The sequence below is a fragment of the Perognathus longimembris genome, chromosome 6 (assembly GCF_023159225.1).
Source record: "Perognathus longimembris pacificus isolate PPM17 chromosome 6, ASM2315922v1, whole genome shotgun sequence".
Lineage (NCBI taxonomy): Eukaryota > Metazoa > Chordata > Mammalia > Rodentia > Heteromyidae > Perognathus > Perognathus longimembris.
This window is the reverse complement of record NC_063166.1, coordinates 77207314-77328516: the sequence shown is the minus strand read 5'-3', so window position 1 is coordinate 77328516 and position 121203 is coordinate 77207314. Positions and strand designations below refer to the sequence as shown.

The following is a 121203-nucleotide window of genomic DNA, read 5'->3' as shown; positions in this document are numbered from 1 at the left end:
TTGGACTCAGGGCCTAAGCACTGTCCCTGGCTTCTTCCCGCTCAAGGCTAGCACTCCGCCACTTGAGCCACAGCGCCGCTTCTGGCCGTTTTCTGTATATGTGGTGCTGGGGAATCGAACCCAGGGCCTCATGTATCCGAGGCAGGCACTCTTGCCACTAGGCCATATCCCCAGCCCAGAGTTTCTTTCTTGAAGCAGGAGAAATCTCTTCTTACTGGATGGAGGCTAGGTGGTCTACATTGAGGGCCATGCTTTCTCTGGAGGTTCTAGAAAAAGGTCTGGCCCTGTCCTTCCCTAATGTCTGATGGTTGCTGGCCTTGGTTGGTGTTTCCTGGCCTTTAACAGATCCCTCCAGTTTGGCCTTCTTCCCTGTGAATGTTTCTTCTGTCTCTGTATTGGAATCTCTCCGTCTCCAAAAGACACAGCTCATTGGCTTTAGAACCACTCTGATCTGATACTACCTCATCCAGCCATGAACTATTAGCTGGTGACCTTGTTGGCACAGACCTGCTAGTACACCCTGTGTGCCCATTGGTGGGGGTAGCATATGCTGGAGTGTAAACTACCTGCAGTAACTGGATATCAATGCCTCCACCAGCTCAGAAAGGCCAGGCTTCCTCTGGAGGCTCTAGAGTGTTTTCTTGATTTCTGGGGGAAAGTGGTGTTGCTAATCAGGATGGACTAGGTGCATTAACAAATGACCCCCAACATTTCCTGAGTTAGCACATGAATTTAAATTGCTTGTCTGCCCAATGCCATCTTTCCAGTGCACTGTATTCCCTTTGTGACTGACTCCAAGATCCAGTTCACTTCAGCCTCATGGAACCAATTTTTCAATATGAATTTCCAAGATGTTGGAAGTATAGAAAAGAAGTCTGAACAGGTCTCCAGTGGTGGATTGAATGCTTTAGCCAGTGAGTGACACCTGTTGCTTCGGCCAGCACCCTGCAACATGGCTGACTTAAGCACTAATGCTCTCTGCCTCTTGGAGTGAATGAGACCAGAGAACAAGGGAGACAAATGGTACCTCTTCCATCTGCCCACCCTATCCAGCCGGGGGACAATAGTCCTGCCTCCCAAAATCACCTTCCCAAGTTCTGACTGAATTTGTAGCTCAACAACCCAAATGGGGAATCTATGCCTTTTCTGAAGTTGTTTGCCAGCTCAGAATCCCCAAGGTGGGAGCTGTCCAGCTGTGTGGAGTGCTGAATCACCACCCAGGTATGAGATGGAGGTGATGGACGAGGTAAAGATGAAGGCCGTTAAAGTGTGACTGCATTTGCTTGTGTTACTATGTCAGCTCCCACCTCACCTCAATTCCCGTGGGTCCCCAGCAGCTTCAGGAGCAGACTTGATGCCTATAGACAGATCAAGCTCAAGACAGACAGGCAGAAACAGCTGGTAGCATGGGCAGCACAGGGTCACAACACAATAAGTAGACAGCGAGGGAGTCTGAAGACACCGCACTGCCATTATCCCATGTGTGATCCGGGATGTGCCTGTTGTGTTCTCACAGCCTCAGTTTTCTCACATGGAGACATAGAGGCAGTAGATGTTTCCCTAGCCTTACTGTGCTCTTGGCCAGACAACCACCCCTTGCCAATCACAAAGACCCAGGTGCTTACCCCTGTAATTAATCCCACATGGGCCTACCATATGGGGATACTCCCAGACAAGAGTTCCTGGAATATCTCTGAACCTTCATCTCTGCCTACTGCCAGCCCCATAGAATGTGACTCCATTATGTTGACATGGTGATGCCAGGAACCACTGGCATTCACCAGGTCCTTTTCTGAGCCTTAAGAGGAAGGATGCACCCAGAAGTCATGCCCTTAGCCTCCCTGGTATAGATTCCTTCTCCCCACACTCCCTCCCCAGCATCCATAATTCCCTCTCCAAAATCCTTCCTTGTCTCTCCAGCACCCATTCTTCCCTGCTGGCATATCACAGCAAGAGGAGCTGATAAGGGAGAACTGAACCACGACCTCCAAGGACAGTCTTAGCCAGCCTGGGTGATCAGCTACATAATCCGGGCTCCTTCAATACCACATTCTGTCAGTCACGTGCTGGGCTGTTAACACTTGCTCCCCAAGGAGCATTACAACACAGGACTCACGATCCTTCCATCCAGTGGCCACTATGGAAACAGCAGGATCCAGCGTTTGCTTGCCTGTCTGCCTTATTATTTTCTTTCTCCTTCCCCCACCATATCTGGTCTTCTCTTCTTCCCTCCCCTTCGCTCTCCTATTTCTGTTTATTTTCTTCTCCACTCATACAGCCTGTGCACATCATTATTCTCGTCTAATATCAAACACCACCTCTGCTCTCTGTTAGACAGTGATGAACCACCCCAACTTTAGCAGCATTTATGGCTACACTTTCTTGTGACTTTGGAGGCTGGCTGATAAATGATCTCTAACTGGGGTCTGTGTGCAAGTTCAGGCTGGTAGTGGCTGTGGATGGAGTCACCCCCAAATCCTTCATACTCGTTTTCCCAGATGCTATATATGAATATGCATTATTCATTTGTATAAGATGGCTGGGATTGTGAAACAGTATTCACGTGTTGTTTATGCTGAAACTATAAAATCACGTCGACTGATATTTCTGCACAACTGTCAGAAAGTTAAGCACCTCACGCTAAACTCAGTTAACAGGTCCTGCGCCCCCACCACAGGCCTCAAACTTGCAGTCCTCCAGCCTCAGTGCTACAGGCCTGCATCACCACACGCTCATCAAGTTGTTTTTTAAAGGTCTTTAGAGATGCTCTGACTGCTCTTGTTTTTACACACATCTTGTGTCATTTGGGGGAAGCCAGCTTTCATTTCTCAACTTACTGTGGGGGAAATCCTGCAGGGCATACTTGTTTTCTTAATACTGCTGCAGTTGAAGTGATTTTTCCCTTCCCACCCGCCGCGTAGGTGACGTTACGTGTCACGTGTCTTTTCTGTCAATGGACTGAAGGGAGGGGGTGGGAAACGGTAAACTCGGCTCAAGGCGGTGGCCGCGGCGCCCTCTGGGTAGTGTGGTTCTGGAAACGTGGCCAGTGCTCTGCAGAGCGCCTAGGGGGAGAGCTACGTCACTTCCGGGCACCTGCCCAGACGCGCTTCCGGCACTCCGCTGGGCTCTCCCGGGGCCGGGTGCCGCAGCCTCGGCCTTCTCCGGTCGCGAGGCCTGGTGCTGACTGGAAGCCAAGTTGGTTTCCCCCGAAGTTAGAGGAGGGCAGGCGGCGAGCTCTGGGTCCTCGGGGGTCGGCGGGGCCGGTGGGCTGGGCGAGGCCGGTCTCGGGGCCGCGAAGGGCGGCCGGGCAGCGCTGGGCTCCGGGCCTGCAGGCCTCGCGAGCGGCCGGCGGCGGCCCCCGCCGAGGGGCTGGGGAGCGGGCGGAGCGGGCGGTGCGGGCGGTGCGGGCCGCGCGTGAAGCCCCGGTGCCGGGATTTGATGCCGGGAGCCGCGCGGGAAGCCCCGGTGCTGGGATTTGATGCCGGGAGCCGCGCAGGGCCTGGGGACCCGCGGCCGCTGATGACCGCGGAGGCAGAGTCTGCGGCGGGAGCGGCCGCTGCGGGGACCGGCGGGGCGCGGGTTTGACCCGGCGCCGCTTCCCCGGAGGGAAGGGGTGCTGAGCCTAGCGCGTGCTTTCCTCGTCACCTCGCAAATACATGCCACCGCCCCAGTCTCCACTCTGCTCATTCTGAGCTGCTAGGACCACGCCCTCCTCCATCACCCCTGGGTTTTGTTTTCTTTCCCAGCATAGAATCGCACAGTGTAGGTAAAAGAGCTTAAAGCGATTTGGATTTACATTATTTTAAACCTAGCACTGAGAAGGGCACGACGTCCTCTCCTTGGCAGTTTGTTAGTGGCAGAGTCGAGAATTGAACTCCGCTCTCCTAATTCCATCATTAGGGCTCTGTCCAGCACCACATTTAAGCCTAGGCCCTCTTGTGAGACTAAGTTCAGGGAGACCCACCAGTGAAAACAGATAAACATCTTAAGCCACTTGCATCCTTTCTTTCTGGAACCTCTTCATCTCATTGACAAAACATATTAGCAGGAAAATTGGTAAGTGACATAATAGCAACATTTTCCTGTGTCAATAAATATGTTTATCCTAACTTCAACTTTAATGCTGCACTACTGTTCCTAACTTTGTGAATATTTTTATTGGACCAGTGTTCTGTTATCGGACTCAGGTTATTTTTTATTTTTCCAAAGGAGATATAAATTGACAGTTGTTCAGTAGAAAACTTGTTTACACTCAAGTTAGAAAAACTGTGATCATTTCACAACTTTAGACGTTTCCTCCACCTGTGGGTTCCTAGACTGTGCTAGTCTTGGGGCCATTTCTGCACATGGGTGTGTGTCTGTCTTGCTAGGTACTTGTAAGAGCTGCTGCACTAGCCAGACCTCTCACGACTCCATTCCCCATTCTTCCTCATTCAGCTCTGCTTTCACCTCTCTTGGCCCTTTCTCGAGAGCACCTGAAAATGAACAAATTCCAGGTAAGTTGTTTACTTCCCACATTTTTCAGTGGATTTTAAGAGATTTATAGTTTGTACATTCAGATGAAATAGAAGAGGGAGATAAAATTCAGTGTCAGACAAAAATAGGGGTATCAGATCAGTACTGGAAAAGTTAACCTAAGCATATCAAATCATACATTAGACTTATCCAAGTCGTTCCAGAAAGATCTAGACAAAGTAGACCTTTACATTGATTGGTAATGGAATACGATTTTTTTCTATCATTTATATACAAACATTTTCTTTGATAGCCTTTGAATAAAAGCTGCAAAGGCTTTTACCAGAACCCCTCTGAAAGGAGCACAGTGGATCCACTGTGAGAGCAGTTACAGGGGACTAGCCCATTATCATACGTGTGGCTAGCACTCTGTCTATAGTCTCGTGGTAAAACTGAGAGTAAATGGATTGCATGCTTTTCAGATAATGCCCCCAGTTGTATTTTTAAACATACTGTGTAAAACCTTTTCACTTGATTATCTCGTTTCATCTCATTTCATTCAATCTATGAACGGCCTCCCATGCCTCCATGGAGCCATTCTGATAAAAGCCATGACCTACATATTTTCAAACCCAATGGCTATTTTCTAGTGCGTGCTTTGTTGTGTTTGATAATATGATCACACACACCCTCAAAGTTCACCTTCAGTAATTACTGTAATATTCACATGAATCATTTCCACTGCTATATGGGCTTCATTTTGTACCATAAGCATTGCTATTCCACAGTCAGCCCACTATTCTTTTATACCATTGTGGTTTGATTTTTTTTCATAACATTTGTGTTTTTAACTTGCAGTATTTTGTGCTCTACAATCTTGTACTACTTCTAAGTACTAACTTCAACTTGGGATTTTTGCTTAACACTGCTATAAAAATGTTCCATAAGCTCTGGAGTCCCTCAGGTCCAAAATAGAAATAAGATTTATAATATGTTTAACTTGTTTCCTCTTTAATTCCCTACCAGTGCCACTACCATCTTACCAGTATGCAAGGTAGAAAGAGAGAGTCCTTAATTTTCACCCTTCCTACTTCCCTGCCTTAATATTTTTCCTAGATTGTTATAACAGATTTCTCAGTTGTCTCCCTCCTTCCACCTCAAGACTGTTGCTTACACTGGACAGACTTCTAAAATGCCAGGCCTCCTTTAGATGACTTAGAAAGCTATTTATGTTGAGCTGGCAATGTGGCATAGTGGTAGAGTGCTGGCCTAACATGCATGAAGCCTTGGGTTTAATTCCTCAGTACCACATAAACAGAAAAAAACAGAAGTGGCACTGTGTGGCTCAAGTGGTAGAGTTCTAGCCTTGAGCAAAAAAAGCTCAGGGACAGTGCCCAGGCCCCGAGTTCAAGCCCCAGGACTGGCCAAAAAAAAAAGCTATTCATGTCATAGCCACTTCCTACTTCTTTTTAATTCATGCCACTCTAGACCTTTCCTTATATATTGATCAAACTGTTTTGTGCCAAATAGTGTGCTAGATAGACATGTAGCTCAGACAAGAGAGACTTTATCTCTGTCTCCATGGAGGTCACAGACTAGCGAAAGAGAAGACATTATCCAAATGTAATCTATGGTGAGCTGATTCTCAACTTCATCAGACCCAGCAGTCCATACAAGTAACACTTTTCATACAAAGACAGAAGCTGTTGATATTCACCATCTCTTTCTTCGCTTTGAGTCAGTGCCACCCACATACGGCTGCTTGCTTGGGTAGAACATGAGGTGTGGTTTCTGGCTTCCTGAGAGACCAGATAATGGACCCGAATGTTGTAGCCTGGAAGTGCATGCAAGTCAACTCACCTGAGGGGGTGCACTGTGAATTTAGGGAAATGGGAACTGAGGAGGTGGGCAGAAAATTTGTCCCTCTTTGCTTTCTTCCATGTACCACCATAGGCTTTCAGCATGCTGATGTGCTGATGGCAGCCCATACTGAGGCTCCTGCTGCCTTTGTGGGCCTGCACTAGTCTTAGTGGTGTGGTAGTAGGCCTTGTGATGACAATGCCTCAGTCTGCATAGCAGACCTTAGCACCAACCAAAGAACCTTAGTGTTTGCTTTCATTGGGCTCTGTTCAAGTAATCTTCTAAAACTCAGTTCTCTGTCTTGTTTTGTTAATCACAAATAATCTACTTGTGTATGTATGTTTCCTGTTTTTTTTGTTTTTTGTTTTGTTTTGTTTTGCCTGTCCTGGGGCTTAAACTTGGGGCCTGAGCACTGTCCCTGGCTTCTTTTTGCTCAAGGCTAGCACTCTGCCAACTTGAGCCACAGCACCACTTCTGGCCTTTTCTATATATGTGGTGCTGAGGAATCGAACCTAGGGTTTCATGTGTACGAGGCAAGCACTCTTACCACTAGGCCATATTCCCAGCCCTCTTTTCCCTTTATTATGAGCATAGCTTAGTTTCAGAGAAAGTGAATACAGCCACTGGGCCTGCTGCAAAGGGCGCTGGTGTGTCTGTGAGCAGAGGACTGATGGGTGAAATCTCACGGCTTCTCCAAGTCATCGGCCTTTGGCTTCTAGTAACTTTTGTGATAGTCTGATAGTCAAGACCTAACATGTGCACTGTGTTCCTGTAACTACAAGATAATGTTTCTTGTTAGGAAGCTTGTCGCGGTCTGGGAATATGGCCTAGTGGCAAGAGAGCTTGCCTCATATACATGAAGCCCTGGGTTCAATTCCCCAGCACCACATATATAGAAAATGGTCAGAAGTGGCGCTGTGGCTCAAGTGGCAGAGTGCTAGCCTTGAGCAAAAGGAAGCCAGGGACAGTGCTCAGGCCCTGAGTCCAAGGCCCAGGACTGGCAAAAAAAGAAAAGAAAAGGAAGCTTGTCGCTTTTTGGAGGGAGAAACCAATAGAGGACATAACTGGATAGTGCGACCACTTCTGATCTATGTGTGGAGGACGCTTGCCTGATGACAGGATGTTACTGAGTCACTGCTGAAGTGTGCTGCAGTGAGGAGGTGGAGGCGAGGCAGGCCGGCTGCGGTAACCTGGAGGCTGTGTGGTGTGTGCGGTGCCCCGGAGCACAGGGAGTGCACAGGCGCTGACAGAGTAGAAAGGCTGCTCCATTTTTTTCTTTTACTGTTTTATTTTTAAATAAATTTGGACTTTGAAAAAAATCATACAGGAAAAACTTAGAGTCCTTTGTCTCTCAAGACTTCACTGGCCAGTTACCCTATACAGTTCATTCCAGCCCTATTACAATTCCTTTGTCTCAGATGGAGAAAGCTGACTCTCATAATCTACATTCAAGTTACCTGTTTTCTCAGCTATGTCTACACATGTGAAAAACAATTTTCCTAAGGAGAGGGGCTGAGGACATGGATTAAGTGGTTAGAGTGTCTGTCTAGCAAGCCTATGACTCTTTAGTTCAAACCCCAGTACCACCACCATCCCCAAAGAAAACCAACAAAACCTTTTAAAGTAGATACTTGTATATACAGTTCTTTTTTACCTATAGCCATCATAGTTAAGAGCCAAAATGCTCTTCTCCATGGTTATGTTGGGTAGTTCTTTTCTTCTTTATCTCATTCACTATGCCCGTTACTTCTTTCTTTATTTTATTGTTTACCTGTATGGTCCTGGGGCTTGAACTTGGCCTCGTGCTGTTCCTGAGGTTTTGTGTTCAAGGCTAGTGCTCTACCATGTTGAACCACAGTGCCATTTACTGCGTTTTGGTAGTTAAATGGGGATAAAAGTTCCACAGAGTTTCCTGCTCAAGCTGGCTTTGAACCACAATCCTCAGATCTCTAGTGTCTAAAGTACCTAGGATTACAAATATAGGCCACCGACACCTGGCTGCTACTTGTTTTTAATAAGGCTGATTTATAAGGCACTATTTGTATTTTTGCAATTCCCTTTCCATACCATGTTTAATTTTAGTTATTTGTTTTGGGGGTAGGTGACATTGCTATCATTCTATGAGTCACAACAGTATAGAAAGACATATTTAGAGAAGGGCCACTTGTTCCTCATCTCTTCTTCCCTTTTCCTATTCCCATTTCTATCTCCCCACCCTCCCCAAGAAGTGGCTAAGTTCATTCATTTCTGGCTTACCTCCTCTGAATAGAAATTCACACAGAGTTCGCATGTGTACTTCCTTATAGCTCTTCCTTTTATACATAAAAGGTAGCACTGTAGCTATTCTTCACTTCACTTAACAATATGCCCTGGAAATCATTGCATGTCAGTTCATAGACTTGTGTCATTCTCCCAGCCACCTCATTGCACCTTCTGACCACCATTCTCTGTCTCCTCTGTCTTCTAAGACCAAATTTCTACCTGTCAGATGGGTATTTGTAGCTAAAACACTTCAAGCATTTCAAACATAGCATCTAAAATGTTCCACCCATTAGCTTCCTCTCCTCAGTTCTGTTGTTCTTCCAACCTCAGCATACAGTATTCCTGTCTACTGAACTGATGATGGTAAATAATCTACACAGAACATCTGCAGCCCAGCCAGCCAGAGGCCAGTGCATCCCGTTCCTTACCCTTGCGGGATCTGTTCCCTTCTTCCCACTCCCATTGGAACTGCCCGAGTCCTGTCTCACAGGATGTCTTCATTCGACTTTTAGTCTGTTCTCCATTTTTCATAGTAGGAGACAGAAACATTTTCTTTAGAGGACCAGATGACAAATATTCTCAGCTTCCCTAGCCACATGGTGTCTGTCAGATCCCTTCATCATAAGGTTATAGCAAACAATCACCAGCAATATGTGAACTAATGATATGGCCAGATCTGGATGTCAGCAGATGGCTTCCATCCACAGGCTGTTGTTTGCCAACCCTATATTCTGGAGCATTTCTTCTAAAATACACGTTTGGTCACAGTACTCCAGTATGTCATATATACATATATATTATCATATATATAGTCATATACATCTATACATACATACACACAGACACACAGATTTCCATTACTCATAACAATGATCTCCAGAGTTGAGAACAAGAAATACTCTAGGGAGCCCCACGACTTCTATTTATGTTAATATCTTGGCCAAAAGGAATGAGAATAATTATACTTCATTGGTATTAAAACATAGCTTAAAGCAACTATAATTACATTATGATTTCTAGGTAAATGTATGCATTAATGGCATTGCAAGAATGTTTTACTGGTATATTGCACTGAGTAAAAGGACTCATGATTGAATTCTAGGAATAAAAAAAACTACCTCTCTTCTCTGTCTTCTGTCCAGGCCGCATGTTCTTTTATACAGAAATAGCTGTGGGTTTTAAACTTTGGTACCTGTGTTGCCTGTTTGTATTTTTTGTTGATCACATTCTGACAAAGCACACTGTATTTCATGTCAAAAAGTACCCCTTCCAAAGAAGTCTAACAGCCACATGGAAAAACTACTTTTCTCCTTTTGTGGTCACTTGTTTCTGAGTGTCTGACCATCCTTGTTCTTTTCTGAAGGTGAGTGTTTCTGTATCTGTCACTCCATCGATGTGGATACCCCACAAGAGCAGGACCAGTGTTTTAAGAGAGTCAGTATTTAGTACATAGTGTAAACGCAGTACATTTTAAAAATTCTTCTTAAAAAATATGAAGAGGTTGGGCTGGGACACAGCGCAAGTGGTAGATCACCTGCCTACCTGCCTGGCAGGCATGAGGCTCTGAATTCAAACCCCAGCCCTGCTGAAACTAAAAGTGACAGTATAGTTCTAATTTTCTAGCTTCCACAGATGATACCTCTTTAGAGCGCACCATTAACTGTGGCAGTGGTCTTACATTTGATGTTCCCACAGATTTGACGTCACTCAGCTCTAATCCACTTATGTGTGCTCTTTCAGAAATCGGTTTCCTTCAGGGACCTGACTGTGAACTTCACCCATGAGGAGTGGCTGCAGCTGGGCCCTGCGCAGCGGCTCCTCTACCGGGAAGTGATGCTGGAGAACTACAGCAACCTCATTGCAGTGGGTGAGTGCGCTGTCCCGCGCAGCTCCCCAGAACACGCTGACTGCTGTGTCAGGGCTTGAGAGTTGAATAACCTGGCCTTGAGCATCAGGGGAGAAGGAGGATTCAGAAACGTGGGTGTGCACATGCGGGAGCGCGTGCACTCTGCCCTTCTCCCACCCTTCACCACCTGTTCTGGCTTTACCCTTCAGGGTCCCTGAAAGCCAAAGAGCTTGTTCCAGTTCTGTGTCTTTTGTCTTTTCTCATTTACAGGGATACATATTAGCAAGCCAGATGTGATCTTCAAGTTGGAGCAAGGGGAAGAACCATGGATAAGGGACGAATTCACAGGTAGGAACCACACAGGTACGTAAGTGGTAACTGAGCTGGCAGAAACCAAGCAAGTGATATCCTGTGTGGCCCTGTGATGACGGAGCTCTGGAAGTGATGTGAGGTTATTGAGTTGTCATGCCACCGACTCCTAAACACTCCTCAAATGAACATCTTCAACTAAAGCTTACAAAGATTCTTGCCACTAAGCGACCTGTCCCCAGAATTCAAGGTCCTCTTCTTTTGCCACACAATTTTTTTTGACATGCTACAAAAATAGGTCTTTATTCTTATAAAAATATAGTCAGAGCTAGCTTCCTATGCTATACATAAAACCTTAACATCAGAGGCAGTACAGATAGCACAGAGTTTTTAAACTGATCTCCAAACAAGCACAGACTCAATACTTTGAAGAAGAAAAAAATAAAACACAAGTAATTTGGGGTTTTTGGCAAACGACAGTACTTCACACATCTAATCCAAATTAAAAGGCTTGCAGACACTTTTTTCAGTGAGATGAAAGGACTGAAATAAATATAAATCCTATGGATAAATAAAGGTAAAAGAATGTAAATAAACACAACTATTTTTTTTAATGAAAATACTAGTCAGGTACAAGCTTTTGTTTCTCAATGCCAGACTTTTAAATGTTTTATCAGACTGCTGTTAATATTAAAAACCTATCTTTGACCCAGAGTGTTAGTAATACTGACTTATATTTGCAAAAAAAAAGTTGTTTTTCCAACTGGATGCTTCTGGTCCAGAAAAGTATTTTAGGTCTTATTACCGAAGGCAGACTGTGGTGTTAATGTAATCAATGTCTTAAGAACTTTAAAAAAGTGACAGACCTCAAAAGTCCATCTAATCATTTGCCCAGTTAAAAATTTTGAGCAATAGGGGCTGGGGATATGGCCTAGTGGCAAGAGTGCTTGCCCTCGTATACATGAGGCCCTAGGTTCGATTCCCCAGCACCACATATACAGAAAATGGCCAGAAGTGGTGCTGTGGCTCAAGTGGAAGAGTGCTAGCCTTGAGCAAGAAGAAGCCAGGGACAGTGCTCAGGCCCTGAGTCCAAGGCCCAGGACTGGCCAAAAAAAAAAATTTTTTTTTTGAGCAATAGTTTATAATTAGCATCTTAAAAGTAGTTTGCCACACAATTTTTATGGCATTCTCTCCTTGCCTTCCTTGCCCCACTACAGTTGTCATAGATCTGGGGCTTCTTCTTTTTTTTTTTTTTTTTTTTTTTTTTTTTTTGGCCAGTCCTGGGCCTTGGACTCAGGGCCTGAGCACTGTCCCTGGCTTTTTCCCGCTCAAGGCTAGCACTCTGCCACTTGAGCCACAGCGCCACTTCTGGCCATTTTCTGTATATGTGGTGCTGGGGAATCGAACCTAGGGCCTCGTGTACCCGAGGCAGGCACTCTTGCCGCTAGGCTATATCCCCAGCCCTCTTCTTTTTTTTTAATCGTGCCAGTACTGGGACTTGAACTCTGGAACTTGTGCTGTCGCTCAGGTTTTTCTCTCCTGGCTGTTACACTGGTTAATTGGAGAGAAGAGTTTAACAGACTTTCTGCTGGCTTCAAACTGAGATTCTCAGATCTCAGCCTCCAGTGCCTAGGATTCTAGGTGTGAGCCACTGATTCTCAGCTATGCATGCTTTATAGTCAAACTAATGTGTGGAAATAAAAACACATATGTGTAAATATATAGGTGGGTGTGTATGTATATACACACACATACACACAATATACACCCATATTTGTGTTTAGAATGTAAGCTTTTTATTTTTATTTTTGGTTGGTTGTGGGGCTTGAACGGGAGGCCTAGGCACTATCCCTGAGCTTATTTGCTCAAGGCTAGCACTCTGCTACTTTCAGCCACAGTGCCACATCTTTTTCTGGTTGTGAGTTGGAACTAAAACTCAAACAAACTTTCCTGCCCAAGCTGGCTTTAAGCCGCAATCCTCAGATCTCAGCTCCTGAGTAGCTAGGATTACAGGCATGAGCTACCAGCACCTGGCAGGGGCTTATACCTATATCTGTAGCTACTATGGAGGCTGAGATCTGGAGAATTGAAGTCTGAAGCCCAATTGGGACAAAAAAAGTCCATGAGACTTTGTCTCCAAAATAACCAGCAAAAAGTAGGGATGGAATAGTGACTCAGGTGGCTGAGTGCCAGGTAAGCAAGCACAAGGCTGCCAAGTTCAAGCTCTTGTACCACCAAAAATAATAGTAAAATAAATGTTAATTTTAAAATTTATTGATTATTGGAGATTGAGTCCCGAGCCTCATGCTAGATGAATGTCCTCCCACTTGGGCCTTGCCCAGGCTTTCTTTTTGTTTTTATTTTGTTTTTGTGATAGTTTTTGCCCAGGCTACCCTCAAACTTTAGATCTTCTTGTCTTCATTGTCAGAGTAACAGGAATAATGAGGGGTTGTTTGCTTGTTTGTTTTGTTTTTCCTCCCCATGCTTTAAGACATAGAAATACTTTCTATTCCTAGCCCCATAAGGGCTGGGCCTAGGATGGAGCAAACAAGTCTCCTAGCACAGCACTTAAGAAGAGCCCCCCATCATTTTAGGGGTGTGTCTGTCTTCCTTTCTCCACTCGTAGCTGTGCTTGGTCAGATGTCAGCGTTGCCTCTTCATTGCAGAATTTCTTAACCCTTCCTTGTGTTTTGTGTTAACACTGACCTTCCTTCCTGAGGTTTGTTTTGCTTCACCTTACTTACTGCATTTTATTTTTCTCTTCAGCTCATACTTTTTCTATTGTAGTAAGTGCTGCGATTGGTCACACTTGCGGTATATGCTGAATACTGTTCCCTGTGGCTCTTTGAGTTTTTCCAGCCTATGCTTTGTCAAGTGTCAAGGGCTCTTGCTTGTTTCTTTAATCCTGGGAGGCTGGGCCTGAAGTGTACACACTGGGGCATTGATAACGAACTCTCATTTCATAATCTGTGTATAAAGCCTCACAAATTATTGTCCATTGTGCTTCTTTCTAGAAAATGAAGGTGCCTTAGAGAAGGACACAGAAATCCAAGACAAACATTTGAAGCAAATTGTATTCAACAATGAAACAATGATTACAGGAAAAAATAATGTATTTGGGAACACATTTACTCTGGGCATGAATATTGTTCCCTCAAGAGAAGTACTTTATAAATGTGATTCAGGTGGAAACTGCTTGGAAACAAATTCAGAAGTAATTGTAAAAGAAAGCAAAGAAAATGCAGAGGTTCCCGATGGGCACAGTGGGCGTGAGAAGCCGCTACTCCATGCTAATCATGAGAAAAGTCATTCAGGAAAGAAAAAGCCCAAAAGTAACCAGAGGAGGGGGGTCGGAAGTCAAGATGGAGCTGTTCTGCTGCACCCGAACAGTGAGGCTTTGAAACAGCCTCTCACCCATGAGAAACCCGGGGAGTCCTTGCAGCAGCCAGCTGGCTCTGCACAGACGGAGAGACCTGCTGAACGGAAGTCAAACGAGTGTGAGGACTGTGGGAGAAGATTCTCTAAGAGGTCCACCCTGGTTGCCCATCAGAGGATCCACACGGGGGAGAAGCCATATGCTTGCAGTGATTGTAGGAAAACGTTCCGTGTAAAGACAAGCCTCACGCGGCACCAGAGAATTCACACTGGAGAGAGACCCTACGAATGCAGCGAGTGTGCGAAAACCTTCATCGACAAGTCTGCCCTCCTCGTGCATCAGAAAATTCACGGAGGGGAGAAATCCTATGAGTGCGAAGAGTGCGGCAAGACTTTCTTCCGGAAGTCAGCCCTTGCGGAGCATTTTAGGTCTCACACGGGGGAGAAGCCTTACGAATGTGAGGAGTGTGGGGACGCCTTCAGCAAGAAATCTTACCTCATCGTACATCAGAGAACTCACAGGGGAGAGAAGCCAAATGAGTGTAAAGAATGCGGGAGAACTTTCTTCTGCCAGTCGGCTCTGACGGCACACCAGAGAATCCACACCGGGGAGAAACCCTACGAGTGCAGCGAGTGTGAGAAAACCTTCTTTTGCCAGTCAGCCCTCAATGTGCATCAGAGGAGCCACACGGGGGAGAAGCCCTACGAGTGCAGTCAGTGTGGCAAGTTCTTGTGTACCAAGTCGGCCCTCACCGCACACCAGGCCATTCACAGAGGAAAGAAGTCCTACGAATGCAGTGAGTGTGGGAAGCTCTTCTACCACAAGTCCACACTGGCCATCCATCAGAGCACTCACACAGGAGAGAAGCAGGAGGCGCTCAGCCAGTGTGACGGCACGTCCTCCGTGCAGTCCGACTGCAGTGAACGCGAGAGTGTGAGCACAGAGGAGAACGCGGAGTGTCCCGAGCCGGAGCATGAAGTCAGCAAAAGCCCGCCCCTCTTACTAGGTCGGAGGACTATCTGGGACAAGCCCTACGAATGCAGTGACTGTGGGAGGGCCTACTGCAGGAAGTCAGCTCTCACACACCATCAGAGGACACACTCGGGTGAGAGGCCCTACGAGTGTAACGAGTGTGGGAAAACCTTCTCCCAGAAGTTTTCCTTTAGCGAACATCAGCGGACTCACACCGGGGAGAAGCCGTATGATTGTAAGGAGTGCGGGAAAACCTTCTGCCACAAGTCAGCCTTCAGAGTACACCAGAGGATTCACACAGGAGAAAAACCCTATGAATGTAATGAATGTGGGAAAACCTACCGCCGGCTGTGGACACTCAATGAACACCAGAAAATACACACGGGGGAGAAACCGTATGAATGTGACATATGTGAGAAGACATTCCGCCACAAATCAAACTTCCTTTTACATCAGAAAACCCACAAGGAGTAGGCTCCAAGAAAGCCACAAGCAATTCACCCAGCGCTAAACCAGTGTGTAGAAGATTGTAGTGGTATCAGCTGAAGGAATTGGGAATTTTTCCTGTCAAGTCAGAGAGCTCACAAAAGATGAGAAATACAGTCTGTTTAGTAAATGTGGTGGAACATTCGGTGTAAACCATGAAAATGCTCAACACCATTTCAAACACATTGCCAAGTGTGCCTCCCCTTCAAATATGAAGCATGTTATTTAGTTTTAATTGTTGATTGTTATCCATTCTTGGTAGTGTATGTTATTTAGTTTTAATTGTTGTTATCCATTCTTGGTAGTGGATGCTGGTTCCCAAATGTGAGGACCTAATCTTACTTCATTCCAAACCAGTATCACTTATTCCTCTGGAGACTGAATAATTTGCAACTTACGAATTTACAGTGTATTGAAATCTCAGCTTGGTTTTTGCTTTCTATCTGTCTCCATTGTCTAATGACAGTCCCCCGTCCCTGTGTCTGCAAAGGTGACCAGAGGGCTGGCCATGGCCACCCAGTCCTGCCTGTGATCAGTGTAACGCTGGAGCCTTTGATGCAGCTGAGCAAATGGAAACCCTTCCTAGGACGCTTCTAATGAAAGAGGGCTCAGGATAGCTGGGGTGTGAGCCCCACACTTCCAGCAAGTCAAGAAAACAGTTGGCAGTAGGGAAGAAACAGAGTTGAACAGCAAAAAGTTAGAATCCAAGAGTGTTTCATGTCTGATCTTAGTATCCCATAATATCTACACATCCCTGTTGTGTCTGTGGTTTGAGTATATCAGTATGTTTTCAAAGGCCTCTTGGATTATCTAATAAGCATGTTTGTAGAGGTATCCTTTGAAATTCCTCTGAGAAACACAGGAAGGGCCTCTGTAATGCTAATTAGAAATGGTGCCTCACACCTCTAATCCTAGCTACTCAGGAGGTGAGATCTGAGGATTGAGGTTTAAATCCAGCCTAGGCAAAAAAAGGTCTGTGAGATTCTTACCTCCAATTAACCACCAGAAAGCCAGAAATGGCACTGGGGCTCAATGCGGTAGAACGCCAGCCTTGTGCAGAAAGGGTTCAGGAACAGCGCCCAGGCTTCAAGTTCAAGCCTGACTAAAACAAATTTTTTAAGAAAGTATTATATGAATATAGGCAATTAGAACTGGATGCCATATTGTGGACTTAATATTAAGTCCTGACTTGTGTGAATGGGAAACAATAACCTCTGCCACATATGGAATGGCAGAGGTATGATGCACTAAGCTCAGCTTATTGGAAAGCTCAGGCAAGAATAATGGTTTTCTCAGCCCAAGTCTTTTTCTCTTTGTGGTGAGCTTTCCTTGCATTGCTTGTGGCTATGCTGGTAGACCGGCCTCCTCTTCTTCAGCTAACTGGCCTGCTTGGTGGCCACTTTAAACACCTGGCAGCCCATTCTTGATCAGAGCAGAGTTCTGTTCACTGTATTTGAGCCTGAGCCTGTCTGCTATATTTGGATTGTTCAGGGTGGAAAAAGGTGCCTCTCCGAGAAACTACCTGAAGCCCAATTTATCTGCCCATTGATTCAGTCCTAACTTGAATCCTTCAGTGGGATTGGTGTGCATAATATGTGTGCACATGTATGTGTGTTAAATATATATAACATATACTCAGATGTGAATATGTCTTGCATATATGCGTATACCATTCTTATGAAACTTAGTCACTTCAAAGACTTAGTGGAATTTTATTATCTTTTGCTTTAAAATTGTCAAATGATAGAGTTTTAAAGACTTAATTGTTTGACCCAACTTTGGCCATATTTTTCACTGAGATTTAAATATTTTACTTGGTCTTACAAAACTTACTGTCTATTATAAATGAAGCTGGTGGCCTGCATTGTAGCTTCATAAGCTTGGGTTTACTGAGATCTGTATACTTGCTGTCTGTAGCTGTACTGTCTGCTTGTTCACTTGCCTTGAATTCGGTGGTAAACCACAGTCCTACCTATTGCTGTATTTTCTTTCCTGTTGGTTTGACTGATATTATATAGATGGAAAAGCTATATGGTAAGACATTTTTAAAATCTGATGAAAAATATGAAGGCACAGATCCAAAAAGTTCAGTAAAATCCAGACAAGATTAAAAAAAGAAGAAGAAAACAAGCCACCAGACCCAGTAGAATAAAACTTTAAGGCACATAGAAATCAAAACCAATTTAAGAGAAAAATCTTTAAAATAGCCAAAAGAAGGGCATGACATATAGGAAGTATTAGTCTCCGAAGGCTGACTTAACAAATGAACCCAAGCCATGTGATCTACAACCACAGAAATGTGCTGTTTCACGGATTTGAAGGCTGGAAGTCTGAGGTCAAGGCTGTGTTCTTTTTAATTTTTTTTTTTTTTTTTTTGCCAGTCCTGGGCCTTGGACTCAGGGCCTGAGCACTGTCCCTGGCTTCTTCCCGCTCAAGGCTAGCACTCTGCCACTTGAGCCACAGCGCCGCTTCTGGCCGTTTTCTGTATATGTGGTGCTGGGGAATCGAACCTAGGGCCTCATGTATCCGAGGCAGGCACTCTTGCCACTAGGCTATATCCCCAGCCCAAGGCTGTGTTCTTTCTGAAGGTATTAGAGGATGGTCCACCCAGGCCTCTTCTAAGCTGCATCGGGCAGTGCTGTGGTTTGTGGCAGCTTAACTTTTTTTTTCTTGGTGGCCCTAGGATTTGAAATCGGTGCCTTGCCTTTGCTCGAAGGCTCTCTATGGTGCAGTCATACTTCCAGTCCTTTTTGCCCTATTTGTTTATAGCTGGGGCCCACCCTTGCCTAGGCCAGCTCAGACCTCAGCTCCATGGTAGTTGGAATTTCTGGTGTGACCCACCAGACTAGCTTGTTTGTTGAGATTATACCTGGGTTCAAACCATGACCTTGCTGTCTGTACTACCTGAGAAGCTGGGATTACAGGAGATGTGCTATCCACCCAGCCTCTAATATTTACATTATGTTTTGGTTATACATGTGTTTTTTTTCTTTTCCCCATTTTGTAAGGAATTACTGGATTAGGGAACCACTCTACCCAAGGATGGCCTCGTCTTAACTGATTATCTCTGTGACAACCTTATCTCCAAACAACAAAGCATTCTGACATACCAGTGGCTGCTTAGGAGCTCAGTAATTCAACCTGTAACACAAGGAGATGTATTCATTGTCTCTTGCTAGACTGAAAGTTACCCCAAAAAGTTAGCTTAAAACAGTAACAGTGGCTGGGGATATGACCTAGTGGCAAGAGAGCTTGCCTTGTATACATGAGGCCCTGGGTTCGATTCCCCAGCACCACATATACAGAAAACGGCCAGAAGTGGCGCTGTGGCTCAAGTGGCAGAGTGCTAGCCTTGAGCAAAAGGAAGCCAGGGACAGTGCTCAGGCCCTGAGTCCAAGGCCCAGGACTGGCCAAAAAAAAAAAAAAAAAAAACAGTAACAGTTACTACTTCACTGTAAATATTTAAAACTCAGGAGAATTTAGTGAGGCTGAAGGATCCACTTCCACAATGACACCTCACATGGCTGATAGCAGGAAGCTTCAGTTCCTCATCACGTGACCCCTCCATCGTTTCCTGGGAGCCCTCATGTGAATGACTCCCCTGGTGAGTGACTCTCGAGAACAAGGCAGATGACACATCTCCTTTGTAGCCTGGCTTGGAAGTCCTAACTCACTATACTGACTTGGTCTTGCAGGTGAACCTTGAGATGCAGTAGAAGATCACACCTTGTGCTGCTTCTAGATTATCTGTCTCTGTCCCTCCAGAACCATGTTCCATCCCCTCCACACACAGCGTAGGCTGGGAGCTGCATCTGCTGGGATTTGTGACCCTCAGGGTGGGGGTCCTAGCCAGTGGTCCTCACTATAGCTAGGGCTTTCCTGGGCCCCAAGTCATTTCTCTGTCAGATCAATCAAGTAGAGCAGCATATGTGATCTCTAGATGATGGATGGATGGATGGATGGACGGTTGGGCTTGTTACAGAGATAGGATCTTATGCAATGGTGGGGAATTGGTTCCATGATTGACTCCATGTTTGATGATGGAGCTTGGAATCCACAGGCCAGGCAGAAGAGAAGCGCATCCAGCGGGGGGAAAACAAGCTGAAGCCACAAAAGCAGGTAGGCCTGTGTCACTCCAGTGTTGTCAACTCAGGCAGTGTGGGTAGCCTAAACCACACCTATGCCAGGAGCAGGAGGAGCTACAGGACTTGCCTTTGAACAGAGAACCACCGAAGGCATGTCTTCTGGGCCATACTGACAGGAAAGGCTGCAGGTAAGAACAAATGTAGCTGCTACAGACACCTGAGCAAAAAGACACAAAATGACTGCTTCTCTCCCTCACTTTCCACAGTCCACACAGAAATGTTCTTTGTGGCCCGTTGTCACTGAAACACATCTAGGAATGCATACAGAACCAATGGAGGGTGTCACCGTACAGAATAGAGATGGGAGACTACCCTTTTTTAGTTGCCCATGCTACTATATAGTCTTTTCATTCCATTTTCCTTTATTCCTTTTCAATGTACTGTTTCTTCATGGACCAGATATTCTAATGGGTGTTCTCATGAGCAAGAGATGTCAGAAACAGATGAGCATGTGTGTCCCTGGAGATAGTCAAGGGTCTGTAGCTTTGGCATTTTCCTGGATGAACTAGTGAGTTATCTGGTGACAGGTCAGTGTACCTTCCACACTTCAGTTTTAGGGTGTTCCTTCCTTTTATGGCCCAAGTGAGGGAGTTTCCTATGGGATTGATAAGTTCATATGTCTAGTGCTTCTGCCAGATTTGCTGTATTTATGGATATGATTGCTAATTGGCATATTTCTCAAATGTTTGATGTGCTGGCAGATGGCGGTTGTTTATGTGCATAGACAAGATGTGGAGTCGTTTTGTGCTGATACTTCTCAAAATGGAGTAGTCAGGTTAAAATTGCTTTATAAAATGGAGTCGTGAAGGTTAGGCACGGCCTTATTCTGCTGTTCTATGCAACTTAGACTATCACAGAACAGGCCCTGCCTGTCCTCAGCTTCTTGAAATATGCTTGGAAATAGACCCTGAGAATAGAAACAATAGGATCCTGGAGTTCGTGGAATCACTCAGGTACCGCCTTTCCCCTTTGGAGACCAGGTGAATAGGCATAGCGTGCCAGAGGGCAGGTTTGGCCTGCCAGGGATGACTAGTTCATCAGGAAAGCCTGGAATAAAATTAGACAGACAGCTTTCTGAGTTGCAGCCTTATGAACGAAACATTTCAGAGTCACTTGCACAGAAACGCGGCTGAAGGGAATACAGTGGGAATTCACAGAGCCTTACTCAGATCCCACGTACGGTTTCCTGAACCCAGAGTGGAATCGGGAGGCCCTCTTGAGGAGAGGCTTTATCACAGCGGCTCAGCACCACTGTCTGCCCAAGCCCTCTCAGGACTACCTGTGACCGTTTGCCAGCATGACTGCTCTGGAGGAAGGGAAATGCTGCGACCCGTGTGGATAATTCAGCATCGACTCAGAGAAGGCTCATGCTGGCGGTGCACACATACCACCACGGGCCCCCTGGGTGTGGCAAGAAAGCTAGGAGACAGAGCTTGGCTTGAACTCCCCACGGTGGGTAAGCTTTGCCTATGGACCCCAGGCCCTTTTTGTGGAGATTTCCTCACCCCCAGGGTACATAGAGATAAGTTTCCCACCGAGAAGAACCCCCATTATGGGCTTCCTGAGGGATATTACCATCGTAGGACATGCAGATACAAACCTAGTGGGTGTGGTACAACATGCTGCCCACCTAGGCTGTCACCGAGGGCACATGCCTGAACAACAGTGTACGGCACTGAGGACAGGAGGCAGCTGTTATGTAGTGGCACGTGTGTGTGTGTGTGTGTGTGTGTGTGTGTGTGTGTCTAAACATGGGAAAGGCACACTAGAAATACTTGGAAATAGGATGTGTCAGCTCCATTCAGATCTGTAGAGCCACTGACCACAGGGTGTGGTGCCCTTTGTTTACCAGAACATTATGATATGGCACATAAGATTACACATCAAATAAGTGAATTCATTTTTGTCAATAAAACAGTAAGTCGTGGTATTAGTCCTTCCTCACTGCACCTCAGTCTTCTGAAGGGGAATGAATATTGCCATCAGGCCAGCATGCATTCTTCTGCCTTTCTAGCTTTCTACCCGCACATAGGAAACGGGACACACTGGGTGGAGGAAGTAGCTAGTGAAGTACCATCTGCATGACAAGAATCCCAACTCTATGAATTGGAAATGACACCACAGAATGACAATGTTACTAACAACATCATGTGTCAGGTACAGATTTCAGTACAGTCCCAGCCTTGAGACGCTTCCACGTAACTTACACCTAGCCAAGAGCATTAATTGTGGCCTCTGTTTTTATTCTTGGCATTTGTCTGTGTCACTTTAGCATCTACCCCAGGAGATACCTACTCAACAGTCAAGGCTTTGTGAAGGAATACATAGTTACTGATGCTTGAGAATGTTCTGAGTGATTTGTAACTTGTTTTAATTGTTCACTTCTCCAAAAATCTTAGCTCATTTAATTACCGCACCAGTCTCATCCAAATAGTCTATATGATGGTGCTTTTAGGAGACTAAAAAATCATGAAGACCAATTACTTTGAAGTGGAAATTAGATGCTGTAATATATAACAAAGACACTTAAGCAAACACCAGAATGCACTTCTCAGTTAATTTAGTGACATTCAATACAACATCAGAGCCAGCGCTGAGAAAATTAAGGAGATCAGCATAGATGTTCTCCGCGTCTACGTAAATGTATGCTTCTTGACATGCACCCTTCCGCTTGGGTCTCGTTTCCCCAGCAGATTAGTACTGAATAATGCAGCTTTTGAATTTTTCAAGGCCCACCCTTAGGATAAGCAGAATCCGTGAATAACTTGCTCTGCTACTACATATGAAAGTGAAATGAGTTTCCATATTTTTTTTTTAATTTGATTTTGTTCCTGCATTTGGTATTTATATTTGTTTTTAAACTCTTGGGAGATGTGTATGATTCTTATAAAATATAAACCAATGTTTATATTCTTGTACAAAGTATATTTTATTTTAAAACACACTGTAAATTCCACCTATGTCAACATATTATAATTCTATGTAATTTACATTATAATTTTAGTGGCTACCCAGGATCCCACTTTGTGGATTCCTATAGTTGATTGTAATTTTTCTTACATTTAGATGTTTTACTGTGCGTCCATGTTAACACAAACTGTGACTGTACCTTTACATGTATCTTTGGACAGTTATCTCTTTAGGTCATATTCCTGGAATTGGAGTTGCTACAGTAAATAAAGTACACGCTCCATTAAATCTTGGGACAGAATGGCCTTGAGATTGTTTTACAAATTATATTCTAAAAAGAAATTTATGAGGATGAACATTTCTCCAGACCTTAGCCTACATGATGTCAACTTTCTTTATAATCTTTGACTGCAGTAAAAGCCAAAAAATGTATTTAAGAACCCACATTTTTTCTTTGTAGTTTATGGGCTACATACATTTATTCCTCATTTGCATTTTCCCTCTTATTACTTGCCCTTTACATCTATAGATCATTTTTATGGTAGTGTGATCTTCTTATAAATGTGTATGAGATAATTAAATGAAGTCAGTAAAACATTTCTTTCATGTACTTAGCAAATCTATTTTCCAAATGTGTTTTACTTGATTTTTTTTCTCTGAAAACAAAGTTTAAAATTTTTCTAACTACAAGTCACAAGACATTTCTTCAGTCAAGGAGATTCTCTGATCCTTTCTCTAGATACTTACTGGTTTGTTATGAAAATAAGTCTCTAAGATTTGGTGAAATGTTTGTTACAGCATGTACAATCACATTCCTCTTCTAGTTATTTTGTTGTTGTTGGTTTGGGGGCTTGAACTTGGCACTGTACGTGATCTTTTGTGCTCAAGACTAAGCACTCTACCACTTTGAGTCACAGCTCCACTTCCAGTTTTCAGGTGGTTAATTGGAGATAAGAGTCTCACTGACTTTCCTGTCTGTGCTGACTTTGAACCATGAACCTCATATCTCAGCCTGCTAAGCAGCTAGTTTTTTAAATATGATATGTGAGGACTTAAATATGATATGTGAGCCCCCTGGTTGGGCTTTGTCATACTCTGCAGTTCCTGTTTCTCTTGTGGGGCCTGTGCCATTTCAGCTCTTGCTGACTTAGTCCTAGATATTCAATACACCTTGAATAGAACTTAGTCTACTACATTACTGTCTTAACTATCATTGGCAGAATAGAAGCAATTGAGATAAAAGAATATTGAAGCGAGGTACCAGTGGCTCAGGCCGATAATCCTAGCTACTCAGGAGTCTGAGATCTGAGGACTGTGGTTTGAAGCCAGTCCAGGTAGGAAAGTCCAGGAGACTCTTACCTCCAATTAACTACCAAGAGGCCAGAAGTGGAGCTGTGATGCAAGTGGAAGCACACCAGCATTGAGCTAAGGGACAGTGCCCTGACCAAGCTTAAGCCCCAGTACCAACAGACACACAAGTATATTGACCTGCTTATCATCAAAGTTAGTATTACCAAAGGTGAGATGAACTGACACCATGTGTGTGTGGCCTGGTGGGGTTTACTGAGGTGTTTAATCCACGGGAGTCCTTTCATGAATGTAAAACTTAACATTTTAAGAATGAAAAAGCAAAAAAAAATCTTGTAACAAGAGTGCATTTTGTCATCATGACAACACAAATATAAGATATATCACTGCATTGCTTCCATAGAGTTGTAACATAATCCTTAATGGTAGAATATTTTATGTCACTTAGCAAAGGTGGTTCAATTAGATGCAACATCCATTATTGTCCTGCCTTATTTGATCCACTCTTCCACTCCTACCAACCCCTTCCTTCTTTGGTTCAAGGAAGAACATGCAAAAGGCTCTGAAGATGGAACTACTGTTGGCCTGCTAATCAGGTTTTGAAAAATTCACTACACGTGAAGAAAGGAAAAGTTTTGTTGAGAAGGAAAGTAGTTAACGTATATACATACCACCTAATGTTTAAATTCGGACATGGTGTGTACAACTTCATCAACATTCCGACCCCATTTTTATATTCCGTGCCAAGAAAACTGTTGGCTCAGTGTTTGCAGATCTCAAAAAGGAGAGAGGTCTCAAAAGTAGCACCTTACTAACCGTGTAGAATCTGCATACAATGTCTGTATTAGACGGCATCTGTGAACTAACAGAGCACCAGCACCACGACTGTCTGACATAAACAAGTGCTATTTTCTGCTATATTTTTTTTGGCGGGGGGGTGAGGGGGAGGAGTGGTTTTGTTTTTTGCTTTACTTTTTTTTTTTTTTTTGCTAGTCCTGGGTTTGGACTCAGGGCCTGAGCACTGTTCCTGCCTTCTCTTTGTTCAAGGCTAGCACTCTACCACTTGAGCCACAGCGCCACTTCTGGCCATTTTCTATATATGTGGTGCTGGGGAATCGAACCCAGGGCTTCATTTATACGAGGCGAGCACTCTTGCCACTAGGCCATATTCCCAGCTTGCTTTACATTTTTAAATGTCTGGTGAGCAGTAACTTTTTCTCTAGCCTATTTCATTAATAACAGCAAAATTGAAAATATAAGTGATAGGAGAATGTGAGAATAACATTGGCTGTATCTATATTCAGTTTATATGATAGTGCCCAACTTATTCTTGTAGAGTAGGTTTGGTCAGATAGCAATAACTAAATGACTCACCAATGTAACTGATACAACTGCTCTTGTACAGATACATAAGGGACACCAGGACAACATCCTTTGGGGATCAGATGATGCTTTGCCATAGGCTTTGGCAGTGGGTATGACTTCCAACAGTAAATGCTTAGCACTGAGAGGGATGTCTGCATACCTATCTGACTGTTTGCACAACTCCTTTATAAAATCATGTTATCCTTCTGTGCTTCAGAGCTCATCTTCCATTTCCAATTCAAACAAATTGGTAATTCCTTTGAAATAAATAAATATATAAATGGGGAAAAAAAAGAATGAAAAAGCAAAGGGAAGGGGTGACATTGTCCCAAAAGAAATGTACTCATTACCTGACTTATGTAACTGTAACCCCTCTGTATATCAATAACATTCTTTTTTAAAGAATGAAGAAGCAAGACAAAGTCTTCTTCAAAATCACTAATATCACCAAATACAGGGAAAGACTTAAGAAATTAGATTAGAGGAATTTAAACATGAGGATTGGATATCACAAATGATTGTGAATTGGATCCTGGACCAGTAAACATCTGATAAAGAATATTCTTGAGGCAAGATGAAATTTGAACATAGTCCAGGTATTACAGAGTATCATATCCTGATTCAATTTTTTAGATTTGGCCGTTGTGGGGTGTGTGTGTGTGTGTGTGTGTGTGTGTGTGTGTGTGTGTGTGTGTGTATGTGTGTGTATGTGTGTATGTGTATGTGTATGTATGTGTGTATGTGTGTATGTGAATGTGTATGTATGTGTGTGTTTGTGTGTGTATGTGTGTGTATGTGTATGTATGTGTGTTTGTGTGTGTATGTGTGTATGTGTATGTATGTGTGTGTTTGTGTGTATGTGTGTATGTGTGTGTGTGTGTGTGTGTGTGTGCGCGCGGCTGGGGAGCATAAATCACCTCAGTCTCCAGATCAAGCAGGAAGTCTTAGGGAGGGTGGGGGAGCAAGGACAGAAGTCCTGATTTTGATGGATGGCCCCAGGAAGGCCGGGAGCTGTCCTCGCATAGCTCCTACTGCGCATGTGCAGGTCTTCCTCATTGTTCCTCGCTCCCCTTGTCTCCCGCTTCGCCTCACAGCAGATAATCCTGGAGCTTGGAGGTGGACAAGTCGTTGCTCAGTGACAGGGCCCCGCAGCGGGTGTGCACTGCAGGAGAGAACTAGTTCAGAGGGTTGCTTTGCCAGACTTGGGGTAAGTTTGGTCTACAGTAACAACACTGAAATCCTGTAACACTTGATCTGGAGTGGACTCTGGGGGGGAGGGGGGGCGTGTCCAGTGAGTGAGGAGGTTCTGGGGTCTGTGGGTTTGGAGGGTGGGGGATGAGGGATCCAGGCAGGCCTTCTGGCTGGAAGGGGTTTGGGGGGAGACATTGAGATGTTAATGAGGTGTTTGCTGAAGTCCTGGGATTTGCCCTGCCCCAGCCCAAGTTCCCACTAAGTCAACCCCATTACCAGCTAGGTGAGAATGGATTCCTAGACCGGCATTGCCTGCCTGAAGGCCAGACCCAGACTCCGTGCGCATAAGCAGCTGATTTCCCATCTTGAGTTCAGTGTCAAGCTCTGCCCACAGAGCGCCATTGGCAAAAAAGGAGATGAGCCTCTAAGACTCAGTTTCCCTACCTGTGTCCAGATTATTCCTGAAAGCTGCCTCAGGGTCGTTGTGAGAGGGCACCTGCAGAGCCCTCGGTTGGGGGGGGGGGTATGCTGGCTTTTTCCTGGGCACAGGACAGGTTCCCTGATTTCTGTCTTCATTAAGTACTCGCACCATCCGACTCTCAAAGAGCCCTCCAAGCTGTTGTCACCAACCCCATTTTAACAGAGAGAACACCAAGAGTGCAGGTGTGTGGCACACGGAGGAGTTGGGAGGCAAACCCCAAACCATTTTATAGCCACACCTCAGGCTGTTTTATCCAGTCCCTTCTCCTCCACACGCAGCGCTCAGCACTCCTAAGGGCACCGGGCAGTGTCTGGAGCTGGTGAGGACCAGGCCTTCCCTGCAGGGTCTTGAACATCTCCACTCTGCCCTGACTTTGTAACAGGAGCCTCTGGCCCCCTCCACCCGGGACTATGTGTCATCAGCGGGCTAGACTCCCAGGCTCGAGTTCTGACAGCTCTCAAAGTAGCCTGCATCCGAACCCACCCTCGGCTTGTTCAACCCAGCAGATGATGGGGCCCAACTGGCATTCCTGATTCAGTAAAAGCAGGGGAGGCAACATTTCCCTTTCCCTCTGGTCCCCTCCGGTGCTGGTGGGAGGCCTGCCCACCACAGGAAGCACTGTCGTAGGGCTGGTGAATTCCAGGACAGTTGGACCCAGGCGAGGATTCCAGATTTGAATCCTGAATTCAGACTTAATGTTGAACGTGTTCCCTGCAGTCAGGTTCAGATGCCCCCAGATCATATGGTTCTTGTGAGAAAAGCAGAAGAGGAAGACAGAAACTGGAGTTGCGGCTAGGCTAAACCGATCCTCTGGGGAACTGGACAGGACTCCTGCAGGACGGGGCCTCTGGATCCTTCCACCTGAGTCATGTTCCATTCCCGAGGCCCTCAGGCACCGCCGGTCAGGTGTGGGCCAGCTTCCCAAGCAAGGAGGTGAGCTGGGTCCAGGGGGGTGGTCCCGAGGCAGGCTGTAACCCCACAGAAGGAGAGGAGAGCATGGTCAGGACAAAGGCCTCGGAGATACTGCCTCCATTCCTCCCCCAAACGCCACACCCTGAATTTCCCAGTCCCTCTTCTCAGATTTGCTGAGATTACAGAACCCTCAAACCATACCTGTACCCATGGCAGAACTTTAGCTGTCTGCCGACTTCTGTTTTCAGGGGTTATATCAATCTGCCTCATTGGGAGAGTGATTAACACAATGCTTAAAAACATGGTTTCTGAGCTGGAAGAGAACAAGGGAAGGGATGAAGTTATCCACAAAGAAATGTACTCATTATAAGACTTATGTGCTGGGAGTATGGCCTAGTGGCAAGAGTGCTTGCCTCATATACATGAAGCCTCAGGTTCAATTCCCCAGCACCACGTATATAGAAAATGGCCAGAAGTGGTGCTGTGGCTCCAGTGGCAGAGTGCTAGCCTTGATCAAAGAGAAGCCAGGGACAGTGCTCAGGCCTTGAGTCCAAGCCCAAGGACTGGCAAAATAATAATAATAATAATAAGACTTATGTAACTGTAACCCCTGTATACATCACCTTTATAATAACAATAAATAATTTATTTTTCTAAAGCATCATCTCTGAAGCCAGACTTCTAGGTTCAAAGCCGGGCCCACCATTCTGCCCCTCGGTCCCCACCTAAGTAATGGAGATAGCCAGGGTGCATGCTTCATGCGTGATTTTAGAGGAAAGTAGCTAGACCTGTGACTGTTACACATAGCCCTGTTACATACAGCCCTGTTGGCTCTAATCCTGATAGAACGAGGGGCTACCAGTCCATAACGAGCACCAAGGCCCCAGACTACAAGGCCATTGCCCATCATGTCTCAATGGAGTCAGTCTTTTAATAAAAATCCCTTGTGGGTGGGCGCTGGGAATATGGCCTAGTTGGTAGAGTGCTTGCCTAACATGCATGAAGCCCTGGATTCGATTCCTCAGCACCACATATATAGAAAAAGCCAGAAGTGGCGCTGTGGCTCAAGTGGTAGAGGGCTAGCCTTGAGCAAAAAGAAGCCAGGGACAAAAAAAAAAAAGGCCAGGGACAGTGCTTACACCCTGAGTTCAAGCCCCAGGACTGGCAAGGAAAAAAAAATCCCTTGGGGGACACGGAAACTAAACCAAGAGAGTGATGACAGTGGTGAGATCAATCAAGAGACACTATACTTACAAACTGATTTATTGAATGGTAACCCCTTTGTATAGCTATTTATAGATAGTAAAAACATTTAAAAATCCAAAGGAGGGCGAACTTAAAATAATAGACTCCTTTAAAGTGTCTCTGTCTCTGCTGTCAGTAGTTCCTTTCATTTTTTTTTTAACCTCCAAGCATTAAAAATATCTGTAGAGAAGTAAAGGAGCAGATCTTTGTAAGGTCTTTGTTACCTCACTTCTATGTCTTTTATTATGGGAATAGTCAAAACATACAAAAGTAAGGAAAATACTAAAGTAACTCCAAAGCACTTATGACAGCTTCAACAATTATATTCAGCAATTATATTGTCTGCGTGACAATTATGTTGTCACACATGCACGTGAGCACGCACACATGCACGTCTGTATACTTTCTCCCTTGTACTTGTCTTCCTATGATAAGTTTTAAAGTGAATAGCAGTATGTAACATGTTTAAGGCTGGACTAAAGTCCTGGCATCTCACCCTTCAGATCTTGGTTGGACTCCATGTGTGCGTGTGTGCATGTGTGTGTGTGCGTGTGTGTGTGTGTGTGTGTGTGTGTGTGTGTGTGTGCTAGACCAGAAGAGGGCATGGAAATTGTAAGGGACCATTGTTTATCCTCTGCCATGGGAAGCCTGTTCTCCGAACTCCACGCAATGACACCAAGGTTGCCATAGCTTCGCAGCACGGGTCTGCCTGCCCCTTCTGCGGTCTGTAAGTGACACCAAGCAGCGTCTCCCAGTCTCCCACCAGACGGCCATTTGTCAGCGGGATGTGTGGATTTCCAAGAGGCACAAGGTGACCTTGAAGGCTGACCACTGACCGTGTCACTCCTGACCTCGGCGCCCCTTCCCTGTGGCCCTGCCTGCCTTCGCCGTCCTAAACTTCCAGGAGCTGAGGAGAATGGACGCGTCTCAGGTGAATGGTTCACTTCTCTGTTTTCCTTTTTTGTTCGCATGTATTCACTACCCAAGAGGGGGCTTTCCCTGTGACATGGCCCCACACACATACACGGCTTTCCAGCAGATCTTCCCCACTCGCTTTTACCCCTTTATTCTCTGCTTCCGAGTACAATTTCAAAAGATTTCCCTGTTCTGTTTCCACCACACTCTTCCTCTGTCACCCCGCTGTTTCTTGTCCCTCCATGTTTTCTGGGACAGGTACGCGTTTGGATTTGGGTAGCCATGCTTGCTTGTTGATTGTTTTTCTTCATTTGCTCATTCTTTCCCCTACATGATTATTTTTGTTTTTTGTTTTTTTTCCTCTTCCAGTAGCTTTGAAGGTCTACATTTTATTTTTGCTCCACTATTGGCCACCTATGCTGTGTAGCTTGCGCCTCTCTTACCACCTAAGCAGGCCCGGCTGTCCACGCCTTGGGTTTTCTGCAAATCATCTAGCTGCTGTTCTTCTCTCGCTTTCTTTTTTTCGTTTATGCAATCAATATTATTCTGGAAGCCTTTACAAGCAATTGCATCACTCTAGCTACTTGAACAATAATCATCTCAATTTGAGTAGTATTTTATGACTGTTTATTCCACCCCGAAGTTGGAGATAGAGCAACAAAATTGTAATCGTTGATCTGCCATAATAGTCTCCACAATTCAGGGCTTGCCACTGTTAAACCACCTACCTAGATTTTCTTCTTTTTTTTTTAAATTTTACTTTATTTATTTTTTTTTCCAAGTCCTGGGGCCTGGACTCAGGGCCTGAGCACTGTCCCTGGCTTCTTTTTGCTCAAGGCTAGCACTCTGCCACTTGAGCCACAGCACCATTCCTGTATATGTTTTCTGTATATGTGGTGCTGGGGAATTGAACCCAGGGCTTCATGTATATGAGGCAAGCACTCTTTGCCACTAGGCCATAGCCCCAGCCCCTACCTGGATTTTCTCACATGATTCCAGCAGGGTAGAGTTGGGTAGACACTTTAATTACACCCTTTTTACTGGCAGCTACAAGGATTTCCCAAAGCTCCTGGCTGAAAAAGTTCAAAGGGTACACCCTGGAATTGGATCAGATTGGGGACTTTCCAAGTACACTCTAAGTTTTCCGCCCATTTTTGAGAGCCCATGGTTATCTTTGTATGTTCCAGCCTGCACATGAACTTGGAACGGAGATCTCTTAGCAATGGTTGCCAAATAAGACACCTCAATCACGGCACTTCCCACACTCGGAAGGGATTTGTCTTTCATCAGAAGTTCAAATGCAACTGCACTCTCTCTTCATTTGTTTTCATTTTCTTTTTTTTGTGTTTTTTTTTTTTTTTTTTTTTTTTTGGACCAGTCCTGGGGCTTGGACTCAGGGCCTGAGCACTGTCCCTGGCTTCTTTTTGCTCAAGGCTAGCACTCTGCCACTTGAGCCACAGCGCCACTTCTGGCCATTTTCTATATATGTGGTGCTGGGGAATTGAACCCAGGGCCTCATGTATACGGGGCAAGTACTCTTGCCACTAGGCCATATCCCCAGCCCTTGTTTTCATTTTCTAAACTTCCAAAGGTTTTACAAGGGAGTTACATTTTATCATGTCCATCTAAGTGGTCAGTGCTGCTTGATCATCTCTTCCCCTGCATCCTCACCCCCCCCCCATCCCATCTGTTCCGTCCCCCAGACTCACGTCAGTTCCCACCTCCTTGTAACGCGTATGCACATGGCGTATTCTTGCGGAGTCTGCCCCCTGTTCCCGTTTCCATTCATCCTCCCCTGCCCCTCCTCCACTTACAATCTCTTTCCAGGTTCCTTGTTCCCTATTTTCATGACTAACTCTGACCACCCTTCTTAGCTAGAACGAAGGCAGGTTGTGCCCTCTGCTGCCCCCTAGTGCCACTCCCGGCTCTCCCAGAGCGGCAGGTGTCCCCTGGGTTCAAAGGCTGACTTTAGGACCTCATTTCAAATGAGCGAGGTGACACCCCTGCCCAACTCTGCCCTCCGTGGTAGGGGCTCTCCAGGAGGCACCCACCCTGTGTGGCTCCGTATGAAACTATAATCAATATATATATATATATATATGTATATATATATTTCTTTACTATGCAGCATCTGTTTATTTGTTCCTTTTTCAGTCTGCTTAGTAAATCCACTGTGCTAACAACATGAAGACTCACATGCCCGGAGGTGTTTTGATCTCTCCCTTCCTTCTGCCTTTCTCTTTGTCCTCTATACTGACAGTCTCCTTGGAGTCTCTCCTCAATCTACTCTCTGTGCTCCTTGGCTTTACCTCATTATTTCCATTTTTCTGAGTCCCTGGTCTATACTCGGAGAGATTCATTCATGCAGACCCAAAGCCTTCTCAGCAGAGTTCTGGTTTGGTTCTTTCCCTGATCATCAACAAAATATTTAATATCTGTGATCCTTTTCTTTTCTTATAGTAAACTTTTCTCATTTCATGGAAGAAAGACTCTCCGTACATCAACTTGGGATTATGAATTTGAGTGTTTAAATGTTGTTCTCTTCAATATCTTATCTAAATTTGTTTTCACCATTACTAATCTGTTCGTTTCTGTGCTTATCTCTTAGGCCATTCATTTTCTTTACATTAAATTTGTTCAGCAGTCTCCAAGCCTCTTCCCTTTTTCAGTACATTTTGATGGGTTTGATTATGACATTTTCATAAATGTATATAATGTACTGATCTGAGAATCAGGGTTCAAAGCCAGCGCAGCAGGAAAGTCCATGAGACTCTTATCTCCAAATAACCGCCCCAAAACAGGAAGTTAAGGTGATAGAGTACTAGCCTTGGTTGAAAAAAGCTCAGAGACAACACCCAGGCCCTGAGTTCAAGCCCCAAGACTAACAAAATAAAAACAAAAACCCCCAAAGGGTCTCATGATTAGCTGCCTCAGTTGTCTTTGAAGTGCAGTCCTCAGATCTCAGCCTCTTGAGTAGCTAGGATTACAGGAGTGAGCTACCAGTGCCCGGCTACAGTCTCTTCCTGATGTGTTCTTTAGGGGGCTGGTGTCCCCTCCAGTGTTTTCCAGGAGAATCTGGAAGCAGAGAGCTCACTGGATTGGTCTAGAAACTGGTGCGAGCTCACCGGATTCATCTAGATTGCTGGTGCGAGCTCTCTCAGCACGGTGCTCTGTTTCCATGGCACTTTCCCTATGAATTGTGGGAACTATTCATCTTCAGACATTCATTGCTCTTAGAGGTACGGATAGGGACAGGGAGGCGGGGAGCAGTTCTTTATCCACGCCGTGGGCATGGGGCGCAAGGCTCAGCTTCTCTCTTGGGTTGCAAGTTCTCACAGACTCTTGGGGCACATCAACCATCCAGGGTCAGGTTCCGCCAAGAATTCCCAGCAGCCTTCTGCTAACCATGTGCCTTCTTCAGCTCCAGCCTCCGCCCCCCCGCCCCCCCCACCCCTGCTGGGCTCTGCAAGAGGCGGGCGCCTCCCCCTGTGTGTCTCCCACAGACTGACTAATGTTGCTCCCATTCTGACCCTTGGCCCTGCATGCCTCTCTGGCGGACGCAGTGTGTTTATGGCGGACGCAGTGTGTTTGCTTCTCTCTGCTGCTGTTTTGGAGGCAGAGGGCTCAACCCCCCGGAGGTCACTTGCTCTTGAACTTGTGTCTTCCAAGGCGGCCCTCCTGTTGCACAGCTGCGTAGGGCTCCACTGCAGGCCTCGGCTGGGCTCGAAGCTGCCCCGGAGGCCGCTGGTTCTGTTTTCCTTGCGGGTGCCAGGCCTGCCCCTCCCCGTGGGCCCCTCTAGGGATGGCTTGGGCTCCCACAGAGATGCACTGGTGTCCAGATCCAAGATCTCTCCCCTGAGTGCCAGGGCTCCGTGCCACCTGCCACCAGAGCCCCCCTGTGAATTCCACCGACCCCCTCAGAATCCTCCGTGCTAGCGTGTGCAAGCTCCGCCTCTCTCCGCTCACTGAGTTCTCCTCAGACACAGGCGTCCAGGCCTGCAGGGGGAATCTCAAATGCCTCTGCGGTTTACTCCGCGAATTTATGAATACACAGAGAGGCCTAGGGGTTGGGTGATGACTCTGCCCCTCCTGCAAAGTGTCACGGGAGGAAGGTGGTGCTGTCAGCCGCGCTGTGGCCTCTGGTGAGCACCAACGGAGTGGGGAGTCCGGGCCCGGCCAGTTCCTCGCGGCATCTTGTCTGGAGCACTTCAGACTGAGCACGCCCCATGGTTACAGGGGCCAGTGCTGTTCGGAGACGTGCGTGTGGACTTCACCCGGAGGGAATGGCAGCTGCTGGACGCCGCCCAGAGGCTTCTGTACAGGGACGTGATGCTGGACAACTACCGGCACCTGCACGCACTGGGTGAGCCCAGCCCCGTCCCCCGACATCCAGCACCCACACGCACTGGGCGAGGCCAGCCCCCCGATGCCCAGCACCCACACGCACTGGGCGAGGCCAGCCCCCCAATGCCCAGCACCCACACGCACTGAGTGAGCCCAGCCCTGCCCCCGACATCCAGCACCCACACGCACTGGGTGAGGCCAGCCCCCCAATGCCCAGCACCCACACACACTGGGCGAGGCCAGCCCCCCAATGCCCAGCACCCACACACACTGGGTAAGCCCAGCCCTGCCCCCGAAATCCAGCACCCACACACTGAGAGAAGCCAGCCCCCCCGCCCCAATTCAGCACCCACACATACTAGCCTGGCCCTGAACCCAATGTCTAGCACCCACACACACTAGGCAAGCCCAGCTCTGCAACCCCCCCATACCCAGCACCCATACACACTGGGTGAGCCCAGACCCACACTCCCCGACACCAGCACCCACACACACAGGGGAAGCCTCCTGTGACTCCCAGGAGCCCACATTTCCTGTCTTTGGGGCCCACATCCTTACCGAGTGATGCGTTTTGGGATATGGGGGTCCTAAGATACTTTCAGGGCACTGCAGAGAACATTACATCCTCACTTCTCTGGTGGCTGGGCCTTCCAGCTGCCCGCCTCCCCAGCAAGATAGCTAGCACACACACACACACACACACACACACACACACACACACACACGCACCCCGCCACGGGACACCGGGCTGCCGGCTCCGGCTCCGATGAAACCCAGAAAGCCTCTGTCATCAGGTGCTTAGTCTGCCTGTACTTCTGAGGGCCCAAACCCTAAGCCATTCTGCAAGTCCCCTGTTGCTCCTCCTCCCAGGGCTCTGCATTACCAAACCTCAGCTGATACGCAAGCTGGAACGAGAGGAGGAGCCGTGGCTAATGGAGAGGGAACCCCCGAGTCACGGTCACCCAGGTGAGTTGCGGTCAAGCAGGAAGAGCAGGGAGACGCGCTCTCCTGGCCGTCCAGGTGTGGGCTCTGTGGTGCGGTTAGAATCTCCCTGAGAGGCTCTGCGCTTTGAGAAGGGAGTGGATAAAGGTGATGGCACTCCTCAGATCTCAGACCTCGAAATGTCATTCTTTGTCGTGTGTGTGTGTGTGTGTGTGTGTGTGTGTGTGCCAGTCTTGTTGCTTGAACTCAGGGCACAGGCTTTTTTACTCAAGGCTACCACTTAAACCACAGTTCTACTTCTGGCTTTTTGGTTATTAATTGAAGATAGAGTCTCACGGACTTTTCTGCTAGGAATGGCTTTGAACCTTGAGCCTCAAATCTCAGCCACCTGAGGTATCTAGGGTTGCAGGTGTGAGCCACTGGTGCCCAGTCTCGACTTGACTTTTTGGGAGAGGTTTGCTTGGTTTCTACACAACCTACATGCTGCTTTCTTCATTCCAGACACCTGTTTCTATCTTCACTCTGTGCAGCCATTATTCATCTTTCTCTCCAGGGTCAAGCACTCATTTGTTCACACATTCCTTTATGCAACAAATGCGCATGTAGCATCTGTTCTACACCAGTTTCTTTCCAGGTGTGGGTGGTGCAGAAGCAGCACCCCATTCTTCTCAACAGGCAGTGGTCAGTCAGTACAGACAGGGCAGCTACGAGTCAGCACCATGAAGAAGGAAAGGTGGGTGATAACCACAGGGCAAATGTGTGTTTGAGAAGGGAGATCAGATCTTTTAGGCAGTCAGCCTTTGAACAGGAACAGTGGGTAGAAGGGTGTGTGTGTGTGTGTGTGTGTGTGTGTGTGTGTGTGTGTGTGTGTACAGGGACTTGAATTCAGGGTTTGATCACTGTCTGTTAACTTTTTCACTCAAGGTTGATGTGCTACCACTTGAGCCACAGTTCCATTTCAGGCTCTTTGGTTGCTAATGATAAGAATCTCCTGGACTTTCTCGCATGGGTTCTGTTTGAGCCACAGTCCTGAGATCTCAGCCTTCTGAGTAGCTAGGATTACAGGTGTGAGCTGCTGGCACCCAGCTTGAATGGGATTTTGAAGGGACGGAGAGAGCTATGGGTTGTCTGAGCGATTTCCAGACTAGGAGAAGAGCGGATGCCAAGCCTCTGAGACAAGACTGTGTTTGGTGTGATGGGAGAAAATTCAGGGCGGTGGGGATGGCTTACAGACCCGAAGAGGAACTTAGAAAATGAGTAGGTACGATAACAGGTCAAAGAGAACACCTTTAAGTGTTGTAGGTGAAGGTCAGACATGCAGAGCACAGCAAGAAAGTGGAGCACCACCCATCCAGGGTGCTGGGGGTTGGGGGAGGGGAGGGGAGGGAGGCAGAGAGGCCGTCCCCGAGCCCCCGGATCGAGGAGGTAAGGAAGAAGGCGTAGATTACAATATGGAGATGCATATAGGGCCAGCACGGCCCCTTCTTTCCTGAAGATTACCCCAAAGAAAATGAAAACAACTCCATTTTCACCAAAGGAGGAAGGCAGCTGAAATCTCGATGTGAAAAAATAATAAAATTTCAAGCTAGAAAACCTGCCCAAAGCAGTGAAAATCAGGCTTTCTCATGGAGCTAGAGAAATAAACCGTGTAGGATAGTGCTCTGGAAAACACATTCGAATTTATTGTATAGACCGTACTTATGGGACTCACAGGTTTCACTTTAAGAAGGGCTAGGGGGGCTGGGGATATAGCCTAGTGGCAAGAGTGCCTGCCTCAGATACACGAGGCCCTAGGTTCGATTCCCCAGCACCACATATACAGAAAACGGCCAGAAGCGGCGCTGTGGCTCAAGTGGCAGAGTGCTAGCCTTGAGCGGGAAGAAGCCAGGGACAGTGCTCAGGCTCTGAGTCCAAGGCCCAGGACTGGCCAAAAAAAAAAAAGAAGGGCTAGGGACCATGGCTCAAGAGGGCGAGAGCTTGCCTCCCGTGCAGCAGTGCCTGGGTTTAATCCCCAATGCCGCAACCATTTAAAAACCAGGACCAGAACAAGTAAACTTCACTGCACTAGAACGGAGAGTGGCCAGGACAGGCTGCATGGTGCTGAGTGGAGCTCAGAACAAAACAAGGGAGAAATCCAGTGAACTCTCTGTCTGTAATTAAATAGCCCTTCTTCTAGGAGCAGACAGACTTGTAGACTTGTGGATGATCTCTTGAACTTGGACAGTGAATGTTTGTGCAAGAACCCAGTATGAAACTCAAGCATATTTTCTTTGTGAGCTATTGGCTTCTATTTTATCTACTGCACGGAAGTCATCTTTGTAGAGGAGGCCAGTACGAGGACTTGAACCCAGGACCTCCTGCTTGCTAGGCAGACACTCTATCACTTCAGCCACTCTGCCGGCCCTTTTTGCATCAATTATTTCTCAGATAGGATCTCATGCTTTTTGCTTAGAGCTGCCCTCAGATTGTGATCCTACTGCCTGTGCCTCCCAGTAGCTGGGACCTCAGGTGTGTATCATTATGCCCAGCTTATTGGTTGAGATGAGCTCTTGCTACCTTTTATGCCCAGGCTAGCCCCGTGAATATCTAGAATCGCAGGTATATTCAGGCCCGAGGAAAGTGATGCATATTCTTTTAAATGCACAGTTGATGTTGCTACATAAAAGGCGAATAAAGAACATAACAATAATCACCCATAGCCAAAATTATAGTTCAGCCACACTCAAAAGCAAGACACCATCACAGACACGACCACTTCCAAAAGGGAAGACAGGCTCAAGGGGTAGGGCACCTGCTTAGTAAGTGTGAGGTCCTGAATTCCAACCCCAGTGTGACACCCCCCCACCAAAGAAAAACCCCAAGGTTAACAAAAGCCCTTGGAGCCCATTGAGTAGCCAAGTGCTTGAGTTATTACAGGAAAGAGAAGAAGAAAACATGGCATAAAACCAGCAGTAAAAGCTAAGCCATAAAGAGTTGCATTCATCTAAAACCTTCACGGAGGCACAGAGTGGCTTGATTCATCATTTCCAAAATGGCAGCTCGGTGAAGGTGCCCTTGGGGAGGTGGACGGATAAGCGGACGTGGCACATCCGGCCACAGAGAAGTACGCTGTCGAGCCCCAGGAGACACAAAAGGAGAGTGAAAGCAACCAGTTTTAAAATGCTCCGTATTCTCCCAACCTCGTGGAAAGCCAAACCTGGAGGAGGTCAGAAGGATGGGTGGTGACCAGGCCTGGGTGGAGGATGGGAGACTCTCACAGACTCTCAGGACCCGAAGCTGCCGGGTGTGATCTGCTTGATGGACACCTGTCACTACACATCTGTCCTGACCACAGAGCGTGCGGGGGCTTGGGGTGGGCCCCAGGGGAAGAAGCTAGGGCTCTGGGTGGCAACCGTGTGCCCTGTCATGGCTAGCGGAGGCACACAGGACTTCTCTGGCCTTCCACTCCATTTTACCATAACCCTAAATCTGCTCTTAAATATCATCTAGTTGTTTGTTTGTTTTTTAAATCAGTTTTGCGGCAGAGCGTAAGCAGCGGGTCACGCAAACCAGCAGTTAAAAGACGGAACGAGATGGTCCTCAGGAGAGATTCGTGTGGAGTAGCTGATGGAATCGGTTGTGGCACCACCATGAGTGTGGAGGTGAACCGCGTGCCTTGCACACTCCTCTGACGTGGTTTCCCAGTCACATGGAGAGATGGGACTGGTCTTTAGGCCTGAGGAAAGGAGGGCTTTCCTAGCTTTGGTTTGGGGATTGGAGTACAGAACGGAAGAAAGGAGACTGGTCGGAATCGAATAGACGGAATAAGGATGCTGCTGTCATTTGTTGTGGAGAGAGGAGTGAGGATCTTGTCCCTGAGGTTCTGACCCACACAAAACCTTCGTCCTCTTTGTCTTGCTGCTCAATGCTGCCTGTCTTTCCCCATTTTAAGTATCTATCTTCCATTCTCTGTTCCTAGTTCACCATTCCTTGTGTGTGTTTTTTTCTTAAAATGTATTGTTGTTATAAAGGTGATGTGCAGAGGGGTTACAGTTACATAAGTCAAGTGACGAGTATATTTCTTTTTAAGACAATGTCACCCCTTCCCTCGCTTCTTTGTGTTTTATTTCAAGTTCTTTGCCCATTTTGAGGCCATGTTTGTAACAAGCCAAAACTACTACCACTTATGTTCAGGTCTTTCCCTTTTTCTATTGCAGTGTGTGTCTTTGTATTCCTGTTACCCGACCAAAAGCCTTGAAGAAAGGTTTGCTTAGGACTGCACTCTTCCCAAGAGAGTGTTCCTAAAACTCCAGAATCAACTCAGCATAGGGGAAAAGAAAAACCTATCCTTAAGAACTATGCTAATTGGGTACTGGTGGCTCACACCTGTAATCCTAGCTACTCAGGAGGCTGAGATCTGAGGATCACGATTCTAAAGCCAGCCTAGGCAGGAAAATCTGTAAGAGTCTTACCTCCAATTAAACACAGAGCTTGTGGCTCAAGTGGTAGAACACTAGCCTTGAGCAAACAAAAGCTCAAGGACAATGCCAAGGCCCTGAGCTCAAGCCCCAGGACTAGCGCGCGCGCGCACACACACACACACACATACACACACACCCTCTGTAAAGATTTATAACACACACACACCCTCTGTAAAAATTTATAACATAAAGTTTATTTTTCATATTTCTAGAATCCCAGAGTTCCAATAACGTGAAAGTAGAAATCCAAGAAAGTGAAGAGAAATATTTGAGACCAGTTTTATTCATCCGCAACGAAACACTGACAAAAGAAAGAAATAAGACCTTAAGAGAGATAGTTAATATAACCACAAATCCAGTATCCTCAAGAAAAATAGCCCATAAGTGTGACTCATTTGGAACAAGCTTGAAAAGCAGTTCAGAATTAATCATTCGTCATGGAAACCATGTAAGGAAAAAGCCCCTGGATGTTAAAGGAGGTGGGTCCCCTGATACCAAGCTGGAGGAAACACTCACAGGAAGGCAGCCCTGTAAAATGCATCGAACCCCGAAATCTCACAGTTGTGATGAGGACCTTATTCATCATGAGAAAAATATGTCTCGGGAGCAACTCCTTGATGGTACAAATTGTGGGAAGGCCTTGCACAGAAAGCCAGCCTCTGTTGCATGGGAAAGAGCTGGCACAGGAGAGAAACCATCCGCAGGTAACCACCGCAGACGAGCCCCCAGGAAACCGTTAGAGCTCAATTCTGGCCCAAAAACCTTTAGGAAAAGGAACCCAGGTGAGTCGGGCCGGAGTGTGAAGTCCCCATGCAGCAAGCCCAGACATCTCACAACTCACTGTGAATGCACCAAGTGTGTGGAGGGCATTGCAAGGAAGCCACGCCCTCCCCGATGTAAAAGGACGGGCACGGGCGGCGGGGATGGCCCTGAACCAGCCTCTGACCACTGGAGAGGTGCGGAGTCCCTGCGTGAAAACGCACGTGCACACGGGGACACTCCTACGGCACGAGCACCCCGCTCCGGCTCCAGCAAGGCCGGCGCCTCGCAGGGACCACACCCAACTCCCAGCAAGAGGAAGAGCACAAGACAGAAAATCCCTCCCGGCCGTCAAGACGAGAAAACCTTCCTTGCGGAGCCTGAGCGCGCTCCGCAGGGACGAACACGCGTGGAGAAAGCCCCTGAGGAGCGGGAAGGGAGCGGGAATGCACGCGGGGCCGGACAGCGGAAGCCCCACCCCTGTGATCAGTGTGGGGAAAGCTTCGGAAACAAAGCGGGCCTTACCCAACACCAGAGCGCGCACACGGGGAAGAAAGCCTTCGAGTGCAGCCAGTGTGAGAAATCCTTCTCGGTGAGGTCCAACCTGAGGGAGCACCAGAGGACGCACACGGGAGAGAAGCCGCACGCCTGCCCGCACTGCGGGAAGTCCTTCTGCCAGAAGTCGGCGCTCACGGTGCATCAGAGAACTCACACGGGCGAGAAGCCGTACAGGTGCAGCGAGTGCGGGAAGGGCTTCTGTGTGAAATCCAACCTCACCCAGCATCGGCGGACCCACACGGGAGAGAAACCTTATGCCTGTGGCGAATGCTCCAGGTCCTTCGGTGTGAAATGCAACCTCATTGTGCATCAGAGAACTCACACAGGAGAAAACCCGTACAAATGCCCCACGTGTGGGAAAACGTTCCACGAAAAGTCAGCCCTCACCAAGCACCAGCGAATCCATACTGGGGAGAAGCCCTATGAATGTGATGAATGCAGGAAGAACTTCAGCCAGAGGTCAGCTCTCACCAAACACCAGAGAAAGACACACAAGAAGAAAACGTCCACTGGTACCTTCCCCGCGCAGAAAGAATCCTGCAGCCAGCCAAACGCACCGACCGCCAGCAAAACCAGAGTGCAGAAACCTTAACGCGCCAGCACGGGCCGCAAAGGCTTCCTAAATAGGCGTCACGCATAGGAGCTGGGATATGAAGCCAGATGTGCAGTCACGTGAGGGGCTTGATCATGTGACTACTCTCAACCAGTACTGAGGAACGCGGCTGGAAATGACCTGTGGAAATACTGCTCAGAGGTTAGATTTCCTGCAAGAAGGGAAAAGGTGAATCACTAACACAGAACCAGTGCGAGCAGTAGGAAATGTGGCTTGGTGACCCTGTTTAAAATGTGTAAGAACTAAGCTGGGTGCCAGGGGCTCCCGCCTGTCATCCTAGCTCCTCAGGAGGCTGAGATCTGAGGATGGCGGTTTGAAGCCAGTTTGAGCAGGAAAGTCTACGAGACTCTTATCGCCAATGAACTACCAAGAAGAAGTGGGGTTATGGCTCAAGTGGTAGAGTGCCAGCCTTGAATGAAAAAGCGAAGGGACAGTGCCCAGGCCCTGAATTCAAGGCCTAGTATGGGCAGAAATCCCCTTCCCCCCGCAAACTGTCATAGGCTCCCTCCCTGGAGGACTGAGCTCCGCCCTCTTCTTGCGGAAGAAATGACTCTCTCAGTGCCCCCAGTAGGGGACATGAGGCAGACGTGGGTCTTGGTGCAGGGGCTGAGTACCACACCGCAATGCTGGTGGGGACAGCAAGCTCACCCCTGGCAGGAGCCAGGGCACCGAGCACGCTGCAGGCTGGAGGGTCCCTCCCATGCCACTGCCGCGCGTGCAGGGCCGTGCAGAGGCTCGGAGCCACCCTCTGGGGTCTGAAGAGGCCCGCTGGTGCAGGCTGGCCACACCAAAGGCCGACTTGGAACCAGAGGAGATGAGGTAGGGGCCGGGGAGGGGCAGTGACAAATTCTCCCCCACGCCCCTGTCCTCAAGATGCTCCAAGACAGTGACTCACACCAGCACTCTGAAGGTGCAGTGGGGCAGAGCGACCGGCGGCACCTCGCCGCCTCCCTGCTCTCTTCCCTGCTCTCTCTCTGGGGCTGCACCCCTCCACAAGGGGTTAGTATTGAAGTTCTTACCCCAGGCTCTGGTTTCAAACTCCCAGGCTAAGACTAGACTCTCCTGGAGAAATAGGAAAAGAACAAGAAAATAAGTTGAAAAATGTAGGGAAAGAAAACTCATGAAAATAGAAGATAGGTTTTTTTTAGTTTTTTTTTTTTTTTTTAGAAATAGGTGGGATAGGGGCTGGGGATATAGCCTAGTGGCAAGAGTGCCTGCCTCGGATACACGAGGCCCTAGGTTCGATTCCCCAGCACCACATATACAGAAAACGGCCAGAAGCGGCGCTGTGGCTCAAGTGGCAGAGTGCTAGCCTTGAGCGGGAAGAAGCCAGGGACAGTGCTCAGGCCCTGAGTCCAAGGCCCAGGACTGGCAAAAAAAAAAAAAAAAAAGAAATAGGTGGGATAACAGATAAGAAATCTAAAACACACTTCTTTGAGTTAACCAATATATCATGGTTCCATAGGCAGGTGATAGAAGCTGGGTTGGATGGTAAAGAAAAGAGTACATTTATTATTCTAATATATACACACACACACATATACATATACATATGGTGTTGTTAAATATGGTGGCTCATGGCTGTCACCTTACCACTTGGGGAAACTGAAGGAGGAGGATGAGGAGTTCTAGACCAGCCCAGGCTTACATAGCTAAATTGTCTAACAAACAAAATAAATTTTGAAGAAGATAGTATTTGACAGTATTGTTGGAAAGGCTAATTAAGCCAGACTCAAGGTAAGTTGTGCCCCAAGTAGTACCCAGGGCTGAAGAACCTGCCCTGCTATTGCCGCCTTCTAGTGGCCAGAACTTGGCATAGCATCCTCTTCTGGGTTGCAGCCATCAGAGACGATTGCCCCTGCCACCCAGGGGTGATGGAAATGGAATCTTCAAGCAGAACTCGATTTAGCTTGTGGCTCACATCCAATCCATTCCACAAAGGTCACATCTGCACATCTGAACCAGGAGGGGAGATGGCAATTCCGGTCCAGCTCCCACCCTGGAGAGGCGGGGCTTGTCCCTGTGAACTACCCGGTGACCCAACTCTGGAAAAGGGCCATTGCAGAATGCATGGAAGTGAACAAGACAGGGGTCTCCCGTAAGACAAAGCAGGTCAGCCCGCACGGGGAGTACCGGCCCAGTAGCCTCCTCTGTCATGGCTTAGCATGCTCCTTTCCTGGGCAACACTAGGTTCATTTAGTAAAGACACTGAATAATCAGCCTCCCCCCCGCCCTTTGCCTTGAGACGGCACTCCTTTGGGGCAGCTACAACCATATAAGGCAACAAGATCCACTTAGAATGACCTTCAGGCCTGGACAGCTGCAAGACCCCTTATCTACTCCTTGGGCAGCAGCCATAAATCCTAGCCCACCATGAAGCCCCTGGTCCACACGTCCACACCAGGGTCTCTGCCTCCAAGACCTCGTAAGTTACATAGGTCACCTCAGACAATAGCTGACACTTCTTCTCTTGTGAGAAGGGATCTTGCCGCTCCCTTTGCAGGCAATAAACCTTTTCTTTGTTCTTTGTACCTGGATATCTGCGTGGTTTTCTGACAAAGTCTAATTTGCTCCGTAGGGAGGATTAAAGATAGTGGAAAAGAATAAAGAAAGGTTCGTCAGTAACTCTGTCACAGCTGACTTTGGGAAATAGAATGTAAGCTGTCCGGAGGAAATACAATGTCAGCTACACACATAATTAATTTTTTTCTAGTGGCTACATTCAAAGCAGTACAATAAAATATCTGAAATTCATTTTAATGATATTTGTTTTCATCCAGCACATCCAAAAGCCTTCAGCATATAACCAATATGGTAGTTATAAGTGTGGTCTACTAAATCTTGGAAATTCAGTGTGTGTTTTAGACTTCAGTCCATTTCAACTCAGAGCAGGGCAATGTCAAGTGTTCAGTAGCTTGTGGCGGGTGTATGGCACATTGCTAAGATAGAGCAAATGAAATCAAGACTCTGTCTTATACTATTAGAAAAATGAATTCCAGGCTTGACTTCCAGTTAAAAACTTAAAGGCCAGGCATTCATGATTCATGCCTGCAATCCTAGCTACTCAGAAGGCTGAGATCTGAGAATTGAAGTTTGAAATCAACCAAGGCAGGAAAGTCAGGGAGACTTTTATCCCCATTTAACTACCAAAAAGCTGGAAGTGGAGCTGTGGCTCAAGTGGTAGAGCCTTGAGTGAAAAAGCTCAGGCCATGAGTTCAAGCCCCAGTACCAATACCAAAAACAACAACAAAAAAAACCCAAAAAACAGACCTAGATATCTAAATAGACCCATGATAATTTAGAACCCTGCATCTCAAGAGAGCTTTCTCTCCACGTGCAGACCAAGAATCAGATAAAGATTTGATATCTTCTTAAGCACAGAGCTGCTGCAGAATCAGTATCTGAATAAAAAATGATCCAATGCTATCATTAGACGATTCATAGAAGAACAAATCCAAGTGGTGACTAAGTGTACAGAGTTGCAGAGTCGCCGCGGGAGGGAAATGCAAATCCAAACCCTCGTAGCACCTCACAGAACCAGTGAGCTCACACCGGCTCTGACTGGGAAGGGACGTGCTTCGCCCCAGCCCCGGCACCTTGTTGCAAAGCCATCTGGGAATGTCTGTCAGAATCACAGCTCGGTGCCTGCGCGATCTCTCACCCAGCAGACCCACGCGCGGGAATCGTCCCATGGAGATGAAGGAGCAGAATGGAGGTGGATGTTCACACCTATCATGCTCGTGATCGCAATGGGAGAAAATCCTAAAGTAAGGTGGATGGGATGCTGAGAGACAATTGCCCTCGGGACTCTGCCTGTTTTTAGTCTCTCCTCCCATGAGTCTCATTAATCAGACAGGGGAACTTAGCATCTATCCTCTGTGGCTCCCAACACTGATGATTTCACTTCTTCCATTACTCCCCCCCCCCCCCCCCGCCGCCGCATTGTGGGAGAATTCTGCTTCTCTACTGCTATGACAACATTACCCACAGGCTGGATAGTTTATGAAGAATCTTAGCCAGGCCCTGGTGGCTTACTTCTGTAATCCTAGCTACTCAAGGGGCAAAGGTCTGAGGATGGAAGTTGGATGTCATCCTGGGCAGGAAAGTCAAGGCGACTCTTATCTCCAAGTAGACACACACACACACACACACACACACACACACACGCATGCACACACGCGCGCACACAGAAGTGAAGCTATGGCTCAGGTGGTAGAGAACAAAAGCTAAGGAAGAGTGTCCAGGCCCTGAGTTCGAGCTCCAGTACACTTCCATCTCAGGTAGCTGAGTCCGTGTCCCGAGTGGCGTCCTCACTTCCTGGCAGCCCTGTTGTCTTCTTCACCTCCCCCCCATGTTGGGAAGGAAGGAGCAAGACCGTGGTCACATCAGGAGGGGCGGTGGGGCTGTATTGGAGGGCCTTCTCCAGGAGCTGCTGTTCTGCACTGCTGGGACTTGTTCCTCACCGATTGCTAATGTTGTACATTACTAATTAAGATTGCTTGCTCCTGTTGTCACTGAGTTCTTACTGCTGGAGAAGCAGCTCCCTGGGGCGAAGCCAGCTCTGCCTGGCAACGTCTGTTCAGACACACGCAGCCTCCCTGCGGTGAGCTGGAGAAGCCACCCGCTCACCAAGTCCCAGCACCAGTGTTCTTTCCAGCATCACTGAGCTAGGGTATAGTAGTGTATGCCTATAATCTCAGCCACTCAAGAAGTAGAGTCAAGCTTTGGGCCAACTCAGGCAAAACCACAAGACTCTTTCTAAAAATAAACGAAAGCAAAAAGCGTTGGGGGCATGGCTCAAGTGGTAGAGTACTTCGCTAGCAATCAGGAGTCTCTGAGTTCAGTCCCTAATACCACCAAAAGAAGAAGAAGAAGACATTCCTGAATCCTTCTTTGTGTGCCGTCTTGCAGTGAATCTCATCATTAGGGCGGGGGGCACTCTAGACCGAAAGAAAAGCCCTGTAGTGGCTTCCAGAATGCTGGCCCCAAGGTCAGAGGTCACTTGTTTCAGCTACTTAATAGCTGCATGGCAAATGACTTCATCTCTCTGTGCTCCACTTCCCCTTGTGAGAAATGGAGGTAATAATAATAATTCCTAACTCAGAGGGTTGGGGTGAGAGTTCAATTAGATGTGGTGTGTAAAGTCCCCAGGAGTAAGTAAATTAATGGAAAACCCTTCAAACAGTGCCTGCCCTCCACCCCAGTGTTAACATTGGTAAGTGGTAGCTATTATTTTTATTTACTCTGTGAGCTAGAAAATCTTTTTAAAAGTCTTGATGAGTAAGCTCCAATATCCTTCTGCCCTGTTACACACACACACACACACACACACACACACACACACACACACACACACGGGGAAGGTGGTGTCTTGTGCCAGCAGGGGGCGCTAGTTTCTCACAGGCGGCCCTGCCCGGAGCCCCTGGGACTTCTGAGTTTCCACCCTCACCCAAACAACACAACCCCTCATTCCTGGAAGAACCATCTTCGCCAATTAAGTTATTGTGAGATATGGGAGCCCCCGTCTGCAGGAGCCGAGACTAGACTGGCTGTCTGCCTTCTGCCCTTTGCTTCCCGCTTAGAGAACCAAGTCACCATGAATTTTCTTAATGATGCTTTATTCGCCTGCTCCAGCCATTTTTCTTCCCTTCCTTTCTGAGGCAGAGACAAGGAAGCGTGGCAGAGAAGACACGGGCCTTGAGGTTAGACAGAAGTGGCTCTGCATCCCGGTTCCACTTGTCTAGTGAATAACCGAAGCAAATGTCACACCAGTGGGTGCCTCAGTGTCCCCACTTGTCAAAGAAGAGTGTGAACAGGACTCAGAGGGATGGGAGGTCGAGTAAGCTGAGTGGGTAGGGTCAGATTGTCCCTAGTGGGAAGGCAAGGTGCGGGTCTGGAAGTCACGCTGGCTTGGGGGTCAGCCGGATGGTGTGACCTGAGCACCGTCAAACCTCAGTCTTCCTCATGTGTGAAATGGGCACGCTGGTATCCACAGAAAGCTGACTGCTTTAAGAATGAGAATGGGTGTGACCACCCAGAGGAGTGTTGGCTCACGGTAGACCCTGATGCATGCCAGTCCTGGTGGTGTTAGCAGGTGTATGTAGATTGTGCCATCTGTCTAGTATGGTGGCGGGGACTGTCTGTCCACAATCACCGCATGTGAGGAGAGAGACCTTCCATTTACCCATGGTCTATTTTATTTAATTTCATTTTTAAAATGCAATGAGGCTAGGTGCCAATGGCTTATGTTGTAATCCTAGTTACTCAGGAGGCTGAGATCCCAGGATGGTGGTTCAAAGCCAGGCTGGGCAAGAAAGTCTATGAGACTCTTATCTCCAATTACCCACCCAAAAAACCAGAAGTGGAGCTGTGGCTTACGTGGTAGAGCACTCAGGGACAGCACTTAGGTTCTGAGTTCAAGTCTCAGGACCGGCTCCAAAAAGAAAGAAAAAGAAAAGGCAATGAGTAAGAATGCACAAGTGTGGCATCCTAGCCACTCTCTAGACTCTCAGGGTCCAGCTGTGAACTAGACAGCCGACAGACAACTCTGTTGTCATGACGTCAGCGCCAGAAACTAGACAAGCCGTCGGACCCTGAGAGCTGGGGAGGGAGGCGGGTGGGCCAAGGGGAAGGGGAGGGGCGGTGGGGCTGGATGCATGGTCCCCGTGGCCAGGGAAGCCTGGAGCATGCCGGGAATGGAGTGAGGAAGGTCACAGGGGATGACTGGCGTGGTGGGCCTCCTTGGGGTAGGAGCATCCAGGGCCTGGAGCAGAGGCGGGCAGAAGCTGGGGTCAAGAGAGGCACGCAGAGTGGGGGCAGGGAGAGGAAATGGATGAAGTCACCACAATCATCTAGTGCTAGGTCCCCCGGGGCATTGCTGGCTGGCCTTGGTAAAGGTGCTGTCTTCCTTGGTCCCCACCTCTCTAAGGCTGGCCTGCCTTCCAGTGTCCGTGTGCACTGAGGGGCTGGGGGGAGCCAGGAAAGGGCAGTGCACGGGTGTCAGTCACAGCTGCACGGGTAACCAGCACTGAGCCCAAAGGCTTAGCTTGTCTCACATGTTAGAGGTGTCAGGTCATTATAGTGGGTCCCACAGTTTGAGGCCTGAGCTGGAACATCCGAGAGGACCTGTAAGCGAAGGGCCTATCCACCTTATGGAAGAGAGTGAAAGAGATTGGCATCCCACAATCCCCTTTGATGGTGCACCCCCAAGGACCTAAATACCTCCCGCTAGGCCCCACCTCCCAACGGCACCACGCTGAGACCACGCCTCCCACACACACACCCCCACAGCCTCTGGGGGATGGTCACAATCCAAATAACAGCTCTGGGGAGGGGAGAGGAGACACAGGGGTGCGCTGCAGGTCCCCTAGCTGAGGAGCAGAGGAGCTGGGGCATCCATCCAGAAGGGACAGGAGCCAGAGCACAGAGGTGCTGCACTGATGGAGCAGGTGCAGTCATTCTTGCTTCTCCCCTCCTTGCACACCACGGAAATGAGGTCATCCATCTGAGTTGAGGAGGTGAAGGCCTGTGGGGGAGGGGAGCAGGTTGGCCAGGACAGGGGCATATGGGGTGTTGCCCTGTATGGGAGGACCCAGGAGAGGACTGAGTGGTGAGCTTGGTTAACAAGATTCAGGATTCGGGGATGGAGGCATGGCTCAAGTGGTAGAGCCCTGCATGGCCAGTGGGAAAGCCCTGACTTCAATCACCAGTAGGGAAGGGGGGCGGGGATGGCGATTCTCCCGGCGGCGAGGGATTGGAGAGAAGAGTCTGGTGAGCATGGGGTGCTAAGTTGGGTGTGGGGGGGGAGGTCGAACAGATTGGGGAACTGGGAGGAGGATTTCAGCATGTTCCACTTTCAGGTGCCATTTTAGGAGAACTTAATATAACTACCCACATCATAAATAGGGGAATTAAAATTTTTTTTAAATTAACTGAGCATCTACTACCTGCCAGCACTGTGTTGCATGCTGTGCATTTCCTATCTCTCACGCAGTCTTCATGAGCATCCATTAAGGCTGGATGGCTGTTCTCCCACACTGCACGGTAGGCCTCTCAGACAGATCCAGTCACCTAGGCACACGGAGCGGGTTGATGGAGGACCACGTCTGAGATCTGAACTCCTATGTACCGCCAAGCACCAGATGCCGGGTGGGGCTTCTGCATTTGTGACAGTCCACCGCTCCTGCCTCGTCTCAACCTGGACACAGGACCTCTGACCTCAGCTGCCCAGCAGAGAAGCCAAGATGAAGGTGGAAAGATCTGGAATGCTTCCTAGTGTGAGTGAAGCTGTGGATCTCAGTGTCTTCTCTTGTTAGTTAGCTAAAGGATCAATGTGTTGTCTTTACTTGGCCAACCCGACTCCAGCTCCGGGGTCTCTGCCTCCGACCTAAGCAAGTTCTAATCGAGAAGAGGAAAAAAGTCAGGACGCACTGTATTCATAAACTGTTTCGTTAAATGGCAACTCTTCTGTACAACTACTTAAGGATAATAAAATATAGACAGACATACAGAAGAAGAGAAGGGTAGAACCCATGTGGCCACCTAAGCCCCTCCGGGCATCAGTAGTCTCCGCTCTTTGCTGCCTTGGGCCTCCAGCTTCTGGTCACCTCTGTGAGTCAGCTTTCGGCCCACCAGCGACTCCAGTTCTGTTCAAGCTTGGCAGAAATAGCTACTATGACTTGCACTCGAAGAAAAACAAGACGAAGACTGGTGAAGCTGAGTGATGATTCACTCCTGGGGAAGTATGTACTGAGCAGGGCACGAACAGTCACCAACTGGTCTCCTTCCAAGGGCACCGGGACGCCATGTTGCTTTGGAAGGCAGGGACGGGACAGTGGTGGATAGGCAGGGAGGCTCACAGTGCTCACAACTCAGTGCTCAGGAGCCAGTGCGGTGGGCAGAGGATGGAAGCAGAGTGGAAACTGAGTCAGTGGTTCCAGGCCGGAACAGGTGTGTCTTTCATCTTTCTGAGTTTTGGGTTCCCTGGTTGTTTTTTGTTTTGTTTTGTTTTTTTTTCCCCCATCTCCCCAGTCCTGGGGCTTGGACTCAGGGCCTAAGCACTGGCCCTGGCTTCTTTTTGCTCAAGGCTAGCACTCTACCACTTGAGCCACAGCGCCACTTCTGGCTTTTTCTATATATGTGGTGCTGAGGAATCGAACCCAGGGCTTCATGCATGCTACACGAGCACTCTACCCCTAAGCCACATTCCCAGCCCAGGTTCCCGGTTGTTAGAACTATGAAGCCAAGGAGGTTGAGATCCAAGGACCATGGGTTGAAGCTAGTGTAGACAGAAAAAGTCTGTGAACTCTTATCTCCAACAAACACGCAAAAAGCCAGGAGTGGAGCTGTGGCACCTGTTGTAGAGTGCTAGCTTTGAGTGACAAAGCTAAGAGAGTGCCTAGGCCTGAGTTCAAGCCCCTGTACAAGCACATACACATACACACACACACACACACACACACACACACACACAATTCGAAAGTGTTTGGAGGATCCATTGAAGCAGGGAAGTAAAAGCCTCTCAGGGTAGGAAGTCCAGGTGAAGGGGGTCAGTGCTTAGTCTCTTTGCCCAGTGTCCCTTTTCCTTTTGTCCATTTTATTCCTGCAGACAGGTGTAAGGTTCTGCGTAGCGAAAGGATTTAGGACTGGAACTAGAAAAATGGAAACGAGGTTTTATTCTTTGTTGTAGTTTACTTTTTGTCTTGTTTGTTCCTTTATCTGTATGGGTGGGGGAGGGAAGCTCAGCAATGGAGGGACAAAGGGTGGGCGAAGGCACCGCGGTGCTCACTGCACACTGGTGGGCAGGGATGGAGAGAAACACGGGGGGGGGGGAACAGCCTGCCATTGCCATTGTCTCATCAGCTGGCTTATGAAACTGTAACCCCTCTGCACACCACCTTTAGAACAACCATTAACACATAACTAGAATCAGGCTGGGGAGGGGGGTGGGTCCCCTGGGAGCCTCAAGGTCTCCGCTTCCGCGGCTGGGCATGCGCAGTGCCGCCCGCGTGCGTCCTCGGCGCGGCGCCCGGCTCCCGGCCCCGCAGGTGCGGTGCGGAACGCCACCTCCCACGGATCCATCCTTCCTCCGGCACGGCGGAGCTGCACCCGCTGCCTCTGCTCCGCGCCCACGGTCAGCCCCGGGTGCCGGTATAATTAGCTCCATCTCCGTAGTGAGCAGCCGCAGCCTCTGACACGACTGTCACCTCCCACTCGGATCCCCACACCAGCTGTCCCCACTGTGGAGGGCGCGCGTGACCCGCCCGCTGGGCAGCGTTAATGCTTCCCCCGGGTGGGGGGCGGGGAGCAGCGTGGTCCTCAGGACCTCGGGTGTGTCGCGAGGGTTCAGAACCTTTCCCTACGCTCTTGCACTGTGTGCAATTAACTCGCAAGAATAATTCACACGAAAGAGCAGAAGGAGGTTTGCGGCTGGGATGCAAAGCTGCTCTGGAGCACTGGTTGGGACAGCGCGGTCCTCCAGGTCAGACAGCCCGCGGAAGAAAAGCATCCTGTCTCTTTAAGAGGCCTCCGCTGGGGAGGCGGGGACTGCCGGCGACCCCCAGCCCGCGCTGGCAGCTGGGCCCGCCTCTTTTTGAGTGACGGGCCGTTCGCCCAATTGAGGCAAAGAATTTTAGCGTGACGGAAAAACAGTCTAATAGACTCCCAGGAAGGGCTGAGGGGGAGGCGGGACCCCAGGGAGGCGGGGCGGGCGGAGGCTGGTGGGCCGCTGTGCGGGGACCCGGCGCGGGAGCCGGGCCTAGGTCGGCGCCCTGGTGAGTGAGGGGCGCGCGGGGAGGGGGCGGGCGGGGATCCGCCCGGGGCGGGGCAGGAGTCGAGTCTGGCGGCGGCGGAGACCCGCGGCCACGGCCTGGGCAGTCCTGGGCAGGAGGGTCTGCATGTCCGGTACCTCAGGCCTCCGGGGGTCGCGGCCTGGCAGGGCCCCGGGCGGGACCGGACGGCGCCGGGGGGGGGGAAAGTGATGGGGGTGGGGGTGGTGGGTGGGGTGGAGGATGGAGCCAGGGGCGGGAGGAGACGGGGACGGGGTGCCGGGAACCCCGCGCGCGTGCGGCCTGGCCCTGGACCCCGCCGCGCTCCCCCGGCCCCGGGTCCTGCGCGCTCCCCCAGCCCCGGCCCCTTTCGTCGGCCCCGCTCGTCGGCCTCGGACCGGTGCTGCGTCCTCACCCGTTGGCCTCCACCCTGGCCGGCCCGGGTCTCGGTGATTGAGCCCTGCCCTGCTCCCCACCCACCCTGCCGGGTCCGTTCAGATCCGGCCCCTCGGCCCCAGGCTCGCCCCTAAGGCTCCGGATTCTCCCCCCAGCTCGGGCTCCGGGCCTTTCCGGAGCTTTTCACCCAGCGTTCCTTCCACCTGCGGGGTCCTCCAGCCCCCCACCCCATCCCCAAGCGCCCTCCCGGGGGAGGCCTCCCTAGTCCCCGAGCAAGCGGTGCCCCACCTTGAACATCTTCCTCTTCTTCCCAACACCGGCTTCGCGGTTGCCGCCCGGCATCTCTATCAGGTTAGGATGCTGCCAGGAGCCAGGCTGGGGCTGTAGCTTAGTGGTAGACCAGGCCATGGGTTCCATCTGAAAAAAAATATGTATATAGAAGAAGAAGATTTGCCCACAGGAAGAAGACAGTGTCTGGTTTTGCCCTTGGTCTGCAGCACCCCACACAGGTCAGGCACTGTAAATATTTACTAGATAAATAGAAGGTGTAGACTTGTCTAGAGGAAGGAGGTGTGAATGGATATCACCTGTGGGGAAAGGAAACCAATATTGGGCAACTTAGTGTGTGTGCACCAGACTCTATGCTAAGGGGATGCTGTCCTGGAGAAATACCATGCAGGCAGGGGCCAGGTGTTGTGGTACACACTTGGGTTCCAGCTGTGCTGGACAGATACCGTTGGAGGATCATGGCTTGAGGTCAGCCCTGGACAAAAAGCAGGAGACCGTACCTGAAAAATATAGCAAAAAGGGTTGGGAGCATGGCCGAAGTGGTAGAGCACTTGGGTGTGAGGCCTTGAGTTCAAATCCCAGTACTGTCAAGATGACTATGATGATGACAAGCACCACACATGTTATTTTAAATTTTCTAGTAGCTGTTTTGAAAACATAAAGGCAGGTGCAATTAACTGTAGTCCTGTGCTTTTTAACTTTGTGTATTCCAAGTATTATCAAACCATGTAATCGGTAAGAAACAATATTTAGTGGGACAGCTCTTTTGCAGCCTACCTCTCACTTTGAGTAGCCGGGTGGTTGTGTGTCTTGTGCTTTGCAGCCACATGGTATGGGTTGATGTTCTAGATGTACAGTGCTGGACCTGCAAACCCAAAGTGCTCAAGCCCCTTTCAAAGGAACCATCGTTACCCGCATTCCACTGATGAAAATAATGAGACTCTCATGTTAGTAGCTGCCTGAGGTTACCCTGGACTGCATGAATGGAGAAGGTGGAGTAAGATCTCCATCAGTGAATTAACTATTCAGGCTGCACTGGGGTTTAAACTGAGGGCTTCCTACTTGCTCTGCAGGTTCTCTACCACTTGGGCCACTTCACCAGCTCTTTTTGTGTTCACTGGTCCTGAGGCTTTATGTTCCAGGCCAGCCTGGTCTGTGATTCTCCTGTTTGTGCACCAGCAGCACTCTTATCATAGGCTCACACACTACCTTGCCCGGCTATTGGTTGCGATGGAATCTCATGAACCTTTTTTCTGGGGCTGGGCTCGAACCACCATGCCCAGCATCTACCTGTTACTATTGAGGCTGATGGTTCTTTTTATTCCCTATGCTCCTTCTACAAGAAGTTAGGCTCAGCCTTCTTCTAATGGCACCGCTGTCTAGCATGTTCTAGCTTGTTCTGTAGTCTGATAGCATCTAGGTGTTATCAGTATCATCTGCCTGTGCTGCTACAAGCAAGGATATTTGGTGCAGTGAAGAAAAATCCTGCCCCAGGCCTGTTGCCATCATGTGTGGTCCAGGTACTCCTAGGCTGAGGCAGGAAGATCCTGCGAGTGTCGGAATTCAAGACCATGCTGGGCAACATAGCAAAATGATAGCTGAGGAACCCTCCCTCCCCCCGCTTGCCGTGAGACGTGTCCTTCCCTGACTCAGTCACTTCCCTCACTCCAGCCAACTGCCCTAAGCGTGCTTGCTCCCAGGATCCTGGATGGGGAAATAAAACCTTCCATGCTGCAGCATCTTCAGGGGGCTGGGAATGTTAAACTTGTTTCCAGTTTGACCACGTTCAGTGGTTGTTGATCATCTGCCCTGAAGCCAGCACTGTTTTAGGCCACCGGAAGTGATTGGAGAGTGTAAGTCACCGTTCATCCTCCCAATGCTTAACTTAAGCACTTTGAAAGACAAAGCCAGATCACATAAAGTGACTGATAAGTGTGGTAAAGAACCAGAAGAAACTGTGTGGCAGGGGCTACAAAGTAGCCTTATGGCCAGCCTGCCTTTTTATTGATGACTGGTGTTTGAGTTCTGGGCCTCTCTTTTCTTACTTGGCTTTTTTGCTCAAAGCTGGCACTCTGTCATTTGAGCCACAGCTTCACTTGTAGCACTTCGTTAATTAATTAGAGATAAAAGTCTCACAGATTTTTCTGCCTGGGCTCTCTTTGAACCTGTCCTCAAATCTCTGCCTTGTAAGTTGCTAGGATGTAAGCCACTGGTGTCTCATATTTGCTGGTTAATTTGGAGATGGAATCTTGTGGATTTTTCTGCCTGGGCTTCCTTCAAACCATGATCCTACAGATCTTAGCCTCCTATGTACCTAGAATTAGAGGTGTGATCCACTGGAGCCAAGCTGAAAGGTTTTTTTGTGTTGTTGTTGTTTTTTTTTAAATTCTGAATTTGAACTTTTACAGGCTTAGTAGAACTTTCCAGGTTTCCCAGCCCCTGCTGCTTAGAGGCCATGTAGTTTATTTACCTACCTGCCTGGCTTTTTAAGGCATTTGTTGGTTTAACTTGAGTCACTAGGAAAGATCACCAGCCACTATGTTGTCTGGTTCCTGAACTGTAATAAAACTTCCAGGTTCTTCCACAGGAATAGTAATAACAGTAGAATACAACCATCAAATGCCTGCACATTGTACCGATTTTCCTCCCTTCATTTTGTCCACAATGAATCACAGACTGGCAGGGAGGGCTTTGTGTGTGTGCTGGTACTGGGGCTTGAACAAAGGGCCTGGACATTGTCCCTTACCGTTTTTGCTGAGAGGTGGCACCCTACTACTTGAAACACAGCTCCACTTCCAGCTTTTTGGTGGTTAGTTGAAGGTAAGAGTCTCACAGACTTTCCTGCCTGAGCTGCTTTGAACTATGATCCTCAGATCTCAGACTCCTAAGTAGCAAGGCTGACAGGTAAGAGTTACTGGCAGGGCAGGTGTTTTTATCCTGGGGAGATATGGTTCCAGTGTTTTAGCTACTCCTTCAAGTTCATGCAGTTAATTTTCTGCGTACTCTGTGACAGGTGTAGTGTGTGGAGCTTTACATATATCATGTGCTTTATTGTTCACAGGACTTTGCCAGATAGGGATGCTTGGTTTTCATCCTGATTTTGTGGAGTAGGAAGTTGTTACAGCTGGGATCCAAATCCAGGCCTGTCCTACTGCAGAACTCAAGTCCCCATCGCTAAGCGACAGAGCTTCCCAAGAGGTGGAGTTGGGAAAGGCCCGCCCCTGCAGGAAGAGAGAGACAGTGACAGAGACAGAGAGATAGAGACAGAGGGATAGGGAGAGACTGAATTGGAAGTGGAGGTCTGGGCCTTCTTTTGTCTCCAAGTGGTGGCCTGGTATGGTCTTGCCAGCTCCTAGTCCTCTGTTCCTTTTTTATAAAGTGAGAGGGAGGACTTGGCCTAATTATGAGGACAATGCTGGGCTGTTGTGGACACTGTTGAAGGATTCTGGCCCACAGCCTTGGGTTTCAGCTAGAACCCATGTTTTTTTCAACCCACCACACCCTGCATTACCCAGGCTTTCTCCCTGCGCAGCCCTGATTGTCTCTGTGATCTGTTGAGCGTGTGTGTGTGTGTGTGTGTGTGTGTGTGTGTGTGTTTGGTGCTGGTCCTGGGGTTTTTTTTTTTTTTTTTTTTGGCCAGTCCTGGGCCTTGGACTCAGGGCCTGAGCACTGTCCCTGGCTTCTTCCCGCTCAAGGCTAGCACTCTGCCACTTGAGCCACAGTGCCGCTTCTGGCCGTTTTCTGTATATGTGGTGCTGGGGAATCGAACCTAGGGCCTCGTGTATCCGAGGCAGGCACTCTTGCCACTAGGCTATATCCCCAGCCCTGGTCCTGGGGTTTGAACTCAGAGGCTGGGCACTCTCCCTTATCTTTTTGCACAAGGCTAGCATGGTACTACTTGAGCCACAGCTCCACTCTGGCTTTTTTGGTTGTTTATTGGAGATACGAGTCTCATGACCATTCCTGCCTGGGATGGCTTCGAACCTCGATCCTCAGATCTCAGCCTCCTGAGAAACTAGGATTACAGTTGTGAGCCACTGGTGCCTGGCTGTTGAACAGTTCTTTAAACATTAAAGTCAGTTCCAGTGGATCATGCCTGTAATCTTAGCTACTCAGGAGGCTGAGATCTGAGGACTGACATTCAAAGAAAGCCCAAGAAGAAAAATCTGTGAGAATTTCATCTCTAATTAACCAGCAAAAAGCCAGAAGTGGAGCTGTGGGTCAAGTGGTAGAGCACTAGCCTTGAAGGAAAAAGCTAAAGGACAGTACCTAGGCCCTGAGTTCAAACCCCAATACCGGCCGCACATACCAACCCATAAATAGCACAATTTTATTTCATTAGCCTATGTTTCCTTGCATTTCCCAAACAAGGAAAGGACTGTCAGTACTTCTCTAAATCTGTCACCTGGGTTATGAAGTTCGGAATTTGGAAAGTTCTAGGTGATGGATAATCCTGCTTTCCGGGGGGGCGGGGGGGGCGGCACCCTGGAGGGTACATTTGGGGTGGAATTCTGTGGGCCCAGCTCTGCATTGGGTATGGGGTACAGACAGTGGGCAGCGGGGGATGGAGAGTGGGCTTTAGAGGCCCTGCCACAGGTTGTCCATTCTCCCGCAGCGTAGGCCTGGCCCGGCCTGTTAAGCATCATATAGGAGTGGCTTCACAACGGCCTTTGATGATTTACAAACAACGTGGGCTGCACGGCCACGACACTGGTGGAGTCGGGAGGGATGTATAAAACACTGGGGCAACAAGCAAAGGTGCAGAGTGGTTCTCCGGGGCTGGGCCTTGGAGATGGGGGCTGGTGTTTGCAGGCTGGATAAGCACGGAGTTAATAGCAAAGGCAAAGGTGCCGGCTGGGAAGAGCAGGGTGTTTGAGACACCGGAGGTCTGGTGAGGGGGGAAGCCAGTTCCTCCCCAAAGCCACCCTAAGGCAGGTGTGCCCCTGGCAGTGCCCTCTTGTCCTCTGAGGCAAGGAGTGTACATGGCTCGTGGAGCCCAGAGGTACCCGCATGTGTCTGGGAGCTAGTGGCTTTTAGTCGTCTTTGGGAGAGTTGGTGGTTAGCACGAAGACTCCTTCGCTGCTGGTGGTGTGGTGGGCCGCCCCTAACCTTGAACCTGAGCCAGTGCCTCTCCTCCCCCCGGGGGGGGGGTGCACTGTGAGTGGAATGGCTGTAGAGAGGTGGGCAGGGGGAGCTGGCTGAGATGGTGTTGTGATTGGAAAGGGGGTGACCTCTAGTCACCTTCCCAGTTAGGCTGCTCACCCTGTGTTGCAGGAACCACGAAACCAAATGTAGGAACCACAAAACCAAACGTGCCCAGGCCTCCCCCTGAGTCACAAGGGAAGAACAGAACAGAAAGCACTAGCCATGGCCTTGAAGGAATGGGGGAGGCAGGAGATGGAACCTCTGGCATTCCCCATCACAAATTCCTTCTAGCAGGGAAGGAATGCTCCCTCACCTCCTCCCTGAGATGGGGTCTCCACACCCTGAAGCTTCACTTGGATGATTGAGGGTACTCCCAAAGGGCTTTCCTGATGGCACTGGCTCTTTGTTTGTTTGTTTGTTTGTTTGTTTTTAATGATCACACCTCTTAGAAGCCACTTAGAGCTGCTCCACGTAAGCCCAGCTCTTCTGTTCTCTTGTTCCCTCCCCGGTGTCACTGCAAAGCTGGGCTTTAGCCGAGTGCCGTCAGATCTGTGTGGGCCTCTCCTGTTCCATGGCCTTTCGAATGTTCCAGATTATTGTTATATTTGTTGGGCTGTACAAAGGGTGGGAGGGGGCTGGGGGTGTAGCTCAGTGGGAGATTTGCCCTGCACGCCTGAGGAAAGAGACAGATAGGAGGGAGGGTAGGAGGAAAGGGGAGGGCCCCAGGCAGGGAGGGGAGCTGCTGGCTTAGAAAGAGGCCCTGGGCCTGGGTGTGGAGGCCCAGCTCACTTCCTGGGCCCTTAGCTAGAGATCTACAGTACTGCTAAGTGCTAGAGCTAGAGCGGCTATTTATAACCCTGAGAATTCTGCAATGTTATTCAGTTGTTTCGACCTCATTTCCACTTCCTTTCTAAAGTGAAAATGAAGTTAAGCAAGCTCATGCTTGAAGGGATGGGTTCACTAGAAGTAGGCCCTTTATGCTGGGAATACTAATTATCTGGAAATATTTCCATAGGGGAAAAGCGGAAGAGATGTTCCCCCTTTTAACTAGACTCAGGAGTGCAAGTGGTGTTCTCCAGGAAGACTTGTTCTGTGTAAGGTGGATGAACGGAATTACAAACGCAGGAGCACTGTGGTTGGGAGGCGATGGGACATGGAGGGAACAGCAGACAGCCCCGGCAGCGCCTGCCTCCCTGCTGCTGGGACTGGTCCTGGCTTGTGGCAGACACAGCTACTTCCTGTGCCTAACTCTGCCAGATGTCATGCCCAATCTTGACACCACAGGGCTGTATCTGCCCTGGGGAGGGGCCAGTGAGGAAGGGAGCTGGGTCATGGGATGATGGAGGATTACAAGGTCTTTCTTACTAGTGTGGATGAGAATGGGGTGGGGGGGGACCCCTTTCCTCTTGACCTTTGCTGGGGGAAAGTGGAGAAGCCAAAGATGATAGAGAGAAGCTGACATCTGAGCTGGCCTTTGAAGCTCTGTGGCAGTCAATGGGGTGGGCAGAGAATGTACAAACATATAGAAGATATTAAAACACAGCCAGGCATGATAGGGCATGCCTGTAATTCCAGCATGTGGGAGGTTGAGGCAGGAGAGGGTGAGTTAGAAGCCAGCTGAAGGCTGCTCCAGGCTCCACAGTGATACCTAATCTTAAAATACAAAATAAAATCCCAGAAAGAAGGGAAGGAATCAAAGCACCTGGAAATGGCAGGTGGTTCAGGCAGAGTTTGGCTCGGTTGCAGGTGTAATAGTGCAGGAGGAAGCATGGACCGCCTTCTTTGGACCCAAAGAACCTTTTTATTTTCTTTTTTTTTTAACAGCAGTGATCTCTTGTGAGTTACGTTGGTCTCAGCATCAGTATGCTTTGGCGTTAGATTCACAACCAAGAAATCTCTGCAGAGCATGGCTTGGGTACGGAGCCACTGCTTTCACTGGGGTCCCAACACCACCAGACCACCTGGGACTGAGCTGTGGGGTGACACCAGCCAGCTCTGGACTCCACATTTGCCCCCTGTCTTTTCTATGCCTCCGTTGTCTTGTCTCTACAGGGTTCCTGCATGAATTGAGTACATGTAATGAATTGAATACATGTAATGCTCTGAGCATGACAACATTTTTAACTAGCATCCTCCTTCTCCCCCAAGGAAGGACCGGGAGAAGGAAGGGAACTAACCGGCATCACAAAACCTAACCTTGAGTGCTGGCGGAGCTGGTAGATTCCCTCTTTAGGAGGAAATGTTGGTAGCCGAGTGTCTTCACCCATTGGAACTGGAGTCTCCCCTCCCATACCCGAGGATTGTTTCCTGAGGGTGTGTGATCACTGGGCTAAGTGATAGAAGTAAGTACTACAGTCACTGCAGTGCTGCTCTACATGGCTTTGACCTGAATCCAGCCAGTGTCAATGAAGTGCCTGCTCAGTATGGTCACTGAAGGCCTCCCTGGGGTCTCTTCTGACCTTCTTTCAGATGGAGTTCCTTCAGAGTGTATGTTCCGCTTGGTCTTTCCAGGCATGATGAACAGACATGCAGACCCCGTGGCTAACGGGGTTTCCTTGTCAGGGTGCAGGGGGATTTCAGGGGCCTGGGCATGGGAAGTGTGGCCATGGGTCTGGCAAGTCTGCGGGGCCTTCTTCCTTGTCCTGGGGTTTTGTGCTCCCTGACATCTGCTTGGCTGTGTATTTCTAGAGTCTTCCTGCAAAATGGCCTCCTCTGCAACCCTCTGGTTTTTGCTTCTCCGTATCCTTAGCGTATGAGTAGCTTGGGTTTTGCCATGGTTCTTGCTCTGACACTGTGACCTTAGTGCTCCAACATCCATTCTCACTCTGCTTCTTTAACCTGTGTCCTCCCAGTTCCAGAATTAGGCGAGTCTAGCTGAGTTGGATGTCCACTTCCATCCCATTAGCTGTGCTGCGGCTGGAATAGATGACCTGTGCTTTGTGGGTAACGAAGAGTCGCTGAGCATGGGGTTCCTGCGTGTCTCTCATATGCTCTGCGTAGTTACAGGTGGTCATGTTTAATAGGGGTGTGAATTTTTGGAACAGCCAAGACTCACTCAGTGTCTCGTTGGGTGTTTGTATTACATGTGCATATGTACATGTACATATTCATTGGAGCTTGATGCATCTTACTGTGTGCAAGTTGTGTCTTCCCTCCTGTGCTAGCCTGCCTCCTAGAGCTGTGCACAGAGGGTGCAGGCATCCACAGTCCTGGCACGAGAACTCTGCCCGGCCGCTGCAGCTGAGCATTTCTCCAGACACCATGCTGTGGGCTCACTGCTTCTCTGGTATGTTGTGTGCCTGGGTGCCTAAACACTGCACATGACAGAGTCCACGTAGAGCTGTGCTCGCCATGGAGGCTTTAGGAACATTGGGCCGGCTCACTGGAACTCTTAGGCTTGATGTGGTTGGAATGAACAGTAATTGAAACCTGCTCACTGGTGGGGGTGGTGTGACACTGCCCAAATTGATTCCAAGTTCTGTCTCACTTTACCATCGGCCTGATCATGGCTCTTAACCAAGCTCCGAGCTTCACAGTGTGTGTGTAAGTGTGCACGTGCGTACTGGGGCTTGAACGTGCGTCTTGGGGCTTGAATGCAGTCCTGGGCATTCTTCCTTAGCTTTTTTTTTCAAGGCTGGCCCTCTACCACTTGAGCTACAGTTCTACTTCTGGCTTTTTGCTGGTTAATTGGAGACGAGAGTCTCACAGATTTCCCTGCCTGGGCTGAGCTGGCTTTAAATCGAGATACTCAGCTCTCAGCCTCCTGAGTAGCTAGGATTACAGGCGTGAGCCACTGGCACTGGCTTGAGCTTGACTACTGAAATGAGGTGACAGTCCTGTGCTGCCTCCTTCGCAGGGCTGGAGGAGCACTGAGGAAAAAGAGCAAAAGCAGTTTGCAAACCATTGCTTTCTCTTTCACATGCACGTGTCCTGGCATGGCGGCTCTTTTTGACAGCTGATTTCTGAAGCAGCCCACCCCGGTCAGCCCACCTGTGTGTGTGTGTGTGTGTGTGTGTGTGTGTGTGTGTGTGTGTGTGTGTGTGTGTGTGTGTGAGGCCTGTGACTTTCTCCTGTTTCACAGAGAAGTGTGCAGGCTGTGATAACTGACAGCTGTTGGGGCTGTTTGAGCTGAAAAATTGATGGCATACATGAACAACAGCTCAGCCACACGACACAGCGTGCGCCAGGAGAGGCAGGTGGTCCCCGTTAGTGAAGCACCGATAGCCTGAGAACACCTCGAGGGTGCAGAGCAGTCTTCTTTATCAAGAGGACGGTTGCTCCTGGACCTGTAGGCAAGAAGTATAACTGTACATTGAAATGATCCGTCAGCCAGCGGCTTCCTTCCTCAGACTCTGGCGAGAGCACTGGCAATACCACTAAGCCACCATGTTGCCTAGGATACCAGTCACGTGGCCCCTCTCCTAGACTTGCTCAAAATGATTTATTTCCCTTGATTTTGGAGAGATGTGGGGGGAGGGGTCGGAGGCACTTCCTGGGCCTTGTCCTCCCGGAGGGTCTTTGTGAAGAGCATCCCCAGTGCCTTGGGCAGCCCTGAGCCTTGGCAGTAGGGACAAAAATAGCATTTCCTGTCCCGATTTTCTTCCCCACTTTCTGACCTCAGGGTCATCCCTCAGAGAGGGGCCTCCACATTGGTCCTGTGGAGGAGGGAGGGAAGGAGTTCTAGTAGGAAGAAGGAGGGACGGAGAGGGGGAAGGACAGACAGAGGGAGGGAGGAGCCTGGGCCTGTAGACTAGCTCGTCTGAGTTGCCTGGTCCCTTTAGCTGACCGCTGAGCCCGGGAGGACTGTCGACCCCTCTCAGCCTCAGAGCACATGCTTCCCCCTCCAAGGTGGGCATTTGCAGTAAATCTGTCTCCTGCGCCGAGTCATCCTGACCCCTGAACTGCTGCCCCATGGCAGAGCTGGCGCTGGCTGCGCTGCGGATAAGAGCATTCTACGTCCGCTTGCTGTTCTCATCTAAAGAGACGGCCGCCTAAGGAGAGCTTGTGCGATGCTCTAGAAAAGCCCCCACCAAGTCGTTCCCTGTGTCACTTTGGGCATGCTCTGTGACGTTGTCCTTCTCCATTCTTTCTTCCCAGGCAGCTGTGACTGTGTATGCAACGTGAAGTAGGGCCTCCTGGGGACCATGCCACCACCATCTGACATTGTCAAAGTGGCCATTGAGTGGCCAGGTGCTAATGCCCAACTCCTTGAAATCGACCAGGTATGTTCCTGAGAGGAGAAGCAGGGCTGAAAGGAGAGGGGGCTGGGGACCCTGGGCACATGGTGCCTGCAGGGAGGGGGCTTCCTCCTCCACCGACCCTGGGCCCCCACCCGCCCTGCAGGCAGCCCTGCTTCAGCTCTGGCCTGAGGAGCTTGTGGCTGCAAGTGGAGGTGCTCTCCCTTTCTCTCACCCTGTGTGTGTGTCTTTCAGAAACGGCCCCTGGCATCTGTCATCAAGGAAGTCTGCGATGGGTAGGTTGAGTGGTGGCTGCTGGCACTGAAGGAAGCCACCAGGCCTAGAAGGGCCTCTGTGAGGCCTCTGGGCCTATGTGGAGCCCTTGTGGGTTGCTCCCTCGGGGAAGGCCCTGAGACCTGCGAACCTTGGTTCATTCTCTTCGGTTCAGAAATGCCCATAGGAGGTTCTGGTAGGATCTGAGAGCCCCCCTCAATGGGTGTGCCTCCTTTTTGGGGTGCTAACGCTCCCCAAAGCCAGAGGAGGCTCATTGTCCTAGTTCCACCCAGAGCTCCATTTTCATTCCACTGAACCTCAGATAGGTCCCTCAATCTGTGGAGCAACTCTACTAATTTTTATTTTATTCATTTAGTTTTGTAGTTCTCGGGTTTGAGCTCAGTATACTTCAGTAGGCAGGTGCTCTGTCTCATGAGCCGCACCCCCGGCTCTTTTTGCTTCTTTATATTTCACATAGGGTCTTGCATCTTGGCCTAGGTCGGGCCTTGGACTGCGGTCCCCCCCATGTATGCCTTCTGCATACCAAGGATTGTAGGCTTGTGCCGCTATGCCTGGACAGGCCTAGAGGAATGGCCCAATGGCATATATTCTTTCTCTCACACAGGTGGTCATTACCAAACCCAGAGTACTACACACTTCGCTATGCAGACGGTCCCCAGCTCTACATCACTGAACAGGTTAGTACTGGCTGGGCCATGGGTGGCATAGGCCTTGCCGACCAGTGACTCACCCAAGGAGGCGGCACTGTTCATTGTACCTAATTCATGTAGCTCCAGTTCCTGAATGAGGAGCTGCTTTTTCTGGACAGAAGGTCTCAGAATTGTCCCTCAGAATCCAGGACCCCCCCTATACCCCAGGGATTCCAAAATCTGCAGATGTTCAATCGGGCAGACTTTGCATAGAGCCTAGGCATGTCCTCCATCCTTTACATCATCTTCAGATGATTTCCGGTACCTACTGAAGTGGGAGTGCTGTGTAAGTGGTTGTTAATGCTGTATTGTGTAGGGAATCATGACAGGAGAAAATCTGATGTTCAAAAGCAGTTGTTTTGCTGAGCGCTGATGGCTCACACCTGTCATCTTAGCTACTCAGGAGGCTGAGATTTGAGGGTTGTGGTCCGAAGCCAGCCCAGGCAGGAAAGCCACGAACGAGACTTATCTCCAATTAACCAGCAAAAAAAAGCCAGAAGTGGAGCTGTGGCTGAGTGGTAGGCTATGCTCAAGCCTAGTGCTCAGGCTATGAGTTCAAGCCCCAAGACCGGTAATAAACAAAGAACAACCTTTTTCTTCCACACGTATTTTCAATTCATCACTTAACTGATTATCCGTGGATGGGAACCTGAAAACAAGAAAAGCCAACTATAATTTATTTTTATTTTATTTTATTTTTTGCCAGTCCTGAGCTTGGACTCAGGGCCTGAGCACTGTCCCTGCCTTGTTTGCTCAAGGCTAGCACTCTGCCACTTGAGCCACAGCACCACTTCTGGCCATTTTCTATATATGAGGTGCTGGGGAATCGAACCCAGGGCTTCATGTATATGAGGCAAGCACTCTTGCCACTAGGCCATATTCCCAGCCCCCAAATATAATTTAAAATGACCACAAACTAAGTGTTAGTGGTCCATGTCTAATCCTAGCTACTCAGGAGGCTGAGATCTGAGGAGCACAGTTTGAAGCCAACCCAGTCAGGAAGGGCCAGGAGACTCTCATATCCAGTTAACCACCAAAAAGCCAGAAGTATTGCTGTATCTCAAGTGGTAGAGTGCCAGCCTTGAACAAAGAAAGCTCAGAGCCAGACCTAGACCCTGAGTTCAAGTCCCAGGACCTTCACACACACCAAAACAAAACAAAACAAAGTATGCTGTTTTCCTATTTTCTTTGTCACATTTTTTTTTCTTTTTGCTCCTCAGACACGAAATGATATTAAGAATGGGACAATCTTGCAACTGGCCGTCTCTCCGGTAGGTCCTCTTCCTGCCTAGGGATTTCATTAACTTAAAGTGCGTGCTGGTTAGGAGTGTAAGGGGAGGTACAGAAGTGGAGGGACAAAGGGTGAACCAATGCAGCAATGGTACTCACTGGCCACTATGTTGAAAATGAACTACACAACTGGGAGAGCAAGGGAAGGGGGCATTATCCCCGCCCCCCAAAATGTGCTCTTTGCTTGATTTACGTGACTGTAACCCCTCTGTGTATGTACATCACCTTCATAATAACAATTTTAAAAAAATTTAAGTGCATGCTGGGAGCTGATGGTGCATGCTGGTAAATTGAGCTACTTAGAAGGCTAAGATCCTGAGGACCATTGTTTAAGGCAGAAATGTCCAAGTGATTCCATCTCTAAAATAACTAGCAAAGGAGCAGGGTTAGAGTAGAGGTATGGCTCAAGTGGTACAGTGTCATCTGAGTAAGCAAGCCTTTGTTATATCTCAAGTCGAACCTAAATAAAAAGAGAGAGAAAGAGAGGCAGGGAAGGGTATGTGGAGTGGGCAGTCCTAGTTGACCAGGAGATGGTCAGAATGGAGGAAGGTGTAAGGAGCCGCGTGAAGGCAAACAACAGAGAGGGAGCTGCTGAGCTTCCCAAGGCCAGCTCTGGTGGGGTGAGCTGCAGCCCGATGGCGTGGACTGAGCAACTGAAAGGTTACTCCGGAAAGAGAGCCTGGAGTCGTCACCCCCCCCCCACCCCCCCGCTCGATAAAGGCACTTGATTTTAAAAGGGGATTTGCAATAAAACGTACTATTATAAAAACAAGTAAAATATTGGCTGAGTTCAGCAATGTATGCCTTTAATACCAGCACTTTGGGAAGAACATGGTTCAAGGTTAGCCTGGGCAAAAATTAGATTCCTATTTCAACAAACAAGGCAAGCCTAGTGGTGCATGTTATAATCCCAGGTATAGTGGGAGATATGGGTAGAAGAATCACTATGGGAGGCGGCCCCACAAGATGCTATTTGAAAAAATAACATAAGCAAAAAAGACCACAGGCATGGCTCAGGTGGTAGAGAACCTGCCTAGCAAGCCCAAGACCTTTATAAGTGTCAGTTAGCTCCCTAATACGTAAAACATTAACATCTTTCAAGAGTTGTGAGATTTGACGAGGAGCTACTGAAAAGTCACTCTTCTGTCCTCACCTACCCAGTTCCACCTCTGACTTTTCAGTTGTTGATTTGTGGTGCAATTTTGTATGTGTCCTTGTGAATGAGTTCAGATGAAGGAGAGGAGGCAGGGGTGCAGGAACTGGGGCTTTCAATAGGAGTGGAGCTGGGTGTCGGTGGCTCACGCCAGTAATCCTAGCTCAGATCTGAGGAAGCTGAGATCTGAGGATCGTGGTTCAAAGCCAACCCAAGCAGGAAAGTCTGTGAGACTCTTATCCCCAAGTAACCACCAGAAGTGGCGCTGTGGCTCCAAGTGGTAGAGTGCTAGCCTTGAGTGAAAGAGCTCAGGGACAGAGCCCAGGCCCGGAGTTCAAGCCCCATGACTAACAACAGCCACAAAATAGGAGTATAGTCGGCACAGCTGGTGAGGTAGCCCCATTTTGCAAACAGGGAAACTGAGGACACGTAACTTGCTGCTTGTCACACAGCTGGCCAAGCCTGCTCTTGAAGCCCGGCCAGTTTTCTTACCCTCATGTTCTTCGCTTCCTCCATCTCTCCGAGTTGTGCTAATTTAGCATGCGGGCGAGGGACTCCTCGCTCAATACCAGTGTTCTCCTTCACGGAGTGGCCCAGGCTGCTGGCTCCAGAGGGAAACTGACATTTGGACTGCAAGCTTCTACGTGTGCTACAGCCGGGACTCTTGTGTTGGAGCTTGTGACCTTTCCCCGCCGCAGCACCGAGCAAGGCTGTGTGCGGTGACAGCCCTCTCTGGCTGAGAGACAGGGACCCGGAGGGCAGATGGCCTGACGCTGGGAGAGAGCCGGAAGAGGAGGGACCGGGAGGATGCTGGCCTGACTCCTTGGCCGGCAACAGAGTGGGGCTTTAGTTACTTGCCAGACACTCCGAAGAAAGATGAGGAGGGAACATTTTTGCCCTTAAGGCATAAGCTGAGAATGTTTAATTAAATAATAGGGAGGCAGGGAAGGAGAGAAGAAGCTGCTGAAAGGAAGCAGGGCCCCACTGGGCAGAGTCCCGTAGTGGGGGAAGTTAAGGCAAAGCAGCTGCTCCTCCCCCCCCTCCCCCAGGACTGCCCCTCTGGACTTGGAGAGAAAGTTTTGTTTGTTTTGTCAGGCTTATCACACTGTGGGTGTTGAAGGGTTCTGAAGGGTCTTAAGATCAGGTCTTGTCTGTGTGATAGCTGCCATCAGATTCTCCTAGGTCAGTGGCTAGGAACCCTGCTCCTCCCGAGTCCTTCCGCTGCTGATGGGGTTGATGATCGAAGACTCCCCGTTACGCCAGGGTCTGCTTCTCTGACTTGCTCAGTTACTAATCTCCTACCTCTGCCTGCTCCATAGGCCAGAGGGACACAGACAACATACAGATTGATTTGGGCATCCTGGAAATGCCCCCATTGACCCCATAAACTTTTATTTAGCACCTCCTAAGCAGTGTGAGGAACCGATTCCGCAGAGAGGCCCCGCGAGCTCTCCATGGCAGTAACCTGCCACCAGGAGCAGATGGCATGTATTTTGTCCCCGATCTCACAGTCCCGGGCTGCACGCCAGCTGATGGAGAGGACCCAGTCCTCCAACATGGAGGCCCGGCTGGATGCCATGAAGGAGCTGGCCAAGCTCTCGGCCGACGTGACCTTCGCCACCGAGTTCATCAACATGGACGGCATCGCCGTGCTGACGAGGCTTGTGGAGAGCGGGACGAAGCTCTTGTCCCAGTGAGTGTTACTGGGGACTTCAGAGACCTACTAAGTGCCGTTGTTGCCATTATATGAGTCTGATAAGGACTCACTGAGCAGGGGACAGTGTACTAGATAGAGTCTAGCAGAGAGAGGCCTGGCTCACTGTGGTCCGACATCTGAGCCCTTGGGGCTTGCACAAGTCAAGTAACAGTATGAAACCCTGCCATGCCTCCTGATCAGTAAAATAGGAGCCCTCCATATCAGTCCATAGCAGACCTGGTAATTTATAGAAACACATGGCTTCCTGGATGCGGGTCGCTCACACTTGTAGTCCTTGAACTTCTAAGCCAGCCTGGTCAGGAAAGTCTGTGAGACTCTTATCTCCAATTAACCATCAAAAAAGCCAGAAACAGAGCTGTGGCTCATGTATAGCACCCAGGGCCCGAGTTTAAGCTCTAGTACTGGCATCAAAAAGAGAGAGAAGAGGAGAGGGAAGAAAGGAAGGAAGAAAGGAAAGAGAGAGAACAAAAAGCAAGCAAGCAAGAGAGAAAGAAAGAAAGGCAAGTAGAGATGGGTCCCCGTGGCTCACACCTGTATTCCTAGCTACTTAGGAGGCTGAGATCTGAGGATCGTGGTTCAAAGCCAGCCCAGGCAGGAAAGTCCATGACATGCTTGTCTCCAGTGAACTACCAGAAAACCATTAGTGGCACTGTGGCTCAAAGTTGTAGAACTCTAGCCTTGAGCAAAAAGTGCTTAGGGACGGCACCCAGGCCCTGAGTTCAAGACCCATGACTGACCAAAAAACAAAACAAAGCAAAAAAAAAAAAAAAAAAAAGGCAGGCAGGCTTGGCCTGACAAGAGTCCAGAGCAGATTGGACTGTTGATTGTTTCCCAAGCACCCTACCCCCACCTTTCCTCTGGAACCCCTCCTACTACATGTGCACACTGGCTGATTCCCCCACCAATTGCCTGGACACCCCCCCCACACACACACACCTTGTCAGGGAGACCAGAACTTGGTGCCCCCACAAGCACCTTTCCTGCCCTCCAGAGTTGAATGGATGTGGCGAGGCTGCACCTTGTGCTCGGTGGTGAGTGACAGATGTGTAGGTCCTGTGTGAATCTGCAGAGCCTCAGCAGACACACGGGTAGTCAGAAAGCTGCTCAGTTGAATCTTCAGCCAAACCAGTCAGAAAGCTGCTCAGTTGAATCTTCAGCCAAACCAACCAACAGATCTTAGGTATTTGCTGTAAGTCTCCCATCTTCCAGCTGCGCTGAAGTCTGGCAGCCTTCAGCTGCTGTTGGGAGATGTGTAGTCTCCTAGGAGTGTGGGTTACACTGCTGGCTGGGCCTTAGTTTCCTCCTCTTTAAAATGGGGGCGATGCCTCCCTCACAGTGGTTGTTACTAATGAGGATGTGTCTGAACATACTGGGAAGTAGAAGAGAACATCATTGTTACAGAGCACCATACAGACAGCATAATCCATAATCCACCGTTACCACGAGGGCTCTGCACGCAGGTCAGCCTGCCCTCGCCACGGCTCTGTGGGATTAACTCCATTTTGCTGAGGAGGAAGCCGAAGATTGAGGGGATAGCTTTGCATGGCTAGTAAGTGACCAAAGAGGAACTGAACCAGGTTGGGTCCTTGTACTCTTTTTTTCCCCCATGCCACTGCAGGTAACAAGAGCTCCCTCTTTCCCTAGCAAGTGACAAAAGTCTTCTTTGTTTTGGGAGATAGATCAGTGAGTCTGTCTGGTGCAGCAGCGTGGGGAAGGCTAGCCTCCCAAGCCAGCAGCCTCTTGTTTTCAGTGAGTGGTACCTGGACTGGATCTGCTCCACGATTGGCCGAGGCTGTACGCCGGCACTTCCTGTTGCTTCAGCTGATCCTCCATGGGGTGTTTACACTGAAGTCTGCCCTGTTGTAGGGGCCGTCACACTGTGTTCCCAGATCTGAATCTTTGTATTATTTTGTGTGTGTGTATGTGTGTGTCGCACATGTCTCAGCTACAGTGAGATGCTGGCATTCACCCTGACTGCCTTCTTAGAGCTCATGGACCATGGCATTGTCTCCTGGGACATGGTTTCAATCACCTTTATTAAGCAGGTGAGGCCTCCACTGTTCTGTCTCCCTCCTCCTTCAGCTGCCAGGTACCTGGATGCTAGGGCAGATAGGAACCATGGGCCTGAACACCCTGCCCAGGGTTGGCTTTCTAGTCCCTCAGGCCCAGGCTCTGGGTTCTGTGACTCCTGAAAGATTCACATTCTGTGTTATAGATAGGTTCTAACTTGCTAAACCCATTATAAGTTGAAAATAGCACCAGATTGAAAATGTATTTGCAATGCTTAACTGACTGATGTCCTAGCTTAGCAGCCCAGCCTGATGTCACTGAGGCAGGCCCTGGTCCCTGGGGCTCTGCCTTGAAAGAGGCTGTGGGCATCGCTGTCCCTGGTTAAGAGCAGAAGTTCTAAGTAGTTTCTCTAAGTGCACATAACTTGTGTGGCCCTGAGAAGCAGAAACAGAGTGAGTGGAGCCAGATCGGAAGTCAGCAGCCATCGTCCTCCCAGGCGAGAAGGTAGATGAGCAGAGTAGAACTGTCATTGAGACTTGGAATCAGCCAGTTAATCAACCGCTATCCTCCCTGAGTCTTCTGATCTGCTTCTCTAACTCTAACTCTTCCTTCTTGATGGAGAAGAATGTCTGCTTATCATTTCCAAATATGCTTTCTAGTTACAAATCTGCAAGATAGCCTGTTTGGGTTGTCCAAAAGACCTGAGGGGGTAGAAGGGCACTTCTGGTTCTGCCTTTCTTTGTTCTACCAGAAGGGGTAGTGTCCATTCAGAAAACTGAGCTGAAACCAGAGGCCAGCATTAGACCCCTGACCTAGGACTGCTCAGGTTGGTTTGGAACCTTGGGGATTTTGAGCACAGGGGGCATTTGAGCCAAAGCGAACTGTCATGTGCCAAGGAGATTAAATGAGGATTGAGGGAAGGGGAAGATGAAAAGGTTTCCAGGTCCTTCCCGCCTCTGTAAGTCTATGACAGTGTGGAAGGAGAAAGTCTACGTCATGAGAAAGGTAGATGGAGGGAGATAAAGTGGAATCCCAGAGTTGGCAAACCCTTGGCTTTCTCACACCTGCACTCTTACTTTGAAAACAAAGATTAAACTCGGGTTTAGAGAACACAGTCGAGCGACAGTGTAATCTGAGATGCAGGAGCCCATGTCTAGGTCAACCTGGCACACTGGCTAGGGTCTCCATAACCAGACAGCACAGCCCTCCTGGCCGCAGCCGCCCACATGCGGGCAGCATGACTGAGGACACAGCCTCAGGGTTGGGTGGCCGAAGGCCTAGCTTCCTTGGGCCCTGAGTTTTCCACTTAATGTGCCCCCCGTGTCTGGGTCTAGATCGCAGGGTATGTGAGCCAGCCCATGGTGGATGTGTCCATCCTTCAGCGGTCTCTGGCCATCCTGGAGAGCATGGTCTTGAACAGCCAGAGTCTGTACCAGAAGATAGCAGAGGAAATCACCGTGGGACAGCTCATCTCGCATCTGCAGGTGTGAGTAAGAGACCCCGCCCCCAGTGCCTCTTCTCTTCCTCCCTCTGCCTTGCGTATGGTCCACGTTATGCCCATCCCTTCAGAACCTCTTCCACAAAACTGTCAGAATTCTTCCTGTAGTTCAGGCCAACCATGCCCTGCTCCTGCCTGAAATCCTCACTCTCTGTGCCCCTGTAGGCTCACATAGAGGTTTTCTCACTCTCTGTACCCCCTGCATGCCAGGCTGCATTAAATGCTGCTTCTCCAAATGGTCTATCTGGTAGGCTCTGTTTGTACCTTTGATAATGATACTTACATAAAATGCTGTGTTTGGGTTTTTTTTGTTAGATTGTCCATCTGAAACTTTGACCCCTTAGAGACAGTCATTCTTGTACTCTGATTTAAGTAGAAGCTCATTTTGTATGGGTTGAATGAACCTTACTGAACTCTCAGGGTACTGTAGCACCACAAAAGGTGTGCTATAGATGTGCAAACCCAGGCTCTGCAGCATGCAGGAAAGATCTGTGCCATCAGCAAGCTACTTGATCTTTCCTAGCCTCAGTTTCCTCCTACCCCCCACTTTTCAGGCTGTGGGGCCCAAAGGAGATAGAAAATAGGACTGGCATGGTTGCCACCCCAGGCTAGCCGTTCATGGAATACAGGAGTTCTCCCTCTCCCCCCACACTGCCTTTTGTCTCAGCAAGACAAAATTTACTTCTGCGCAGAAGGGTGCACCCTTGGCAAGCAAGCACCTTTTGTTTATTTTTTTAAAACACTTATCACATTCCAACACATTTCCTCAATGACGCCAGTAGAGCCTGGAGTATGCTTTCTTTCCGCTCCAGCCCTTCACACCACTTCTAGGTGGGAGGAGGTCAGAACAGGGCCAGATACCCTGTGGGGCCCGGGGACTTCAACACTCCCACATTTGGGGGCTGATTTCCTACCAGCTCAGGGAAAAGAGCAGCTCTGATGTCACCTTGTAACTCTTTTTTTTTTTTTTTTTTTTGGGGGGGGGGCCAGTCCTGGGCCTTGGACTCAGGGCCTGAGCACTGTCCCTGGCTTCTTCCCGCTCAAGGCTAGCACTCTGCCACTTGAGCCACAGCGCCACTTCTGGCCGTTTTCTGTATATGTGGTGCTGGGGAATCGAACCTAGGGCCTCGTGTATCCGAGGCAGGCACTCTTGCCACTAGGCTATATCCCCAGCCCCACCTTGTAACTCTTAAGGAATTAGTCAAGCCTAGCTTTTACTCCGAAAGAGCCAACAGGGCTGACTAGGGAGAAAGGAATGCTGGTTGCAGGGGTTTTCTCGTGACTTCCACCACCACCCCCCTCCCCCCCTCCCCCCCACCTGCAGCCTTGGTCTCTGCTGGATGACCTGGTGGCCTTTCTGAGGACAATAAGGGCACATGGCATTTCCCAGAGGTCACCTGTGATGCTCTCAGGTCATGCTGTCACGGGCGTGTGTTTGTGCTTCTTGGGTGTAGTGGGACTGGTAGGCCCTCCCCCTGACCAGGAGGCCCTCGCCCTCCTTCCCGAGGGAGGAGGGGCTGCAGAGTGCACCGGCCATGCCCACCCTGTGACATGGGGACAGCTTGTCCAGTGCCTGGACTGCAGGAGTAGTCCTGAGAAGAGTTGTAGTTATTGCGCTTATTTAAACTAAAGCAAGATACCCTTACAGTCAAAACCGGAGAATACAGAGAGGCACAAGAAGTGCTTCATTTGCTTATTATCCCACTGCTGGTATTTACGATAACCAGCTAAACATTAAGTTGGATATCTCCAGTCTTCTTTCTCTGTTATTTTTACAAAGTTTGCATCTTATACATATATGTGTGCCTTTGCTTTTTTATTGAATAAATATGTCTTGAAGATACTAGATGCCTTCAGAAATCCAACTTTTACTTTTTTGGAAAACTAAAATGTTTTTTTCTTTTTCTTTTTGCCAGTCCTGGGCCTTGGACTCAGGGCCTGAGCACTGTCCCTGGCTTCTTTTTGCTCAAGGCTAGCACTCTGCCACTTGAGCCACAGCACCACTTCTGGCTGTCGTCTATATATGTGGTGCTGAGGAATTGAACCCAGGGCTTCATGTATAGGAGGCAAGCACTCTTGCCTCTAGGTCATATTCCCAGCCCTGGAGGATCTTATTGATATAAGAAAAAGTAGGCAGACTAATGAGGAAGTTGGTCCAGGCCTGTCAGCTCGATGTCAGGAGGTTGATGTCAGGAAGGTTTCAATTCTTTGTGGTTTGTTCCTTTTAATTGGCTGAAAACAGGAGGTGAATTCTGTGCCTGATGCTTTTGCTCATCGGCGAGAGCTTTAACAACTGAGCTGTGCCTCACACTCTAGGAGATGGTGGCTGAGCATCTTTCTATGTTCAAGTCCATTCTATGTCTTGTTCTGTGAGCTACCCGTCCGCATTCCTTGTCACATTCCCTTCTGAGGAAGTGGGTTTTTTTGTTTGTTTGTTTGTTTTTGCCAGTCCTGGGGCTTAAACTCAGGGCCTGAGCACTGTCCCTGGCTTCTTTTTGCCCAAGGCTAGCACTCTGCCATTTGAGCCACAGCGCCACTTCTGGCTGTTTTCTATGTATGTGATTCTGGGGAATCGAACTCAGGGCTTCGTGTATACGAGACAAGCGCTCTTGCCACTACGCCATATTCCCAGCCCTGGAAAACTAAAATGTATAGACTCATTTTTGTTCCTTTTGTGTGTGTGTGCGCGCGCGCGCGTGTGTGTGTGTGTGTGTGCTGGTACTGGGGTTTTAGCTTTTTTGCTCAAAGCTGGTGATTTACTACTGGAGCCACAGTTCTACTTCCTGCTTTTTGCTGGTTAATTATAGATAAGAGTTTCACAGACTTTGCTGCATGGGAGGGCTTTGAACCTTAACACTCAGATCTCCATCCCCTGAGTAGCTAGGATTATAGGCATTGAGCCTCGGCTGCCATTTCTGTGCCGTTTTTTGAGGTTCACAGATTTTAGGGATATAAGCCATCTCTGAGTCCCATTAGAGAATCTTTACCCTAAAACACAATTTTAATAGCTATAAATTCTTACATGTTAAACAGAGTTGCTAATGAGAACATTTGGATTGCTTAACGGTTCTTTGTATTTTTATTAGTACTCTAATGGAGTTACTTCTTGATAAATCTTGTGTAGCATTCTGTTTACTGTCTTGGATAAATTCCTATTGTGGAATGGCTGGGTCAAGAATATGCCTACTTGAAATGCTTTTGAGACTTAAGCCTTGGGTTATTATTTGATTAGTCTGTAAGTAATTGCTTCAAGCTGTCTGTGAGCTTTGTCTTGCTGTTCAGGCCTCTGATCTCCCTCTTCATCTGTCTCCACTGACACAGCTCCAACCAGGAGATCCAGACCTACGCCATTGCACTGATTAATGCACTGTTCCTGAAGGCACCCGAGGACAAGCGACAGGTCTGTGGCTGCCTCTTCAAACTTGCCACTTGGGCTCTTATAGGTCCTACTGTACCAACTGTTTGCTAGGCAGAAAGCAGAAATCCAGCCATTTCCCCAAGAGCTCCTCCTCCAGGCATTCTATGGCCTGAGCTGAGCAGGGTGGCTTTGGTGAGGAACATGGGGGGCGGGAAGGGAGAGACTCTCCAGGTGGTGGGTCTGAGTGGGGCCTGAAAGCTTTTCCTCTGGAGGCCAAACTGTAAATACTTGCTACTTTGTGGGCCTCAAGATTCTGTGGCAACTCTCCAACCTGGCGATTGTAGTCTCATGTAATAGGTAATGTGAATAGGCATGGCTGTGCAATCAGGCCTGATTTACAGGGAATGGGGAAGGGGAAGCCAGCCCTCTGACGTCATTGTTGAGGTCAGGGGTTGGGAACAAGTGGCACTTAGCACCAGGCTTTGTCCTGGATGTCCTTTGAACCGAGTTCTGAGCCTCTTTCCTCCCCTGCTCATCAGCTGTGTGACATACCAATCGCCGCACCGTGCCAAGCCCCAGTTTCCTCACCGGGAACATGGGAGTAATGACATCTGCCTTATTGACCTCACAAGGTTGTCATGAGGAGCAACATGGCACCATGAGGTCGTGAGGGCACCTGGAGTCCCGTGGGCTGTGGAGCAGGCGCTGATCCCTTGAGCCCAGTGTTCTGTGACCAAGTCCTTTTCCTGCCTGGGCTTGGAAAAGTGTTTTATCCTCCTCAGGTCTGCTTGTCTCTGTAAAGTGAAAGGATGAAATTAAATTATCTCTGAGGGCCCATCCAATACTGCCATTCTAGATCTCTCGGCTAAAAGCCCAAGCCCAAGTCATGTACAAAAGTAAGGCTTTGTGAGTCTGTCCCTGTCATGGGCTCAGTGAGATGAACTAACTCTGAGTGGGACTGAGTAAGCTCTCAGTAGATTCTGGAGGGAGGAACAGGAGTGTCTGTCTTTGTCTGTCCTTGTCTGTCTTGGATGGTGTAGCTCTGTGAATCTCTTCCCATCCAGTCCTTGTTTGAATGTAAGCCAAAAGCTCATTCTGTCTGCTTCTCTCTGTGCTTTTTGCTTTCTGCCGGCAGGACAAGCACCTTAATCCTCTAGATCTGCCTGTCACTGTAAGTAGCACCACTGTGTGGAAAGGGCCCAGCTCTTCTCAGAGGGGAGGTCGACGCCGGGCAGCAGTCACATAGGCTGACCTCGGGGCTGACCTCCATGTTCAGGAAACCCAGCTCCCAGGGAAAGGGTACATACTGTCCATCTCATTGTCCAGACCTTGAAGGGAGCACTGGAGAGGAGAGTCCCAGAAGGACTGAGGGATGTCGGCCCAGGGAACAGGACCCATGCTTTCCTGTGATTTCCCTTTGCCTGAGTCTGTGGCTTGGCTTGAGAAGATCAGAGTCAGCAACAGCCTGTGACAGCTTTTGTCTAGACCTTGCCATGGCTGTGTCACCTCCCAGCTTGCTGAATGGAAGAAGCCCTTTCTGGGCTCTTCCTAAACAACCAGAATTCAGAAAGGTTCAGAGAGTTCATCAGAGGAAGTTTGCATGCTCCTTTCTTGGTTTGAGGGAGCTGTAGGGGAGGCTAGCTCTCCTAGAATGTGCCCCCCAGCAACAGGGATGAGCTATGGTCTCGACCTCCATGCGCTAAGCTCTGAACCGCTGAAAGTGGCCTGTGTACTGTGTGACCTGTTCACAGCAATGCTGAATTCCAGGCAACACCAGCCGAATCTCAGCTAAAGAAGTTTCCGGGCCACCTGTTCTGCCCATCAGCATGTGACCAGGGCACACAATAGGTCTTCAGGCCCCTGGCAGCATCTGTCATTTGGAACATGGGTAGGAATGGAGGACAAGCGTGGCAATTTGCTCAGATCCGTGGGTTAGGTGACCTGTCTATAGAGTGTGTGAGGGAAGGGAAGCCAGAGGAATTGGGAAACACTGGCAGGAAATGTAAAAGCATGATAACCTGGGACCTGGAGCTCCTCAGGGGAGGACTGGGCTCAGCCAGTGTCATCGCTGGTATTCTTATAGATGGAGCCAGGGCCTTCGCAGGACTGAATTATAATCATTGCAGCCTCTTCAGAATTCAAGGATGCATGCATTTCTGAAAGACTTGCATAAGAACAGTGCTGACAGAACCCTTAAAACTAAAGCCTCTGGAAGATTCATTTATATAGGAGACTTTCTTTACTGCCAAATCTGAACGTGGGGATATTTTTTGAGAATGTGCCCTAAGCCACCCCCGCCCCCAATGTGGCTTCGTAAGGCAGCCAGGTGCCAAGTGGCTCTGGTGTGGGCCTTGTGGGTGTGGGCCAAAGAACCCCTGGTCGAGCCGGTGCCTCACTGGAGGTGGGGCCCTGTGGCTGGGACCCCCAAGTGGTGGCCGGGACCCCCTGTGGCCGGCCCCCGTGCTGCTCTCTGCTCTGTGCGCAGTGTCCATTGCCCAGCCTCCTCATGACAGTGTCTCATCAGCCAGCCGTCCCCATCGATTTCACCAGTAGGAAGGAAAACGCCACTTGAGTTCATTTGCACTCATGAAAAACCAAATGAGAATGTGACATGCGTTCGGTGGTTCGTGGATTCTCTTCCATTCACCTGCTTGTCATTTGAGAGGAAGAGATTTCAGAGGAAAGGCCCAGAGCTCTGACACCATTCCAGGGTAACAGTCACGGCAGGAACCAGGGCCTTCCTGACACTCTCTGCTTTTCTCCTAGGACATGGCCAATGCGTTTGCACAGAAGCACCTCCGATCCATAATCCTGAATGTGAGTTCCCAAAACACACTGTCCCTTGCCATTGTTAATGTGTTATTAATAGCAGTTATTGCTATTACAATAGCTGGTATTACTGGAGTTACTATTGCGTGGGGAGGGCTTTCTTAAACTGGAAAGGTTTTTCTTCTTGTGTCTCTTTTTATTGAATACTTAGGGAATTAATGCCTATTTATAATAAGAATGTGTTGGGCTGGGAATGTGGCTTAATGGCAGAATGCTTGCCTGGCATACATGAAGCCCTGGGTTCAATTCTTCAGCACCACATAAACAGAAGATGCTGGAAGTGGCGCTGTGACTCAGTGGTAGAGTGCTAGCCTTGAGCAAAAAAAGCTCAGGGACAGTGCTCAGGCCCTGAGTTCAAGCCCCAGGACTGGCAAAAAAAAAAAATGTCAACTAGACAAGAACATTTGTTTAGGCTTGCCTTTTCAGGGCAATTATTTATTTATTATAAAATAATTATTTTAGTAAAGCTGTGAGTAAAATATCTGGCGGGAGCAACTTAAGGACTTCTGAGGTTTTGGTCTGTTTGTTTTTGTGCGGTTCTGGGACTTGAACTCAAGGACTGAGTGCTGTGACTGGGCAGGGCAGGGAGCAGATCTGCAATGCGGGAGGAGGGGCTACGGGTTGCCAGTCCAGTTCAGCCCTAGCCTCCTCATCCAGGACTGAGGTTTTAGGATAGGGCTGTGTGCGTCCTGAGCAGGGGAGGGGTGGGGAGAGGAGAGGCAAAAGCAGAGTTGTTGGAGAGGGGTCTGAAGACAGCACCTTCCTGGTTGCCCTGGGGTGATGTGGGGTGATGTGGGGTGGATGAAAGGAAGCAATTTCAGCAGTTGTCAGAAATGAGAAGACAGAGAGGCCACAGTGGAGGAAGGGGGGCGAATGACAAGCCGAGCGTGGGCTTGGGAGTGGAGCAGCCCTGCACTGTGGCCCCACCTGCCCTGGTCCCGAGCACGTCGCCATGCAGGGAATGAGCTTCCCCATAGGAGTCAGCAGGTGCCTGGCCCCTGGTGGCCTCAGGGGCCAGCAGGAAAGGCCATAGCATTCAAGAATAAGTGTGGAGGGCTGGGAATGTGGCCTAGTGGCAAGAGTGCTTGCCTTGTATACATGAAGACCTGGGTTGGATTCCCTAGCACCACATATATAGAAAACGGTCAGAAGTAGCCCTGTGGCTCAAGTGGCAGAGTGCTAGTCTTGAGCAAAAAAGAAGCCAGGGACAGTGCTCAGGCCCTGAGTCCAAGCCCCAGGACTGGCCAAAAAAAAAAAGAAGTGTGGAGGGAAAGGGTGACATGGTCCAGAAAGAAATGTACTCTTTACCTGACTTAGGTAGCTGTACTCCCTCTGTATATCACCTTTACAATAGTGATTTTTAAAATTTAAATTAAAAGAGACTTAAGTGTGCCTGTACTGAAATACAACCGTGGAACCTGCTGGAATTGTGAGAAGCCTGAGTGGGGTAGGGGAGAGTGATTAGAGTGTGAGACGCATCGGGACACACTGTTGACATGGGTGGAAATGTCACAACCCTCACTGTGCAGTGAAGGTATGCTGATAAAACTAGTGCACGGGCCAGCGGCTTTATACCTGCAGGCTGCCCGCCACTGGCTCCTCCCTGCTGGCCACAGCCCAGTTTCCAGACTGGCAGGCGGTGCCCCAGGCAAATGCTGGAACACTGGTCCCCAGCGATGTGGTGCTTGCCCTCCCACACATTGCTGTCAGCACTCCTTAGCTGCTGTGTCGGGTGCTTTCCTTGGTGGTGGTGGGGGGGGGGGTGAGGGAGCCTTCCTGGGAGCAGTTTAATTACTTTTGAGACTTAAAGGGGTTAGAAGGTCAGCTCATTTCTGGACAAACCATTTGAATAAGGAAAAAAGCTGTATAGAAGACAATTCAGCTTAAATCAGGACTTAAAGCTCTGCCAGAGAATGGCCAGTGCCTGCCCTCCAGCTCGAGCGGCGGGGTAGAGTAACCAACCACCTCCCCGCCGTGGTATCTGTAGCTTGAGAAAGGGGTAAAAGAAATGAAGACCAAGCACATGCTAACTTCCACCAGTCTTCAGAGCTGTGTGCATGTGGAGGAGAGGGAGAAGGAAGGCCTGGGGACTAGCTGGTCGGGAGAAGTCAAGGTGGTGGAGAGGGAGACATAGAGAAAGAAAGGATCAAAGAGGCACAAGACGAGGTATAAAGAGTCAGGCACTGGTGGCTCACACCTGTAAATCCTAGCTACTCAGGAGGCTGAGATCTGAGGATCACGGTTCAAAGCCAGCCTGGACAGGAAAGTCCATGAGGTGCTTATCTCCAGTGAACTCCTCCAAATCTGGAAGTGGAGCTGTGGTTCAGTTGGTAGAATGCTAGACTTTAGCTAAAAAGCCCAGGTCCTGGTTTCAGGCCCCAGTACTGGCACAAAAAAAGGAGGAGGAGCAAAGGAGAAGGAGGAGGGTAAGAGGGAAAAACAGCTGGCCCTGCCTTGCCACCCAGCCTCAGCCCCCCCATCCTGCCCACCCTGTCCCTCGAAGGGACCACGCCCTTGGCCTGCTTGAGTCATCTCTGCCTGAATGGGGCCCGTTCATGTTGAGCCTCTCGGTCACAGAGTCCTGTGCTGGGGAGGCAGCGTTCCCTGCCTGTGTACTCTGTCTCCAGCAAAGCAGTCAGGCCAGCCCTGGCCCTCTGCGTGTGCTTTTCCTAGCATGTCATCCGAGGGAACCGCCCCATCAAAACAGAGATGGCCCACCAGCTGTACGTGCTCCAAGTTTTGACCTTTAACCTTCTAGAAGAAAGGATGATGACCAAGATGGACCCCAATGACCAGGCAGGTGCTAAGGGGACCTTTCCGGCCTGTGACGTGCTGTTTTCCCACCGCTGTGGTGCCTGCTACCCTCAGTCTGTGCAGGGTGCACACGGGTGTGCTCTGTGTGTACCATTGGCACTGGGAAGTCGAGTGTGGGCTGTGCTTGCTGGGGAATCTGGGTCCTGCCCGCTTCCACCCCGTGGTGGAGGGGATACCCTGCAAGAATTCACTGTCTGGCCACCATTTCTCTTCCTTGCTTCCTTGGCTAGCTGATTCATCTGCTGCCTATCTGTTCCATCTCTAAGGCTCAAAGAGACATCATATTTGAACTGAGGAGAATCGCATTCGATGCAGAGTCCGACCCGAGCAGCGTCCCTGGCAGTGGGACTGAGAAGCGCAAAGCCATGTACACCAAGGACTACAAGATGCTGGGATTTACTGTAAGTACCCGGAGAGCGGCTGGCAGCGGGCTCCCCCTGCCCTTCCCCCCAGGGGAGGGAGGAGCCTGAAGGCCCAGCTGACAAACCCTGGACAGCCCTTCCTTCCTAATGGGGCTCTAGCGTAGAGGACAGCATGAGGGCGGAGGGGCTGCGTGCTTGTTTTGCCGGGTTAGTGACTCGTGTGCATCGTCTGTCCCCGCAGAAGAAATCCCGCAGTGGGAGGGGCCGGGAGGTCAGCCGTGGTGGCTAGAGGGAGCCACATGGGTCTTTGCAGAGCTCCAGTGATCATTTTATTGGAGAACGTGGCTCGTTTGAGAGGTTAATTTGCTGAAACCCACCTGCTAAGTACCTAGCAGCGCGCTGGGCTGGGGTGCAAGAGGTGACAGGCAGCCTCAGCCCAGTGCTGCAGGAGCTCGAGGTCTAGCAGTAGACATGGCGGTGGCCAGCCCTAGGTTAGAGGTGAGTGGACTGCAGGTAGCATAGGGAGGAAGAGTGGGAGCGGGAGCCAAGAACCAGTGCAGGGACTCTCCAAGTCTCACAGGGGGCATCTTGATTTCTCCAGAACCATGTGAACCCCGCCTTGGACTTCACCCAGACGCCTCCTGGAATGCTGGCCTTGGATAACATGCTGTACTTGGCCAAAGTCCACCAGGACACCTACATCCGTGTAAGGACAGTGGGGAGGGCGGGGGGACCTGGCCCCTCGCTTCGGTGTCCATCCATGCCTTCCTCCCTTGCCTCCCTGACCCGCCCTTCCTCCTCCCCCAGATTGTCTTGGAGAACAGCAGCCGAGAGGACAAACACGAATGCCCATTTGGCCGCAGTGCCATCGAGCTCACCAAAATGCTCTGTGAGATCCTGCAGGTCGGAGAGCTCCGTAAGTCATGGCTCCCTCTTCCTCCCGCAGCCAGCCTGCGCCAAAAGCCTGGCGACACTGGCTGTGGTCAGCACCTAGAGACCATCAGGACTGACCAGCCTTGTGAGGGTGTCTTTTCCTTTTTCGTGCCAGTACTGGGGCTTGAACTCAGGGCCTTGTGCTCCTGCTCTTACTTGACTTTTCCACGCAAGGATGGTGCTCTGCCACATGAGCTACAGTTCCTTTTCCAGTTTTTTGCTAGCTTAGCTAATGGGAGATAAGCATCTCAAAGGCTTTCCTGCCCAGGCTGACACTGAACTGCCATTGGATCGCAGCCTCCTGAGTAACTAGGATTACAGGCCACTGGCGCCTGGCTCTGATATTCTTTTTACATTTTGGCATGAACTGGTAATCCACCTTATCATTGTGGGAACTAGGGGTGCTATTGCTTTGCTGGAGCTTGTCATTCGAGGCATGTCCCAGAACCCTCACCAGGCCTGTGTGTTGCCCTAGCACGTGTGTGGCAGGGTGGAGGCCGGGCCCTGTGTGAAGGAAGCGGGGAGGCTGCCCTGGTCCTCCATCTGCTCGTGTTCCTGGCCTTGGTGTGGAGAACTCAATCCCGGACAGGAGCTGGAGCCCCTGGGGGCAGAGCCACATCCCTTCTCTGTCCCTTCTCTTCCACAGCGAATGAGGGGCGCAACGACTACCACCCCATGTTTTTTACCCATGACCGGGCCTTTGAGGAGCTCTTCGGGATCTGCATCCAGCTGCTGAACAAGACCTGGAAGGAGATGAGGGCCACCGCAGAGGACTTCAACAAGGTCAGGGTCCCCGCCAGAGCCGCTGCCACGCTGGCAGTGCCCAGGGGGTCCCTGAGCTGCGAGGCCAGTTTGGTCACAGGTGGAGGTGCTGCAGAGCCTGGAGTCCCCCCAGGCCCCGGGCCTTCATCTGCGCAGACACCGGCACCCGTCTTTCCTGTCCTCCTGCGGGGTCTGGGCAGAGTGCAGCCCAGCAGCTGCAGTTAATGTGCCCTTGCTGTGCGGAGGCCCTGATGGAGCTCTGCGAGCCGCAGACATTAGAGGCGGGTGGGGACAGCGTGCTGTGTGGTCTTGGTGGTAGTGGATTGCAGGCTTGGTGCTTTTGAAGAGCCCTTGATGCAGAGAACTGTGCTGGCTCTCGGCCCCCATGCTGACAGGCTGGGTGGTGGAAGGTTCGATCATTAAAACCCTGGGAAGTAGTCAGGTGTGGGGGTGCATGCTGGTAATCCCAGCACTCTGGCCTTCCTCGTAGTTAGGATAACACGTATGCGCCACCACATCCAGCTTAATTGGTTAAGAGGGAGTCACAGTAACTCAAATCACAATCTTCCTGATCTCTGCCTCCCAAATAGAATTACACACACGTGAGCTTATGTGCCCAGTAGAACTGGCGCTTTTTTTTTAAGCACTATGCTGTGCCATGTATCATCTCAACAGTACCCACTGGAAGACCTATCTTGCGTTCTTCCACCTCATAGACATGAGGGGATGGAGGCCTGGGATTAAGTGACTTGTTTAAGGAGCAGAGCCAAGATCCCAATTCACTTCTGACTTGAAAACCCTGTGCTGATTCTGGATAGCGGGGATTAGTTGAAGCCCCGTCACCATCTGGATAGCGGGGATTCGCTGAAGCCCCTGTCACCGTCTGTCTCTTGACCTGAGGGTCCCTTGGTCGTGCCTGCTCAGCTCAGGCTGTGCACAGGGCAGCCTGTCCACCCCTCTGAGCAGTGGCACCTCTTGCTGCCCAGGTGATGCAAGTCGTCCGCGAGCAGATCACGCGAGCTTTGCCCTCCAAGCCCAACTCTCTGGATCAGTTCAAGAGCAAACTTCGTAGCCTGAGCTACTCGGAGATCCTGCGGCTGCGCCAGTCAGAGAGGATGAGTCAGGACGACTTCCAGTCCCCGCCCATTGTGTATGCACCAGCCAGGAGGGGAGGAGGACCAGCCCAGAGGGGCTGGGGGTGGGGGGAGGAAGAGGACCATCCCAGAGGGGCATGGCCTGGGAGGGGAGGAGTGCCATCCCCAAGGGCCATGACAATGGGGAGGGCCATGACAATGGGGAGGACCATCCAAAGGGCCATGGCAGTGGGGAGGACCATCCAGAGGGCTATCACGGTAGGGAGGATCATCCAGAGGACCATGGGGGTGGGGAGGACCATCCAAAGGGCCATGACAGTGGGAAGGACCATCCAGAGGGCCATGACGGTGGGGAGGACCATCCAGAGGACCATGGAGGTGGGGAGGACCATCCAGAGGCCATGACAGTGGGGAGGACCATCCAGAGGGCCATGGCGGTGGGGAGGACCGTCCAGAGGGCCATGGCGGTGGGGAGGACCATCCAGAGGGCCATGGCGGTGGGGAGGACCATCCAGAGGGCCATGACGGTGGGGAGGACTGCCAACTCTGCCTCGGGGAGCCTGCCATCCCCCGGACCCTCTCTTACGGCCGCGTGTACATCAGGGAGCTGCGGGAGAAGATCCAGCCGGAGATCCTGGAGCTCATCAAGCAGCAGCGCCTGAACCGGCTGTGCGAGGGCAGCAGCTTCCGGAAGATTGGGAACCGTCGGAGGCAAGGTGAGGGGAGCTGTGCGGGGGGCCTGGCTGAGCAGGCCGGCACTCCCTCCTCTTGCCCGTGGCCCGGTGCTGCCCGAGCTCACCTGCTTGTGCTCCTCCTGTTCCAGAACGGTTCTGGTACTGCCGCTTGGCCCTGAACCACAAGGTCCTGCACTATGGTGACTTGGACGACAACCCGCAAGGGGAGGTGACATTCGAGTCCCTGCAGGAGAAAAGTAGGTGCATTCCGCTGGGGTTCACAGTAGCCGGGTGTGTCAGGAGAGCCAATGCCGATCCAGGTTGCTTCACACTCAGTGTCTGGTCACCAGCGCACACCACTGACCCCGGTCCTCAGCCGTCAGATTGTGCGGAGAGCCAGTGCACGCACGGCTGTGACGGGCGGGACAAGACTCAATGAAGGACCATGGTTAGGAACACAAGTTTCCAAGCCAGGCCTTGAATTCAAATCCTGACTTTGCACCTAATTAGAAGTCATTTGTTAGTTACTGTAATGAGTCACAAGTTAATTCCCACTTCTGCCTTGCTTTCTTCTCCTGGAAGATGGGACGGCACCCTCCCTCTTAGGAGAGGACTGCTGGGGGATGGGTTTAACCTGCCTAGGACACTGGGTGGCCTGGCGTGACTGGGAAAGAGGGGGGAGGAGTGGCCAGGGCCCCCCCTCCCCTGCAAGGTGAAGCCAGGCGACCCCATGAACTTGAACACACCCCACCGTGGTGTACAGACAGTGACCAAGGAGGAGGAAACAGTTCCAGGCCCCGCTGCTCGGCGGCCTGAGCCGGCGGGAGAAGCTGGCAGCTGCAGCTTCCGGGCACTGTGCCCAGGGCTTCCTTCCCAGCACCTAGGTGGCCACGGGCCAGCTTGCAGCATAAGCTTCCAGACACTAATTTCCATCATTTATCAGTTCCGGTTGCAGACATTAAAGCCATTGTCACTGGGAAGGACTGTCCCCACATGAAAGAGAAAAGCGCTCTGAAACAGAACAAGGTGAGTGGAGCAGCTGTCCCGAGTCCCAGCGGCTGACAGAGGCCGCGCAGGGTGGTCCATGTGGTACTTCAGGTGCCTGCTCACTCTCTTTAAAAATTTCCCAAACATTACATTAAGGTGAATTTTGAGACTGGGCATAGTAGTGTATGCCTGTAATCCCAGCACTCAGGAGGTTGAAATAGGATGAGGATGAGTTCAAGACCAGCCTGGGCTACATACTGAGACTGTCTCAAAAATGGTTTTTGTTTTGAACACACACAAACCTAAACATACCTCACCCGGCCTCAGCAGCGAGGGCTCCTCTGCCATCCACTTCCTGAGCCTTGTGACTTTGGAGGAATTACCAAGTGTCCCATTTCATCTGTGAATAAGTTAGTGTGTTTTGAAAAACAGGGCTGTTTTCATAGCCACATGGTCACATTGTATTGCTTAATATTGAATGTTTCCCTCTGTTTTGATGTCCACAGGTGGTTCTTGAATATCATAATTTCTCTCTATTAAAGCATGTAAAAATCCAGTGCTGGTGGCTCACACCTGTAATACTAGCTACTCAGGGGTCTGAGATCTGAGGATCATAGTTCCAAGCCAGCCCAGGCGGGACAGTCTGTGAGACTCGTATTTCCAATTAACTAGCAAAAACACAGAAGTAGAGGTGTGGCTCAGGTGGTAGAGTGCCAGCCTTGAGTGGAAAAGCCAAGCAAGAACAAGAGGCCCAAAGTACCCTACTTACCAGCACGGGGAGGGGAGGATATGTGTGTGTGTATATATATATATATATATATATATGCGCTTATGTGTATACACATGTACACGTGTGCACACATGCACTCATTTTGTTTAAAGTAAAATCACAATAAGGTCTTCAAATTATGAGTCTGAGTCTTCTTCCTTTTTTTTCTTCCTGTTTGTTATGGGACATGAACCTGGCCTAGGTGCTGTTCCTCAGCTCTTTCAGCTCAAGGCTGATGTTCTACCCCTTTGAGCCACAGCTCCACTTCTGTTTTTTGAGTAGTTAGTTGGAGACAAGAGTCTTTCTTCTCAGGATGGCTTCAAACCTTGATCCTCAGATCTCAGCCTCCTGATCTGCCAGAATTGCAGGCCTGAGCCACCGGCCCCTGGCGCAGGTTGCTTCACTGATAAGTTCTCCCTCTGTCTTTTCTATCTTTTTCTTTTTGTCATTTGTAGTTTATTAGTTGAAGAAACCAGGTTGCTTGTTCAGTAGTTTCCCAGAGTACGAGTTTTGCTGATCTTCTCCCTGTGGTATAGTCGGACTCGTTTCTCTGTCCTAGATCTTTAAATTGGTAGAGGGATCTGGAGGTTTGGTTTGGTTCAGGTCTGGCTTTTTACTTGCAAGGCCACCCCGTAGATAGTACCGAGTTCTCCCAAGAGACCTGTAATACCTGGTATCTCTCTGTCGTGTCAACAGCCTGCCGCTGTTCAGGGCCTCCTTCTGTTGGCAAGGTGAGGTCTGCAAGCCAGTGATCCTGTGATACTCTCACGCAGTCTTCCTGTCCTGGAGCTAAACCGCCTCTGTACAAAAGCCTGCATCTGCTGGGCGCCAGTGGCTCACACCTATAATCCTTGCTAGAGGTTAGATCTGAGGCTGGAGGTTCGAAGCCAGCCTGGGCAGGAAAGCCTGAGAGACTTGAAAGCTTGTGTGGAGGTTCTGGCAGGGGAGTGCAGCTGCTCGTATATCCTTGATCAAAGACTGGTCGTCCTCTTCGACCCAGTGCACAGCTTTGGGAGGGACGCACATGGAGTGGTGGGGGAGGAAGGGAACACCTGCCTAGCCAGCCACATCAGCCGAATCAACCCTGGCGATCAAGGGGGGGACAGATGTCACAGCCAGACTGCCCTCATATCCATGCCTGAGAGACTTATCTCTAATTAACTGCCACAATTCTGGAAGTGGAGCTGTGGCTCAAGTGGTAGAGTGACAGCCTTGAGTGAATAAAGCTAAAGGGGACAGCACCTGGGCCCTGAGTTCAAGGCCCAGGACTGCCACACTGTCCTTTGGTTCCCCAGTGGCACAGTTGGTGTAAGGAAGGTGGGTAAATGCTGGGTTCTTCTTTTACGCTCACACGTGTAAGACAGGGAAGGAGCTCTCTGGGCTCCCCAGCAAGGACCGGATCTGTGCCTGGGCTTGGCTTTTAGTATTACTGTGAGCTTAGGCAATTGGATTCCATCCATTGTGGTTACTCTGTTAGTGTACAAACTATTAGGACTTCCCTGTGGGAATCCCAGCATACTAGAGGAAGAAAGCCAGTTGTTTTGGATAATAAGGAATGAATCTTTTAGGGCAACCTGTGCTCGTGGATTCACATTCATGGGTTCTGAGTGTTGGAAATGACTTTTCTCCAACCTTGCTCTTATCTGTGTAGCCTGTCTCAGTGTTCCAGGCCTGGACCCCTGCCTTCTAGGTGCCAGGGTTACAGGTGTATGCCACCATACGTAGCTTCCAATCCTAGTCTTCCCACATCTTTGTGATTTGGGTGGAGAGTGAAGGTCAATGAGTACTGGCCTCCCCGCCCCTGCACACACACCCTGTCACCCAACCCTTTCTCCTTCAGGAGGTGTTGGAACTGGCTTTCTCCATCCTGTATGATCCTGATGAGACCTTGAACTTCATCGCGCCTAATAAGTACGAGGTGAGCCATGTGCCATGTGCACTCTGTGAACAGCAGCACCACCGTGCAGACGAGGGCTCAGCGTTCCACCTGCAGCTGGAAGGTGCTGGGCAGTAGAGGAGTGACTGCAGGTGTGGCCCTGTGTGGGACCAGGGCGTCCCCTCTGAGGGGACATCAGGGAGAGCAGGCCTGAGCTGCCAGAGGAGGGCCCCGTGTGTGTGTGTGTGTGTGTGTGTGTGCGCGCGCGCGTGCGTGCGTGCCTGCACACGCCCTGGCAGGGGGATTGGAACTCAGGGCCTGGGTGCGATCCCTTAACTTTTTCCCTCAAGACTATTGCTCTGCCATTTGAGCCACAGTTTCCCTTTGAACACTGAGGTGGTTAATTGGACATAAGATTCTCACAGACTTTCCTGCTTGGGCTGGCTTCAAACCCAAATCCTCAGATCACAGCCTCCTGAGTAGTGAAGGTCTGCAGGTGTGAGCCACTGGCACCTGGCTTTTTAAAGGGTAGTCCAGGCCAGTCTTGAACTCATGACCCTGCTGCCTCATCCTCACTGTTTGTTACCGTGTGCCCCACCATGGCCAGCACGGTGGAGTTTTGGAGGAGGCACTGAAGAGCAGGCAGGTGCAGAGCCGGTAAGCAGGCGTCGCACGGGCAGGCTGAGGAGGGAAGGCCAGGAGTATGCGCTGCCCTCCCCTCTCGTCACAAGACCCTCCCGCTCAGTGTTTCAGTTTTTTTCAACATTAAGAGCTTTACATTTTACACTTTGAAACAAATCTGAGCACTTCAGGTGCCCTGCTTTTTTTTTTCCCACCTGTATCCCTTTGGTTTCTGAGTTCAGGCGCAGCTTTGGGCAGGTGATCCCTAAAAGCCTGTGTCTGTTTGGCTGTATTTATTCATTGCAGCGTGTAGGTCACGTCTCATAGTATTTTAAGGACTTGTAACATCAACCCCCATAAAAAGCAGCCTCTTGGGGAAGCAAACGCCCTCCCCCGCCCCCCAGCGAATACCCCAGATCAGCCTAGCGCCCAAGGTCTGTGTGTGTCCCATGGAGACCTGGGGCCCCCGTGACCTTTCACACCCTGCTGCCTGCAGTACTGCATCTGGATTGACGGCCTCAGCGCCCTGTTGGGGAAGGACATGTCCAGCGAGCTGACCAAGAGTGACCTAGACATGCTGCTGAGCATGGAGATGAAGCTGCGGCTGCTGGACCTGGAGAACATTCAGATCCCCGAGGCGCCACCGCCCGTCCCCAAGGAGCCCAGCAGCTACGACTTCGTCTACCACTACAGCTGAGCCGGGGCCAGAGACCGCAGGACCAGGATGGAGCCCAGGAGACACACTCACAGTCTGGTGCCTTGTCTTTCACCTGTACAGAATCTGTAGTGATCGTGGTGGGCAGTGAATGCCAGCCTCTCCTCCAGCCCACCCTGGGCTGCCCAGAGCTGCCCTGGGTCTAGGGAGTCACGAAGGCTGGATGCTCTACCCTTCTCAGCACTGCAGAGCCTGGGATGGGGCCGTGAGGGCTGGACCTCGGCCTTCACCCCCTACTGACCTCCATGGCAGCCGCTCTTGTTTTCTTCCTGCGCCTGCTTTCCGGTTGGCCGAAGCCCACATGAACCAGAGCCGGCCGGGGAAAGGCTATCTGCGGAGCCCAGGTGGGCTGGCTGTGTTGGGAGCCTTGCGTGGCCCATGCCTGGGACTGAGGTCTGAGGACAGGCGTTGGGCCGTGGCTTGTGTCTTCATGAGGGCTCACTCCAGCCTCCTCCGGTGCCAAGATGCTGCTGCTTCTGAGCTTTGGCTCTCACATCTCTGGTTTCTAGAGCTATCCGGTCTCTCTTGCCCTTGCAGGTATCAGGGCAGGTGGAAATGTCTCCTACAAGCTCAGTGTCTTCCTGGCTAGGCAGAGAACTCCAGGCCAAGTCCTGCCCTCAGTCTCCAGGAACGCATCAGGGAAAGCCCCGCTGAGGCCTGGGCCTAGACTGGTGAAGTCTCAAGATTCTACAACCTTCGCCCCTCGGTTTATCTTTTTCCTCCTAAGGGCACATTCGCCCCCAGGAATTTCCATCCCCTCTAGTTTGCTCTCCTTTGGCCTTCCAGACTCCAGGAAATCCGTCTTCCCTCCCTGTTCCCCCTGGCACCATGGTATCTGCCGTTGGCCATGATTTCAGAAAGCTGGCTAAGAGCACATGCATTGGCACGGTGGCATTCCATACTGGTAGCCTGGCATGGTAGGTCCCACCCAATGAAGAGTGTACTTTATATTTTCTTTACTCTAGGCCATACTTATGCAGACATGTATATATATTTATAGAAGATCTACCTTAGGATGGAATGTTTGAGGGAAAACAAAATTGAGGGTTATAAAAAAGTATTGCTTCCAGTTGTAAGGCAAGAGTGTAACCAGAGAGCCGCCAGGAGTTTCCTGTCAGTAACAACGTTTTCAATAAATACTCTTTGATGTACCAGCCAGTTCCTATCAGCTGTTTTTCTCTGCACTTATTCCCTGCCCAAGGGCAGGGGTCACCTAGCAGCTTTCATTTGAGTGTGCTCCAGTTGGCGCCCTTAGCCTGTCCTCCCCCTCCACACCCACCCCATCCCCGTGATGCACAGACACACACCTGCTGGCTACAATGCTCAGATTGTTGCCCTGGGACAAAGTGTTTCCTGCTTGGCACTCTCGGGGACAGCATGCTCATTCCACACCCCCATGAACATGTCCTCCCTCTTTTCCCTGCCAAGGACACAGCCAGGGAACAGCACGAGTACTCGTGCCTTCGAAGACACGTTCTGCACCCTGCGTGTGGCCTGTGCTTGGTGCCCAGCCTCCCCAGCTGGTGATTCAGGCTGTTGCTCCAATCAGCAGCCTTGGTAGCTAGGAGGCCTGAAGAGCAGTGATGAAAATAGACACTTTCTCTTGCCTCTGAGAGAACAGGGCAAAGTTCTTTCAGAAGGCATAGGAAGTGCATCCAATACAGACCCAGTGAAGCCAAGACCCTGGGCTGCCATGAGTACCATTGTACTTGGTAAGCGCTGAATGCCTGTCTGCATGGTGCCAACTGGCATTGCCAGTGGCAGCCGTTTGCTAAAGCATTGCTTACACTGGCCTGGAGCCTTCTGTTCTGAGGGGCCAGGAACCCAGCTGAGTCACTTGCAAGGACCCATATTTGCAGCCAGCCCAGGGCCCAGGAGGAGGCTGGAGGGGAAAAGCACCAAGCTGGGTGTCCATGTGCAGCCCTAGCCTGTCAGGCTTGATGGCGCTCCCTGTCTTCCGATACATCTTTTACTTCATCCTGCAAGATGAAGTAAGTCTGGATGATCTAAGGCTGGCATTTTGGAGCCACTGCAATCTGTCTGTTGGCTACTGAACACCCCTGCCCCCGTAGTTTTTTTGTAACCCTGTAACCACTCCGGCCCCGCCCCCGGCTGGGGTCTTCTCGCCCTCTCTGAAGAGCCCGCTTCCTCCTGGACGGCCCCCTCCCCGCACACAGGTCACGCGTGGGAATGAGGTCGTGCTTTCCCAAATGGGCACTTGTCCAGGGATGCCGAGCGGGGAAGGACACCCACGAGCTTATCTCCCAGGTTCGGCCGTGGCCGCCCGCCGCCCTGGGCGCGGACCAGCCATGGTGCCACGGGCGGAAGTAGCCGGCCGGGACGTGGACGCCGCCGCGAGCTGGACGGGAGCGGGTACCACTCCAGCGGGCGTCGGGCCGCTCGGCCCCGCCCCCGGCAGCGGCTTCCGGCGGAAGTGCACCCCCTGCGGCGGAGGGCGGGGCCGGGCTCGCACTTCCGGCAGGAGGATTCCCTACCGGGAGCTCCGGGGCGGGCGGAGGTGAGTGGGCGCGCGGCGGGCATCCCGGGGACCCCGCCCGGGCTCGGCACGCGGCCGCACGGGCACCTGGCCCGCCCCGGGCCTCGGTTTCCCCTGTGGCGGGGCAGGCCGCCCGCCCGCCCGCCTGGCACGCGCCGAGCGTCCGCGAGGGCGCACCCCGATGCGGACCGGGCGCCGCCCGCCGGGGCGAGGCCGCGGCCCCACGGCGGCCAGGTGCGGAGGGAGCACGTGGGCAAACACGGAAACGCCAGATGGCGGGAGTGCCGGGGCCCTCGGGACAGCTTCCGCCCGGCGAGGCCCGAGGCGAGGCCGGGGAGCACCGGGCCCGGGACGCCGCGGTGGCGGGGCTGAGAGCAAGGGTGAGGCGGAGACCGCCGCGGTGGCGCGGCCGGGGGCAAGGGTGAGACGGCAAAGGTCGCGAGGCCCACGCCGCCTTCCGTGGCTAAGCCATCCTCCCTGGGTGCTTGGAGTACCCCAGGCACAGAGAGGAGCAGGGAGGCAGCGGGAACCCCAGCTGCAGGCCGCGGGTAACTGAAGGGTGACGGTGACGGCAGGAGGGGGGGGTGGGTGGGCGGGCGGGGAGAGGAGAAGCAGTCTTTGCCAGGGCTGGGGACCCTGCTCCCGTCGTACGGAGCCTACTCAGCACCCAGCACAGCACCCAAAGGAAAGTGATTGGAGGAACAGGTGGGTTAAAGATGACTTGGCTCGTTTGCACGTGGCTCACCTAGACAGAGGCAGTGTGCTAGAGTTTTCTACATGACTTTCCAGTAAGTTGGAGGCTTGAGGACTGAGGTTTCTTAGGGTGTCATAAGTTTTAGCTGTCTCGAGTAGAGCAGTCGGATGTGCTAGCTGAGCGCTCAGGTAAACTGACTGGGAGGAGAAAAGGGAAGAAGAATCCTACCTGGGAGCTGAGACAGAGGACTAGGCCACATGAGGACACACACCCCCCCTCCCCAGAGGCCCAAGTTTTGATCTCCTAGTGACTGGAGAAATCAAGTCCAAAGGTCAAGTTCTTCAGAGTCCTACATGCTGCAGGATTCGCTCCCAGGCCTCCGACTTCAAAGCTGGCTTTTGTAGTTGGGGAGATGGGAGGGAGCCATTGGCCACAGCCCTGTCCATCTCTGTCTGGGATGCGGCAGCCATTCCCAGCTTACCTGCTTGTTGGAAAAGGCAGTCCTCTCTCCCTGGCTTTGTGTTTTGGGTGGGTGACTTTCTGGATGCAAATGAGAAACTGGGTTGCTTACTGAAGCTGTGGCCTAGGGTATCATGGAACTTGGATCTTTGTAGGAGAGGCAGGATTTGAACTGTGCGGTGAGGCTTGACAGTGTTGGAGCAGAAACCTGGTGAAAGAGGAAGTGTAAGCAGCTGGTTCACAGAAGGGGAAGCAGGCGCCACTGGAAGGTGCTGTGGGGGCAGGTGCCAGGAGACAGCCCTCCTGCTCCCACGTTCCCCGTGGCCACCTGCGTGGAATACGCGGAGTACGCAAGTCCTCAGCCCCAGCCACCTGCTTCCCTCCTCCCTCTCCCGCCGTCCCCTCCAGTGCCAGACTCTGCCTCCGAGCTTCACCCTGCTCCCAGCTAACATTTGTTCCTTTTAGTTGTTAAAACATTGGGGTTCGGATGTTTCTAACCTCTAGTGGGTGGGGGCCAGGTGTGCCTGCTAAAGAACTCTAATCAACAGGCCTGGCCTTAACCCTCAAAAGTTTACCTAGCCTCAAACACCAGTAGTGCCAAGATTGAGAAACCCTAGGGGCAGAAGAGAGTGCGGGCCTCAAGGGCTCTTGTTTATAAGTCTGAGGCCCATGCCCCCCACTCCCTAGTTAGGACTGGGAAAGGCAGGAAAAGCAGAAGGAACTCTAGGAGGAGCTGGCGGGGGGGGGGGGGGGGCGGGGGAGAGGAAGGGCAGGCTGACAGCAGGGGTGGAGGTTAGGCGACCTGACTTGTCACTGGAGAGTTTTTGAAGGTGGTAATGCTGGCCCTTGTTGGTTGGGGGTCAGGAGTGACAACAGGGCTTTTAGCTGTGCCACTGCTGGGCTGTGAAGTAGAAAGGGGAGCAGGCTTGGCTGGGACTGGGCTTTGGAGTCCAGGGGTCAGTGCTGGACGTCCAGGTGAAGAGGTCAGGTCAGCAGTGGGGCAAGCCTCTGGGAGTAGAGTGGGGTGCTCATGGGGGTGAGGAGGGGAGCCGCCCTGCCCCATCCCCAATCCACTGGCTCCAGCTCGCCTTGTATCACAACCGTTTTATAACTACTTTTATTATCTTGAAATGAAACTTATGATTAGTGAAAACTGCCTACACAGAATTTTTAAAAGTCAGTGGTGCCCTGACTATAATTCTGAAGGGAAGTAATTGACAATAAAATCAAATGTGCTCCATCTGTAAGGGCCTGGGCACGGGTGCTGGCGGTGGGGTGACAGCCGGTGCCTTTCCCCTGGCTGTAGAGCATCTGGATGTTTTTGGCTGCTACCAGTGCGCCCATCCATGGTGCTGTTGCTGCCCGTGGTGTGGGTTTTCCAGAATGGAGAAGGAGTTGAGCCTCTCCTCAGGGTGTCGGATAATTGTGTTCGTGGCAATTTCAGGAACCAGTAGAACCGTGTGTTCATAACCGAGCTAGGTCTGGTTCAGTAACCACAAGCCAATCTTCTGCCTGTGTGCATATCAGAGTCCCACAGAATGCAGACCACTTCTCACTTGTGGCCTCTTCATGGTCCCTGCTCACTCTGCTGGGGTCGTTCCCAGAGTCACCCTGGGTTCCAAAGCTGCTCTGAAAAGAGCCATGGCCCCAGGAGTTCCCCAGGACCCAGCCTTGGAGAAGGGCAGGTGCCCGTGGATTTGGTCCTGGGAAGGCTCAGGGTGACATGTTAGCAGGGTGGGGAGATGATGAGGGAGAAAGAAACACATGGAACCTGTGTGCTGAGAGCAGGCCCCTCCCCCACAGGCACAGGTGGGTTCCCCCCCCCCCCCCAATCCGGGTTGCTGGAGTGGTGAGGAATGACACTGCACTGTTAGGCTAGGTAAGACCCTGCGATGGGCACCTCAGGGTGAGTGACTACTGGAGGCTTGGGTGAGGTAGTTTTGGGGGTTCCATTCTAACCCTGGTAGATCAGGCTGAGCCCCTGAAAATCACATGCATGCCAGGCATGGGGGCACAGGTGCCTGTCCTGCTGGAGCTCCCGGCCTGGCAGGGGCAGGACACAGGTGCTGGGTGGAATTCTGTGGGACCCCACTCGCCCCGCGTGGAGGAGGCTCTGGGCTCTATCCCCAGCCCTGAACAGATAGATAAATCATACCCTGCTCTTGAAGGGACAGGAAGGGATCTTGGGGTGGAGGGGAGCAGGGTCTAGGGGAGGTGTTTGTTGGAGCAAGCCACATTTGCTCTGAAGTTAGACTAGATGAAAGGAGGAAGAACTGAGGGCCACAGGGCTTCTGTCCTCCCTGCAGTGAGGGGGTACCTGGTGGGCTGGGGAAACTGAAAGTGCGTGGGGCTGGATGGGCCCAGCGAGCTCGGTTCTCCTCGCCCAGAGCTCTGGGAGCGGCCGAAGGGTGGATGGTGTGGTCTGACTGGTCTGGTGAGCCGCAAAGGTCAGCCTGGGAGAACCGTGTGCGGAGGGGAGCACGGTGAGCTCTGTGCTTGGGGGAGCTGTGGCCCACACAGCCGTCCTGTGCCCCGGCCTGCCCTTGGCCCAGACCCCCAGAGCTGCCTTTTTATTTGCCCAGCAGCAGCGCTGGGGATCTGTGAGCCCTGCGTCCCGCCAGCCATGGAGCAAGTGGGCTGAGGCCGCAGCCCGGGGCTCGAGCCGCTCTTCCCAGTCATGGCGGTGAAGAGGGCTCTGCCGGCAGGGGCAGCTGCATGTTGAAAGTCGCCGTCCCGCTGCACCAGCTCGTCCCGGGGGCTGCCTTCAAGAGCAGTGCCTGTCCCCACCGGTCCTGGAGTTGGGGTGCCGCCGCCTCCACCGATGGGGAGGTGGGCCCTGGACCTGGCCTTTGTATGGAAGGCCCTGTTGACCCTGGGGCTGGTCCTGCTCTACTACTGCTTCTCCATCGGCATCACCTTCTACAACAAATGGCTGACAAAGGTAGCTGCAGGCTCGCCGGGGCTGCGGGTGGCCAGCAGGCTTGTGTTGGAGGTGGCCCTAGGCTGGACTTGACCCCTGGGCTCCACTTTGTCGGGTGGCCTCTGGCACCCTGGTCTGCCGTCGGGTGGGGTGGACGGCCGCGGGGTGGCCTAGCGAGCCCGGCCTGCCTTCGCCCTGCAGAGTTTCCACTTCCCCCTCTTCATGACCATGCTGCATCTGGCCGTCATCTTCCTCTTCTCCGCCCTGTCCCGGGCGCTGGTGCAGTGCTCCAGCCACAGGGCCCGCGTGGTGCTGAACTGGACCGACTACCTCAGGAGAGTGGCCCCCACAGGTGGGTCCCGGCTGCCTCCCCGCCCCGCCCCCTGCCACACACCTCAGGAGGCCGCAAGGGCACTGCAGGGTCCAGAGGAGGGGCCTCCCCGCCGCCAGCTCAGGCTGTTCAGGAGTATTTCCTAGGCACAAGGCCTGGGACAGGGCCCCGGCTGGCAGCATGCAGGTCAGAAAAGCTGGGGAGAGCGCCCTGAGCGCTGAGAACACCTCTCTGGGAGGGTGGAGGAGGCAGGAAAGAGAAGGCCCAGGTGCCCTTTAAGGAGCGCAGTGTTCCGCCCTGTGGGAGATTTCACATGAGTTAACAAATAGAAGAGCACAGGCAGCAGCCAATCAGAAAGGAGGCCAACCTCAGTACTGGAGCACACTGCTCCTACTTTTTGACCCAGGTTAACTCTTTAGCTGCTGGGGGTGGGGGTGGGGGCTGTGATTTCCAGCCAGGACAGGAGAGGTGCCTGAGTGCCTCCTGTCCAGCCACCCCGGCTGAGTGGCCCACGCCAGCGCTCCTTGTCTCCACAGCACTGGCAACAGCACTTGATGTGGGCTTGTCCAACTGGAGCTTCCTCTACATCACCGTGTCACTGTGAGTACCGGCCACACCCCGCCACCGCCTGGGGACCAGCCCTCGCTCTCAGCTCCTCCCTGGCACCCAGCAGCTCTCCGGAAGCCTCCACTCCTCCGGAAGCCCAGTGTACTGGGATGCTGTGCCTGCCTGCCAGGCAGCCAGGCAATGCCAGGACCAAGCACAGAGCCGAGCACAGAGCCGTCCCTGCCATCGGGGAGGGGCCGGAGGACAGGCCGCGCCGGAGTTGGTTCTTCTGTGATGTCTGGCCTCAGAGCTCAGTCCCCCCACTCTCTCTGTCTCCATTTCTTTCATCCTTCCTTCAAAATGAAGGTCGGGTAAAGTGTAATACTGGATGGGCTCAGTGTCAGACCCCCAGCTGCTCCACAGCTACTGTCAGACCTCAGATTCCGCCATGAAAGGACACTTGTCAGGCAGACGACTTAGGCCAACCCCCGGAGGTCTTCTGTACCCAGCTTGCCCTGCTGTCTCTGGGGGGACAGAGCCATTTGCCCTCTTCCAGACCCCTGATCTGTGCCTGGGTCTCTTTGCTAGGTGGTGGGGTTGGAGCCCCAAGCTCCAGCAGTGCATTGTGGGTAATCTTCTTGTAGGTACACCATGACCAAATCCTCTGCCGTGCTGTTCATCTTGATCTTCTCTCTCATTTTCAAGCTGGAGGAACTGGTGAGGCCCCCATCTCCTGTCCCCCCTGCCCTGCACCTGCCCAGAGGCAGCCCTTCCTTGAGGAAGGACCTGGGCGGGCGAGAGGCCGTGGCAGGAATGTGGGAACAGGTGCAGGTGCCGAACGAGTGGAGAAGTGGGGGTCTTGGCAGAGCTGGGCCCAGGGGGGTCCCTGCTGTACTTGGCGGTGCCCCCTTGGCTCCTGGGCTGGGGTGCTTGAGGCCTGGGACAGGCATCAGTGCAGATACTGGGCATCTGCCAGCTAAGTGCCATCCCCGCACACACCAGTGGGCAAGGTGTGGTCAGGACGCAGGACGGGCGAGGGGCAGAGGGCAGCCTGCACAGCTTGCTATTCCCCCTCCCCCCCCAGCGTGCAGCCCTGGTCCTGGTGGTCCTGCTCATCGCCGGGGGGCTCTTCATGTTCACCTACAAGTCCACGCAGTTCAACGTGGAGGGCTTCGCTCTGGTGCTGGGGGCCTCTTTCATCGGGGGCATCCGCTGGACCCTCACCCAGATCCTTCTGCAGAAGGCCGAGTTGGGTGAGCCTGGGGGGAGGCTGCACACAGGCAGGCCGGAGGCCGTGTGGGCGTGGGCCGGGCCTGACGGTGCTCCTGTCCCCGTTCCCCAGGCCTCCAGAACCCCATCGACACCATGTTCCATCTGCAGCCACTCATGTTTCTGGGGCTCTTCCCTCTCTTTGCCATATTTGAAGGTATGTTGTGCTTCCTACCTCGGGGCTGCTTCACCACAAGGAATCCCAAATCCTGGCCCTGAGCCCAGGCTGGGTCCTAGCCCATGCCAGCCACGGCAGTCACCAGGATCAAGGAAACAGGCCCTCCCCCTCCAGCCACAGCCTGGGGCTGGACAGACACGCAGGCCCCATGGTTAGACTCGTGTGTGACAGCGCAGCACGGAAGGTGTGCATAAAAAATGGAACGACACTGCCTGCACAGGGCCAAGGAGCCCCCAAACCACTTTTATTGTTTTAATCCTCCCCAAACCATGTGGGTGGTGCTCTTATTATCCCCGTGTTGCAGGCAGAGGAAGCTGAGGCGCAGAAGGGAAGGTGCCATAACTTGTAGGTGGGCCACTCGGGTGCAGTGGCCCGGTTCCGCATGGCCTCAGACCAGGGCAAATGCCCGGCCTGCTGCCGGGTGGAGAGTGGGTGTGTGGTCGCCAGGCTGTGTTGCAGACCGTGTTGGAGGACGGGTGGCACGGGGCTGGTCTTCGAGGCTTCCAGCGACTGGAGACTGGATCGTCCTCCCTTCTATCAGCTTGCAAAGATCTAAGACAGCGGGAAGACCTGTACAGGCTGGGCAGGGCCTGGCCACCTTCCTACACTGTTTCGGGATTAGTCTCTGTCCCTTGCCTATTTATCCTTCCTCCCAGAGTTCCAGCTCTCCTCGGGGTCATTACAGAAAATTCCATCCCACATCCATTTAAGTTTCAAGCAGTGAAGCGTCTCCAAGCTCCCTGAGAAAATTATTCCTCGGTCCTGTTGTCCAGGAAACTTCTATTTGTTCAGAGCCTAGTGTTTTTCTTTTTAAAAAATCTCTCCCTAGCCCTTCATTATGCTGCTTGTAGCAGGTGCCAGGCTCGGCCCCTGCCTGGGCGTCTGCCGCGCGCGCAGCCCTCACCCGAAAGCCCCTGGCCGTCCGGCCCCGCTAAGCGGAGCTGCATGGATTTAGCTCCTTTAATCTTTTCTGGTAAATTAATCCCCCAAGCTCCTTCATTACTTATGTTGCTCTTCCCCGATTTCCTCCAATTTGCCAACGCCTTTGCAGTGCTGCTGAGCCCAGCACCAGCAAGGTGTCCTACATTGTAAAGCGGCTGGCCTGCCGAGGGAGGGGGCTGCTCCTGTGCCTTCAGCGCTTCCTCCAAAGAAAGTCCCAGAGCTCCTTTCCGCTTCCTGTGCCCACAGCGCGCTCTCTCTCGCTCTCTCTCTCTCTCTCTCTCTCTCTCTCTCTCTCTCTCTCTCTCTCTCTGCCAGTCTCAGAGGGGCTTTGTCGTGTGCGCTCTGGTCGCAGGCTCGGATTGGTGTGAGTTTTCTTTTTGAGGAAGGCCCGTTTCCTCGCGGCCACACTTCAAGAGGGCCCTCTAGCCGGGCGCCAGTGGCTCACGCCTGCAATCCTAGCTACTCAAGGAGGATGAGATCTGAGGATCGTGGTTCAAAGCCAGCCTGTGCAGAAAAGTCCCCATGAGACTCTTATCTCCTGTTAACCACTCAAAAGCCAGAAGTGGCCCTGTGGCTTAAAGGGCTAGAGCACCAGCCTTGAATGAAAAGACCTCAGGGACAGGGCCCAGGCCCTGAGTTCAAGTCCTGTGACAAAAGGGGTCGGGGGAGGCAGTCCTCTGCCCCAGCCCCCAGGCTCAGCTCCCTCTTTGCCAATCTGTGCAGCCCTGAGTCCCAGCCAACATCAGGGCCTCCCCAGGCTCAGGCCATCTGTGAGGATTACTGCTGCCTCTCGTTCTTTCTCGGGCCTGATGGTCAGCAGGTGCTCCGGGCTCTGCACTGCGGCCAGTACGGAGCCGACGGCTGGTGGCCCTGGCCCTGGCCTCCCGCGCTTTCTCCCCCGTTGCTTTCAGGTCTCCATTTGTCCACCTCTGAGAAAATCTTCCGTTTCCAGGACGCGGGGCTGCTCCTGCGCGTGCTCGGGAGCCTCTTCCTCGGCGGGATTCTTGCCTTTGGCTTGGGCTTCTCTGAGTTCCTCCTTGTCTCCAGAACCTCCAGCCTCACGCTGTCCATCGCTGGCATCTTCAAGGTACAGGGTGGGTGGCCCCCAGCTGGGTGAGGTTGCCGTGCCCCCTCTACACATCCCATGGCCCTGGAGGGTGGGCAGAGGTGGGCAACGTCCAGAGAGGCCCCCTGCCCATGGACACACAGCCCGGGTGTGTTCACATGGTGCCTCAAGTGCAGTGTAGACTGCGAGTCATGTGGCTGAGATCTGGGGCTGAGGTTCAGAAGTCTATCTGTTCTCACTGGAAAGCTCTGATTGGGGTGTGCGGCTGGGTGGTCAGGTCTGGGAACCCCTGGGTTCCATCCCCAGCCATGCCGAAACCACAAAGAGCTCGTGGTCACTGCGCCCGGCCAGGAACAAATGTGGCATTACACGTTGGGGGGGGGGGGGTGTCACATGTTGCCGGTGCTGGTGTCACTGTCACCTGTCCCCTACTCTCCTCGTCTCCCCTCAGCCATTTCCCCAGTCTGGCAGAGAGCATTCACCCCAAAATCAGAAATGCTGGTCTCCCAGGGCCGCCAGGCCTGGGCCTCAGGCTTCACCACGGTAGCACCGCATACCCAGTTAGTCTGCCGGTGGCCGCGTCCTTGGGGCCGGTGCACGCGGCCCGCCCCGCCCCTTCTGTCCTGAGGTTCTGTGGGAAGCACCTGCAGGGCTGCCCAGGTAGGCGGAGTCCAGCAGTCCGGACCCAGGCTTCGAGGGCTCCAGACTCGGCTTCCGTGTGCCCTCCTTGCCAGAGCCAGCCACACACCACACCTCTCCTTTCTCCCTCTGTGCCCACAGGAGGTCTGCACCCTGCTGCTGGCCGCCCACCTGCTGGGCGACCAAATCAGCCTCCTAAACTGGCTGGGCTTCGCTCTCTGCCTCTCGGGAATATCCCTGCATGTAGCCTTGAAAGCCTTGCATTCTCGAGGTACGTACAGAGCCTTCCAGAAGCCTCAGCTTTCTGATGTCAACCCCCTTCCCCGACACCCAGCACCTCCGATTACTCCTCCGCCTTGCCAGCCCCCGCCTTTTGGCTGCTGGCCTGCCACCAGCTCTAGGGGGGTCACGGGTCACCTCGGGGTCCGCGTCCTGGCGGCGCAGTTCAGTGCAGTCTGTCTGTCCCAAGGTGACGGTGGTCCCAAGCCCCCGAAGGGCCAAGTGTCCAGCCCAGACCTGGAGTTGCTGCTCCGGAGCAGCCAACAGGACGAGGACACGGAGGAAGGGGAGTACTTTGTGGCCCAGGCGCAGCAGTGACGACCCCAGAGGACTTCGGGGCCCACGGAGAGGTCCCCCTGCCAGGAGCAGGGGCCCGGGAGTCACTGGGCAGGACCTGCAGTGCCCCTGCCTGACCCTCTGAGGCTAGAGCCTGCCTGCGCTGTGCCGGGGGCCGGAGCTGAGCGGGGGCGGAAGCTGACCCGGGGCCGGAGCTGACCCAGGGGCGGAAGCTGACCCGGGGCCGGAGCTGAGCGGGGGTCCTGGTTGGAGCCATGGCACTGAGGAGTGGGCTGGGGCCAACTCGGGGGGTGACTCGGGGCCCCCCTGGGAAGGGGACCTTAGGAGGGTCCTCACGGCCTGGACTGTGTTCATGGAGAGCAGATCTATTTCTAGTTTGGAAATAAATGTCATAGTTTACTGCCACCAACCCCACCTTGGCCTGTGGCCCTGGGGGCAGGGAGAGCCCCAGGGGCCTGCCCCCCCCCCCCCAGGCTTCCCTTCTGAGCCCAGGCCGCCCTTGGGGCCCCCTCATCTCGCAAAGCAGAGAATAAATGAGCACTTGCTGGAGATGATGTTTTCAGCGCGGAGCTGAGTCGTGTCTCAGCCTCTTAAGTAGCTGTGTGACCTTTAGCCCATCACTTAGCCTCTCTGTGCTGGAGGTTTTTCATCTGTGAAATGAGGTTATCCATCACGCTCTTTCTAAAGATCCTTCTTTCATCCATTGCCATTATTTATTTTAAGTCTCTTCAGTAACAACATGCCGAGACCTACAAAAGTCAGGTAAAGCACTGGGGTTGGCGGGTGTGTGGAGGGGCCTCGCCCCCCCCCCCCCGCCCCCGCCTGGTAGGGAACTATGCTTCTGACCTTGCAGCAGGTGGCGCCACTGGCCCATGCTGTGACTCCGGCCTGGCCCGGCCTCGGGCCCCAGGCCGCCGAGGGGCCCCTGGAGGACAGCGGGCCATGGTGACAGCCGGTGGCTCTCGGGTGGCAGCCGCTGGCGAGCCTGGCGCCTCAGAACCCAGTCTGTAAACTTTATGGAGGGCGAGTAAATACTTCCTGTCTGGGGACCATATGGCATCTGTCAGGCTGCCATTGTGGCAGGAAGGGAGCTCTGGAAGCGCACTCCCAACCCGGTGGCTTAGAGGCTGTGCCTCACTGCCCAGGGGCCCGGGGGCTCCGCGTTCTGCCGGGCACTGGGGCGCCCCCGGGGCCCCGCTTAGTACAAGACGTGTTCACCGTGGAATGGGATGAGGTCCAGACCCCTGCCTGCTCCAGCTCCTCAGAGGCCGGGATTAAAGCCCAGTTCCAGCCCTGTGACAGGCGCGGGGAGAGGCTGGGTGTGGGGGGAGCAGCGCCCGCTGGCTCAGGTGGCCAAGGGCTCCTGTCGGGCCCCCCACGGGCCCCCCACCGCCCCCCTCCTCTCCTCCCTGGCAGCCGAGCTGCCTGCTGTCTGGTGCAGTAATTACAGGGTGTGAGCAGAAGCCTCACGGCACACGTGTTGGGTTCAATGACAGCCCCTCACTTAGCGGCAATTACCAGTCGGGCCTTCAGGAGGCCCCCCTCCCACACGGCCCCCTGTCACCCGCTCCCTGGGCCACGCGTCCACCGTGCCCACCGCGCCGGTGCTGCCATGGCAACCTGCGCACAGGTGGAGCGAGCTGAGGAGCTGAGGATGCGGCTGGGCCCCCGTCCGAGGCCGTGGCGTCCGTCTGTCCCCCACTCCCGGCTCCTTTCTGCGGGGGGGGGGGGGGGCTGACCTGCAGGTCCAGATTGTGAGTGCTTAAATGCCCACTCCTCTCCCCGGAGCCCGTGGTGGGAGGAAGGTGAACGCCCCCAGTATGCGAGGACGGCTGCGGTGGACGCTCGCAGACAGAGGCCGGGACGGCGGTGTGAAGTCCCTGCATCTTTGTTCTGCCCTTGTCTGCCTCAGCCCAGGGGTCAGCTGCGTTTGTGTCTGCCTCACGATGCTCTGAAAACCCCAGTGGCCTGGCGGCCCCAGGAGAGTATCTGTGTGTCTGTGTGTCTGTGTCTCCTCTGTCTCCTTTCTCTCTGTCTCATGCTGGCTCAGCCTCTGCATCATGAGCTGCTGATGGACTGAGTTAGGCCCCCAGTTTCTTATAGTCCAGAGAAGCAAGGGTGGAAGTCTCAATCCAGTTGGGGCAACAGCATTCAGGGGGTGCTGGGCGTGTGGCAGATATCGTCCTCAGAGCCCCCACTGCAGCCTGGGGAAGGGATGGCCAAGGGCATGGGCAGGGGGGGACACGGCCGCCTGCTGGGCCTCCCCGTGTGGTGTGTGTGGTCATCCCTGCCAGTCGGACGCAGTAGGAAGTGACACCCCTGTTCTGTGGCCTCTGCTTCGTGTGTCTGGGGACATAGCCTGGCCCCCACCTCGGATGCCACAAGACCCAGGTGGGGCCCTGCGCAGAGATCTGTGTGGCCACGCTGCCATCCCTTCGGAGCCTGCGTCCTTGTTAGGAGGAAGGAATGGTAATGGCGTATATGTTAAAGCTGAGGTAGAATAACATAGACAGCCACCATTGCCTCCAGCACCAGCGATGTCACATAACCTGCTCGGTGACAAAGCAGCCACGGAGCCCCCCTCCCCGAGACCCTCACCTCGCTACAAAGCCTGGCGCACAGGCCACCTAAACAGGGACTTGCTCTGCTAAGGGACAGCATCGTCTTCAGCCAAGCCGGGCCTCCCAGGTTGGAACTTGGAGATGATTTGTTGTTCCCACCCCCACCACCCACCATGTCCACAGCCTCTCTGTCCTGCCTGTCCCTGAAGACACAGCCCAACGCGGCCAGGCTAGCTTCCCTCCCACCCCCCTCCGGTGGAGCCAATGAGCTTGACTTCTAGTCCCACGATTATTTATTGTTTCCTTGGCAACGCGTCCATTTCCCGACGCAGGCCCCCAGGCTCGCTGGCATCTGCTGGCGGGGCCTGCCTTCCTCCTGACGCCTGGTGAGAACTCTCCTGCTGGGGACAATAGAGGACCAGAACAGAGGACCAGGCGAAAATGCCTTCGAATGCATTCAGTAAGTGTTTCTCCAGCATCTACAACACACGGCCTTCCTGCTCTGCACTGGAGATAATAGAAGTCATTAAAACCCAGTCCCTGTCCTCAAGGAACTTCTTCAGGGCTTTTTAACCCAGCGGGCCCCCTGGAAGCAGACTGAGAAATGCAGACGAGAGCCGGATGTTTACAACAATGTGGATGGATGGAGACCGACCAGAGGAGGCAGAGAGAAGCTGGGCTTCAAGGGGGACCCCACAAGGCCACAGCCCACCTCACCAGGCACTGAAACAGAGCTCGCCCCTCGGTGCCGGGGTGGGGGGGGTGGGGGGAGGGGGGAGGGATAGGCTCAGGCCTGCCTCTGAAAGAAGGTGGGACCTGGGGTGAAGCGGGTTTTCTTCCAGTCAAGACAGTCCCCCAGGTGATGGACAGCTGAGGGCAGTGTGTGGAGCCTGCGGCCTCCGGCCCCAGAGTGGAGAGGGGTTCGGCTCCCAGCGCCCACCCTTGCCAGGCCTCAGCCTGGCTCCCGGAATCCCTGAAGAGGACAGCCACAGCTGGCACGGGTGCACACACATGGTTTTCCCAAAAGAGTAACCACCACTGACCCAGGGGAGTCTGGGCTTGCCCAAAACCTCAATAGGATCAATAAACACGCAAGGATGGGTGGGTAGGTGTGGATGGAGGGAGGGAGGGGTGGGTAGGTGTGGGTGGATGGAGGGAGGGGTGGGTAGGTGTGGGTGGATGGAGGGAGGGGTGGGTGGCTTGGTGGATGGGCAGGTGGGTGGAGAGTTGGAGGGAAGGGAGGTGCCTGGCTGGTTGGTGAATGGGTACCGGGAAGGGTTGGTGGAAGGATGGATGGGTGGATGATGGATGAACGAATGAATGAGTAGATAGAATGGAAGAAAGTCCGGGAGGCACGGGAAAGGGAGTAGATGCCGGTTCTGTCTGGGTCAGAGGGGAGCACGCCTGCCTCCAGAAACAGCTCACCCTTTTGAACTATGACTTGAGGACTAAACAGGAGTTTCACTAAGCAGACAAAAGAAAGGCACACACTCAGAAAAGAGGGGACTCAGAGGCGCAGGGGTGGGGAGAGGAGGACGGACTGCAGGGAGAGAGAAGGGGTCCCCCGAGCTGCCCACAGCTGTCTGTGTGTCTAGGTGAAGGATTGGGGTGGGGGAGCATGCTGCCTAAAGACAGTTCCCGGCAATTCCGTTCTCGTTCTTGCTTCCTTCGGTCTTGCAATCCACTCTGAAATCACGGCTGTTAGCGATCCTGCTTTCCACGGGAGGAATCTGCTCCGCTGAGCCAGTTGCCCAAGTTCACGGACCTCATTAGCCACCAAGCAGGGAGCCCCTCTTCCCGGGGCTGAGCCTTCCCAGTGCCCCCCCCGCCCCCTCCCCCCCGCTGGGCCACGCTGTGGCCGGGATAGTGATTGCCACCCTCCCGTGGGGCACAGTCACCGCAGCCCTCTGCAGGGGCCAAGGGCCCGGGCAGGGCGGCCTCCTGCTGGTAATATTTTGCACTGGGAGGAACCCCCCACTGCGCCGGCCTCCTGTCCTGTTCCAGGGCCGGCCCATGAATTAAACATGCCCTCGTGGTTAACTCGGTAATGCTTTTATTAATAGTTAATTACTCAACGCGCACTGGGGAAATGAGACTCACTCAGGCCTCGTAAATTAAGGCAGTGATCTGGTGAAGGAAGCCAATGGGAGTTCATTACCCCGGCCCCCGGCCCCAGCTCTACCTCTGGGCTCGCCATTTAGCAGTGCTAGAGCCCACGGTGTGGGGTGGAGGGGGGGGGGGGGAAGGACAGGGACCTGCCACGGGGGGGGGGGGGGGGCGAGAATGGGAGGGGGAAGCATGCTGCCCTCCTCCTGGAGACAGGAAGAGCTGGGGAAGCTGAGAGGAAGGGCCAGGTAGGCAATGTCACTTTGTGCCTTACAAGCTTGTCGTGGACCTGAGCCCCCTGTCCCCTCCCCAGGGCTCAGGGCCGTCCCCAGGGATTCCCAGACAGGACAAGGCCAGCCATGTCAGGTGACAGATTTGTCCACTGGTTCAGGGCCTGGACGTGTCCCAGCTGTGGCGAGCATCTCCCTCACAAGCCACCAGGAGCCTCGATCGAGGCATTCCTGAACCCGTGGGGCCCCCCTCTCTACCCCCCCCCCATTTTCCAGGTGTCAAGAGTTCTTCCCCTTCTAGGCTTCTGTTGTGCGAAGGCCACTTTCCCATCCAGACTCCGCGTCAGGGCCGGCCCGCGTCCTCTCCTAGCCCGGCCCGCCTTTTCCACTTTGAACTTTCTCTCGTGTTTTGCTTCCTGCCCCCGTCTTCCAGGAGAAGCGAGCCCACGGCATGCTCCGTGCCTACTGTGTGTGCCAGAGCCTGTCCCCGCCGCTCCCTAACTTGAACTTCCAGCCGTGCGACGCCTCCTCCGTCCATTGCCGCCTCTGAAAATGAAGAGGAGGATGATAACAGCTGGGTCCGAGGTTATGATGGGGGTGAAATAAACTTCCTAGAACACTGCTTAAAACAAGGATAGCTGAGCGCCGCTGCCTCACACCTGGAATCCTAATCTACCTGAGAGGCTGAAAACTGGAGGACGGAGGTTTGAGGTTAACAACCCAACCACACTGCTGTGACTCAAGGGGTGCAGCTCCTGGGAGAGCCCCCCCCCGGGCATCTGCAGCACAGGCAACGCAAGCAGGTGAGCTGCTGGGGTCAGTCCTAGGCACAGTTTCTGGCAGAACCAGCCCTGCCCCGCGTAGGTGGGGGGGCTCCCCCAGGTTAGTGATGCCCTGGGCTGGGGCAGATCTCTGCCCCACTCCCGGGCCACCAGGCAAAGGTTAGTCTCTGACAGGAGAACCACCTGGGCACGAGCTCGAAGCCGCCCCAGTGAGGGAGAGGCCGCAGAGTGCAATGTGCCGTTCATACATAATGTGTAGCCTCCCATTTAAATGTCACCGCGGCCAGCGGCTGACCCGGGTTCCCACACAATGGGCCGCGAGGGGCGTCCCCGCCGCCTCTTCATCTTCCTGGCGGTAGCTGACCAGAGGGAGGGAGATTTGGTTTCTTAAAAAACTAAACAGTTGTTGAGCACTCTGGCGTTGCCTGGGCAACAGCCTAGGGGGAAGAGAGAAGCATCTTATTGTTTAAAGTTATTCCTGCTCCATATCAAAGGTCTGCTCTGAAAGGACCGGCCTTCTCCTGGTGGGGAGGCCACACCTCTGCGGGGCCCAGCGGGGCCGCGGCTCCAGCCCCAGTGCCAGCGGCCGGCCGCGGGGTCAGGGCTGGGCTGGACCTCAGGGGGCGCACCAGGCAACTTCCTGCTGTTCTCTGGGCATTCCGGGCCCACAGGACTCGCCTGGCATACACTTGGACACCGATTCAAGGGTGTCCAGGGCATTGACCGGTGTGTGTGTGCGCGCGCACGCGCGCGTGTGCGTGTGCACGCCCCCCTCCCCCCCCCCCCCGCTGCCTTTGAACTTTTTTGTGTGTTCAAGGCCAGCACTCTCGCTCTTGAGCTACAGCACCACGCTCAGGCTTGGGGTGGCTCATTAGAGATAAGAGGCTCGCAGCCTTTCCTGCCCCGGCTGGCTTTGAACTGCGATCCTGAGTGTCTGAGATGACCGGCGTGAGCCACCCACGGCGCCCTGAGATGACCGGCGTGAGCCACCCACGGCGCCCGGCGCTGACTGCTTTTCCATCCACTCCTGGCTTGGGTGACTAGACACAGGCCAGGGACCTGGGGGTTCAGCTCCACAGAAAGGCATGCATTTGGAGGCTGGGACCTGGACCACACACGTGGCAGACACTGGTTTCCAAGCGCAGCCGGGGACGAGAGCCCAGCATCGCCAGGGGCAGCGGCTGAGTGTGGCCGCGAGGCTCCCGGAAGACCTTGTCGTGCAGCCCGGCATCGCGTCCCTCTGCCCCCCCCCCCCCCCCGCCCGCCCACACTCGGCTGCTGCGTTGTTTACTCATCTCTCCTCCCCACGGACCAGCGGCTCCCCGACAGCAAGGCTGTGCTACTCCTCTCTGTGTATTCTCCTAAGCAGCCTGAAATCCTTTCAGGAGCCAGGCAAATTCTGAAAATCCAAATGAGATGTACATATATTTTTTAATTAAAAATGTTTGGATAGTGAATACATACACATGATCCCGAATTCACAAGAGTCCCAGGGGATAGGTGCTCATGTTTTCCGGTACCTGGTGTCCTCCTATGGGGGACAATCATGACTCCTTCCTTCCAGTGCATCCTTCCAGAACTAGTCTGTTACACAGACAGAAGATAGGATAAGTCATGCATATCTCTGGTCCCTTTGTTTAGCATGGGACCCAGTACATGGTAAGGGGGAGGAGGTAGGATGAATGGACGGGTGGATGGTTGGGTGGATGAGTGGATGAATGGTTGAGTGGTTAAATGGATGGATGGACAGGCAGATGAATAGGTAGATGGGTAAATGGTTGAGGGGGTGAATTGATGGATGGATGAATGAATGGATTGATGAAAGACTGGGTGGATAAATGGGTGCGTGGTTGAGTAAGTAAATGGATGGATGGACAAGTGGATGAATGGATGGATGGATAGTTGGGTGGATGGATGGGTGGATGGATAGGTAGGTAGGTGTATGGATGGGTGGGTGAATGGATGGGTGGATGAATGGATGGGTGGGTTTTTGGATGGGTGGGTATATGAATGGATGGATGCATGGATGGATGGATGGATGAATGGATGGGTGGGTGAATGGATGGGTGGGTGTACGGATGGGTGGGTGTATGGATGGGTGGGTGTATGGATGGGTGGGTGAATGGATGGATGGATGCATGGATAGGTAGGTGTATGAATGGGTGGGTGAATGGATGGGTAGATGAATGGATGGGTGGGTGTATGGATGGGTGGATGAATGGATGGGTGGGTATATGGATGGGTGGGTGTATGGATGGGTAGGTGTATGGATGGGTGGGTGTATGGATGGGTGGGTGAATGGATGAGTGTGTGAATGCATATGAATGGTTGGTAGGGAGCAGATAGGTAGATAAAGTATCTACCATGCTCTGATACCCTTATCGGTGGTTTATACTACCAGTTTTCCCTCTCACAAGTATCCCAGTTCCCCAAGAAGAAGTCTTTGAGAGAAGGATGGGAGGCCCCGCTGCAGACATGCATGTTGAATTTGCAGGGCCTCCTATTCTGATGGAGCCATTCTGTGAACAGTTGGATCTATGAGTGTTTCAGGTAAGACTGTAGGGCCCAGGTGCAATGGCTTGAAGATTCATTTTCTCAAGATGGGAGGTCCAGATGGAAGGTTAGCCCTCAAAGGCATGAAAATCAAGGACATCATAATTTCTTCAGGTTTCCCTCCTGATCCCCAAACTGCTTTGGGGAAAGCTTCAAGCATTCTGCCCAGGTTCCAGGAAGGAAGGAAGGAAGGAAGAGGAAGAAGAGGGACAAAGGAATGAGTCAGTCTCCTGTAAAAAGCCCGTTCCTGGAAGCCCCACCTGATGACTCCTAATCACATCTCCATGGCAACCCAGCTGCAAAGGAGGCTGGGAGATGTGGCCTTCAGCTGGGGGCATTACTGCCCCAGACAGCACTGGGAAGTTGTGTTCGTTGGGAGGAAGGGAGCGGTGGCTTGAGGTGGGCAAGCGGCAGCCTCTGGCACTGGGTGAGGAATGAGGAGCAAGCCTCCGCGGGCTTCAGTGAAGGCACAAAGCAAAGCAGCCCGGAAGGCTCCTGGCTCTGCAGATGTAGCCCGAGTCCTATGGGTGGGGCCTTGGAATGTGTTTTGAATGCAATGGCTTCTCCCACTATCTTTTTTTTTTTTCTCACCTGGGTCCGGGTTTCCCCGCTCCCCTCTTAGCCACCATGTGGTGGGCGCCTTGGCCTCTGCCCAGTGTCCACTCCGCAGATCGGATCGCCTCACCCTTGGCTGCCCTGCCCGTCCCACTCGGGCCACAAGGCCTCACGGCCTCACAGCCCGGCTCCCGCCGCCTCTTCCGAGTGGCGGCTTCGCCTCAGCCACGCTGGCCTCCGCCCGTAGCAAACCTGGCTTGCAGTCTGGCCGTTCTGGAGGCCCCTTTGCCTCCTTCGGGGTGGGTGCCCATCAGAGACTGCTTCCCCTGGCCACTCTGCCTGGGCCCGCCCTCCTTGCCCTGGTCCTGCCCTTCCCCGAAGGCCACCCCTTGGGGTCACAGCCCCCCTGGCACCACCTGAATCCTTTTTCTCAGGAGAAGGCTCAGGGATGCATGGAGGAAGCACAGAAGTTTGCAGAGGCAGCCCAATTATATTTAAATACAGTTTTCAAAATATTTACAAAACAAACATGATAGGGTACCATAGATGCCTCCTTATTAATGCATTAAATGACAAGTGCAGCAGTTCCATTAACTGCCATGGTTTCCAGACACTGATCAGTGCCCAGGATATTCTGAAATGTTTACAGCGACCCATGCGATCGGAAAGATCTGGGTGGTGCCGGTGACAAAGTCTCAAGCACTCAATACTAGGTGGCATGTCCCCAGCATGGATAATGGTAGAGAAATGCTCTATTTCTGGTAGAGACTCGGGAAGTAACAGCGTTCTAGCTTTCCCTTCTCCCTCACTGAGCGCCTGATTTCTGTCTGCAGATTCCTTGTCAGGGCTGGGGGGTGGGGGGGGGAGGGCTCTGCTTCTTTTCCTCCTTCGGAAGTCCCTTCCGCTGTCTGACATCCCGCAGGTACTTGCTCACCCGCTCACTGTCAGGCTCTCCCCAGACAGCCGAAGATTTCCTTGTCCTGTTCTCTGCCGTCTCTGCTACTTGGAGCGCTGCCAGGAACACGGGCAATCTGCGAAGGTTTTTCAACAAATGAGCAAGCGGGAGATGAGTTTGGAGGCAGGCACGGCCGGGAAGCCTGGAATCCCTGCTCTAGGGGGGGCTGAGGTGCGCTCAAGGTCGATGATCTGGGCAAGGTGGCGTTCAAGGTCGATGATCTGGGCAGTCAGTGTGGCAAGTGCCGGGACCGCTGGGCTCCACCACGAAACTACCTGAAAAAAATGACAGACAGACGGACAGACGGACAGAGGGACAGAGACACCGGAGCCTGACGCGAGGCCTTGGGCGCCAAGCTCAGAGCACCCTGTGCTCACGAGGAGTCGATTCGCCCCAGCGGGGAGGCAGAGGGAGGAGGCCAGTGTCCCCCGGCTGGCAGGGGGGAGGGGATGCGAGGAGACCACTGAGCCACCCCGCCCCCGCCGCCCCCAGACAGCTGCCGGAGGAGCTGGGGAAACGCTGCACCACCAGAGCAGCGTCCATTAGGGGCGTCATTCTTCATCATCTACAGACCGCAGTGGCCTGCCAGGGGACCGGGAGAAGGCCCGCGGGGCTTCGGAGGAGGGGCCCAAGGCCCAGGCCCTGCCGCGGGGGGCAGCCTCAGTGGACCCCCACTCCCCACCGGGGCTGCCACTCACAGCCTGTGCGCAGAGCGCTGTGTGTGTGCGCCCGCGTGTGTGCACACGTGTGCATGTATGCGTATGTATGTGCGCATGCGTGTGAAATCCATCTGCGCCCCCTCCCGCCCCACCCCTACGCTCCCCCAGTAGGTCAGCCCCCCACCCCTGGCTCACATGAGGGGTTTCTGTCCCACAAGCCGGTTGTCTCCATCCTAGGGGAGCCAGACATGGGGGGCCCTCGAGTCTGGAAGATCGGGGCTCTTGCCCGGCTCCCCGACAGGGAGGAAGGCCTGTGCTCAAGTGAATAGAAGAGCTCCCTGCGTGTGTCTGGAATGTTCTCCTCCGCAGTCCCAGGCTCCCAGCGGGACGGAGGCCTGAGCTGGAGGATTCCACAGCCCAGGGCTGGGAGAGGAGCCGCCGCCCCCACCTCCCTCCCCGGCTCTTTGGAAAGGCTGCGGGCCCGGAAAGAGCCGCGCTCAGTGCGGCCCCACGCTGCCGGGCCACACCCACTGACTGGAACACGGAGGGGCGTGCGGGGCCGGGGGGGGGGGGGGGTGGGGGGGGATGTGGAGGGGGGGAGGGAAGTGACTCATCCCGGGCCACTGCCCAGACCCCGGGGCCCCTTGAGCCGTTCGTTGGTGGCCCACACTGGAGTCCTGGCTCACACACACACACACACACACACACACCACACACCACACACACACGCACGCCAGGAACAGTTTGATTCTTCCCAGACAGCGATGGCCCTGAGAACCCAGCAGATGTCCCCGGAGCCCAGTTCTGGGGCTGCTCATCTATACGGTGCCCTGGTGCAATTACAAAAAAAAATAATAAAAATCAAATTAAAATCAATTCACCTTCGGGATCACCAAAGCCCAGGCCGGGGCGCCTGGTCTGATGGAAGCTCGCGGCCCCCCCCCCCCGAGTACGAGGGTCCCCTCACCCCTTCGGGGCGCCCAGCGGGCCGAGGCCCAGCGTGGGGATAGCCCAGGCTTGAGCTCCACTTCTCCAGCCCCACCCAAAGCGGGCAGGCAGCAAAGGTGCTGACTCAGCAAACGTTAATTTATCTCCCAGGCCAGGGGTGCGTGTGAAGCAATTAGTGAAATAATGGTTATGTCGCACTAAAAATTATTTATAGAGTCACCGTGCACACAGCTGTGATTAAATTAGACAAGCTGGGGGGGGGGGGACCTTAACTGCCAGGGGAACGGCCGTCCCCGGCCCAAGCTCCAGCTGGCTGGGGGGGGGGGCAGGGGGGAGTGACCCCCCTACAGGGAACTGCAGCACTCCTGACTCAAGCAGTGGGGCTCTGCACAAACAGGGAGGCAGCAAGGGGCTCCTAGGATGCCACGAACCCCAGGGCCCTCGCACGGAACCACAGCAGGGATTTCCCATGTTTGAGGGTTCTGTGCAAAGACCCTTCCACTGCCCCCTCCCCCCCCCCCAAAAATGAGAGCAGTTCTGGCCTTGGCTTTGACCTCACTGTGGCCCCGAGAGCCAGGTCCACCCTTGGGAGTGTGACTGAGGGTCAGGGACTTGCCGTTCTGTCCCCCAAATGGGGGCTCAGGAGGAGGTTGATCCAGGCACAGCGGTGAGATAGCCTGTCACCCACTTGCAGTGTAACTCTCAAGAGTTCAGGTATTGGCCAGCTGGCACTTAGTGACCACCTGTTGCACACTGGAGACCGTTCCACACGTGGGCTTATGGCCTTATTCGCGTCTTTACACATTCTCATTCCCCACCCCCCCTCAACATTTTCCTGCAAAAAAAAGTTATTGTTCCCCACTTTACAGATGAGGAGCCTGAGGCTCAGAGAGGGCGAGACACTTGTCCACAGCCACAGAGCAATGAGGGCAGAAAGGTTTTCCCTTTTTCTTTTTGTGTTGCTACCGGGGTTTGAACTCCGGGCTTCGAGAGTTCTCACTTGAGCCACACCTCCATTTCTGGGTTTGGGGTGGTTAATTAGAGATAAGGGTCTCATGGCTTCTTTCTGCCCTGGCTGGCTTCAAGCCCCAATCCTCCGATCCCAGCCTCCTTGAGTTGCTAGGATTGCAGGTGTGTGCCCGCAGCCCCTAGCAGAGGGGTGTTCTGGCAGGAATGAGCGTGGTGGCCCTGTCAATGTTTGTCCCAGCGGGGGGGGGGGGGAGAGGGGACCTGAACTAGGATGCCACAAGCACAGCCAGGCACAGGCTGGGAAACAGAGTCACTGAGTGGGTCACGGGTGTTGGGGTCCCCGGGAGAGGGGACCCCGCACTAAGGAGCCTGGGAAGCCATTGCTGCCCCCGCTGCCCTGGCAGGGACCACGAGGCGGCCCGAGGTGACAGCTGGGCCGTTAGGGGTCACCTGCAGTCTCGGCGCAGCCCTAAGTGTGGGTCCAGGTCTGAGGCTCTGGGGAGCAGGCTCCCGGCCTGGTACCCCAGCTCCCCAAGCAAGCCCCCCTTTCCCTGCTCCCCGGAAGATGTCCTGGTCCCCAGGGCTCCAACCCTTCCCCGTCCCCCCTCCAAGCAAGCCCCCAGGGGGCTGTGAAGGGGGGGTGGCGGCGACCCCTCCCCTGCCCCCTCCTCCTCTCCCTCCTCTTCCTCCTCCAGCCCCTCCCTTAGGTCTCCCCCCTCCTCCCTCCCCACCCCAGCCGCTCCTTCTCCCTTCCGCGCTGGCACCGTGCCCAGCTGTCCCTGCAGATGCCCCTGCCCGGGGCAGGCCCAGGGTGCCCATCAACCCTGCCCCGGCCCCACGGGAAGGAGGTTGGGCAGAAGAGGACAGAGACGTGGAAGGAGCGAGGTGGCCCTGGTGCCCACGGAGAGCAACCTCTGCCCGCCCCCCTCGGGCACGGCCGGCATGGCACCTCTCCAAGCCACGGGCGGGCCCAGCCCCTGTCCCCGCCTGCCGGCCTGCCCAGGGCCCGTCCGTCCGCTGCCTCTGGCCACTTAGCATGCAGCCCTGGTTGTTCAGGCTGCAGCAAGCAAATGAGATTAGCTCGCCTGCTAAAGCAAGTCCCCGCTCGCCGCCACCCACGGCCCGCACAGCCGCCAGCTGTCACGAGCCTCTCGCACCCCCCACCCGGGCTGCAGCCGGGCGGCGGTGGCGGCGAGAGGGGAAAGGACCTGGCCTTGTCGCCCGCCACCTTGCCAACGCCCGCAGCCTGCCCCAGACCTCTGCCCTCAGCCGGGGCGAGGGGGGCACTCGTGCTTTGTAGCCTGGCCAGTTCCCCTCCACCCAGCCTCACGGGGAGCGGAAGGGAGCCGGGCAGAGCAGGGCCTGCCCAGATGCCTCTACACAGCTGCCCCTCTTCCCATGCCACCCCCTCACCCCGCCCGGGCTGGTGGGGGGGGGGAAGCCAGCCCACCGCCCCTTCCTCTGCCTGGGACCCCTCCGCTCAGCTGCCAGAGAAGGAGAGGGGTGGCAGGAAGAAGGGCCCGCTCTGCCCTTAGGCCTGAAGGAGGTTCGGGGGCCTGTGGGAGCTTCTGTCAGGGAGGAAGACTTCGGGGCAGCTGGCGTTGTCAGGCTGGTTCCCAGGGGAGGCAGGCGCCCTCTTGATGCCAGGCCTGGGTTTCTGTGGGCACTACAGCTGCCTGGCACACGTGCCCCGTGCCCGCCTGTGTCTCTGGCCCAGCGACTCTTTGTTTCTCTCACGTGGCTGCTTCCCGGGGCCCCAGCCCAGCCAGGAGGCAGATGTTCCCATCACCGCCCGGTGCTCTCAGACCAGGCCTCATGATGGCCGGGCTCCCGCAGGGCTGCCGCCCTTCAGGTGTGACCAGGCACCTGCCACCATCCCTGGTCTCCATCTAGCCTGTCCAGGCTGGTCCAGCCGGCTGGGCAGAGCTCAGTGAAGGGAGAGGCCCCCCAGCTCCTAGTCTCCCCTGCAGGAGAAGGCCCCCCCGTAAACCCTGCCGGAGATCCAGCCTGCCCCATCTCCCTTCATCTCCCCCCCACCCCTCCTGAAGCCCCGCCCCCAGCTCAGGCTGCCACCCACACGGGCCCTGCTGGGGAGCTCCATGGGGGCCCATCGGAGTTGCCCATCGGTACATGGGGGCAGCCCCCCTCTTCCCTCCAGAGCTGGCGCATGGCTCCGACCGGATGGCACCTGTGCCAGCAGCGATTCCAGAGCCGCCAGAGGCCCTGGTCCTGACCTCCGAGGCCTTCACCCCACACCAGCCACGCTGGCTCCCCCTCGGCTGGGCTCATTCGGGCAGGTGTGTCCGTCCGGGTGCCGGCGATGGCGCGCAGAGGGAGGAGGGAGCCCCGGAATGCAAAGGCGCCGTGGATTAGAAGCCCATCACTGGAAATGGCTTTCTTATCACGACACAGCCTGAATTGCCAGGACCAACTCTGGAAATTGAATTGCCTCCCCCCACAGCCTCCCCTCCGCTACCCCTTCCCTCTGCGCCCCAGGTCCTCCCTGGCCTCGGGCCCAACTCCGCAAGGCGGATTAGGGGAGGCCAAGATCCAGAGGCGGGAGCGCTGGGGGGCCGGGGGGGGGGCAGGAGCTGGGGGGTGAGGGCTGGGGCCTAGGCTGAGGAGGAGGCAGGGCCCAGCAGGAGCGGAGTTGTGAGGAGCTGCAGGATCCCACAGGCCCTGCGCCCTTTAGGCCAGAGTTCTGGCGGCCGGGTTGCGCCCTCTCCTCCTGGCCCCTCTCCAGCCCCCACCTTGGCGCCTCTGCGGGGCCCTGGGGCAGCGCCCTGGGCCGCAGCCCACGGGTGCTTGGAAGCCACTGCTGTGAGTTCCTGGCAAAGCCAGGCTGCAGGTGGCGGGGACTGGGCCTCAGGGGTGGGGGGGGGCAGGGGGGCAGCCAGCTGTGTAATCAGGCAAGCTCTCACCTCCCAGCCCTGCCTGGGGCGAGGGCCCCCCCCCCCCAGTCCGGTCCACCTGCCTCCGGCCCCTTGCCAGGCAGCCTGGGGCTTGGGGGAGGGTGGGGGCTCAGAGTCCAGAGCCTCAGGAGCATCAAGGATCTGTCTGAGGGTGGCTCTGGAAGTTTCCGGCTATTCCCTCCCAGCCTGAGGCGGTCCTGGTGAACCCTTCCTAACCAGTGCGCCTCTCCACTCCGCAGCCTCAAAGTTGGGGATCCTCCCGTCACCTTGGGCCTTTGATGAGCGGCAGCCCCTCCCCCACCCCTCTCTCCTCAGCCCCAGCCCCCCATCCCCCGCTCCCCGGAAGGGGTCCCCCAGGCTGGCAGGGGCTAGCCCGGGCATCGGAGCCACCAGAGCCCAAGCCCAGGATGGAGGGGGCACCAGCAAAGATCACATGGCCCAGTTCTCTGTTCCGCTGGCCCTCCCCAAGTACACGCGCACCCCCACGCTTCTCTGTGGGACAGCTCAGAATGCGTCACTGAATCGCACGCTCGGGTGACCAGCTCTGGAGACTTGTCTCCAGCCCCCATCTCGCAGACACCCCTCTGGCTCCAGATGCCTGGCTTGGCTTTTTCCTGACCTCCCCGCTCACCTGTGCCTCCGGGACTGGCCAATTGCAAGGCCCCAAAGTTAATAAATCAAGGTGACTTTGGGGACAAGAATCGGCCTCTCTCTCCCTTGTCCCTCCCATTTGCATAATCCTGGCTGGCAATATGATAATGATGTTTGTTAAAGACAGAGCACAATAAATTAATACCGTTAAGTTGTTACAGCAAAATGCAAAGCAGGTAATTTACTGCCAGTGAGGAAGGGAGCCTTTAAACTGTAATGGATTAACTTTCCCAGCAGCAAATGTGTCCCCGGGGGAGGGAGGGGGAGGCACCAAGGGGCCAGGCAGGGCCCAGGAGGGAAGGGTCAGGGACCCACCGTGTCCCGGCCCCATCTGCAGCTTCCAAGGGTGTCAGCCTTTCTTCCCCTGGGGTGATGGGGTAACCCAGTCAGTCGCTCAGGCCTGAGCAGGGCAGTCAGCAATAGAAGGCCACAGCGAAGAAGTGGGGTGACTTGGGGCTCCATAAGCACACTCACTCCAGGTCTCAGAGAGAGCCCTTGTGGCAGGCCCAGGCCGCTGGGCCGAGGAGAGGTGTCCCCCCCCCCCCCACCTCCACATCACGGCCAGGAGTGAGGGCTCCTGGATTTGGTATGGGCCAAAGGGGGTGGGGGAGGAGGAGGAGGAGGAGGAGGGGGAGGAGGAGGAGGAGGAGGAGGAGGAGGAGGAGGAGGAGGAGGAGGAGGAGGAGGAGGAAAGGGTGAGTGGGAACTGAGGCTTAGGCCTTGCAGGGTGACACCCCACCCCACCCCCCTCAGATCCCAGAGGAGAGGGAAGGAAGGGGCCCCCAGAAGGGGAGGAGCTGCTCTTGTGCACGGGTGAGAGGCAGGGGCAAGGAGGACGGGAGGGGAGGCTGGCAGCAGAGCGGGCCTCTCAGGGCGGCCCTCCATTACGGACCAAGACAGCTCGGCTGGTCCCACGGAGAATTGCCGCAGCCTCAGCTCAGGGCAGGCTGGCAGGCGGGTCTCGGGGACCCCAGCAGAATTCTAATTTCCCATTTATCTCTGCAGCTTCTCCGGCAATATTAAAGGGGCGAAGCTCTGCAGTCAGCTCCCAGGCTAATTGGATTTGGGCCTCCTCTCCTTCCTGGGCGAGGGAGGAGGGCGGCCCTGCAGGGGGAGGCTCCGCTCCGCCCCGGGGTGGGGGGGGGGCCTGGGCAGAGACTGGCTCTGCAGGGGTGGCTGTGGGCCCAGAGGTCAGCCCCCTGGGTTGCAGTCCTGGACCCCATTATCCCCAGTGGGGGATGAGAAAGCCAGGCCCATCCCCTTCCTCAAATGTCCTGCGGCCAGGCCTGCCCTGTCATTCCCACCCATGTGCATGGGCGTGGGCCGAGACCTCGGGCTCGGCCACCCCGGGTCCAGCCAGCTCCGCTCAGCGTGGTGAGGGGGCTCAGACCCCGTGGCAGCCGCATGCAAACAGCTCCCAGGTGAGGCTGGCGTCCTGGAGCCCATCTCACAGATGGGGAAATGGAGGCCCGGTCTGGCGCCGCTTTTAGCTGTAGGATTCTGCCTCCTCCACCCCGGGCTCCTCTCTTTGCCCTCCTGCCCCAGCCTTCAGGCCACGGCCAGGGCCACCTTGCCGGCAAGTGACAAGAGGTGGCTCCGAATACCTGCCTTCCCCTCAGCCCCCAGCTCCCCCGCCCGGAGCGAGGCTCCAGCCGGCACCTTCTAGGCTTGCCCGGCCTGGGTCCCGTCCTGCACCTTGTTAGCACAAAGCCATTTCCAGATGAGTTCCAGATGTGAGCCGCACATCTGTGCGGGTCTAGAATGGGGGACGGGAAGAAGGGGAGGGTCCCAGTGCTCCCTAGCCCCCTCCCACGGGCGGGAACCGGGCCTTTCACACTGGTCCCTCCTGTCACCTGCATGGCGGAGCTGGGCGGGGGGCGGGGGGGCGGGGGGGGGCCTCACACAGGCCTTTCCCGTATGGAGAGACTGAGGCTCCTGGGAGGGGCACTCTGGAGAGCTCGGGTGGGAATGGGCTGAGCTCAGCTGGGAACCGGGTCTGCCTGGAGGCGGGACCTGAGCTGGCTGTTTTCATAGCTAAGGGTCAAACCCAGGGCCCAGCCAGACTCCCCCAGCCCGAGGGGAGAGGCGGGACTCACTGCCAGGCTCCACTGCACTGTGCCACCCAGAGCCGGTGAGGTCTTTGGCCTCTCTGAGTTCAAGGGCAGATGGGGGTAGCCACCGCGTCCATCCTCTGGGGCTGCTGTGTTACAGGAGCCATGACTAAAGCCCCTGCCACAGGGCCGCCACTTAGTAGGTGCTCACTCAACACCGGCCATCTTTCCCTCAGATGCCCAGGAGCCCTGGGGCAGCCCCCCCCTCCCCCAAGCTCTCCAACGCCCCACGGACTCAGGGGTGGTCAGAGGAGGGTGAACCTTCTCTTTTCATATGGGGAAACTGAGGCCCAGGGTAGGGACAAGGGCGTGGCAGGTCCAGGACTGGGCCTGAAGTCCGGTGACATGCCTGCCTCAGCCGGGGTGCCGGCTCTCCTCCCGCCACCTGCCCTAGGTGTCGGGCATCCCTCCTCCTGAGGCCAGCCGGACCAGTGACCCCGAAGCCCCTTTGTAGTCCGGCCGACGGCAGGAAGCAGCTGGAATGCCTGCTCCCTCCTCCCTGCCCCCTCCCGAGGCTGCTCTTGCCGTGTCCCCTGTCCAAATGTTAATTTTGCCAGGGCCTTGATAAATCTTCCTGTCGCCTCCATCCGCTCCAGACATAGATTTCATCTTATTGAGAGGTGACACTCCTGCCCTTTGGCACCAGCTATCAATTTCAGACCGAAAACAACCAAGAACCAGCCTGGCTGAGCCCCCTCCGCCCCCCAATCCTTCCCTCCGCCGCAGGGGCCAGCCCACGGGACCCACCTGCCCTGCCCTCCCACAGCGCCCGCAGCCCACGTGCCGGTCCTCACCCCACCCCACCGCCCCCCCCCCCCGGCACCTCAGCGCACGTCCCCCCCCATGCCCCCGCCTGAGACTCTCAGCCGCTCGCTGCCCAGGTGGCTCGTGGGAGAGGCTCTGAGCAGCGGCCTGAGTGCCTCGCTCCCTCCGTCCTGGTGTGTCACGCTACCTCCCAGGCCCCTGGTGGGGGTCAGCCTCCCATCCACACGGGGCTTGGTAACAGGCCTGGGAAGTCCCCTGGACCGGATGCTTCTCCTGTCCTGCTGTTGCCCTCCACCCCTTTTACCACCCCCCCCCAAGGGAACCAAACTAAATCTACTACCAAATATTTGTGAGCACTTGGGTATGCCCCGTGCGCTGACCAGCGCGGACTGACCCCA

At 52.6% G+C, this 121203-nt stretch overlaps 4 protein-coding genes and 1 long non-coding RNA gene across 13 annotated transcripts; 4 read left to right on the top strand and 1 right to left on the bottom strand.

Annotated features, from left to right (window-relative positions):
- Positions 1–3099: 3099 nt before the first annotated feature.
- Znf334 (zinc finger protein 334) lies at positions 3100–16518 on the top strand. 5 transcript variants are annotated; one of them, XM_048349549.1, is made up of 5 exons: positions 3100–3195; positions 4371–4496; positions 10318–10444; positions 10694–10786; positions 13747–16518. In XM_048349549.1, exons 2-5 carry the CDS (start codon positions 4482–4484, stop codon positions 15552–15554), a joined length of 2043 nt encoding a protein of 680 aa, XP_048205506.1. In that variant the 5' UTR covers positions 3100–3195; positions 4371–4481; the 3' UTR covers positions 15555–16518. The 5 variants fall into 5 exon arrangements, with proteins under 5 accessions (XP_048205506.1, XP_048205507.1, XP_048205505.1 ...); XM_048349550.1 differs by lacking the exon at positions 3100–3195 and adding an exon at positions 3419–4056 and having other exon boundaries at positions 4438–4496; XM_048349548.1 differs by lacking the exon at positions 3100–3195 and adding an exon at positions 3419–4056.
- On the bottom strand, positions 7755–23316 carry LOC125353857. The gene is made up of 3 exons (XR_007211367.1): positions 23307–23316; positions 20529–20531; positions 7755–7878 (listed from the first exon to the last, which is right to left on the bottom strand). It is a non-coding gene; the product is annotated as an uncharacterized LOC125353857 (long non-coding RNA).
- Positions 23317–29726: 6410 nt separating this feature from the next.
- On the top strand, positions 29727–41693 carry LOC125353754 (zinc finger protein 248-like). Its single transcript, XM_048349409.1, has 4 exons — positions 29727–29735; positions 34275–34401; positions 35253–35421; positions 40553–41693. The coding sequence occupies exons 1-4, from the start codon at positions 29727–29729 to the stop codon at positions 41691–41693; spliced, it is 1446 nt and encodes a 481-aa protein (XP_048205366.1).
- A 10706-nt stretch (positions 41694–52399) lies between these two features.
- Positions 52400–91085, top strand: Elmo2 (engulfment and cell motility 2). 4 transcript variants are annotated; one of them, XM_048349544.1, is made up of 22 exons: positions 52400–52486; positions 63407–63531; positions 63742–63782; positions 64385–64457; positions 65690–65740; positions 68424–68605; positions 70575–70674; positions 71974–72125; positions 75459–75537; positions 76631–76666; positions 78262–78312; positions 80998–81120; positions 81405–81539; positions 82102–82206; positions 82308–82416; positions 83080–83216; positions 84182–84345; positions 84893–85005; positions 85113–85220; positions 85907–85989; positions 88560–88637; positions 89713–91085. In XM_048349544.1, the coding sequence occupies exons 2-22, from the start codon at positions 63454–63456 to the stop codon at positions 89911–89913; spliced, it is 2199 nt and encodes a 732-aa protein (XP_048205501.1). In that variant the 5' UTR covers positions 52400–52486; positions 63407–63453; the 3' UTR covers positions 89914–91085. The 4 variants fall into 4 exon arrangements, with proteins under 4 accessions (XP_048205501.1, XP_048205503.1, XP_048205502.1 ...); XM_048349546.1 differs by lacking the exons at positions 52400–52486; positions 76631–76666 and adding an exon at positions 60588–60651 and having other exon boundaries at positions 70581–70674; XM_048349545.1 differs by lacking the exons at positions 52400–52486; positions 76631–76666 and adding an exon at positions 60589–60651.
- Positions 91086–92379: 1294 nt separating this feature from the next.
- On the top strand, positions 92380–102597 carry Slc35c2 (solute carrier family 35 member C2). 2 transcript variants are annotated; one of them, XM_048349540.1, is made up of 10 exons: positions 92380–92449; positions 96167–96522; positions 96703–96853; positions 97369–97432; positions 98023–98095; positions 98463–98631; positions 98721–98804; positions 100679–100854; positions 101614–101743; positions 101942–102597. In XM_048349540.1, exons 2-10 carry the CDS (start codon positions 96403–96405, stop codon positions 102067–102069), a joined length of 1095 nt encoding a protein of 364 aa, XP_048205497.1. In that variant the 5' UTR covers positions 92380–92449; positions 96167–96402; the 3' UTR covers positions 102070–102597. The 2 variants fall into 2 exon arrangements, with proteins under 2 accessions (XP_048205497.1, XP_048205498.1); XM_048349541.1 differs by having other exon boundaries at positions 92421–92449; positions 96164–96522.
- The last annotated feature ends 18606 nt before the right edge of the window (positions 102598–121203 follow it).

Coding starts and splice junctions, on each gene's coding strand:
- LOC125353754 (XM_048349409.1), top strand. Junction 34,402..35,252: donor CCGGCACCTGCACGCACTGG/GTGAGCCCAGCC, acceptor TCCTCCTCCCAG/GGCTCTGCATTACCAAACCT. Junction 35,422..40,552: donor GGTGTGGGCTCTGTGGTGCG/GTTAGAATCTCC, acceptor AAAAACCTTTAG/GAAAAGGAACCCAGGTGAGT.
- Znf334 (XM_048349549.1), top strand. Junction 10,445..10,693: donor CAGCAACCTCATTGCAGTGG/GTGAGTGCGCTG, acceptor TCTCATTTACAG/GGATACATATTAGCAAGCCA. Junction 10,787..13,746: donor CACAGGTAGGAACCACACAG/GTACGTAAGTGG, acceptor GCTTCTTTCTAG/AAAATGAAGGTGCCTTAGAG.
- Elmo2 (XM_048349544.1), top strand. CDS start 63,454: ATGCCACCACCATCTGACATTGTCAAAGTGGCCATTGAGTGGCCAGGT. Junction 84,346..84,892: donor TTCCAGTCCCCGCCCATTGT/GTATGCACCAGC, acceptor CGTGTACATCAG/GGAGCTGCGGGAGAAGATCC. Junction 85,990..88,559: donor GCGCTCTGAAACAGAACAAG/GTGAGTGGAGCA, acceptor TTTCTCCTTCAG/GAGGTGTTGGAACTGGCTTT.
- Slc35c2 (XM_048349540.1), top strand. CDS start 96,403: ATGGGGAGGTGGGCCCTGGACCTGGCCTTTGTATGGAAGGCCCTGTTG. Junction 96,523..96,702: donor ACAACAAATGGCTGACAAAG/GTAGCTGCAGGC, acceptor TTCGCCCTGCAG/AGTTTCCACTTCCCCCTCTT. Junction 98,096..98,462: donor TTTTCAAGCTGGAGGAACTG/GTGAGGCCCCCA, acceptor CTCCCCCCCCAG/CGTGCAGCCCTGGTCCTGGT.